The sequence below is a fragment of the Pan troglodytes genome, chromosome 18 (assembly GCF_028858775.2).
Source record: "Pan troglodytes isolate AG18354 chromosome 18, NHGRI_mPanTro3-v2.0_pri, whole genome shotgun sequence".
In the NCBI taxonomy this organism is placed as follows: Eukaryota; Metazoa; Chordata; class Mammalia; order Primates; family Hominidae; genus Pan; species Pan troglodytes.
In genome coordinates this window covers 34,548,185-34,674,833 of record NC_072416.2, presented here as the reverse complement: position 1 = coordinate 34,674,833, position 126,649 = coordinate 34,548,185, and the positions used below count along the sequence as shown (strand labels likewise).

General features: G+C 50.3%; 6 protein-coding genes, 4 long non-coding RNA genes and 1 pseudogene across 23 annotated transcripts; 8 read left to right on the top strand and 3 right to left on the bottom strand.

The window, feature by feature from the left end:
• Positions 1–12,337: 12,337 nt before the first annotated feature.
• Positions 12,338–36,147, top strand: LOC134808800 (uncharacterized). Its single transcript, XR_010152581.1, has 3 exons — positions 12,338–12,532; positions 22,875–23,004; positions 35,953–36,147. It is a non-coding gene; the product is annotated as an uncharacterized LOC134808800 (long non-coding RNA).
• On the bottom strand, positions 30,579–31,500 carry LOC107968822 (uncharacterized). Its single transcript, XR_001710287.4, has 2 exons — positions 31,111–31,500; positions 30,579–30,837 (listed from the first exon to the last, which is right to left on the bottom strand). It is a non-coding gene; the product is annotated as an uncharacterized LOC107968822 (long non-coding RNA).
• A 135-nt stretch (positions 36,148–36,282) lies between the features above and the next one.
• Positions 36,283–44,205, top strand: ZNF689 (zinc finger protein 689). Of its 3 annotated transcripts, none has more exons than XM_063797759.1 (4): positions 36,283–36,898; positions 37,097–37,210; positions 40,792–40,907; positions 41,293–44,205. In XM_063797759.1, the coding sequence occupies exons 3-4, from the start codon at positions 40,817–40,819 to the stop codon at positions 42,474–42,476; spliced, it is 1,275 nt and encodes a 424-aa protein (XP_063653829.1). In that variant the 5' UTR covers positions 36,283–36,898; positions 37,097–37,210; positions 40,792–40,816; the 3' UTR covers positions 42,477–44,205. The 3 variants fall into 3 exon arrangements, with proteins under 3 accessions (XP_063653829.1, XP_003315111.1, XP_063653830.1); XM_063797760.1 differs by having other exon boundaries at positions 36,894–36,993; XM_003315063.5 differs by lacking the exon at positions 40,792–40,907 and having other exon boundaries at positions 36,287–36,898.
• An 11,028-nt stretch (positions 44,206–55,233) lies between these two features.
• On the bottom strand, positions 55,234–63,453 carry LOC134808799 (uncharacterized). The gene is made up of 3 exons (XR_010152580.1): positions 63,319–63,453; positions 56,008–56,072; positions 55,234–55,371 (listed from the first exon to the last, which is right to left on the bottom strand). It is a non-coding gene; the product is annotated as an uncharacterized LOC134808799 (long non-coding RNA).
• A 142-nt stretch (positions 63,454–63,595) lies between these two features.
• On the top strand, positions 63,596–77,027 carry ZNF785 (zinc finger protein 785). 8 transcript variants are annotated; one of them, XR_010152579.1, is made up of 5 exons: positions 63,609–64,006; positions 64,163–64,291; positions 65,968–66,900; positions 69,578–69,630; positions 75,556–76,502. XR_010152579.1 is itself a non-coding variant. In XM_054669297.2 (4 exons), exons 1-3 carry the CDS (start codon positions 63,802–63,804, stop codon positions 66,849–66,851), a joined length of 1,218 nt encoding a protein of 405 aa, XP_054525272.1. In that variant the 5' UTR covers positions 63,596–63,801; the 3' UTR covers positions 66,852–66,900; positions 69,578–71,071. The 8 variants fall into 8 exon arrangements, 6 of the variants coding, with proteins under 6 accessions (XP_054525272.1, XP_054525271.1, XP_063653824.1 ...); XR_010152578.1 differs by having other exon boundaries at positions 63,676–64,045; XM_054669297.2 differs by lacking the exon at positions 75,556–76,502 and having other exon boundaries at positions 63,596–64,006; positions 69,578–71,071.
• Positions 77,028–77,043: 16 nt separating this feature from the next.
• Positions 77,044–80,596, top strand: ZNF688 (zinc finger protein 688). Of its 3 annotated transcripts, XM_016929700.4 has the most exons (4): positions 77,044–77,324; positions 77,649–78,015; positions 78,326–78,439; positions 79,842–80,596. In XM_016929700.4, exons 1-4 carry the CDS (start codon positions 77,058–77,060, stop codon positions 80,360–80,362), a joined length of 1,269 nt encoding a protein of 422 aa, XP_016785189.1. In that variant the 5' UTR covers positions 77,044–77,057; the 3' UTR covers positions 80,363–80,596. The 3 variants fall into 3 exon arrangements, with proteins under 3 accessions (XP_016785189.1, XP_016785191.1, XP_063653823.1); XM_016929702.4 differs by lacking the exon at positions 77,649–78,015; XM_063797753.1 differs by lacking the exon at positions 78,326–78,439.
• An 11,120-nt stretch (positions 80,597–91,716) lies between these two features.
• Positions 91,717–96,494, top strand: ZNF764 (zinc finger protein 764). 2 transcript variants are annotated; one of them, XM_510930.7, is made up of 3 exons: positions 91,717–92,246; positions 92,387–92,500; positions 94,132–96,494. In XM_510930.7, the coding sequence occupies exons 1-3, from the start codon at positions 92,051–92,053 to the stop codon at positions 95,043–95,045; spliced, it is 1,224 nt and encodes a 407-aa protein (XP_510930.3). In that variant the 5' UTR covers positions 91,717–92,050; the 3' UTR covers positions 95,046–96,494. The 2 variants fall into 2 exon arrangements, with proteins under 2 accessions (XP_510930.3, XP_009428929.2); XM_009430654.5 differs by having other exon boundaries at positions 91,731–92,246; positions 94,129–96,494.
• Positions 95,432–115,201, bottom strand: LOC101056743 (uncharacterized). Its single transcript, XR_008540028.2, has 3 exons — positions 114,779–115,201; positions 110,884–111,035; positions 95,432–96,440 (listed from the first exon to the last, which is right to left on the bottom strand). It is a non-coding gene; the product is annotated as an uncharacterized LOC101056743 (long non-coding RNA).
• Positions 111,996–113,056, top strand: LOC454369 (ribosomal protein uL30-like; annotated as a pseudogene).
• Positions 114,872–119,897, top strand: ZNF747 (zinc finger protein 747). 2 transcript variants are annotated; one of them, XM_016929699.4, is made up of 3 exons: positions 114,872–115,808; positions 115,949–116,062; positions 117,120–119,897. In XM_016929699.4, the coding sequence occupies exons 1-3, from the start codon at positions 115,580–115,582 to the stop codon at positions 117,767–117,769; spliced, it is 993 nt and encodes a 330-aa protein (XP_016785188.3). In that variant the 5' UTR covers positions 114,872–115,579; the 3' UTR covers positions 117,770–119,897. The 2 variants fall into 2 exon arrangements, with proteins under 2 accessions (XP_016785188.3, XP_016785187.3); XM_016929698.4 differs by having other exon boundaries at positions 117,117–119,897.
• Positions 119,898–123,682: 3,785 nt separating this feature from the next.
• ZNF768 (zinc finger protein 768) lies at positions 123,683–126,281 on the top strand. The gene is made up of 2 exons (XM_016929697.4): positions 123,683–123,934; positions 124,209–126,281. The coding sequence occupies exons 1-2, from the start codon at positions 123,847–123,849 to the stop codon at positions 125,762–125,764; spliced, it is 1,644 nt and encodes a 547-aa protein (XP_016785186.1). The 5' UTR covers positions 123,683–123,846; the 3' UTR covers positions 125,765–126,281.
• The last annotated feature ends 368 nt before the right edge of the window (positions 126,282–126,649 follow it).

The following is a 126,649-nucleotide window of genomic DNA, read 5'->3' as shown; positions in this document are numbered from 1 at the left end:
CAGTGGGGCTGCTGGTGTGGCCGTGGGTGCACTTCAGTGTGTCATTATTCAGAAACTCAGGGTCCGTTTAGACTCTGGGCGGCCCATCTTTCTTTTTTCTTTTCTTAGACAAGGTCTTGGTCTGTCACCCAGGCTGGAGTGCAGTGGTGTGATCATGGCTCACTGTGGCCTTGACCTCCTGGGCTCAAGTGATCCTCCCACCTCAGCCTTCCGAGTAGCTGGGATCACAGGTGTGCACTGCCACACTCAGCTAATTTTTTTATTTTTATTTTTTTGAGATGGAGTCCTGCTGTGTCACCCAGGCTGGAATGCAGTGGCACAATCTCAACTTGCTGCAACCTCTGCCTTCCAGGTTCAAATGATTCTCCTGCCTCAGCCTCCTGAGTAGCTGGGATTACAGACATGCACCACCATGCCCAGCTAATTTTTGTATTTTTAGTAGAGACAGGGTTTTGCCATGTTGGCCAGCCTGGTATCAAACCCCTGACCTCAGGGGATCTGCCCGCCTTGGCCTCCCAAAGTTCTGGGATTACAGGCATGAGCCACCGTGCTCCGCCAGTGATATAATTTTTTTTTTTTTAATTTTTAGTATAGACGAGGTCTTGTTATGTTGCCCAGGCTGGTCTCAAACTCCTGGGCTCAAGAGATCCTCCTGCCTGAGCATCCCAAAGTGCTGGGATCACAGGCATGAGCCACCATGGCTGCCTCCTTGAGATTTTAGAGTTAATATCACTGCATTTATATCCCTATGTGCAAGATTATCACTGGGTCTGCTGCTTTCCTCAACTTCAGTCCCTCTCCACCCTGAAGTACTTGGTTCAGCCAAGTTTCAGCACATTCCTGCCAGTTTTACTCTCCTGATGAGGAGCTTTCTAGACTTCCCCCAGGGGCTCCTCTACTTTGGCCAGCTACCTCAGGTTCCTTTTTTTTTTTTTTTTTGTGGCAGAATCTTGTTTTGTCATCCAGGCTGGAGTGCAGTGGCTCAATCTTGGATCACTGCAACCTCTGCCTCCAAAATTCAAGCGATTCTCATGCATCAGCCTCCCAAGTAGCTGGGACTGTAGGCACATGCCTCCACACCCGGCTAATTTTTTTTTTTTTTTTGAGACAGAGTCTTGCTCTGTCGCCCAGGCTGGAGTGCAGTGGCGCGATCTCGGCTCACTGCAAGCTCTGCCTCCCGGGTTCACGCCATTCTCCTGCCTCAGCCTCCCAAGTAGCTGGGACTATAGGTGCCCGCCACCACGCCCGGCTAATTTTTTGTATTTTTAGTAGAGACGGGGTTTCACTGTGTTAGCCAGGATGGTCTCGATCTCCTGACCTCGTGATCCGCCCACCTCGGCCTCCCCAAGTGTTGGGATTACAGGCGTGAGCCACCGCGCCCGGCCTGGACCCTTTAAATATATATATATATTTAAATTTTTTTTACCAGCCAGCATCATGCTAAGTTTTGTCAATAGATGGCTGGAGAGACATTGCAGGAAGAAAGAGTTTTGCTTCCCAGTTCAGCAAACCCTCCTGGGAGGCTCCTGCAGCACAAGTGGGTTCCCAGCTCCCTGCTTCTGCAGGGCAGGGTGGCCAGCAGAACCCCAGGGTCAGCAGCTCCCCCAGGTGCCCTCTGGATGGTTTTGCAGTGGAGTTCCTCTGCGGAGACACCTGCCCATGAACAGCTTTCCCTGGCACCCAAGAGGGTGGATTTCCAGCAAGTTCCACCAGACTGGCACTCCAGCGACTACTGTACTTCAGCGACTTCTGTACTTCTGTGCCCTCTCCAAAAACTTGTGGATCTCAGGAAGGAAGGAGGTCTGTCTTTCTTTCTTTCTTTCTTTCTTTCTTTCTTTCTTTCTTTCTTTCTTTCTTTCTTTCTTTCTTTCCTTCCTTCCTTCCTTCCTTCCTTCCTTCTTTCCTTCCTTCCTTCCTTCTTCCTTCCTTCCTTCCTTCTCTCTCTCTCTCTTTCTTTCTTTCGACAGGGTCTCACTCTGTCACCCAGACTGGAGTGTGGTGGCTCACCACAACCTCCGCCTCCCAGGCTCAAGCGATTCTGCCTCAGCCTCCCAAGTAGCTGGGATTACGGGCACATGCCACCATGCCTGTCTAATTTTTGTATTTTTAGTAGAGATGGGGTTTCACCATGTTGACCAGGCTGGTCTCAAACTCCTGACCTCAAATGATCCACCCGCTATGGCCTCCCAAAGTGCTGGGGTTACAGGCATGAGCCACCGCGCCTGGCCAGAAGGAGCCTTTTTCTTGTATGCTCTGTCTCCGCCTGAGAGGAGTTGTGGCTGCTCCTTGTATTAGGTTGGTGCAAAAATAACTGTGGTTTTTGTCATTAAAAGTAATGGCAAAACCGCAATTACTTTTGCACCAACCTAATATCTGCTCTTCTTGCATTTTTTTTTCTTAGAATTCTGTTTACTTCTTATTATCTGTAGTGGGCAGAATTTTGTCTCCCCACCTCCCCCCACCCCACCAAAGATATTTTCAAATCTTGAACCTTTCACTTCCTCTGAATGTGACCTTATTTTGTTGTTGTTGTTGTTGTTGTTGCTGTTGTTGTTTGACACAGGATCTTGCTCTGTTACCCAGGCTGCAGTGCAGTGGCTGGATCTTGGCTCACTGCAGCCCTGACCCCCTGGGTTCAAGCAGTCCTCCTGCCTCAGCCTCCCGAGTAGCTGGGACCACAGTCACATACCTCCACACCCTGCTAATTTTTATTTTTATTTATTTATTTTTTTGAGATGGAATCTCGCTCTGTCGCCAGGCTGGAGTGCAATGGCGCGATCTCGCCTCACTGCAACCTCCACCTGCAGGGTTCAAGTGATTCTCCTGCCTCAGCCTCCCAAGTAGCTGGGACTACAGGTATGTGCCACCATGCCCAGCTAATTTTTGTATTTTTAGTACAGACGGGGTTTCACCATGTTGGCCAGGATGGTCTCAATCTCTTGACCTCGTGATCCACCTGCCTCGGCCTCCCAAAGTAATTTTTAATTTTTTTTTAGTATAGACAAGGTCTCACTATGTGGCCGAGGCTGGTCTTGAACTCCTGAGCTCAAGCAATGCTCCCGCCTTGGCCTCCCAAAGTGCTGGGATTACAGGAATGATCCACCACGCCCAGCCATGACCTTATTAGGAAATAGAGTCTGCAGATGTAATCAAGATCATACTGGATTAGGATGGGCCGTAATATAATGACTGGTGTCCTTGCAAGAAGAGGGAAATTTGGACACAGACACATAGAAAGGAGAATGTTATGTGAAGACAGGCACAGACGTACAGAGGGAGAATGCCATGTAGCAATGGAGGCAGGAATTGGAGTGTGGCATCTGCAAGCCAAGGAGTGCCAAAGATTGTCGGCAGCCACCAAAAGCTTGGAAAAGGCAAGGAAGGAGTCTTGCCAGGCGGGGTGGCTCACGCCTGTCATCCCAGCACTTTGGGAGGCTGAGGCGGGAGGATTGCTTGAAGCAAAGAGTTTGAGACCAGCCTGGGCAACAAAGCGAGACCCCATCTCTCCAAAAAAAGTAAAATAAATTAGCGGTGCATGGTGGTGCATGCCTGTAGTCCCAGCACTTTGGGAGGCAGAGGTGGGAGAATCGCTTGAGCTCAGAAGTTTGAGGCTGCAGTGAGCTATGACTTGCATTCCAGTCTGGGAGATGGGGTGAAGCTGAGCCCTCTTGAATGAATCTGTGGTAATTTGTTATGTCAGTTTTAGAAAAATAATACACAATCTAATCATTTCTCTAACCCTCTGTTATTGTTATATTATTATTATTATTTTTTGAGATGGAGTCTCACTCTGTCACCCAGGCTGGAGTGCAGTAGCACGATCTCAGCTCACTGCAACCTCTGCCGCCTGGGTTCAAGAGATTCTCCTGCCTCAGGCTCCCGAGTAGCTGGGACTACAGGTGCCTGCCACCACCATGCCCAGCTAATTTTTTGTATTTTTAGTAGAGATGGGTTTTCACCGTGTTAGCCAGGATGGTCTCGATCTCCTGAACTCGTGATCTGCCCGCCTCGGCCTCCCAGAGTGCTTGGATTACAGGCATGAGCCACTGCACTTGGCTATTGTTGATTTTTAAAAAATATTAAACCTTTCCTTGTTCAAATTACCATGTGGTTTCTCTGTCTTGATTTGACCCAGACTTAATCATCACCAACAAATGTAGGTACTAGTGTTTCAGCATTAAATAAAATGGAATATCTGAATTTTGAAAGTCCCCACTTGCAATTACTGTGCAGATATTTTAGAGGATGGGCCACTTGCAGGAGAGGTGTAAAGTCTGCATTGCAGACATAATCCTTAAAGTCGTTTTGAATGCTGCTGTCACACCTGAAAAAAAAAAAAAAAGAAAATGAGCACAGATGGTGCCTCTGAGGACAGATGGCTCAGATGAAGTGGAGGAAGCTGGGCTGGGCAGCTGCCAGCTTGTCTAAAGGTGATTCCTGGCATCCTATACTTTCATGTGGAGGCCAGATCTAGGCAACATTCAGAAAGCGAGTCCAGCCGGGGATGGTGGCCTGCAACTGGAGTCCCAGCTACTCCAGAGGCTGAGGCAGGAGGATCACTTGAGCCCGGTAGGTCAAGGCTGCAATGAGCTGTTTATGGAGCCACTGAACTCCAGCCTGGGCAACAGAGTGAGACCCTGTCTCTAAAAAAAAAAAAAAAAATTTCCAGATAGAGGTGTCTGGAGATCAATACTCATGGCTAGAGTGGCAATGCTGAGGCATTGAGGTCTAAGAGACAGAAAACAGATTCACACCACTGTGACCTTTGCTCTAGAGAAAGAGGAAGGCCTAAACATGGGACAGTCAGGGTTTCTGTGGGGGCAGGAGGGCTCTAAATATGGGCTGAGGTGTCTATTTATTTGTTCAGTACATTTGTTGAACTCCAGCAATGAGCCAGACACAAAAACACTATGGTGGACAAGACAGTGAGAGTCCTTGTCTTCAGAGACAATGAAATAGACCAACACGATGAGATAAATGCTCAACTCAACTGATATACAGGTTCCCAAAAGGGCACATTGCAGAGCTACAGGAGAATGCTTCCCAGAGAAGGTGATGAACAATGTGACTTTAAGGAAAGGGAGTTGGGAAGGAAGACTGTGCATCAGTCATCACTGCACGTGCAGAGATCCAGGGGCAGAAATTGAGGAGAATGTAGATAATTTGGTTGTCAGCCCATCAGAGCTAACACATGCCTTTTTTTTCTTGAGACAGAGTCTGGCTTGGTCACCCAGGCTGGGTGCATTGGCGTGATCATAGCTCACTGTAGCCTTGACCTCCCAGGCTCAAGCGATCCTGCCACCTCAGCCTCCCAAGTAGCCAACACTACAGGCACATGCCACCACACCCGGGTAATTAAGAAACAATTTTTGGGCTGGGTGCGGTGGCTTATGCTTGTAATGCCAACACTTTGGGAGGCTGAGGTGGGCAGATCATTTGAGGTCAGGAGTTCGAGACCAGCCTGGCCAACATGGCAAAACCCCGTCTCTAACAAAAATACAAAAAATTAGCCCAGTGTGGTGGCTCAAGCCTGTAATCCTAGCTACTTGGGAGGCTGAGGCAGGAGAATGCTTGAACCCGGGAGGCGGAGGTTGCAGTGAGCTGAGATCATGCCACTGCACTCCAGCCTGCCCGAAAGAGCAAGACTCTGTCTTAAAAAAAAAAAAGAAAAAAAAGAAAAATTTTTATAGAGATAAGGGTGGTGTCGCTATGTTGCCCAGGCTGGTCTTGAACTCCTGGGCTCAAGTGATCCTCCTGCCTCAGCCTCCCAAAGCTCTGGGATTACAGGTGTGAGCCACTGGGCCTGGCCACACGTCTTAAAAAAAAAAAAGGTTTTTTTGTTTGTTTGTTTTGTTTTTTCTTTTTTGAGACAGAGTCTCGCTCTGTCACCAGGCTGGAGTGCAGTGGCACAATCTCGGCTCACTGCAACCTCCGCCTCCTGGATTCAAGCAATTCCCCTGCCTCAGCCTCCCGAGTAGCTGGGACTATAGGCACGTGCCACCATGCCCAGCTAATTTTTTGTATTTTAGTAGAGACGGGGTTTCACCATGTTGGCCAGGCTGGTCTCAATCTCCTGACCTCGTGATCTGCCCACCTCGGCCTCCCAAACTGCTGGGATTACAGGCATGAGCCACTGTGCCCGGCCAAAAAAAAAAAAAAAAAAGTTTTGAACACTCCTTTTATTCTGATGAAATTAATGAATAGATAAATAAAACATCTATAATACTACTTTTAAAAGTCAATATAGGCTGGACACATTGGCTCATGCCTGTAATCCCAGCACTTTGGAAGGCCAAGGCAAGCAGATCACCTGAAGTTGGGAGTTTGAGACCAGCCTGGCCAACATAGCAAAACTGCGTCTCTACTAAAAATACAAAAAATTAGCTGGGCATGGTGGTGTGCACCTGTAATCCCAGCTACTCAGGAGGCTAAGGTGTGAGAATTGCTTGAACTGGGGAGGCAGAGGTTGCAGTGGGCCAAGATCATGCTGCTGCAGTCCAGCCTAGACTCTGTCTCAAAAATAAATACATAAATAAATAGATAGATAAATAAATAAATAAATAAATAAATATTACAGGCTGGGCGCAGTGGCTCACGCCTGTAATCCCAGCACTTTGGGAGGCCGAGATGGGTGGATCACCTGAGGTTGGGAGTTTGAGACCAGCCTGACCAACATGGAGAAACCCCATCTCTACTAAAAGTACAAAATTAGCTGGATGTGGTGGCACATGCTTGTAATCCCAGCTACTCGGGAGGCTGAGGCAGGAGAATCACTTGAACCCGGAAGGCGGAAGCTGCAGTGAGCCGAGATCACACCATTGCACTCCAGCCTGAGCAATAAGACCGGAACGCCATCTCAAAAAAAAAATAAATAAATAAATAAAAATAAAATAAAAAAATAAATGTTACAACTACACGGTGGGCATGGTGGCTCACAACTGTAACCCCAGCTACTTGGGAGGCTGTGATGGGAGGATGGTTTGAAGCCAGGAGTTCAAGACTCCCATCTCTACCAGAAAATAAAGAAAAATAAATTGAACTAGTGGTTACTCTTGTGGTAGGGTAGTAACTAGGAGGGACATGAGGAGCCTTTAGGATGCTACAGATGTTTTGTTTTGCTTTGTAGAGACAGGGTCTCTGCTGGAGAGAAGTAGAGTAAAGAAAAAAAAAAGGAGGGAGGGTCTTGCTCAGTTGCCCAGGCTTGAGTGCAGTGTTGTGATCATGGCTCACTGCAACCTTGAACTCCTGAGCTCAAGCAATCCTCCCACCTCAGCCTCCTAAGTAGCTGGGACTACAGGTGTGAACCCCCATGCCCAGCTAAATATATATGTATATATTTTTTGTTTTGTTTTGTTTTTGTAGAGAGGGGGTCTCACTCTGTTGTCCAGGCTCCTCTTGAACTCCTGGCCTCACCCATTCCTCCCCAGCCTCAGCTCCCAAAGCGCTGGGATTGTAGTCATGAGCCACCACACCCAGCCAATGTTTTGGTTTCTTGATATGGGTACTGGTTTCTTGATATGGGTGTGTTTACTTTGTGACAATGCATTGAGCCTACACTTAGGGTTTGTGCACTTTTCTGTATTACATTATTCTTTAAAACATTTTTTAAATACGCTGGGAGCAGTGGCTCACGCCTGTAATCCCAGCATTTTGGGAGGCTGAGGCAGGCAGACTGCTTGAGTTCAGGAGTTTGAGACCAGCCTGGGCAATGTGGCATAACCCTGTCTCTAAAAAAAAAAAAACCAAATTAGCCAGGAATGGTGGTGTGAGCCTGTAGTCCCAGCAACTCCGGAGGCTGAGGTGGGAGGATGGCTTAAGCCCAGGAGGCAGAGGTTGCAGTGAGCTGAGATGCCACGACTGCAATCCAGCCTGGGCAACAGAGCCAGAACCTGTCTCAAAATATATATATATATTTTTTGGCTGGGCGCAGTGGTTCATGCCTGTAATCCCAGCACTTTGGGAGGCCGAGGCAGGTGGATTACGAGGTCAGGAGTTCAAGACCAGCCTGGCCAATATGGTGAAACACCATCTCTACTAAAAATACAAAAACTAGCTGGGCATAGTGGTGCATGCCTGTAGTCCCAGCTACTCAGGAGGCTGAGGGAGGAGAATCTCTTGAACCTAGAGGCGGAGGTTGCAGTGAGCTGAGATTGCACCACTGCACTCCAGCCTAGGCAACAGAGCAAGACTACATCTCAAAAAAATAAAAATTTAAGTAATGTTTATGTCAGTATGTAATGCTTGGGTAGGGCTTTGCTAGGAGATTTGGTGAAGTTGTCATATTGAAGTTGTCATATGCTTGTACCCCCCATTTTTTCCCCACTACCTTTTTCTTCCAATTAAGCTGAGCTTCCCTGAGTCCTGAATAATCCTTTCACCTCCCAATCCCTGCAGATCCCTCCTCAGATGCTGAACCTTGTGCTCTAATTCCGTGGCCTGAAAGCAGTGGCTCTCCTCAGGGGCAGTGCCACCCCTTAGGGGTTGTTTTGTGAATTTTTAGGAGGGGGTGTTTTGGTCTCAGTGAGTGATGGAGGACCTCTGGCGTTAATGGGTTAACCCATGGGGATCAGTTGTGTCCTACACAGTGCCAGACAGTCTCACTTAGTGAAAAACTGTCCCTCCTCCACCATCATTTGCAGAATGCCCCATGGCCATCCATGTACATGAGAACAGGTTAATAACTGAGTAGAGAATCTAAATTCATTTTTTATATAAACACGAACATATACGCATGGTTTTAATCCTGACTTTTCATGATTACAGGTGCACACCAGCATGCCCAGCTAATTTTTGTATTTTTAGTAGAGACAGGTTTCGTCATGTTGGCCAGGCTGGTCTTGAACTCCTGACCTCAAGTGATCCACCCGCCTCACCTCCCAAAGTGCTGGGATTATAGGCATGACCACCACGTCCAGCCCTAATTTTTATTTTAAGAGACATGGTCTTGCTCTGTTGCTCAGGCTGGAGTGCAACGGTGCAGGCATGGCTCACTGCAGCCTCCAGCTACTGGGCTCAAGCAATCCTCCTGCCTCAGCCTCCTGAGTAGTTGGGACTACGGGCACGCACTGCCACGCTCAGCTAAGTTTTTATGTTTTAATTTTTTGTAGAGACAGGGTCTTGTTTTGTTACCCAGGTTATCTTGATCTCTTGGACCCCAGCAGTCCTACCACTTCGGCCTCCCAAAGTGCTGGTATTATAGGCATGAGCACCTGACTCTGTTTTCTTGTTTTATTTATTTATTTATTTTGAGACAGGGTGTCACTCTTTTGCCTAGGCTGGAGTGCAGGGGCACAATCTCACCTCATTGCAACCTCTGCCTCCCAGGCTCAAGGGATCCTCCCACCTCCACCTCCCAAGTAACTGGGACTACAGGTGCACACCACCATGCTAGGACAATTTTTTATTTTTTGAGAAGGAGTCTTGCTCTGTTGCCCAGGCTGGAGTGCAGTGGTGCAATCTTGGCTCACTGCAACCTCTGTTTCCTGGGTTCAACCAATTCTCCTACCTCAGCCTCCCGAGTAGCTGGGATTACAGGCACCCGCCACCACACCCTGATAATTTTTGCTTTTCTTTTTTTTGAGATGTAATCTCACTCTGTTGCCCAGGCTGGAGTGCTGTGGCATGATCTTGGCTCATTGCAACCTCTGCCTCCCAGGTTCAAACAATTCTCTGCCTCAGCCTCCCAAGTACTGGGATTACAGGTGGCTGCCACCACACCCAGCTAATTTTTGTATTTTTAGTAGAGACGGGGTTTCACCATATTGGTCAGGCTGGTCTTCAACTCCTGACCTCGTGATCCACCCGCCTTGGCCTCCCAAAGTGCTGGGATTACAGGCATAAGCCACCGCACCTGGCCAGAAATGTACTTTTAAAATGAAGGGTGGCCGGGTGCAGTGGCTCACTCCTGTAATCCCAGCACTTTAGGAGGCTGAGGCATGAAGATTGCTTGAAACAGGAGTTCGAGACCAGACTGGACAACACAGTGAGGCCCCGTTTCTGGGCACACTTGTGATTTCAGGCACAAGTCACCACGTGGGGGCTTCATCTAATTATTACCTCTGTATATTTTCCATGGTTTCCCATCTTTTACCTCTTTCATTACTACTGCATTTGTTTAGATTCTATCATCCTTGAAGGTCCAGCTGCAACAGCAGCCCCACCCATGCGTCGAAGCCTTCTGAGGTCTTTCCTTCTTCTGAGCTTCTAGGGCATCTTTTACTGTCCCTTCTGCCCTCCAATTGTGCCACCACCAGCCTGGCCAACATGGCGAAACGCCATCTGCTAAAAATACAAAAATTAGCCGGGTGTGGTGGCACATGCCTGTAATCCCAGCTACTCAGGAGGCTGAGGCAGGAGAATTGCTTTAGCTCTGGGAGGCGGAGGCTGTAGTAAGCTGAAATAGTGCCACTGCACTCTAGCCTGGATGACAGAGACTCTGTCTCTAAATAAATAAATAAATAAATAAGCAGGGCTCGGTGGCTCACACTTGTACTCCCAGCACTTTGGGAGGCTGAGGTGGGTGGATCACCTGAAGTCAGGAATTCGAGACTAGCCCGGCCAACATGGTGAAACCCTGTCTCTACTAAAAATACAAAAATTAGCCAAGCATGGTAGTGCGCACCTGTAATCCCAGCTACACGGGAAGCTGAAGCAGGAGAATCGCTTGAACCTGGGAGGCAGAGGTTGTAGTGAGCTGAGATCGCATCATTGCACTCCAGCCTAGGCAACAAGAGCGAGACTCCATCTCAAAACAAACAAAACAAACAAACAAAATGCTGCTCACCTCAGAGGACTAGATGGAGAATTTTTTTTTTTTTGAGTCGGAGTTTTGTTCTTGTTGCCCAGGCTGGAGTATAATGGTGCGATCTCAGCTCACTGCAACCTCTGCCTCCCGGGTTCAAGCGATTCTCCTGCCTCAGCCTCCCGAGTAAGTGGGATTACAGGCATGCGTCACCACGCCCGGCTAATTTTGTATTTTTAGTAGAGACGGGGTTTCACAATGTTGGTCAGGCTGGTCTTGAACTCCTCACCTCAGGTGATCCGCCCGCCTCAGCCTCCCAGAGTGCTGGGATTACAGGTGTGAGCCACCGTGCCCTGCCTGGATGGGGATAGTTTTGTAAACTATAGAGTGCCCCCAATTTTTAGTAAAGTTACAAAGAATTTTCACACATTTTGAGTTTTATGGAGCTAGAATGCACATCACAAATACACCTATTTGAAGTGTACAATTCAATTTTTGTGCTAGCATGAAAATTTTAGTGCACTTTCATGACCACAAAAAGAAACTGCATATTCATTAGCATTCACTCCCCATTCCCCCTAGTCCTTCTTCTTTTCCCTGGGCCATAGTGTCTGGCCAATGAAACGGATTTTTGTGCTAGCGCGGCCACAATCAGTACTAGTACATTTTCATCACCCCAGAAAGAACCTCTGTATTTATTAGCATTCACTCCCCTTTCCCCGAGTCCTTCTATAGATTTGTGTATTCTAGATATTTCATATTTTATAAAACACCTTCACACATTTTTACTTGACTTCCAGGAGGATTTTTCTTTTCTCCTTTTTTTTTTTGAGACAGAATTCCGCTCTTGTTGCCCAGGCTGGAGTGCAATGGCGCGATCTCGGCTGACCACAACCTCTGCCTCCCGGGTTAAAGCGATTCTCCTGCCTCAGCCTCCAGAGTAGCTGGGATTACAGGCATGCGCCACTACGCCCGGCTAATTTAGTAGAGACGGGGTTTCTCCATGTTGGTCAGGTTGGTCTCGAAGTGTGATCCGCTCAAAGTGCTGGGATTACAGGCGTGAGCCACCGTGCCCAGCCCAGGAGGATTTTTCTTTGTAAGAACCTTTTACAATGATCTGTGGGGGTCCATCCCTCCTATTTTACAGGAGAAAATAGACGGTTATCTAGGCTTTGTGAGTGCCAAGTTCGCACGCGGCTTTCGACTCCGTGGCTACATTGTCGGGCCGGGATTTCGCGATTTCGAGGAGGGATGCTCGGTCTCCTCCTACTAACGTGGTTGGGGCCTCGGCCAGGGCCGAGTTCCGCGGGGGAGAGCCCCAGGGTTCTGCCACCGCACCGTTGACCTAAAATGCACGTGGGGACAGCCAAAGGTCCAGTCTCCCGTCTCGGAACCCGCGGGCCCCCGAACACGTCTGTCTGCTTGGTCTTCTTTGAACCCAAGTCCCACCGCCCACCAGGATCCTAATGACGCCGGCCTGGGGAACTCCCACGCACGCGCCGTTCAAACGCCCCGCCCTCCGCGGCCCAATCACCGCACACCTTGTTTGGACGTTCGACCAGAAGCGTCCTATCAGCGAGCGCGATCCTAGAGACTGACCAGGATCCGTGACGCCCGTTCGGGTGGGCAGTGCCAGTGCGCTGAAGGGCAAGCCTCAGGGGAAGCTTGTGCCTTATTTAGTAAGATTAGCTTGACTAAGGGAGCGAAGGGCGTTACACTGCTTTTGGAAGCAGGTGGTGAGGCTGGCGTCGCCATGTTTTCTAAGGGACTTCCTCAGGATCAGATCCAAAAGTGAGTGGTCCTTTAGGGGCTTTTTTTTTTTTTTTTTTTTTGAGACGTTGTCTCGCCCTGTCACCCAGGCTGGAGTGCAGTGGCGCGATCTCGGCTCACTGCAACTTCCGTCTCTCGGGTTCAAGCAATTCTCCTGCCTCAGCCTCCAGGGTAACTGCGATTACAGGCTCCCGCCACCACGCCAGGCTAATTTTTGTATTTTAAGTAGAGACGGGATTTCACCATATTGGCCAGGCTGGTCTTGAACCCCTGACTTCCAGTGATCCGCCAACCTCAGCCTCCCAAAGGGGCTTTTAAATGTAAGGGCCGCGCAGGGGCTCCGGGTAGGGCATGAAAGGTTGGGAGGGGCCCTAGCCATTGTCTTTTTTGTTATTGTTAAGGCTGACTTTTTTTTTTTAGGCTGTCGCCCATTCTAGAATGCAGCGGCGTGATCTTGGCTCACTGCAGCCTCGACTTCCCTGGCTCAAGTGATCCTCCCACCTCAGCCTCCCGAGTTGCTGGGACCACAGGTGCCACACCACGCCCGCCTAATTTTTTTTTCTTTATATATAATATATATTTTTTTGTAGTGACGGGGTTTCGAACTCCAGGACTCAACGGAGCCTCCCATCTCAGCCTCTGGGTGAGATTATAGGCGTTAACCGTGACTCCCTACCCAGTATAAACTCAAACACACCAGGCACAGCAGCTCATGCCTGTAATCCCAGCACTTTGGGAGGCGAAGGCAGGTGGATCACCTGAAGTCAGGAGTTCGAGACCAGCCTGGCCAACATGGCGAAATCCCGTCTCTACTAACAATAACAAAAATTAGCTGGGCGTGGTGGCAGGCGCCTGTAATACCAGAGATTCGGGAGGCTGAGGCAGGAGAATCGCTTGAACCCAGGAGGTGGAGGTTGCAGCCAGCCAAGATTGCGCCATTGCACTCCAGCTGGGGCAACAAGAGTGAAACTCTGTCTCAAAAAAAACAAAAAAAACAAAAACAAAAACAAATAAAACATTGCTGGGCGCGGTGGCTCACACCTGTAATCCCAGCAGTTTGGGAGGCCAAGGCGGGCAGATCACTTGAGGTCAGGAGTTTGAAACCAGCCTGGCCAACATGGTAAAAACCTTTTCTCTACTAAAAATACAAAAAAATTAGCCCAGCGTGGCAGTGGATGCCTGTAATCCCAGCTACTTGGGAGGCTGAGACAGGAGAATCCCTTGAACTCGGGAGGTGGAGGTTGCAGTGAGCCAAGATCATGCCATTGCACTCCAGCCTGGGCGACAGAGCGAGACTTTGTCTCAAAAAAAAAAAAAACAAAAAAACCAAAACCAAACATTTAAAAAATAAAAAACCAAACAAGGCTGGGCACAGTGGCTCATGCCTCTAATCCCAGCACTTTGGGAGGCTCAGGCAGGCAGATCACTTGAGGCCAGGAGTTGGAGACCAGCCTGGCCAACATGGTGAAACCCTGTTTCTACTAAAAATACAAAAATTAGCTAGGCATGGTCGTGGGAGCCTCTAATCCCACAGGCTGAGGCAGAAGAATCGCTTGAACCTGGGAGGTGGAAGTTGCAGTGAACCGAAATTGCGCCACTGTACTCCAGCCTAGGCGACAGAGCGAGACTCCATCTCAAAAAATAAAACAAAACAAAACAAAAGTGAAAAAAAAAAAAGCTGGGCATGGTGGCGGGCGCCTGTGGTCCTAGCTCCTCAGGAGGCTGAGGTGGGAGGATCTCTTGAGCCCAGGAGTTTGAGGCTGTAGTGAGCTGTGATTGCACCATTGCACCCCAGCCTAGTGACACAGTGAGACCCCATGTCCATACACAACAAAAGCAAAAGAGGAATACAAAAATAGCTATATATTTTTAGTGTTTGCATTTAAGAAACTGATGCTTTTAACACAGTAATACATTACAATATAATTATTATACTCACAATATTGTTACAAGAGAAAAATAATACATAAGGCAAGGTAATGAGGCCTAGTTCCTAATGAGGGTTTTCTTTCAATTCAGTGTCTCTAGGTCCAGAATACTTGCTTGAGGCTAAAATAAAGGTTTAAATTTTAGAGTTTTGGCTGGGTGTGTTGGCTCGGGCCTGTAATCCTTGCACTTTGGGGAGCCAAGATAGGAGAATGGCTGGAGCCCAGGAATTTGAGGTTACAGAGAGCTATGATCATGCCATTGCACTTCAGCCTGGGCAACAGAGTGAAACCCTGGCTCTTAAGAAGGAAAAAAGAGTTCGATAAGTATCCCCAACTTCCTAGTTGAGGACCTGTCAGAGTTGTTCCCCTCCTCCACCAGGGACTTCCTCTGGGTTTCCTACACCTGCTCTGCCTAATTTCTTCTCCCTCAGGATCTAAGAGGTCCAAACCACCTTTTAAATTTTTTTAATTTTTTTTGAGACAGAGTCTTGCTCTGTTGCCCAGGCTGGAATGCAATGGGGCGATCTCGGCTCACTGCAACCTCCGCCTCCCAGGTTCAAGCGATTCTCCTGCGTCAGCCTCCCAAGTAGTTGAGACTATAGGCTCCCGCCACCACACCTAGCTAATTTTTGTAATTTTAGCAGAGACGGGATTTCACCATATTGGCCAGGCTGGTCTCGAACTCCTGACCTTGTGATCTGCCTGCCTCAGCTTCTCAGAGTGCTGGGATTATAGGTGTGAGCTACCATGCCTGGCCAACCACCTTGTCTCTTAGATGGGACAAAAAAAAGCTGAGATCTGTGGTATCCGAAGTTGGGGATCCCAAGGAGAAGGAAGGTTCCAAAAGAGCCTGTTGAGACAAGAGAACCCTTGTATGCCTCAAGTCAGACTTCTCAGGGCCTATCATTTGCAAAGATCTCCCACTACAGAAACTGTCTGGGGCAATTTCAGTACCTTTTCTAGGCATTTCCATTCTCTTAGATTCCAGGTGGCACCAGGCTGCTTCCAGGCTTGAGGAATATAACAGTGGGTTTCTATTTCCTTCTTCTTTTTTGTTTATTTATTTGTATATCAATGGGTTTCTAAAAGTAACACAACTGGCCAGGCACGGTGGCTCACGCCTGTAATCTCAGCACTTTGGGAGGCCGAGATGGGCAGATCACCTGATGTCAGGAGTTCGAGACCAGCCTGACCAACATGGCGAAACTCCATCTCTACTAAAAATACAAAAAGTAGCTGGGCGTGTTGGCATGCACCTGTAGTCCCAGCTACTCAGGAAGCTGAGACAGGAGAATCACTTGAAGCTGGGAAGCGGAGGTTGCAGTGAGCCGAGATCCCACCACTGCACTCCAGCCGGGGCGACAGAGTGAGATTCTGCCTCAATAAATAAATAAATAAATAAATGTAACACAACTAAAATCTTTTCTTCACTCACCCCTTTCCCTGTGAATGATACAGAGAGAGAGGGCTGCAAAGTACAGGTAGGGAGGAAAGCTATATTTTGTTTAGCATATAACTGAACTCAGGTCTTGTACCACATTCTTTTTAAAGAGGGTCCCTTTAATTATCACACTTAATCTTCGTGACAACCCTAAGAGGGAGAAATTATTATCCTTGGAAATTAAAGCAGAAAGGCTAAGTCTCTTGCCAGTGAGGAGCAGAGGTTAAGTTTGCTTTGTAAATGGGAATTCTCAAGGAAACATAAGCTCTTTAGAAAGGGGCCCAAAGATGACTTTAAGTGTTTGAAGCTTTAGGTACATTGCTTTTGGTTGGAGTGGGAGAGTTGTGAAGGTCAGTCCATGCCTGGAATCCCTCCAAGGTGAAGATCAGTGTTTCCTTTGCCAGTCATTTAAAAAGATTAGAATGGGCTGGGCACGGTGGCTCATGCCTTAATCCCAGGGATTGGGAGGCTGAGGCAGGAGGATCACTTGAGCCCTGAAGTTCGAGACCAGCCTGGGCAACATGATGAAACCAGGTCCCTACAAAAAATGCAAAAATTAGCCGGGCATGGTGGTGCATGCCTGTAGTCCTAGCTCCTTGGTAGGCTGAGGTGGGAGCATCACTTGACCCTAGGAAGTCGAGGCTGCAGTGAACTGTGATTGCACCACTACACTGCAGCCTAGCGATGGAGTGAGACCCTGTGTCTGTCTCTGTCTCTCTCTCTCTCACACACACATGCACGCACACACACACACAGTAGCACGAGTTGGGATCTCAGTTTTTTTATCCAGATTGAGGGTAATATCTTCTAGAAGTCTAAATGAATCAGCCTGAGAGAGTGATGGAAATGGGAGATACCCTAGTAGCCAAGGAATGGAACACTGAAGCTGACTGTACTTCTATTGATGGCTGTTGTGATATCTCAGTTCTTCTTGGTTTAAAAGAATTTAGACAAGAGACACAACAAAAAAAGTGTAGCATATAGTAATTTATTGCAAAAGAAAAAAATATTTTGTAAGTTAGATGCCACAGCCTGGGCAACCCGTTTCTACTAAGAATAGAAAAATTAGCTGTGTGTGGTGGCACACACCTGTAGTCCCAGATACTCGGGAGGCTGAGGTGGGAGGATTGCTTGAGCCCGGGATGCGGAGGTTGTAGTGAGGTGAGATCGCATCTCTGCACTCCAGCCTGGGTGACAGAGCGAGACTCTGTCTCAAAGAAAAAAAAAAGTTAGGTGCAGAATAGACAGGACATCCTGAGAGCGTGAGGATTCAGGGCGGGCTGCTGGTAAGGATGAGACAGCAAAGACTGACACTAGGAAGAGTCCCTTTATGGGAGTCTTACACGATTATTCATAAGGGGATGGGAAGAGGTGTCACTAGTAAGCTTGTTCTGGGTGGTCCTCTGGGTGCACATGCACAGTAGCTGTACATGCTTGTTCATACCTCATCATTCAGCATCTTAAATCTCCACCCAGGGGTGTGTTTTTACTATTATAATGAGGAAAGGATCAGTTTGAGGACGGGTAAAATGAAAATGTGCATGCTCTCTAGACGGGACAGTCCCTACTGAAGATAGCTTTGCTTGAATGAGCTCAATTACAATGCGAATGCTGAGGCTTATTATGTTGGTCACCACAGCCGCTGCATCCCAAGAACATGATCATCAACCTTCAAGGCTTCTCCAAGAATGTATACTGTAGTGTGTCTCACTGCTTAGAGATAGCAGAACATACTAGGAAGCAGCCTTCTTGTTGGCCAAGCTCTGTCTCCCTCAGATAACCCTTTGGAAATAACTGCCTACCACAGACCCCATACTTGACACAGGTAATGCATTTAAATCTCACATGACATTTCTGTGAAATAGGTAGCATGATCCCAGCTTCACAGATGAACCCCTCACTTGCTTACTTCCAACAGCTGCCGCCAGGTGGAGCCAGGGTTCAAAGGAGGTTCTGATTCCAAGGCCTGACCTCTTCCCTCTGAACTACGAATGAACCTATTTCATTTCCTGTGCCTCATAGCCTGTAAAGGGGGTGAATTATGGAATGAGGGTCCGCTGTACGCCTCTAGGAGTAAAAAGACAATCTGTTCCTTTGGGTGGAGGAGAAGCACCGAGGAAAGAGTAAAGCAAAGACAATCGTTTTCTTTTTTCTTTCTTTTTTTTATTGAGACGGAGTTTCCCTCTGTCGCCCAGGCTGGAGTGCAGTGGCCCGATTTCGGCTCACTGCAACCTCCACCTCCCAGGTTCAAGCGATTCTCCTGCCTCAGTCTCCCGAGTAGCTGGGAATACAGGTGCGCACCACCACACCCAGCAATTTTTTTTTTTTTTTTTGAGACAGAGTCTCGCTCTGTCTCTCAGGCTGGAGTGCAGTAGCGCGATCTCGGCTCACTGCAAGCTCCGCCTCCCGGGTTCACGCCATTCTCTTGCCTCAGCCTCCCGAGTAGCTGGGACTATTAGGCGCCCGCCACCACGATCGGCTAATTTTTTGTATTTTTAGTAGAGACGGGGTTTCACCATGTTAGCCAGGATGGTCTCGATCTCCTGATCTCGTGCTCCGCCCATCTTGGCCTCCCAAAGTGATGGGATTACAGGCATGAGCCACCGTGCCTGGCTGAGACTCTACTTTCAATTCTTTTGCCTAGTACCTGGAATTGCCAGATCATATCGTAATTCTGTGTTTCTGCTTTTACTTTTTTGAGAAACTACTATATTGTTTTCCACAATAGCTGCACCATTTTTGCATTCCCATCAACAGTGCACAAGAGTTTCAATTTCTCCACATTATCATCAGCACTTATTTCTGAGTGTTAATAGTTCTTTTTTTTTTTTTAAGACGGAGTCTTGCTCTGTCACCGAGGCTGGAGTGCAGTGGTGTGATCTCGGCTCACTGCAACCTCCACCTCCCGGGTTCGAGCAATTCTCCTAACTCAGCCTCCTGAGTAGCTGGGATTACAGGTGCCGGCCACCATGCCCGGCTAATTTTTGTATTTTTAGTAGAGATGGGGTTTCACCATGTTGGCCAGGCCAGTCTCAAACTCCTGACCTTGTGATCCGCCTGCCTTGGCCTCCCAAAGTGTTGGGATTACAGGCATGAGCCACGGTACCTGGCTTGATGTTTCTAATAGTTGCCATTATAATGAGGGTGAGGAAAGTATATATTTTTTGAATATTGACCACAGCCTCACCCTAATCATCCCTGCTGAAAACAATTGCTTTATTAATTTGTTTGTTTGTTTTATTTGAGAGACAGGGTCTCCCTTAGTTGCCCAGGCTGGAATGCAGTGGCACAGTCATAGCCCATTGTAGCCTCAAACCTTTGGGCTCAAGTGATCCCTCTCAGCCTCCTGAGTAGCTGGGAATACAGGCGCACGCCACCACGCCCTATTGCTTTATTTTTTATATTTTTGAGATGGAGTCTTGCTCTGTCGCTCAGGCTGGAGTGCAGTGGTGTGATCTCGGCTCACTGCAACCTCTGCCTCCTGGGTTCAAGTGATTCTCCTGCCTCAGCCTCCTGAGTAGCTGGGATTACAGGCACACGCCACCATGCCTGGCTAATTTTTATATTTTTAGTAGAAACGGAGTTTCACCATGTTAGTCAGGCTGGTCTCAAACTCCTGACCTCGTGATCTGCCCACCTTGGCCTCCCAAAGTGTTGGGATTACAGGCATGAGCTACCACGCCCGGCCTATCATATTCCCTTCTACACAGGCATAAGCAATCTGACAAATGATATCTCTGTTTGTTGCACACACGATCATCCTGTATTTGGATGTGTTGTATTTATTTTTATCCTTTATCACCAAGCATTTCCGAGCATAGTAATGTGGTTTTACCCTCTTGTTGTCTTCTAAATTTCACTTGGTATCTCTTAAAGTAGGCCTTATTCTTTTTTCCTTCTTTCTTTCTTTCTTTCTTTCTTTTTTTCTGAGACAGGCAAGCTGGAGTGGGCATGGAAGTGCAGTAGCGCCATCTCGGCTCCCTGCAACCTTTGTGTCCCAGGCTCATGCAATTCTTCTGCCTCAGCCTCCTGAGTAGCTGGAATTACAGATGTGTGCCACCACACCTGGCTAATTTTTATATTTTTAGTAGACATGGGATTTCGCCATGTTGGCTAGGCTGGTCTTGAACCCCTGGCCTCAAGCAATCCACTGCCTCAGCCTCCCAAAGTGCTAGGATTAAGGTGTGAGCCACTGTGACTAGCCTGAATTTTGGCTTTGAATACCCTAAGCTTAGAAGATCTGTGTGCTCCTCCTGGCTGGCCTCAGAGGGGCCAGAGTTCACCGAGCCAGGTTTGTGGGCCTGCCCTTATTTCTCATGGCGTAGCTTGACATTAGAAGCTTCCCAGAACTTTCTGTATGTAAATAATTTGGTGACTTGGCATTTAGGATGGAAACAGCTGTTTCTGGGGTTCTGTTGAGATATCAGTTTTTTGAGAAATCTGTTTCCATGGCAATGCCCACATTTACATTTTTGTTTGTTTGTTTGTTTGTTTTGAGACCAGAGTCTCACTCTGTTGCCTAGGCTGGAGTGCAGTGGCACAATCTCGGCTCACTGCAACTTCTGCCTCCTGGGTTCAAGCGATTCTCCTGCCTCAGCCTCCTGAGTAGATGCGATTACCACCACGCCTGGCTAATTTTTCTATATTTTTAGTAAAGGCAGGGTTTTACCATGTTGGTCAGGCTGATCTCGAACTCCTGACCTCGTGATCCGCCCACCTCGGCCTCCCAAAGTGCTAGGATTACAAGCGTGAGCCACCAAGCCCGGTCTTTTTTTTTTTTTTTTTTTTTTTTGAGATGGCGTCTCACTCCCATTGCACAGGCTGGAGTACAGTGGTGCCATCTCAGCTCACTGCAACCTCCACCTCCCGGGTTCAAGTAACTCTCCTTTCTCAGCCTTCCGAGTAGTTGGGATTACAGGTGTGTGCCACCATGCCCTGCCAATTTTTTTGTATTTTTAGTAGACATGGAGTTTCACCATGCTGGTCTCGAACTCCTGACCTCAGGTGATTCACCCGCCTCAGCCTCCCAAAGTGCTAGGTTTACACTTTAGGTCTTTTTTTTTTTTTTTCGAGACAGAGTCTTGCTCTGGCACCCAGGCTGGAGTGCAGTGGCACAATCTCAGCTCACTGCAACTTCCATCTCCCGGGTTCAAGGGATTCTCCTGCCTCAGCCTCCCAAGTAGCTGGGATTATAGGCACCTGCCACCATGCTGGGCTGATTTCTTTTTTTTTTTTTTTTGAGATGGAGTCTCGCTCTGTACCCCAGGCTGGAGTGCAGTGGCGTGATCTCCGCTCACTACAAGCTCCGCCTCCTGGGTTCACACCATTCTCCTGCCTCAGCCTCCCGAGTAGCTGGGACTACAGGCGCCTGCCACCATGCCTGGCTATTTTTAAAAATATTTTTAGTAGAGACGGGGTTTCACCATGTTAGCCAGGATGGTCTTGATCTCCTGAATTCGTGATCCGCCTGCCTCAGCCTCCCAAAGTGCTGGGATTGCAGGCGTGAGCCACCGCGCCTGGCTGCCAGGCTGATTTTTGTATTTTTAGTAGAGACGGGGTTTCACCAGGTTGGCCGGGATGGTCTCCAATTCCAGGGCTCCAGTAAGTTGAGCTGCCATGCCCAGACCACCTTATAATTCTTAGTTCCAATTATCTTGTCTCTGCAAAACAAGAATAAGAAAGAACAGAAGGAAGAAATGATGGCCAAAAGCGAAACAAGAAAAAAGAAGAGAATTAAAAAATAAACTTAAAAAAATGCAAAGGAAAAAATAGAAACAACAACCAAACAAACAAATAATAAATAAATGGGGGTCAATGGCCGGGCGCGGTGGCTCATGCCTGTAATCTCAGCACTTTGAGAGGCCGAGACGGGCAGATCATGAGGTCAGGAGATCGAGTCCATCCTGGCTAGCACGGTGAAACCCCGTCTCTACTAAAAATACAGAAAATCAGCCGGCCTTGTGGCGGACACCTGTAGTCCCAGCTACTGGGGAGGCTGAGGCAGGAGAATGGCGTGAACCTGGGAGGCGGAGCTTGCAGTGAGCCAAGATCACGCCACTGCACTCCAGCCTGGGCGACACAGCGAGACTCCGTCTTAAAAAAAAGAAATGGGGGTCAAGAAACTGAATGTGGCCTGTGTGAGGAAGTGGTCAGTATGTCACAAGTGGCAGGACCCCTGGAGAAGCCAAAGGCCCTATCTGCAGGGCCTGTGGCCAGACATGGCCTGGGGGCTCCTCAACCATGAGGTGACAGTGCACTCAGGCTCCAGCGGCTTTGGCTCCCTCCTCTTCCTGGGCAGCCCCTCCAAATCCACTTGCTGGAGCAGCCCTTCCCTGTAACTGCCCACCCCCTCAAACCAAGGGTCTGCTCCAGCATCTGCTCATTCATCCACAGAGACGAGACACCCTGCTGCTGCCCCCAGAGTGGCCACTGCGTTCGAACAAGTGGGGCTCTGGCCACCCACAGGCACACACATGAGGGAGAAGCCGTAGGCATGTCTTGACCGTGGGCAGCTCTTTGCCTCCACCTCACTGTTGGTCCAATACCAGGAAATCCACTCTGGTGACCATCCCCATGTTTGTGTGTTGGAGGCCGGAAGAATGAGGGTTGTGACCAACTCAGTATACCACTGGAGGCTATATGAGCAAACAGCAAACTGTTCTCATGGATGCAGGATGTGGGCAAGCTGACAACTGCATCTGCCGCCAGAAGGAATGCTGAGGATGGTCATGCCATAGGTGAAGTGTTCCTTGTGGTTATCTATAGGAACATCTGGAGCCTGTTGTATAAAGAAAGCAATTATGTGAGCCTGTGATAAATCAAGCAGCTGATCAACCGTTGCCTCATCCTCCCTGTCGATTCTACCTAATAAATACGAAGGGCTGTAGAAGCTCAGGGCCCTTATTCCCTAGAAGCAAGGAGCCCCCTGACCCCTTCCTTAAAACAAATCCTTTTGTCTTTGTCTTCATTTCTGCGTTTGTCCTCCTTCATTCAGTCCCAAACCAACAGCCACAAGTGGTGCCTAATCAGGGACGTGAAGGAAGAAGGTCTGCTGGAGCAGAGAAACTGAAACTGACCAGATGAGCGAGAAACCCCGGGACAAATCTGCTGGCAGAGGATATAAGGTCAGTGCCCTAAAGAGATACTGGGAGTGGGAAGTTTGTGAATCAGGGTAACGTGGGGCAGAATTTGTCAACTGAGGAGCAACATTATGTGCAGTTGCTTAAAGTTTTACTTAATCTGGTGCTCAGGTTAGTTCTCAAACACTAAGCTGCTGCAGGAGGTTGTTATGCATAACCCATGGTTTCCACAGACAGGCACTCTCGATGCGGAAAATTGGGACAGTGTAGGGGAAGGATTAAAACAGGCTTATCAAAAAGGTCTTAAAGTTGATCCTTCTGTTTTGACTTTATTCCATACTGTCCTCCTGCCATTGTCTCCTTCTTATTCTGCCGGACAGCAGGAGCCATGTTCTGAATCTCAAATTTCAAAAGAATCTTTTGTCCCACCAACAGCGCCCATTGAAATAATAAACAGGAGAGGGAGGATGAAAATTGGCCTGTACCGCCCCCTCCAGTAGTGGACACACGTGTACTGTCTCCTTCAGTAACAGAAATAGAGACCCCAAAACAAAGAATTCTACGCTCTGCTGCCATAGCTGGAGAGCCCTTCGAACCTTGTGCTTTTCCTATTTCTATAAGGCTGGATCCAAATAATCCACAGCAGTTTATTCATGAACACACCCCACTAGAGTTTAAGTTGTTGAAGGAATTAAAAGCTCATGTACTGAATAATGGAGTACAGAGCCCATTTACTTTAGGATTGCTAGAATCTGTATTTGGTGCTATGCGCCTTCCACCCTTTGATGTAAAGCATTTGGCCCGCACTTGTTTGTCTGCTAGTTCATACCTGACATGGAATTTAAATTGGCAAGAACTGTGTGCAGACCAGGCTAGACAGAATCGTGCTGCTGGACACAGGGACATTACAGAGGATATGCTGTTGGGTAATGGCCCTTATTCAGACCTGCAACATCAAATGGCACTCCCAGAAGCTGCTTATCAGCAGTGTGCACTGGCCGCTAAACGCACGTTGGCCACAATTCCAGAGGAAGGGGGTCCCAATACAATCTTTTTTACGTGCCATGCAAGGGTTGCAGGAGCCCTCTGCACATTTTCTTGCACGATTACTAGAGGCAGTGAGGTGTCAGATTCCTCATACCGCGGCTGCAGAGATGCTAACTTTAACTTTAGCTTTTGAGAATGCAAACGAGGATTGTAAACGTGCACTGGCTTCTGTAAGATGTACAAAAAACTTAGGAAATTTTCTCAAAGCCTGTCAAAATGTGGGAACTGAGCTTCATCGCTCTACAATGTTAGCTCAAGCAACGGCTAATTTATTAGTGGCCAAATCTAGAAAGGGCCAAGGGTCAAACTCTAAAAGGGGAAAATGTTATAATTGTGGAAAAATCAGACGTTTCAAAAGGGAATGCCATCAGACCTCTGGGCAGAAGGGATCTTATAATGCAGTACCCTACCCCCAACAGAAAAAAACGCCAGGACTTTGCCCTCATTGCAATAAAGGAAATCATTGGACTAATCAATGCCATTCACAATTTCATCAGAATGGGACCGCCCACATTGGGAAATGAGAAGGGGGCCTGGACCCAGGCCCCTCAAACAATGAGGTCATTCCCCATCCAGGCCACAACCCGACTTCAGGGGTGGATCTCCGGAGGAACATTGATTCCCTCTCCCCAGGAACACCTAGAAGCGCAGGAATAGATCTCCCAGTCAGAGAACGGGTTACGTTAGTCAGAGGGACAAAAACCACTAAAATTCCCACCGGCCGGCATTTGGGGTCCTTTGCCAACAGGATATATGGGATTAATTTTGGGTAGAAGCCGTTTCAACTTACAGGGCATTACTATAGTCCCAGGAATTGACTCTGATCATGAAGGAGAAATTCAAGTAGTGGTAATGTCACAAGATCTGTGGGTTTTTGAACCGGGAGAATATACAACTACTGCTTATTGCCTGCAAATTACCCTTCTCCACATAAGGAGAAATGAGGGAATCAAGGATTTGGGAGTACAACTAGAAGGGAAATTCACCCCAAATGATAGCTTCTAATCGACCCACGTGTACAGTGCAAATTAAAGGAAAAAAGTTCTATGGGCTTATGGATATGGGAGCTGATGTGTCAGTAATATCTAAAAACAATTGGCCCCCATCCTGGCCCCTGCAATTAACTTCTACATCCTTAGTGGGAGTAGGAAAAGTTCAAAGTGTTCAACAGAGTGCTGAGATTTTACCCGTCTCAGACCAGATGGACAGTCGTGTACTTTTCAACCTTATGTTGCAAATATAGCTGTTAACCTATGGGGCCAAGATTTACTTACAGCACGGGATATGAGACTTACAAATGAAACTATTGACAATCCAGGATTTAAAATGTTAAAGAAAATGGCATATCAGAACGGAAAAGGCTTAGGAAAGTCCCAACAGGGAAACCCTGATCCTATATCAATAACTGGGCAAACAGATAGAAAAGGGCTAGGTCGTCAGGATTTCTGACAGGGGTCATTAATATTTCTCCTCCACCCAATGCTTTGCCGCTAGAGTGGCTGACTGACAAACCTGTATGGGTGGATCAATGGCCCCTATCACAGGAGAAACTAACTCAACTCCATCAGCTAGTAAAAGAGCAATTGGATGCAGGATATATTGAAGAGTCAGCCCCTGGAATTCATCAGTATTTGTAATTCCAAAAAAGTTAGGAAAATGTTTCCTACTGTTTCATGATTTGAGAGCTATTAATGCACAGATTAAACCAATGTGTGCATTACAGCAAGGTCTGTCATCCCCGGCAGTGATTCCAAGAGACTGGCCTCTTGTAGTAATAGATCTTAAAGACTGTTTTTTTTTTGTTGTTGTTGTTATTATACTATTACACGAGCAGGATAGGCCTTGATTTGCCTTCTCTGTGCCTTCTGTTAATCAAAAAGAGCCTGTCTCTCATTATCAATGGAAAGTTTTACCCCAAGGCATGCTCAACAGTCCTATGTTATGTCAGCATTTTGCAGGACAGACATTAAAGCGGCCTTGGAATATGTTTCCCACTGCCTACATCATTCATTATATGGATGATATTCTTTTGGCTGCTTCTACAGATTAAATTTTACATCAGTTATTCAGAGAAATAAAACGGGCTTTGACTAAATGGAATCTCAAAGTAGCTCCAGAAAAGGTGCAAACAACCTCCCCATACCAGTACTTAGGCACTATTGTTACTGAAAGAAGTGTTTGGCCTCAAAAAGTAGCTCTCCGTAAGGACAGATTACAAATTCTGAACGATTTCCAACAATTATTAGGGGATATTAACTGGCTGCACCCAATGCTAGGTATTGCTACTTATTAACTCAAACAGCTTTACCAGACCCTCCAAGGAGACTCTTCATTAAGCTCTCCTCTGCAACTTACTAAGGAGGCAGAAGCTGAGTTACAGCTTGTAGAGCAGGTGCTTCAGCAACGACATGCCTCCTGGCTACAGCCACAAAAGGCTTTGCTTCTGTTTATTCTTCCTACCCTCCATTCTCCAACAAGACCTTTAGGCCAATTCATAGACAAATCTGTAGTAGTATTAGAATGGCTTTTTAAAAAATCCAACCAGACAGTGAAATCTTTGCAAGTTTGTCTTTAATTACTCAACTTATAACAATAGGTAGGCAGAGATCAAAAATACTTATGAGATATTATCCAGAAAAAAATTATTGTTCCCTTGGATTCCCAACAACAGGCAGCAGCATGGAAAATGTTGACTGCATGGCAAATTGCTCTCACAGATTTTGTAGAAATAATAGTTAACCGTTATCTATCAGACAAAATTTTGCAATTTGATAAAGCTCTCCCTTTTATCCTTCCTGTGATTACTCATCACAAGCCTACTCCAGGCGGACAGACTTATTTCACTGATGGCTCTTCCAAAGGCTGAGCAGCTATTTACGGACCTAAGCATACTCAAACAATAAAGACCTCTGGAGTTTCAGCTCAATGCTCAGAACTAATGGCAGTTATTCAGGTTTTACAGCTCACCGCTTCATCTCCTATTAACATTGTCTGTGATTCAGCCTATGTTGTGAATGTAGCCAGTCGCATTGAAACTGCCACTATTAAAAGCAGCCTAGAACCAGAGCTGTTTAACTTATTTCTAAGACTTCAACAAGCTATTTTCTTTCGTGCTGTTCCTTTTGATATTTCTCATATCCACTCTCACACACAACTCCCTAGACCACTATCTCTAGGTAATGATAGAGCAGATAAACTGATCAGTTCTGTATTTCAACAAGCCCAAGTTTCTCATGCATTATTGCATCAAAACACCTCTGCCCTTACTCATATGTTTCATCTGCCTCGCAGCCAGGCTCCAGCTATTGTGCAAGCCTGCCCTACTTGCCAGCATGTCCCTGGTGTTGCACCCATGGAAGGATGCAACCCATGAGGCTTGGCTCCAAATGAAATCTGGCAGATGGATGTTACACATATAGCAGCCTTTGGCACACTCAGCTATGTTCATGTGACTATAGACACCTACTCTCATATGTTACATGCCACATGTCAAACAGGGGAAACAGCTGTCCGTGTCTGACGACATTGTTTGTGATTATTCGCCCATATGGGGGTTCCTAAACAATTAAAAACTGACAATGGATCTGCTTATGTTAGTCATGCTTTTCAAAATTTTTGCAGTTATGGGCAATCACTCATAAAACAGGAATTCCTCATAACCCTGGAGGACAAGGAATCATAGAGCAGGCACATCAAACATTACAATGTATGTTGAAAAAACAAAAAGGGGGAATAGGAGACCAATTAACCACCTGAAACAAAATTACATTTAGCCTTATTTACTTTAAATTTTTTGACTCCTGGTACAGATAGTAAGACTCTGGCAGAATGACATTGGCAAATGTTAGAAGGAAAGAGGAAAGTTTATCCAAAGCTATTATGGAAATCCCCGGAAGAAGGACAATGGAAAGGCCCAGTGGATTTACTGACATGGGGACGAGGATATGCTTGTGTTTTTTGTTGTTGTTGTTGGTTTTTTTTTTTTTTTTTGAGACAGAGTCTCGCTCTGTCACCCAGGCTGGAGTGCAGTGGCATGATCTCAGCTCACTGCAAGCTCCGCCTCCTGGGTTCATGCCATTCTCCTGCATCAGCCTCTCCGAGTAGCTGGGACTACAGGCGCCTGCCACAACGCCAGGCTAATTTTTTGTATTTTCAGTAGAGATGGGGTTTCACTGTGGTCTCGATCTCCTGACCTCGTGATCTGCCTGCCTCGGCCTCCCAAAGTGCTGGGATTACAAGCATGAGCCACCACACCCAGCCTATGCTTGTGTTCTTACAGGAGATGGACAAACCGTGCGGGTGCCCTCTAGGTGTGTGCGACCATGGAATGGGGGACTGGGGGGATCTGTGGATCCCAACCATGCGTCCGGTTTCCCCAGTATGAGCCATGAGCCAGTGGAATCTGAATGCGAAGACAGAATGAGGGCCAACCGGAGTCACAATGACATCAACCCCGATAACATGGGGACAGATCAAGAAACCCACACAGGAAGTTGAAAAACTGCTGGAGCGCCAGGGTCAGGCAAAAACCCCTGACTCCATGTTTATGGCCATGCTAGCTGTAATATCCTGTGAGGTATGTTTTCCCTGTGCAGAGGCAAAAACATATTGGGCATATGTTCCTAACCCACTGGTAGTGTGACCATACTCTGGAACGACACTCCTCCGGAGATATATCATGATCAAGGAGCATAGGCACCAGGACCCCTAATCTCCCCTGACACAGAGCAACTAGACTCTCAGAACAATGGTATCAATTATACCACTCCATTGGAGGAACTTCCTTTATGCGTCACCCAGGATACCTCACTCAACTGCAGTTGCCTTGCAATTCAATCCCAAGCATGGCTGAGTTACCATGGAAATATTATGTACCTATTAGGCCTTAGCTCTATTAATATTACTGGTGTGGTTACTAATCACTCCCGGCCCCATCGCCCAAATTGTATTGATTATACAGAATGGGCTCCCTTTGATAATTCTCACCCCTCTCCTTGGGCCCACTGTCTTGGCCCCTTAGCTAGACAACAGTCCATGTTAATGGGAGACGTTATTGACTGGGGTCCCCGTGGTCATTTAGATGGGAGAGATGAGAATCAGACCTCATGGCATAAGCTTCACTAGCACTGGTGGCAAAACTTTAACATCTCTTCACTACATCACACTGGGATTCAATCCCAATCTGTCACGTAACTTGCTTGGCACGGAATGGGCTTTAGCCCACCTTTGCCTCAATGGCATTATCAAGGAAAGAGAGGTCCAATTCAGGAGTCGATATGGAAGGCAGCACTCCCGTTTATGAATGGCAGCATTTGGGTTGGGACATTACCCAATAATAGTAATAGTGCTCAACACAGTTTTAATGTTACCTTTACAGAAAATATTACCACTCAATTTACAATTTGTGTTTTTTTTGTTTTTTTTGAGACAGAGTCTTGCACTGTTGCCCAGGCTGGAGTGCAGTGGTGCAATCTCAGCTCACTGCAAGCTCTGCCTCCCGGGTTCACGCCATTCTCCTGCCTCAGCCTCCCAAGTAGCTGGGACTACAGGCGCCCACCACCACGCCCGGCTAATTTTTTTATATTTTTAGTAGAGACGGGATTTCACCCTGTTAGCCAGGATGGTCTCGATCTCCTGAACTCGTGATCTGCCCGTCTTGGCCTCCCAAAGTGCTGGGATTACAGGCGTGAGACACCGCGCCCAGCCTACAATTTGTGTTTTTAATCCCTATGGCTTTCTAGCAGCAAAAAAGGACCAACTCCAGGTAAACGATGCCCAATTGGCTTGTGATTCCTGTCAGTTGTATAATTGCCTTAATCATAGCACAATACAAACACACAGCATATCCACCCTAATAATTCTAGGTTGCATTCCCGGATTATGGATTCCTGTAAATCTGTCCAAGCCTTGGGCCCCTGCTTTGCATTTTGTAAAACTCCTTATTACTCAGCTTACTCATCGTGCTCGTAGAGCCTTAGGCATGATAAGTTTTGCTATAGTATCCTTAGTCACATTAATAACCTCTGTTGTGGTGTCCTCCATAGCACTGCATAGCTCCATTTAAATAGCTCAATATGTAGAAAATTGGACACGTATAGCCAACCAGGCATGGATGCTTCAAAATAAAATTAACACCGAGATACAAACAGAAGTGGCAATGTTAAAGACTACTGTTCTGTGGCTAGGAGAACAAGTACAAAGCTTGCAGTTGCAGCAGCAATTGCATTGTCATTTTAACCATACTCATATTTGTGTAACCAATTTGGAATACAATCAAAGTGAATATCCATGGAACCTTGTAAAGGCCCATTTACAGGGAACTTTTTACATCCAGTGTTATTTTTGATATTAATGATTTACAAAGTAAAATCCTTAACTTGAATAAGCAAACTCAAGCATTTCAGCCCTCTTTAAAATATTGGGCAGAATTCCAGCAACTTTTAGAGAGCCTTAACCCTTGGACCTACTTCAAACAGCACCTCAGTGTCTTTTGTGTAATTATTGGAAAAATGTTATTATGTTTCTGCTTTTTGTTCACAGTCTGTAAAATCAGCTGGACCACCAGCTGGCAATTGAGAGCTGCACAGCCTGCAATTACCTTTATTCAATTAATGCAAAAACAGAAAGGGGGAGATGTTGGAGGCCGAAAGAATGAGGGTCGTGACCAACTCAGTATACCACTGGAGGCTATATGAGCAAACAGCACACTGTTCTCATGAATGCAGGATGTTGGCAAGCTGACAACTGCATCTGCCACCAGAAGGAATGCTGAGGACAGTCACACACCAGGTGCAGTTGTTCCTTGTAGTTATCTATAGGAACATCTGGAGCCTGTTGTATAAAGAAACCAATTATGTGAGCCTGTGCTAAATCAAGCAGCTGACCAACTACTACCTCTTAGTCCCTGTTGATTCTACCTAATAAATATGAAGGGCTGTAGAAGCTCAGGGCCCTTATTCCCTAGAAGCAAGGAGCCCCCAACACTTTCTTTAAAACAGATCCTTTTCTTTGTCTCCATTTCTGCGTTCGTCCTCCTTTGTTCAGTCCCGAACCGACAGCCACATTTGTGGGTCATGCAGTGTCTAATTCTCCCAGAGAGCTCACCTGGTCCAGCACCAGCTGCCCCCACACAGGGGACGAGCTCTGCAAGGGCTCCGACTGCAGCCACCTCTTCCACCTGAGGAGGGCGCTGTCCATGCACATATGCGGATGTGTGCACAGATGTGGGTGCCAGTTTGCATTCCCCTCCCTTGTGGCCACCACCAGGCACACGCACTTGGGTGAGCACTGCCACCACTGCCTACAGTGTGGCACTCCCCTTGCTGACTGGGAAACTTGCTCCAGCACCAGCTTATCCACGCAGGAGAGAAGCCCTACTGGTGCTTTGACTGCGTGTGGTGCGTGCACCAAAGAGGCTCCCTTGGCCATTCATAGGCACACGCATACAGGTGAGAAGCCTCAGTCCTGCTCTGAGTGTGGCATCTGCTTCTCCTGCTAAAAAAAAGAAAAAAAGAAATAAAAGCTTGGCTTTTCCCTTTTTAGATGGAGTCTCACTTTGTCCCCTAGGCTGGAGTGCAGTGATGTGATCTCAGCTCACTGCAACCTCTGCCTCCCATGTCCAAGCGATTCTCCTGCCTCAGCCTCCCAAGTAGCTGGGATTACAGGCATGTGCCACCACACCCGCCGAATTTTTTTGTATTTAGTAGAGAGGGAGTTTCACCATGTTGGTCAGGCTGGTCTTGAACACCTGACCTCAGGTGATTTGCCCTCCTCAGCCTCCCAAAGTGCTGGGATTATAGGCACGAACCATCGTGCCTGGCCTGACTTTTCTTTTCTTTTTTGAGATGGAGTTTCACTCTTGTTGCCCAGGCTGGAGTGCAATGGTGCAATCTGGGCTCACTGCAACCTCAGCCTCCCCGGTTCAAGCGATTCTCCTGCCTCAGCCTCCTAAGTAGCTGGGATTACAGGCATGCACCACCACTCTCGGCTAATTTTTTGTATTTAGTAGAGACAGGGTTTCACCATGTGGGTCAGGCTGGTCTTGAACTCCTGACCTCAGGCAATCCACCCGCCTCAGCCTCCTGAAGTGCTGGGATGGATTACAGGTGTGAGCCACCACGCCCAGCTGGCCTGACTTTTCTTAACAGATTCATGCAGCCCAGGTTTTTTGTTTGTTTGTTTGTTTTTGTTCTATTTATTTAAACACAGAGTCTCAATCTGTTGACCACGCTGGAGCGCAGTGGTGTAATAATCATAGTTAACTGCAGCCTTGAACTCTTGGGCTCAAGTCATCCTCTCGCCTTAGCCTCCCAAAGGGCTGGGACTACAGGCATGAGCCACCATGCCCACACGCCCAGCCACAATTAGGAGGCTAGAGCTCCCGCCTTTGTTGTTGTTGTTGTTGTTGTTTTTGTTTTTTGAGACAGGGTCTCATTCTTTTGCCCAGGCTGGAGTGCAGTGGTGCAATCTTGGCTTACTGTAGCCTTGACCTCCCAAGTCTCAAGCGATCCTCCCACCTCAGCTTCCCAAGTAGCTGGGACTATAAGTGCCCGACACCATGCCTAGTTAATTTTTGTATTTTTTGTAGAGAAAGGGTTTTGCCATGTTGGCCAGGCTGGTCTTGAACTCCTGGGCTCAAGCAATCCCCCCACCTCGGCCTCCCAAAGTGCTGGGATTATAGGTGTGAGCCACCACACCTAGCCTGTAACTGTAGTTTTTTTTCCACCACCTCTGTTCAAACATCTCCTTCCTCTGAATATCTCACTGCTGCCTCCTCATCCTCCTCCTCCTTCTTCTTTCTTCTCCTTCCTCTTTTTTTTTTTTTTTTTTTTTTGAGACGAGTCTCGCTCGGTCGAAAGCTCTGCCTCCCGGGTTCACGCCATTCTCCTGCCTCAGCCTCCTGAGTAGCTGGGACTACAGAAGCCCACCACCACGCCTGGCTAATTTTTTATATTTTTAGTAGAGACGGGGTTTCACTGTGTTAGCCAGGATGGTCTTGATCTCCTGACCTGGTGATCTGCCCGCCTCGGCCTCCCAAAGTGCTGGGATTACAGGCGCGAGCCACCAAGCCCAGCCTTTTTTTTTTTTTTTGAGACTTGGTCTTACTCTGTCACCCAGGCTGGAGTGCAGTGGCACCATCTTGGATCACTGCAACCTCTGCCTTCCAGTTTCAAACAATTCTCTTCGGCTGGGCCTGGTGGCTCATGTCTGTAATCCCAGCACTTTGGGAGGTCGAGGCGGACAGATCAGCTGAGGTCAGGAGTTCAAGACCAGCCTGACCAACATGAAGAAACCCCATCTCTACTAAAAATACAAAATTAGCTGGGTGTAGTGGCGCATGCCTGTAATCCCAGCTACTCGGGAGGCTAAGGCAGGAGAATCGCTTGAATCCGGGAGGCGGAGGTTGCGGTGAGCCGAGATTGCTCCATTGCACTCCAGCCTGGGGGACAAGAGCAAAACTCCGTCTCAAAACAAAACAAAAACAAAACAGAAAACAATTCTCATGCCTCAGCCTCCCAAGTAGCAGGGACTATAGGCATGTGCCACCAAGCCCGGCTAATTTTTGTATTTTTAGTAGAGACAGGGTTTTGCCATGTTGGCCAGGCTGGTCTTGAACTCCTGGCCTCACGTGATCCACCCACCTCGGCCTCCCAAACTGCTGGGATTACAGGTGTGAGCCACTGCTCCCGGCCTCATTGCCTTCTAATTTTGTGACTTTTCCTGCCACATTGTTTGTCTTTATTCCTTGAAAGCTTTGAGGTTAGTGTTTTGCCCATAGTATATGCTTTACAATATTGATTAAAGGGTTAGAGAGATAGATGTGCATGTCACTAGCTAAGAGACATGGCAAATGGTGTATTCTCCTGCTCACAGGACCCTTGGGGGTGGCATTGAGCTGGTGAAACTCTGCAGTATAACACATACATAGAAGTAGGGGCTAGGCCGGGCGTGGTGGCTCATGCCTGTAATCCCAGCACTTTGGGAGGCAGAGGTGGTTGGATCATGAGGTCAGGAGTTCGAGACCAGCCTGGCCAAGATGGTGAAATCCCATCTCTACTAAAAATACAAAAATTAGCTGAGCACAGTGGCGGGTGCCTGTAATCTCAGCTACTCGGGAGGCTGAGGCAGGAGAATCACTTGAACCCGGGAGGCCAAGGTTGCAGTGAGCCGAGTTTGCACCACTGCACTCTAGCCTGGGCAACAGAGCAAGACTCCGTCTAAAAAAAAAAAAAAAGGGCTGGGCACAGTGGCTCACGCCTGTAATCCCAGCACTTTGGGAGGCTGAGACGGGTGGATCACGAGGTCAGGAGATCAAGACCATCCTGGCTAACATGGTGAAACCCCGTCTCTACTAAAAATACAAAAAATTAGCTGGGCGTGGTGGCGGGCGCCTGTAGTCCCAGCTACCCGGGAGGCTGAGGCAGGAGAATGGCGTGAGCCCGGGAGGCGGAGCTTGCAGTGAGCCGAGATCGCGCCCCTGCACTCCAGCCTGGGTGACAGAGCGAGACTCCGTCTCAAAAAAAAAAAAAAAAAATGTGGAGGCTAATGGGGTGGGTGCTGGCTTGTTCCATTAGCAATTTTCAGTTCAGTGCCTTTCACATACATGCTTGTATCATTCTGTTATGATTCATTGTGAATTTATATGCTTTACTAGACTGTAAGCTCCATTCAAAGCATGGCCTATGACTTATTTATGTACGCTCTCCCAATTGCCTAGCACTATGCTTTGTACGTTGAACAAATGTCACGTGAAAATAATGTAGGGAGATTATGCAGAATATTGAACTTGAGAAGAAAACAAGAGCTCAGGTGGATTCCTGGTTTAGCAAGCAAATTAGGATACTGTGAAGGAAGGATGCCTATCAGTGGTATGAATAAAGGCTCTGTCTGCCCCAGGTTTAAATCTTTATTCCCCGCTCCTTACTAGCAGTATGGCCCTGGAAACTCATGGAATCCCTCTGAGATCGTTTCTTCATTAGTAGAACCAGGATGATAACCATTGGTTCACAAAATGCTAGTAAAGAATTAATAACGGGCTGGGTGTGGTGGCTCACTCCTGTAATCCCAGCACTTTGGGAGACTGAGGTGGGCGGATTGCTTGAGCTCAGGAGTTCGAGACCAGCCTGGGAAACATGGCGAAACACCGTCTCTACCAAAAATACAAAAAATTAGCAGAGCACTGTGGGTGCATGCCTTCACTCCAGCCTGGGCAACGGAATGAGACCCAGTCTCAAAAAAAAAAAAAAGCGAATAACTAATGGCTCCGGTGCTGTGGCTTATGCCAGTAATCCCAGCCCTTTGGGAGGACGAGGCAGGAGGATCACTTAGCCTAGGGGTTCGAGACCAGCCTGGGCAACACAGGGAAACCCTGACTCAACAAATAACATAAAAAATTAGCCAGGCGTGGTAGTGCACACCAGTAGTCCCAGTTACTCTGAAGGCTGAGGCGGGACGATTGCTTGAGCCCAGGAGTTAGAGGCTGCAGTGAGCTGAGATTGCACTACTGCATTCCATCCAGCCCGGGTAACAGTGAGACCCTGTCTCAAAAAAATAAAAATAAGGCCGGGCATAGTGGCTCACGCCTGTAATCCTAGCACTTCGTGGGGCCGAGGTGGGTGAATCACTTGAGGTCAGAAGTTCGAGACCAGCCTGGCTAACATGGTGAAACCCCATCTCTGCTAATAAATATGAATATTAGTCAGGAGTGGTGGCGCGCACCTGTAATCTCAGTTACTCGGGAGGCTGAGGCAGGAGAATCGCTTGAATGTGGGAGGCGGAAGCTGCAGTGAGCCGAGATTTCGCCACTGCACTCCAGCCTGGGCGACAGAGCACGACTCTGTCTCAAAAATAAATAAGTAAAATAAAAATAATAAAGATGAAATATGTAATATGCTGGGCATGGCGCCTGCCCCCAGGAAATGCTAACCATAATTCCCTCCCCTAAAGGGCAAACAAAGAATATAACCATTCTCCAAAGTCAAGGATGCTCTGAGAACACCAGTAAAAGGAACTCAGGATAATCTCAGCTCTAACTCGGCCAGAGTGGCTCCATCGCTCAAATCGTTCCCTCCTTCAGTGATTGGCTGAGCCTGCCAGAGTCGAACAGCGGAAAGCAGCCCCAGGGCCTCTTGCTGCCCCCAGGTCGGTGCAAGTCGCTTCACAACTCCTTGTAGTCGCCTTATCCTAGCAGTCCAGCTTCCTGCCCTTATGCAGCTCTTGGCTTCGTTCAAACGGACCGCCTTTGCTACCACCCAATCAGAACGCTCGATCTTCGGCTCTCGTCCAATGAACGCGCGTAATGGGGAGGGGGAAAAAGACGGCGTGAAGCCCAATCGCAGCGCCATTACACTTGAGGGCAAAGAGGTTAGGAAGCCGGCATGGCGCTCCGGTCAATAAAATCGATAGCTGGAAGCTGCCTGTGTTCCAGGCAAAGGCGGTGCGGTAGCAGCGCCGCCATTTTCCCCGAAGGCATCTTCCGGTGCCTTTCACCCAAGTTCGGGCAGGAGTTTCCTGAATAACAGCAAAAGGTTTCCGTTAGCCCCGCAGGCGGCCAATTCCGATTCCCTCCGGGCCTCCCCGGCCACGCTCAGCCCTGGTCCGGCAGGGGCTCCTCGATCCCAGGGGCCGCCAGCGCCCGAGGGCCGAGGCCTGGACAGGGAAGGCCGTGGCGCCGGCTTCTCGGGTCCCATGGCGCCACCTTCGGCTCCGCTCCCTGCGCAGGGACCAGGAAAGGCCAGACCCAGTCGGAAAAGGGGCAGGAGGCCGAGGGCTCTGAAGTTCGTGGACGTGGCCGTGTACTTCTCCCCGGAGGAGTGGGGCTGCCTGCGGCCCGCGCAGAGGGCCCTGTACCGGGACGTGATGCGGGAGACCTACGGTCACCTGGGCGCGCTCGGTGAGGCCGGCCCCATCCGCTGCCGCGGGGCGCGAAGGGATGCAGGAGCCGGAGAGGGTGTAGGCAGGGAGGCCACGGTCCTGGCAGGCGACCAGGTTGTCAGGGGAGGTGGGCAGGGGCTTAGCAGGAGGTGCCGTCGGGGAGATACTACTCGGCGTGATCTAGGAGCTGGCCTTCTGATTTGTTCTCTTTCCCCAGGGTGCGCAGGTCCCAAACCAGCCCTCATCTCCTGGTTGGAACGAAACACCGATGACTGGGAACCGGCTGCTCTAGATCCGCAGGAGTACCCGAGAGGGCTAACAGTCCAGAGAAGTGAGTGCTAAATAACCACGCAGAGCCTGCAGCCCTCCTATAACGTTCTACCTCTAACGGCTCTGTCCAGAGTTTTGGTTGGGCTAGGGGTGGGTGCCGCGTATTTAGTATATTCATCTTCCCAGCCTCTTGTGTCTGGTGGTGTGGGGCCGGTCCACCACACAGAGATTCCTATGTCAGTCTGCAAGCTGCAGTTTTCCATTGTGTGAATGAATCAGTGGGCTTCTTCTTCGTCTTTTTTTTTTTTTTTTTTTTTTTTGTAGAAACATTGTCTTGCTCAGTTCGGTCTTGAACTTCTGGCCTCAAGCGATCCTCCTGCCTTGGCCTCCCAAAATGCAGGGGTTACTGGCGTGAGCCATTGCAGCCAGCCAGAATCAGTGAGCTTTTAACAGGTGCTACCCTCTGCCTCCTTTCCAGGATCTCTGCCTCTAGCCACCTTTGAGTTGGACCAAAGAGATCCTAAACTTCTCAGAGTTTTCTGGGTTTTGGTTGAAGGGAGCTCATGGGGAACAGCTGCCTGGGATGCAGGGGCCTCTTTCTGCTCTTACGGCAGGATGACCCTTATCAGCGAAGGACATACTGCGATCTCCTCAGAATCCAACAAGGCTCTGCTTAACCCCATTCAGGTAGAAGGGTCCCAGATCCACCCATAGTAGAAGATGGAGCTGTCTGGGCTGGAATTTCAGAGCCAGATTCTTCAAGACCAGGGATAGCTGTCCAAGATTCAGATCTGACCATGATATTTCCTTGCTTAAAACTTTTCAGTTAATTTTTGCCAAGGTTGTTAAATGGCCATTGGTTATATCTAAATCACTTGGGGAACTTGGTAAAAATGCAGGTTCCAGGACCCCATCCCAGAGCTATTCATTCACTCGTGTGAATGTTTAGGAACTTCCATTTTTTAAATAGCCTCAGCTGATTCAGATGTGCATCTAGGTTTGAAAACCGGCCGGCTGGTGGCTCATGCCTGTAATCCCAGCACTTTGGGAGGCCGAGGTGGGTAGATCACTTGAGGTCTGGAGTTCAAGACCAGCCTGACCAACATCGTGAAACCCCGTCTCTACTAAAAAAATACAAAAATTAGCCGGGCGCTATGGTGGGCGCCTGTAATTCCAGCTACTCAGGAGGCTGAGGCAGGGAGAATTGCTTGATCCCGGGAGGTGGAAGTTACAGTGAGCCGAGATCGTACCAGTGTACTCCAGCCTGGGTGCCACAGTGAGACTCCATCTTGGGGGGGAAAAAAAAAAAAGAAAAGAAAACCACTGGGTAAAATACAGTCCAAGGTCTTTAACAATGCTAACAGCAGTGGTTCTCAAAGCGTGGTCTCAGACCAGAAGCAGCATTATTTGGAAACTTGTTAGAAATGCACATTCTTGGACCCTACCCCAGACCTGCTGAATCCAAAGCGGGCACTAGGGCCTGGCATTCTGTTTCAGTAAATCCTCCCAATGATTCTGATCACAGTGGAGTTTGAGAACCATTGGCTTAGAGGGCCTTTTGACCCAGTCACTGCTAGCTCATACCTCATAGGTTTCCATATCTTGCCTTACACTCTTTTTTGTGTGTGTGTGTGAGACGGAGTCTTGCTCTGTTGCCCAGGCAGGAGTGCAGTGGCACGATCTCAGCTCACTGTAACCTCTTGCTCCCGGTTTCAAGCAATTCTCCTGTCTCAGCCTCTGGAGTAGCTGGGACTACAGGTGCCCACGATCACACCCGGCTAATTTTTAGTAGAGACAGGGTTTCTCCATATTGGTCAAGCTGGTCTCGAACTCCTGACCTCAGGTGATCCGCCTGCCTTGGCCTTCCAAAGTGCTGGGATTGCAGGTGTAAGCCACCGCGCCCAGCCTGTCTTGCTTTACACTTTGTGTCTAAGAAGATCTTAGGGCCTGTGCACACTGTACACTGAGCCTTGGGACTTATGTTTCTTTTCTTTTCTTTTTTTTGTTTTTTGAGACGGAGTTTTGCTCTTCCACCCAGGCTGGAGTGTAGTGGTGCAATCTTGGCTCACTGCAACCTTTGCCTTCCGGTTTCAAGTAATCATCTTGACTCAGTTTCCCAAGTAGCTGGGATTACAGGCGCCCGCCAGCATGCACGGCTAATTTTTGTATTTTTAGTAGAGACGGGGTTTCACCATGTTGGCCAGGCTGGTCTCGAACTCCTGACCTCACAGTCCGCCCACCTTGGCCTCCCAAAGTGCTGGGATTATAGGAATGAGCCACTGCGCTTGGCTGGGACTTACGTTTCTAACACTGCATAATTTTAATTCTTTTTTTTTTTTTTTTGAGATGGAGTCTCACTCTGTCATGCAGGCTGGAGTGCAATGGCGTGATCTTGGCTCACTGCAACCTCCGCCTCCCAGGATCAAGTGATTCTCCCACCTCAGCCTCTGGGTAGCTGGGATTATAGGCATCTGCTATTGTGCCCAGCTAATTTTTGTATTTTTGTAAAGACGGGGTTTCACCATGTTGGCCAGGCTGGTCTTGAACTCCTGACCTCAGGTGATCCGCCTGCCTCAGCCTCCTAAAGTGCTAGGATTACAGACATGAGCCACCACGCCCAGCCACATTTTTTAAAGAATCAGCTAAGTCAAATAAACCATCCACAATGGAATTCTGTGTAGCTGTAAAATAGAAAAAAGGTTTGCTGACATAAAATGATCTTTAGAATATATTAAGTGAAAAAATGTAAAGTGTGTATAAGGTGTGTATATGTTGTCTTTTGTATAAGAAAGGTGAGCTGGGCATGGTGGCTCACGCCTGTAGTCACTTTGGGAGACCGAGGCGAGCAGATAACCTGAGGTCAGGAGTTCGAGACCAACCTGGCCAACATGGTGAAACCCCGACTCTACTAAAAATACAAAAAATTAGCCGGGCATAGTGGTGCATGCCTGTAATCCCAGCTACTTAGGAGGCTGAGGCAGGGAGAATCACTTGAACCCGGGAGGCGGAGATTTCAGTGAACTGAGATCACACCATTGCACTCCAGCCTGGGTGACAGAGCGTGACTCTGTCTCAAAAAAGAAAATAAAAAAGAAAGGTGGGGAAGAGAACATACGCTGTAAAGCATGTATATGCAATCTCTTATGAAAGAAAGATAGGGAAGGTGACATTTGTATTGCATCAAAAAAATGGGAAAAAACTAATATGGTTTCTACAAGGTAGATTGGAAAAAGGTGGCAGCAAGACTTCTCTGTATTCCTTTATTAATATTTTGACTTGTTTGTTTTTTGAGATAGGGTCTTGCTGTGTTGCCCAGGCTGGAGTACAGTGGTGCCATCATGGTTCACAGTAGCCTTGAACTCCTGGGCTCAAGTAATCCTCTACCTCAGCCTTCCAAGTAGCTAGGACTACAGGCAGGCGCGCGTGCCACCATGCCAGGCTAATATTTGTATTTTTTGTAGAGATGGGGTCTCACTATGCTGCCCAGGCTGATCTTGAACTCCTGGGTTCAAGCGATCTCTTGCCTTGGGCTCCCAAAGTGCTGGGATTACAGGCATGAGCAACCATGCCTGGCTGATATTTTGACTTTTGAATGATGTAAGCTTACCTCTTCAAAAATATTCCTTTTTTTTTTTTTTTGAGATGGAATCTCGCTCTCTCGCCCAGGATGGAGTGCAGTGGCACAATCTCGGCTCACTGCAACCTCTGCCTCCCGGGCGATTCTCCTGCCTCAGCCTTCTGGGTAGCTGGGATTACAGGTGCGTGCCACCACACCCGGCTAATTTTTGTATTTTTAGTAGAAACAGGGTTTCACCATGTTGGTCAGGCTGCTCTCAAACTCCTGACCTTGTGATCTGCCCGCCTCGGCCTCCCAGTGCTTACGATTACAAGCGTGATCCACTGCGCCCGGCCTCAATTTTTAAAGTTAGTTTAATCTCCGAGAAATCTTCCTAGACTTCTCCAAGCTGGGTTAGAAGCTCCTGTAATGCACACCGTATTTGCATGACAGTATGTCACACTTAGCTGTCTGTGGCACTAGGAATTGAGACCAGGGGGTGAGTCTATTGGTCTTGTAACCTATAATGTAATTGACAAGAGCAGGAGCCCAGTATTTGTTAAATTAATGCTTCTGTATTTCTATAGAAAGCAGAACCAGAAAGAAGAATGGGGAGAAGGAAGTATTCCCGCCTAAGGAGGCACCCCGAAAGGGGAAGCGAGGCCGGAGGCCCAGCAAACCCCGACTGATTCCCAGGCAGACGTCCGGGGGCCCCATCTGCCCTGACTGCGGCTGTACCTTCCCTGATCATCAGGCCCTGGAGAGCCACAAGTGCGCCCAGAATCTAAAAAAGCCTTACCCTTGCCCAGACTGTGGGCGCCGCTTTTCCTATCCATCCCTGCTGGTCAGTCACCGGCGGGCACACTCCGGCGAGTGCCCCTATGTTTGTGACCAGTGTGGCAAACGTTTCTCCCAGCGCAAGAACCTCTCCCAGCACCAGGTCATCCATACAGGGGAGAAGCCTTATCACTGCCCTGACTGTGGTCGCTGCTTCCGGAGGAGCCGGTCCTTGGCCAATCACCGGACCACACACACAGGCGAAAAACCCCACCAGTGCCCTAGCTGTGGACGTCGCTTCGCCTACCCCTCCCTGCTAGCCATCCACCAGCGTACACACACGGGAGAGAAGCCCTACACTTGCCTCGAGTGCAACCGCCGCTTCCGCCAGCGCACGGCCCTCGTCATCCACCAGCGCATCCACACGGGCGAGAAGCCCTACCCGTGCCCGGACTGCGAGCGGCGCTTCTCCTCCTCCTCTCGCCTGGTCAGTCACCGGCGTGTGCACTCCGGGGAGCGTCCCTATGCCTGCGAGCACTGTGAGGCCCGCTTCTCCCAGCGCAGCACGCTGCTCCAGCACCAGCTCTTGCACACCGGAGAGAAGCCCTACCCCTGCCCAGATTGTGGGCGTGCCTTCCGGCGGAGCGGCTCCCTGGCCATCCATCGCAGCACGCACACAGAGGAGAAGCTGCACGCCTGCGACGACTGTGGTCGCCGCTTTGCCTACCCCTCACTGCTGGCCAGCCACCGGCGCGTGCACTCGGGCGAGCGGCCCTATGCCTGCGACCTTTGCTCCAAGCGTTTTGCTCAGTGGAGCCACCTGGCCCAGCACCAGCTGCTGCACACGGGGGAGAAGCCTTTCCCCTGCCTCGAGTGTGGCCGGTGCTTCCGCCAGAGGTGGTCTCTGGCTGTCCACAAGTGTAGCCCCAAGGCCCCAAACTGTAGCCCTAGATCTGCTATCGGGGGCTCCAGTCAGAGGGGCAACGCCCATTAGAAGGGGAAGGACTGCCTACGTTCATTTCATTTTATGGAGGGTCCCAGAAAAGGGAAGGAGGAGCCCCAGGTCATACAGGGCAGAGTCAGAACTAAACCCGGGTCTCCTGCTGCACAGAGCTGAACTTTGTATCTTGCAATGCGCTGGCTGCCTCCCTGTGCGTGTCTGGAACAGTCCCATTAGGAGAGGTGACATCATTTGGTTAAAGTTTTCCAAGCTACCCTATCCTAAAATAGTTTGTGTGGATATCAGGGCTAAAAGCTCTCCCCATCTATTTTAGGGGCTGTCTGCTTTTCTAGTCTGTCCACACAGGGATTGCCTGTCATCTTGCATGCAATCAGGAGAATCTCATAGGGGCAGGACCTTCCCCTACTCTGCCTCTTCCTCCATACTAGGTTGGAAAAATCTGGTTTAGCCCACTTTTTGCAACACTCCTGCCAAGTGGTCTTCTAACCATTGCTTGAAAATCTCTCTTGACAGGGAGCTCACTACCTCACAAGGCAGGTCATTTCATTGTGGGATCTATAGAAGGTTAAGTACCACATTCTCCTCTAAACCTTGCCTACGACATGTTTAATACTTCATCTACATAGCAGCCCTTCAGATAATCACAACCACTTTGCCCCCAAGTTTTCAGGTTAAGTAGCATGAATTTGGTCATTCCTTAAAGACAGGGTTTCAATTTCCACACATGATCTCTGCAAACAGGCACTGGGTTTTCAGTGTCCTTTTTGAAGGGTCATATAAAAATAAGGTAACACCCACAGTGCCACTACACCTTCTGGGGCTGGACTTGTTTCAGCAGCTTTGGTTGCACTGAATTTGGGGGAGCTGCAAGGTACCAGGGGTTTATTGGGTTGCAGATATATAAATGCCCTAAACTTAAAAAAAAAAAAAAAAAAGCTATAAAGCTAAGTCTTCATCTTGTATTTGGAAAATTGGTTCAAGCTGGGTATGAGACATAAGTGTAGTCAGCTCTGGGAGAAGGTTGCTCTTAAGGAGAAGCAGGGACCTGTGGTTTAGCAGCAGGAAGTGCAAATGGGACTGGCTTGTGCTCTACCTGGCAGACCTGGATTGGCTTCAGGCAGCCAGTGCCTGGAAAAGCCTGGAGAATTGGGCCGTACTTGACCCTGATTCTCATCAGGCACAGATGAATCACATAATACACAGATGAATCACAGGCACCTAAGAATCGGCACAGAACTTCCGTGAGGCCTCAGTCAGCATTTTTTCACAAAATGAGCTGAGGCCATTCAAGGAGGCTAGAAAGAGGGAACTGAATCCAGAGAGGAAGAGTCTATAGTCATCAAGTTGTATCCATGCCAGCCTCCCTCCACAGAGGTGGCAGCAGCGTGGCTCAATCTGATCCACCTCCATGGCACCCACTGGGTAGGTGCTTCATAAAGCTTTACCGAGTTAAATGTGAACAAGGCCTACCACTTTGCCTTGGGCAGCTGCACCAAATTAGAATTTCCAGATGTGACTCATCTCATATTCCAACAGCTGGAGTGGGTCATCCTTTACCCCTGTGGCTCCTTCCTACAGCTCTCCTGATCTCAGCACAAGCAGGGGAGCAGCTGGGGGAACACAGCTTTATGTAATTACCTCTGTTCAATATTTAGCAAGTTGCATTGTAACATTGTAACTGTTTGTTTCTCCTTGGATGATGAGCTACCCCCAAGAAGGGGTCATATCAGATTGGGTCTCATTAAAATGTCTGATGAATGAATTCTGTTCCTTGTGGAATTACTTTTTACAAAATATCAGTCTGGTTCCTTGACTCTGTAGCAATCTTTGCTATTCTGATGGGAGAGCCAGACTTTCAGACCAGGAGACCTGTCCTGCCCAGCAGAGCCCTATTACCAGGTCTGCCCAGTCCCCTGGTAGAGCTGGCTCTTTCCCCTACCCTTTGCCACCAGAACGCAAGGATTTCCTCAGCTAGGAATTGTATAACTTTCTTTGGGACTGGATTGTAATTCATAAAACTTGGTAGCCACTGATGGCTAAATTCCATTATGTGGTCTGTGGAGAGCAGAAATGGGAGATAACCTCCTATGTTCCCTGAAGCACTTCAATCCACCCGAGCTGGGATCCTGGTTCCTTATTCAGTGAGAGATCCTAGCATCCTTCCAATAACTTCCCCTTTCCACTTAGGGTGGTTTGAGTTTCTGTTATTTGCAATCAAAAGAATGAACTAATACACAGCCTCAGTCTGGGTTAATCTCCCATCTGCCTCCATGCCTAGATATGAGCTGTGAAGAAAAACACTGCATTGCTGCTGAGAGGGGCCACGATACCTTTCCTGACCTTCCACCTCAGTAGAACCTTCAATATTATGTCTTCTGGGCTGGGTGCAGTGGCTCATGCCTGTAATCTCAGCACTTTGGGAGGCCAAGGCGGGAGGATTGTTTGACCTGGGAGTTTGAGACCAGCCTGGGCAATATAGCAAGACTTAAAAAGCAACAACAGTAATAAGACAATATTATGTCTTCCATATATATATATAGAATTAAAGTTAGATATAAACTAATAGTTTATATACAAATGTATAAATACAAATATAAATAAGTATATAAATACTCTGGTAGTCCAGAGCAGGACCACCCTATAGGCAGTGTGCCCAGAGTAGCATTCCATTTTTTTTTTTTTTTTTTTTTTTTTTTTTTGAGATGGAGTCTTGCTTTGTTGCCCAGGCTGGAATGCAGTGGCATGATCTCAGCTCACTGCAACCTCCTCCTCCTGGGTTCAAGTGATTCTCCTGCCTCAGCCTCCCTGGTAGCTGGGACTACAGGTGCCTGCCACCACACCCGGCTAATCTTTTGTATTTTTAGTTGAGACAGGATTTCACCATGTTAGCCAGGATGGTCTTGATCTCCTGACTTCATGATCCACCTGCCTCAGCCTCCCAAAGTGCTGGGAATTCAGGTGTGAGCCACTGCTCCTTGCCCATTCCATATATTTTTAACCAGTAAATACCTCCTCTTTCACTAGGAAAATACAAGGGGTCAAATAGGAGCTTCTTTAACATTCCGCTCCCTGCCATTACTCCAAATTGACCAGTGTGCCCACTCATATTTACTTCTGATCCATCTCAGCAAGTCCTGGATATACAATGTTCAGCAACACAGCTGGGCCTGGGTTTCATCCCCTTCTGCCCCTCAGGGACTTTGCTCTATTATTCCTACTTTCTCGTCTCCTAGTTTTATGGTTTCAGCTTCCCTTTCTTGTCCCAAAGACACTCCAGCCTATAAGCATGCTAAGATCTACCTTTAAAACAATAAAAAAGAACTTTTCTCTCGATCCCTATTATTTTCAGCTAAATGCCTTGAAGCAGTAGCCTACATTCACTGAATCCACTTTTTTCTTTTCTTTCTTTTTTTGAGCCGGAGCCTCACTCTGTCACCCAGGCTGGAGTGCAGTGGCACGATCTCTGCTCACTGCAGCCTCCACCTCCTCCCAGGTTCCAGTGATTCTGTGCCTCAGCCTCCTGAGTAGCTGAGACTGCAGGTGTATGCTACCACACCCAGCTAATTTTTGTATTTTTAGTAGAGATGGGGTTTCACCATGTTGGCCAGGCTGTTCTCAAACTCCTGACCTCAAGTGATCTGCCTGCCTCAGCTTCCCAAACTGCTGGGATTACAGGTGTGAGCCACGGCACCTGGCCTGAATCCATTTCTGTTTATTCTTTGGCCTACTGCAATATTAATAGCCACTTGACTGAGCTTTTATGATGTTCCATGTACTGTGTTAAGCACTTTATATACATTCCAATCCAATGTTCACAAGAACTCTATAAAGTAGGTGTTAACAGACACTCCTCCATGAGTCTCCCTGCTGTGACTCCAAATTGACCAGCGTGCCCACTCATATTGACTTCCGATCCATCTCGGCAAGTCCTGCCTTCACATCTTGTTGAGTTGGCAAAAATTGCAAGTCCCTGCCTTCAACAAATTCTCAGACTTGAGCCTATTCACAGATCTAGAGTCTCCCCTTCTCTAGATCTGGGGAGGCTGGGTTCCCTTGATGAAGGACTTGATGTCAGTTCTACACTGACAAAAACATGCTGTAGAGCTTCTAGCCTTTTCCAAGTGTACCTGCAGCCATTTAGCAAGCACATTAGATTGGAATGTATATAAAGTGCTTAACTCAGTACATGGCACATCATGAAAGCTCAGTCAAGTGTCTATTAATACTGTAGTGGGCCAAAGAATAAACAAGTGGGTTCAGTGAATGTAGACTACTGCTACTGTGAGCATCAGAGAAGGGGAAGTAACTAGAGTTTCCAGAGATTTGTTGGCATTGGACCTAAACTAATTTTAATTCTAGGAGATACAAAATTTAGTTTACCAGGTACAGTGGACTAATGGGATCAGGTGTGTGTAGGAATGGGTTAACTCAGGAGGTGTAGGTTGTTCAAACCCTGCACATTCCAAAGAAAGCTCATCTTTAGAACTGGCATTTGGTCTGCTCCTGGGAAATAACTTCTGAGCCCGTGGAATATTTTATTTGATTAGTGTTTTTGTATGCCAGAGGTCTTGGGCCATGCCATCATGCTGTACCAGTCTGAACAAATAAGTTTATCCTAAGTGTGATTTATAGTGAACATTGTTTTTCGCTCTGGGGTCTGAGTAGCAGATATCAGTAGTATGGACACTCCAAGCCTATGTGACTAATCCCCAATAAAAACCCCACACATGGCCGGGCGCGGTGGCTCACGTCTGTAATCCCAGCACTTTGGGAGCGCGAGGTGGGTGGATCACCTGTGGTCAGGAGTTTGAGACCGGCCTGGCCAACGTGGTGAAACCCCGTCTCTACTAAAAATACAAAATTAGCCAGGTAGTGGCACACACCTGTAATCCCAGCTACTTGGGAGGCTGAGGCAGGAGAATTGCTTGAACCTGGGAGGTGGAAGTTGCAGTAAGCTGAGATCGCACCATTGCTCTCCAGCCTGGGCAACAAAAGTAAGACTATCTAAACAAACAAACAAACAAACAAAAAACCAAAACAAACAAACAAAAAAAGCCTGCACCCTAAAGCTTGGGTGAACTTCGCTGTTTGGGAACAATCAGCACCTGTTGTCAAAAATCATTGCAGGGAGAAAAAAGCACGTCCCTGTGATACCCCACTGGGAGTAGACACCTGAAAGTTTGTGCCTGGTTGCATCTGGATTTTGTCCCATGTACCTTATCCCTTTGATGATTTTAATCTGTGTCGTTTTGCTTTAATAAACCATAAATGTAAGTATAACCAATAAATAAAAATAAATAAGCAAAGCCCTTGCCACTCATTACCCAGAACAATTCTCAGGAGTGTTGGCGGCAAGCAAACCTTGAGGGAGAGGTAATGTCTGCATCCAGGACAAAGAGCAGCTTCCTTACTGCTTACTATAAAACAGCAGATGGCTGGGCATGGTGGCTCACAACTGTAATCCCAGAACTTTTGGTGGCCAAGGCAGGAGGATTGCTTGAGGCCAGGAGTTTGAGACTACCCTGGCCAACATAGCAAGACCCCATCTTATTTATTTATGTATTTATTTAGAGAAGGAGTCTCACTCTTGTCACCCAGGCTGGAGTGCAGTGGCATGATCTTGGCTCACTGCAACCTCCACCTCCTGGGTTCAAGCAACTTTCCTGCCTCAGCCTCCCAAGTAGCTGGGATTACACTCACCTGCCACCATGCCCAGCTAATTTTAGTATTTTTGTAGAGACAGGGTTTCACCATGTTGGTCAGGCTGGTCTCGAACTCCTGACCTCAGGTGATCTGCCTGCCTTGGCCTCCCAAAGTGCTGGGATTACAGGCGTGAGCCACCGCTCCCAGCCAAATCCCATCTTTAAAAAGGAAAAAAACAGCAGGAGCTTCCTGTTCCTCCCCTATGATGCAACTCACTGTGTGTCTAGCATCCATCTGGGCACATCCCACATTGCCCCTGCAGGGGGCAGAAGGGAACCAATGCAGGCATGCTCATGCTGCTTGTTGTGCCCTGAACAGTAAGGTCTTTTGTCTCTGTTTTCTGACAGCATCCATGAAACAATAACAGACCCATTTATTAACCTATAAGTAGGGCAGCCTCAAATTCCAGATCTGACTGTAGGTATTGTTTTCCTTGACCAGATGAGGAAACAGAGGCACAGTGACATTAAATAGCTTGTTGACCGGGCACAGGGTGCACGCCTATAATCCCAGCACTTTGGGAGGCCGAGGCGGGTGGATCACCTGAAGTCAGGAGTTCGAGACCGGTCTGACCAACATGGTGAAATCCCGTCTCTACTAAATGCAAAAACGTAGCCAGGCATGGTGGCACATGCCTGTAATCTCAACTACTTGGGAGGCTGAGGCAGGAGAATCACTTGAACCCGGGAGGCAAAGGTTGCAATGAGCCGAGATTGCGCCATTGCACTCCAGCCTGGGCAACAAGAGTGAAACTCTGTCTCAAAAAATTAAAAAATAAATAAATAAATAACTTGTCCAGGATCACATATCTGGGTGACTGTAAAGTCAGCTGCCATGCAATTATTCTAAGACTGTCCTTTAAGATAACTGATGACCTAGTTAACAAATCAGTGCTTCAGTTTTTATCTTACATACCTTAGTTTTCCTACTTAAGCTCTCTTGTAACTTAGCTTTCATGCCCCGCATTCTTCTAGTCTTCCTGGTGCCGCTTGTGGCTTCTGCTAGTGTGTACATGTGAGAATTCCTTCCCAGCAAGAAAGAGTCTTGCTCTGTGGCCCAGGCTGGAGTGCAGTTGTGTGATCATGGCTCACTGCCGCTTCTACTTCCCTGAGCTCAAGTGATCCTCCCGCTTCAGCCTCCTGAGTAGTTGGGACCACAGGCATGTGCCACCACACCCAACTAATTTTTTTGTATTCTTTGTAGGGATGAGGTTTCTCCATGTTGCCCAGGCTGGTATCGACCTCCTGGGCTCAAGCAATCCTCCTGCCTTGGCTTCCTAGAGTGCTGGGATTACAGGTGTGGGCCACCTCGCCCGGCCTTATGTTTTTTCCAAATCCCAAAAATAATCAGTAAAGAAATTGGGAAAATGCAAAAAAGTGATAATTATTTATTATTTGTTTGTTTGTGTGTTTATTCATTTATTATACTCTGTTGCCCAGGCTGGAGTGCAACGGCAAGATCTCGGCTCACTGCAACCTCTGTCTCCTAGGTTCAAGCAATTCTCCTGCCTCAGCCTCCCAAGTAGCTAGGGTTACAGGCGTGTGCCACCACGCCTGGCTAATTTTTTTTTTTTTTGTATTTTTAGTAGAGATGGGGTTTCACCATGTTGGCCAGGCTGGTCTTGAACTCCTGATCTCAGGTGATTCACCTGCCTCAGCCTCCCAAAGTGCTGGGATTACAGGCGTGAGTCACCACGCCCAGCTCATCTGTATATCTTCTTTGGAGAAATGTCTATATAAATCCTTTGCCTGCTTTCATCTTTTTTTTTTTAAATTCTTTTTTTGAGTGGTGTCTTGCTCTGTTGCCCAGGTTGGAATGCTGTGGTGCCATTTTGGCTCACTGCACCCTCCACCTCCCAGGCTCAAGTGATTTTCATGCCTTAGCCTCCTGAGTAGCTGGGATTACAGGTCTGTGCCACAATGCCGGCTAATTTTTGTATTTTTAGCAGAAATGGAGTTTCATCATCTCTGTTGGCTAGGCTGGTCTCGAATTTCTGGCCTCAAGTGATCTGCCTGTCTTGGCCTCCCAAAGTGCTGGGATGACAGTGTGAGCCACCGTGCCCAGCCTCTTTGCCTGCTTTTAAATTGGGTTTTTATTTTTTAGTGGTTGTTGAGTTACCGGAGTTATTTATAAATTCTGAATATTAATCCCTTATTAGACACATGATTTACAAATATTTTCTCCCATTCTGTGGGGTGTCTTTTCATTCTCAATAGTGGTTTTGCTTTTTTTTTTTCTTTTGAGATGAAGTCTCACTCCATTGCCCAGGCTGGAGTGCAATGGTGCGATCTTGGCTCACTACAACCTTCACTTCCCAGGTTCAAGCGATTCTCGGGCCTCAGCCTCCCAGAGTAGCTGGGATTACAGGCATGAGCTACCATGCCCACCTAATTTTTGTATTTTTAGTAGAGATGGAGTTTCACAATGTTGGCCAGGCTGGTCTCAAACTCCTGACCTTAGGCGATCCGCCTGCCTCAGACTCCCAAAGTGCTAGAAGTACAGGTGTGAGCCACTGCACCCAGCCACAATTCATTTTAAAAGTTTTGAAAGACACAGTAAAGTTGAAGGACTTTTACAGAGAATACCCATATACTCACCACCTAGATTCTACCACTAACATTTAGTGTATCTGCTTTATCATGTAACTATCAGTTACTCTACCAGTACACTTTGTTTTTGGGTGCATGTAAAAAAAATTGCTGAAATCAGTACACTTCACCCGTAAACATTTCAACATGCATATCATTAACTAGAGCTCCACGTTTGTTTTACATATTTTTTGAGTTAAAAGTACATAAAATGCACAAACTTTAAGTGTATATTTGCCGAGTGTTGACAAAGACGTATACATCTGTAACTGAAACCCCTATCCAAATACATAACATTACCATCATCCTAGAAAGTTGCCTCATGTGGCTGGGTGCAGTGGCTCACGCCTGTCATCCCAGTAGTTTGGGAGGCCGAGGCAGGCAGATCACGAGGTCAGGAGTTCGAGACCATCCTGGCCAATATGGTGAAACCCTGTCTCTACTAAAAATACAAAAATTAGCTGGGCATGGTGGCATGTGCCCATAATCCCAGCTACTAGGGAGGCTCAGGCAGGAGAAGCGCTTGAACCAGGGAGTCAGAGATTGCAGTGAGCTGAGATTGTGCCGCTGTACTCCAGCCTGGCGACAGAGTGAGATTCTGTCTCCAAAAAAAAAAAAAAAGAAAAGAAAAGAAAGAAAGTTGCCTTATGCCCCTTCCTAGTCAATTCCCATTCCCACCCCACCAGAGACAACTACTATTCTAATTAGTGTTCCCTGTTATAAAACTTCATATAATGGGAATCATACAGTGTGTATTTTTTTTTTTTTTTGTCTAAAGCTTCTTTTATTCAGCATAATGTCTCTGAGTCCTACTTCTTTTTAGACTTTCTTGAGTTCAGAGCTGGGAGAGTGCTCCCACATCAATAGAGTAGTTGACAAACTCAGAAATGCTCCTCAACAATGTTACCTGTGTTCATTTGTTACTGTAAGAAATTACTAGAAACTGGTGGCTGAAAACAACACAAATTTATCGTCTTATAGTTCTTCAGGTCTAAAGTCTGAAAATAGGTCTTATGGGACAATCAAGGTGTTGGCAGGGCTGCATTCCTTTTCTAGAGGCTCTAGGGAGAATCTGTTTCTTGCCTTTTCCAGCTTCTAGAGGCTGCCTGCATTCCTTGGCTAGTGGCCCCTCTCCAGCAACTGCATCACTCCACCTCTGCTTTTGTTGTCACATATCCTTCTCAGACTTTTACCCTCTTGCCTCTCTTTTATAAGGACCATTGTGATTACATTAGACTCAACAGGTTAGTGTTCCTAACTCAAAATCCGTAGTTTAATCACATCTGCAAAGTCCTATTTGCTAATATAAGGTAACACAATCAAAGGTTTTGCAGATTAGGATGTGAAATCTTTGGGGTCCATTATTCTTCTTAATTCATACATAATAACTATACATAAATATGGGGTATGTGGTGATGTTTCCATACATATGATGTGTAGTGATCAAATCGGGGCAATTAACATACCCATCATTTAAAACATTTATTATTTCTTTGTGTTAGGAACATTCAATATCTTCTCTTCTAGCTATTTGAAAATATATAGTATATTATTGTTTTTTTTTTTTTTTGGCAGAAATGTATACTTTATTGTAAAAAGAAAAAAATAACAAAATCAATGAATAATGTAAATGAATTTGGGCATAAATGCTAAACTGCTTACACAAATGGCTGTTATTAGAGTTTTCCACAGCCAAGCATATTTATTTATTTATTTATTTATTTATTTCTTTTTTATTGATCATTCTTGGGTGTTTCTCGCAGAGGGGGATTTGGCAGGGTCACAGGACAATAGTGGAGGGAAGGTCAGCAGATAAACAAGTGAACAAGGTCTCTGGTTTTCCTAGGCAGAGGACCCTGCGGCCTTCCGCAGTGTTTGTGTCCCTGGGTGCTTGAGATTAGGGAGTGGTGATGACTCTTAAGGAGCATGCTGCCTTCAAGCATCTGTTTAACAAAGCACATCTTGCACCGCCCTTAATCCATTCAACCCTGAGTGGATACAGCACATGTTTCAGAGAGCACAGGGTTGGGGGTAAGGTCACAGATCAACAGGATCCCAAGGCAGAAGAATTTTTCTTAGTACAGAACAAAATGAAAAGTCTCCCATGTCTACCTCTTTCTACACAGACACAGCAACCATCCGATTTCTCAATCTTTTCCCCACCTTTCCCCCCTTTCTATTCCACAAAACCGCCATTGTCTTCATGGCCCGTTCTCAATGAGCTGTTGAGTACACCTCCCAGATGGGGTGGTGGCCGGGCAGAGGAGCTCCTCACTTCCCAGTAGGGGCGGCCGGGCAGAAGCGCCCCTCACCTCCCGGACGGGGCGGCTGGCCGGGCGGGGGGCTGACCCCCCCCCACCTCCCTCCCGGACGGGGCGGCTGGCCGGGCGGGGGGCTGACCCCCCCACCTCCCTCCCGGACGGGGCGGCTGGCCGGGCGGGGGGCTGACCCCCCCACCTCCCTCCCGGACGGGGCGGCTGGCCGGGCAGAGGGGCTCCTCACTTCCCAGAAGGGGCGGCCGGGCAGAGGCGCCCCTCACCTCCCGGATGGGGCGGCTGGCCAGGCGGGGGGCTAACCCCCCCACCTCCCTCCCAGACGGGGCGGCTGGCCGGGCAGAGGGGCTCCTCACTTCCCAGTAGGGGCGGCCGGGCAGAGGCGCCCCCCCCACCTCCTGGACAGGGCGGCTGGCCGGGCAGGGGGCTGATCCCCCCACCTCCCTCCCGGACGGGGCGGCTGGCCAGGCGGGGGGCTGATCCCCCCACCTCCCTCCCGGACGGGGCGGCTGGCTGGGCGGGGGGCTGACCCCCCAACCTCCCTCCCGGATGGGGCGGCTGGCCGGGAGGGGGGCTGACCCCCCCACCTCCCTCCCGGACGGGGCGGCTGGCCGGGCAGAGGGGCTCCTCACTTCCCAGTAGGGGCGGCTGGGCAGAGGCACCCCTCGCCTCCCGGACGGGGCGGCTGGCCAGGCGGGGGGCTGACCCCCCCACCTCCCTCCCGGACGAGGCGGCTGGCCGGGCAGAGGGGCTCCTCACTTCCCGGTAGGGGCGGCCGGGCAGAGGTGCCCCTCACCTCCCGGACGGGGCGGCTGGCCGGGCGGGGGGCTGACCCCCCCACCTCCCTCCCAGACGAGGAGGGAGGACGCTCCTCACTTCTCAGACGGGGTGGCTGCTGGGCGGAGGGGCTCCTCACTTCTCAGACGGGGCGGTTGCCAGGCAGAGGGTCTCCTCACTTCTCAGACAGGGCGGCCGGGCAGAGACACTCCTCACATCCCGGACGGGGCGGCAGGGCAGAGGTGCTCCCCACATCTCAGACGATGGGCGGCCGGGCAGAGACGCTCCTCACTTCCCAGATGTGATGGCGGCCGGGAAGAGGCGCTCCTCACTTCCTAGATGGGATGGCGGCCGGGCAGAGACGCTCCTCACTTTCCAGACTGGGCAGCCAGGCAGAGGGGCTCCTCACATCCCAGACGATGGGCGGTCAGGCAGAGACGCTCCTCACTTCCCAGACGGGGTGGCTGCCAGGCAGAGGCTGCAATCTCGGCACTTAGGGAGGCCAAGGCAGGCGGCTGGGAGGTGGTTGTAGCGAGCCGAGATCACGCCACTGCACTCCAGCCTGGGCGCCATTGAGCACTGAGTTAACGAGACTCCGTCTGCAATCCCGGCACCTCGGGAGGCCGAGGCTGGCGGATCACTCGCGGTTAGGAGCTGGAGACCAGCCCAGCCGACACATCGAAACCCCGTCTCCACCAAAAAAATACGAAAACCAGTCAGGCGTGGCGGCGCACGCCTGCAATCGCAGGCACTCGGCAGGCTGAGGCAGGAGAATCGGGCAGGGAGGTTGCAGTGAGCTGAGATGGCAGCAGTACCGTCCAGCTTCGGCTCGGCATCAGAGGGAGACCGTGGAAAGAGGGAAGAGGGGAGAGGGGAGAGGGGAGAGGGGGGAGGGGGGAGGCTATTATTGTTAACTATAGTCATCCTACAGTGCTATAAAACACTAGAACTTATTCCTCCAATATAGCTAATAATTTTATGTCCATTAACAAATTTTTCCCTATCCCACCCTTGCCCCTACCCTTCCCTTTCTAGCCTCTAGTAACATCTATTCTGCCTTTTTTTTTTTTTTTTTTTTGAGATGGAGTTTTGCTGTTTGGCCCTGGCTGGAGTGAAGTGGCACAATCTCGGCTGACTGCAATCTCTTACACCTGCATTCAGGCAATTCCTGTGCCTCAGCCTGCCAAGTAGCTGGGATTACAGGCATGTGCCACCACGCCTGGCTAATTTTTGTATTTTTAGTAGAGACAGGGTTTTACCATACCGGCCAGGCTGGTCTCGAACTCCTGACCTCAGGTGATCCATCCACCTCGGCCTCCCAAAGTGCTAGGATTACAGGCATTAGCCACCATACCCGGCCTCCACTAACTTTTGACTCCCCAAAACTTAACTACTGTTGACTGGAAGCCTTACCAATAACATAAATAGTCAATTAAAACATGTTTTGGGGTTGGGTGCCATGGCGCATGCCTGTAATCCCAGCTGAGGCTGAGCCAGGAGGATTGCTTGAGCTTGGGAGGCGGAGGTTGCAGTGAGCCGAGATCTCACCACTGCACTCCAGCCTGGGTGACAGAGCCAGACCTTGTCCTAAAAAAAAAAATCAGATAGTAAATATTTAAATACATATATACTTTTTTGGGCTTACGCCTGTAATCCCAGCACTTTGGGAGGCTGAGGCGAGAGGACTGCTTGAGCTCAGGAGTTCGAGACCAGCCTGGACAACAAGGTGAAACCCCGCTTCTACAAAAAATTAAAAAATTAGCCAAGCATGGTGGCATGTACCTGTATTCCCAGCTACTTGGGAGGCTAATGTAGGAGGATGGCTTGAGCTCAGGAGGCAGAGGTTGCCAGGATGGTAGCCACTGCACTCCAGCCTGGGTGACAGAGCCAGACCCTGTCTCAAAAAGAAAAAAACAAAAACATATTTTGTATGTCATATATATCATATACTGTACTCTCTCCCCCCACCTGTTTTTTTTTTTTTTTAATTTAGAGATGGGTCTTGCTCTGTCACGAAGGTTGGAGTGCAGTGACGTGATCATAGCTCAACTGCAGCCCGAAACTCCTCAGCTCAAGTGATCTTCCTGCCTCAGCCTCCTGAGTAGCCGGGACTACAGGCGCATGCCACCACGCCTGGCTTATATAGTGTATTCTTATCATAAAGTAAGCTAGAGAAAAGAAAATGTTATTAAGAAAATCATAAGGAAGAGAAAATATATTTACTATTCATTAAGTGGAAGTGGATCATCATAAAACTCTTCATCATCATCATCTTCATGTTGAGCAGTCTGAGGAAGAAGAGGAGGAAGGGTTGGTCTTGCTGTTTCAAGGGTGGCAGAGGCAGAAGAGGTGGAGAAGGGGGAAGGGGGAGCAGAAGAGGCAGGCACACTGGTGCAACTTTATGGAAATACATCATAATTTCTGGAAATACATCATAATTTCATAATACATCATAAGTACATCAAAAAATGACTTTTTTTGCTTTTTCATTTCTCTAGACATATTTCTATACAGTACCAATCCTTCTTCTACTGTTTGCTTTAGTTTCAGTGCCCATATCTTAGAAGGGTCTAAGTCATAAAAGAAGTAAAAAGCAGTCTTAAATGACGGAAACCCTCCTGCCAGATTGTCTAATGTCAATTTGTTTTCTGGCACTGCCCCTTTCCATCTTCCTTATCATCTGGCACTGGTTCAGAAGCACTCATCTCTACCAAGTTGTATTCTAATTCCTCTGGTATGGTGTCTATTAGCTCTTCAGTTTCTCCAAAATCCATGTCTTGAAATCCTTCATCCCCTAAATTTTTTTTTTTTTTTTTTTGCCATATTCACAGTCTCTTTCATGATTTCCTTGATTGGCTCTTGTCATAATTTCAGATGAAGTAACACCTAGTATCTGAGCATAGTTTTCTCTAGTAGTCGCACTATTGGATACAGTTTTCTCCTGTAGGAATCTGTTTCAGGTTTGATGGCTTTCACAGCTTTTTCTATAACAACGATGGTGTCTTCAGTGGTGTAATCCTTCCAGACTTTCATGATGGGGTTCTCTTCCATAGGGTTGACCATCCTTTCCATAGAGTACCATGTGTAATGAGCCTTAAAGATCTTTATGACAACCTGATCTATAGGCTGAATTGGAAGTGTTGTGTTTGGGGGTAAGTAGGCCACTTCACCACCAAAGGTGTTGAATTCATGGGGTTCTGGGTGGCCAGGGGCATTGTCCAATATCAAAATAACTTTAAAAGGCAGTCCCGGCCGGGCACGGTGGCTCACGCCTGTAATCCCAGCAGTTTGGGAGGCCAAGGAGGGTGGATCACCTGAGGTCAGGAGTTCAAGACCAGCCTGGCCAACATGGTGAAATCCTGTCTATACTAAAAGTACAAAAATTAGCTAGGCATGGTGGCGTGCGCCTGTAATCCTAGCTACACGGGAGGCTGAGGCAGAAGAATTGCTTGAACCCAGGAGGTGGAGGTTACAGTGAGCCGAGATTATGCCATTGCACTCCAGCCTCGCAACAAGAGCGAAACTCCGTCTCAAAAAAAAAAATAAAAGCTTCCAGATAGGTGAACATGTGGAGGTTCCTGGAGGGGTAGCATGCATACCTAGGGAGGGCATGGAATCTCTGCTCCCTTTCCCCCATATCTCACCCACTACATCTCTTCATCTATATCCTTTGTAATATCCTTATAATGAACCAGCAAATGAAACACAACCAGAGTTTGATAAAATTTGTCCAAATTGGGCAGAGTCTAAGTGACATGCCAGTGGCTTGTGCATCTCACCATCTGAGGGACCCCACCTGATAATGGTGTTGTGAGGAACACAGACTAGACTCTCTAGCTGCAGGCAGTGGATGCCTGGGAAGGAAGATCTGTGGCTGCAGACAGAAATCTAGTGGCTCTAACCTGTCAGTCATGGTCTGTATTTCCTTGTGCTTTAATTTCCCTTTAATAAAATGAGATGGTGGGCTGGGTGCAGCGGTTCACACCTGTAATCCCAGCACTTTGGGAGGCCGAAGCGGGCGGATCACGAGCTCAGGAGTTCGAGACCAGCCTGGCCAATATGGTGAAACCTCGTCTCGAATAAAAACACAAAAATTAGCTGGGCATGGTGGTGTGTGCTTGAGTCCCAGCTACTCGGGAGACTGAGGCAGGAGAATTGCTTGAACCCCCGGAGGCAGAGGTTGCAGTGAGCTGAGATTGTGCCACTGCACTCCAGCCTGGGCAACAGAGCGAGACTCCGTCTCAAATAAATAAATAAATAAATAAATAAATAAATAAATAAAGGCCTGGTGCGGTGGCTCACGCCTGTAATCTCAGCACTTTGGGAGGCTGAGGCGGGTGTATCACGAGGTCAAGAGATCGAGACTATCGTGGCCAACATGCTGAAACCCTGTCTCTACTAAAAGCACAAAATTAGCTGGGCATGGTGGTGCATGTCTCTAATCCCAGGTACTCGGGAGGCTGAGGCAGGAGAATCGCTTGAATCCGGGAGGTGGAGGTTGCAGTGAGCTGAGATTGCACCAGCCTAGTGACAGAGTGAGACTCCATCTCAAAAATAAATAAATAAGTAAACAAACAAAATAAATAAAAATAAAATAAGATGGTAAAGGCCAATGGAGAAAGGCAGGCCTTTACCGGCCAGGTACTTCCTGACTTCAGGGACAAAGCACAGATGTACCCCATCCAGAAAAAGATTATTGTTGTTCAGGCCTGTTGTACACCCAGAAGACTGCAAGCTAGTATTTCTCTTTTCCCTTCAAGGCTCAAGGATAAGCACCTTTATAGATAAGGGACGTACTGATCATAAACCTGACTGCATCTGCACAAAACAGTGGAGTTAGCTTATCCCTTCCTGTTGTAAGACCTGGTGCTTGCTTCTCTTCCTTACTACTAAATGTCCTTTGTGCCTTTTTTTTTTTCTTAGATGGAGTTTCACTTTTGTTGCCCAGTCCCATGGCGCCATCTCGGCTCACCGCAGCCTCTGCCTCCTGAGTTCAAGCGATTCTCCTGCCTCACCCTCTCCAGTAACTGGAATTACAGGGGATCTATGGAACCGATGAACCATACTGGAAGACCTCAGGTGATCCACCAGCCTCGGCCTCCCAAAGTGCTGGGATTACAGGCGTGAGCCACCGCGCCCAGCTACAGTGGTTTTGTTTGTTTGTTTGTTTTTTTTTTTTTTTTTTTGAGACGGAGTCTCGCTCTGTCGCCCAGGCTGGAGTGCAGTGGCGCGATCTCGGCTCACTGCAAGCTCCGCCTCCTGGGTTCACGCCATTCTCCTGCCTCAGCCTCCCGAGTAGCTGGGACTACAGGCGCCCGCTACCACGCCCGGCTAATTTTTTGTATTTTTAGTAGAGACGGGGTTTCACCGTGTTAGCCAGGATGGTCTCAATCTCCTGACCTCGTGATCCGCCCGCCTCGGCCTCCCAAAGTGCTGGGATTACAGGCGTGAGCCACCGCGCCCGGCCTGTTTTTTTTTTTTTTTTTTTTTTTGAGACAGAGTCTCGCTCTGTCGCCCAGGCTGGAGTGCAGTGGCGCCATCTCGGCTCACTGCAAGCTCCGCCTCCCGGGTTCACGCCATTCTCCTGCCTCAGCCTCCCGAGTAGCTGGGACTACAGGCCACTACAGTGGTTCTTATACTGGATCAATTTATCTGGAAATGGTGGGCAACTGCAGCTGCAGACCTCAATCTATGGTACATACCAAGCAATTCAACTTTTTCTTGAAATGTCATGACTTTTCTTTGCTTCTTGGGAGCACTTCCAGCATCACTAGTGGCACTTTGTATGGGTCCTATGGTGTTATTTAAGGTTTATGGTACTGCGCTAAACACAGTGAAAAATGAGACCCAAGAGATTACTTTTTACTATGATATGCAAATCACTGGAGTGTGAACTTTTTTTTTTTTTGAGACAGAGTCTCACTCTGTTACCCAGGCTGGAGTGCAGTGGCACAATCTCGGCTCACTGCAACCTCTGCCTCCCAGGCTCAAGCAATTCTCATGCCTGTAATCCCAGAATTTTGGGAGGCCGAGGCCAGTGGATCACAGGAGGCCAGGAGTTCGAGACCAGCCTGGGCAACATGTGAGACCCCGTCTCTACCAAAAATACAAAAAACTTAGCCAGGCATGGTGGCACCTGCCTGTAATCCCAGGTACTCCAGAGGCTGAGGCACGAGAATCTCCTGAACCCAGGAGGTGGAGGTTGCAGTGACCTGAGATTGCACTGCTGCACTCCAGTCTGGGTGACACAGGGAGATTTCATCTAAAAAAAAAAAAGAAAAAGAGAATATTATCAGCATCCTAGAAGCATCTATTATCGTACCTGGCTCTGATTTTTAATAGCATGGATTAAGTTTGCTGTTTTTTTGTTGTTGTTTTGTTTTGTTTTTGAGATGGAGTCTTGCTCAGGCTGGAGTGCAGTGGCGCGATCTCGGCTCACTGCAACCTCTACCTCCTGGGTTCAAGCAATTCTCTGCCTCAGCTGCCTGAGTAGCTGGGATTACAGGCGCCCGCCATCACACCCCGCTAATTTTTTGTATTTTTACTAGAGATGGGGTTTCACCATCTTGGCCAGGCTGGTCCTGAATCCCTGACCTCATGATCCACTCCCCTTGGCCTCCCAAAGTTCTGGGATTACAGGCATAAGCCACCGTGCCCGGCCACATTTTGTCTGCTTTTATACATATGTTTTTTAATTTTAGAGATAGGGTCTTGCTCTGTTGCCCAGGCTGGAGTGCAGTGGCATGATGATAATGGCTTATTGCACCCTTGACCTCTGGGCTCAAGCAGTTCTCCCATCTCAGCCTCCTGAGTAGCTGGGACCACAAGTGCACACCACCATGCCTGGCTTATTAAAAAAATTGCTTTTGTAGAGATGGTGTCTCACTATATTGCCCAGGCTGGTCTCAAATTCTTAAGCTCAAGTGATCATCCAGCCTCAGCCTCCCAAAGTACTGATATTACAGGCCTCAGCCACCAGCCTAGCCTACATGCAGAGTCTTTTAAAAAGAAAAACTATGGAAATGGAATTTTTTTTTTTTTTTTTTTGAGATGGAGTCTTGCTCTGTCACCCAGGCTAGAGTGCAGTGGTGTGATCTTGGCTCACTGCAACCTCCACCTCCTGGGTTCAAGTGATTCTCCTGTCTCAGCCTCCCGAGTAGCCGGGCCTACAGGCGCCTGCCACCTCGCCCAGATAATTTTTGTGTTTTTAGATGGGGTTTTGCCATGTTGGCCAGGCTGGTTTCAAATTCCTGACCTCAGGTGTTCCGCTGACCTCGGCCTCCCGAAGTGCCGGGATTACAGGCATGAGCCACCGCATCTGGCCTAGTTTTTACCTATTATAAGAAGTGTTGAGAACATTTGAGTAAATGCCTTTGAGTAAACATATGTATGCATATCTGTTGGGTATACACCTACAAGTGGAATCACTGGGTCATAGGGTATGACATCTATTCAGCTTTAGTAGGTACTGCCAGTTTTCAAAAGCGGCTACACCAATTCACACTCCACCAGTAGTGTAAAAGAGGATAACACTTGAGAAACTTGCTTTTGACTATATATTCTTTTGAATTTGGTTATATATATTCAGCTAAGACAGCAGAAGAGGTGATTTATTATATGGTTGTTACACTCGGCCACCAGTGAACACAGAAATAGTCCAGAATATCACAGGTCCAGAGCAAAGGACCAACATGCAGTTTTGGTTATGAGCAAGGTGAGTCTCAGAGGTGGTCTTGGCGACCAGATGGAGATGAAGTTCTAGATGCATTGAAACAAGCTCTAGACAGTAGCATGCAGCCCAATAACTGTACCAGCATCCCCAGCCTCTGGATTCCACGTTTCTGCTCCTGTAGCCTCCATGGGTGCATAAGCTTGTGGTTTACTTGGACCTCTGCCTCATCTTTCTTCTTTTGCGCTTCAGCCTGCGCATTCGCTTCCTCCACTCGGCTCTCATGGTGCAGAGGTTTCCAAGAAGATGGTGTGAAGGCCGAGATCATTTGGTTATATTATAAAATAGAATGCAAATTCACACAAGTTTTTGTTTTTTATTTATTTATTTTTTTAGAGATGAGGTCTTGCTATGTTGTTTAGTCTGGTCTCGAACTCCTGGCCTCGTGATCCTCCCACCTTGACCTCCCAAAGTGCTGGGATTACAGGCCTGAGGCCTGAGCCACTACACCCAACTGAATTCACATTTTTTTTTTTCTTTTCTGAGACAGAGTCTCACTCTGTCACCCAGTATGGAGTGCAGTGGCGCGACTGCGGCTCACTGCAAGCTCCGTCTCTCGGGTTCAAGTGATTCTCATGCCTCAGCCCCCCAAGTAGCTGGAATTACAGGGGTGCACTACCACACCTGGCTAATTTTTCTGTTTTAGTAGAGATGGGGTTTCACCATGTTGCCTGGTCTCAAACTGCTGACTTTAAGTGATCCACACACCTCAGCCTCCCAAAGTGCTGGGATTACAGGCGTGAGCCTCCACACCCGGCCGAATTCACATGAATTTTAAAGTGATGTCTTCAAAGTGGTTTCACTGTGGGGATGGGCAGCTTTTTGTTATACATCTAGAACGTTCCTCTTCTGTTTCTATGAATACTCGGTTGGAAAGGGCTGAAAAACGGTCTTAAGAGATTATCTGATTCGTTTCCCAGTTTTATTACTCACGTATCAGCTGTAATTTGAACACGTTTTCTGATTGAGACAAGACTCAGATGGTATTAAACATTACTACAACACATCCGGGCGTGGTGGCTCACGCCTGTAATCCCAGCACTTTGGGAGGCCGAGGCGGGCGGATCACGAGGTCAGGAGATCGAGACCATCCTGGCTAACACGGTGAAGCCCTGTCTCTACTAAAAATACGAAAAATTAGGTGGGCATGGTGGCGGGCGCCTGTAGTCCCAGCTACTCGGGAGGCTGAGGCAGGAGAATGGCGTGAACCCGGGAGGCGGACCTTGCAGTGAGCCGAGATCGCGCCACTGCACTCCAGCCTGGGCGACAGAGCAAGACTCCATCTCAAAAAAAAAAAAAAAAAAAAAACCAAAAAAAAAAAAACTACAACACTATAAATTCATATCTATTATAATAGTACTTTGTGCAGGGCCCTACCCTAAGTCCTTAACCGAACCCGGAAGCGAGAAGATGACTTTCGTTTGTTTTTAGAGATGGGCGCCTGGCTCTGTCGCCAGCCTGGAGTGTGGGGGCGCGATCTCGACTCACAGCAGCCTCCACCTCCCGAGTTCAGGCGATCTTCCTGCCTCAGCCCCTCGAGGACCTGGGACCACCGGCGCGCTCCATCGCGCCCGGCTAGGAGCTGACTTTGAATCCGGGCTCTGCGCCTGGCCTTCTGCATCTCTATAAGGGAAGACACCTGTGACCTCGGGGCAAAGGTCAAATTAGATCCTGGGTAGGATCCTGTTCCCGCTGCCCCTCGGGCTGGCACTGCCAGGAGTATTCAGAGCTCAAAGCTGGGATCTGCAGTCCCTTACCCACTCAGTGCAACGCCGCCTAAGGCTTTGCGCTTCACCTTTACTCACCTCGAAGCCCTGGACATCCGCATCTGCCCTAAGACTTCTCACCTCAGTAGCAGAAGGAAGTCGCGTCAGCTGGCCACAGCCTCTCTCCTAGGAGACCGTCCGGGAAAAGCGAGTCAGGGTAGACCCTGAGGCCCCTCAGCTCCGGCTATTTTCAGATCTGTCGCTCCTTCACCCTCAGCCTTTCAAACCGGCCGCTCCAAAAAAAAGCCCAATCACAGCCTTCCTTCTTCTCCTGGCCTTCCGGCACTGTCCAATCAACGTACGCCATCTATCGGTTGGTGGTGTTGCGGGGCCACCCTTCCCGCTGGTTTCCCTCGTGGTGTGTAAAGGCAGAGAGGAAAGGCGAGGGGTGTTGACGCCAGGAAGGTTCCATCTTGGTTAAGGGCAGGAGTCCCTTACGGACTTGTTTGAGGAAAGACAGGAAAGCGCCAGCATCTCCACCTTCCCCGGAAGCCTCCCTTTGCCAGGCAGAAAGGGTTTCCCATGGGGCCGCCCCTGGCGCCGCGCCCGGCCCACGTACCCGGGGAGGCCGGGCCCCGGAGGACGAGGGAAAGCAGGCCCGGCGCCGTGAGCTTCGCGGACGTGGCCGTGTACTTCTCTCCCGAGGAGTGGGAATGCCTGCGGCCAGCGCAGAGGGCCCTGTACCGGGACGTGATGCGGGAGACCTTCGGCCACCTGGGCGCGCTGGGTGAGGCCGGGCCCTCCGGCCGGGACCCCCAGTCCGTCGGTGGGAAGCGGTGATCGGTGTCCCCAGAGGCTAGTGGGCTGGAAGCGGGGCGCCGAGGGAGCAGTCTCATTCTCCCCTCCCGTGCGCTCAGCCGAGCCCATTGTTTCTCCTTCGCAGGATTTTCAGGTCCCAAACCCGCTTTTATCTCGTGGGTGGAAGGAGAAGTGGAGGCGTGGAGCCCCGAGGCCCAGGATCCCGACGGTGAGAGCTCTGCAGCTTTCAGCAGGGGCCAAGGACAGGAAGCAGGTACTTCATTTGGATAAGTAGCCGTGGAGAAGCCCCAACCACCGCCCCCAACTCACTCACATCCTCAGCGCGGGCTGCCCCCTCCAAAGTCCCATCCTGTCTCCCTGCACCTTACCCCAGAAACGTCCTCATCTCACTGCAAAATGGCCCGATGGAACAGCGAAATTGGGATCTATGGAACCGATTAACCATACTGGAAAACCTCAGTTTAATGCAAAATAGAGCTTGAGCTTCCTAGGAGGTCAAGGGAAAGGGGAAACCTGTAATTTGATTTTTGTTGTGGGATAAAATGAAGACAGATGTTCCTCTTGGATATTAATGATGTGAACCACGTGTAGTAAATAACACCATTAATTAGATTTTTAAATGAAGACGAAATGTTTTTCCTGCAGCCCTGATACCAGAATAAATGCTTGTTCCCAGAAGGTCTTCCCGTGGAACCTAGTGAGGCAGTCCAAGTGTAGACTTATTTTTTGAGACAGTCTCGCTCTGTTGCCCAGGCTGGAGTACAGTGGCATGGTCTAGGCTCACTGCAACCTCCGCCTCCCAGGCTCAAGCAATTCTCCTGCCTCAGCCTCCTGAGTAGCTGGGATTACAGGTACCCGCCATCATGCCCAGCTAATTTTTGTATTTTTAGTAGAGACGGGCTTTCACCATCTTGGCCAGGCTGGTCTTGAACTCCTGATCTCGTGATCCACCTGCCTCTGCCTCCCAAAGTGCTGGGATTACAGGCGTAAGTCACCGTGCCCCACCAGCAAGTGTAGACTTTTTGGTGATGGTAAGAGCAGAGAGGAAAGGTGCCAAAAGAATTTGAGTTGGTACCAAAGAAGGTCATTGAATGGCTGTTTTGTAAAGGGATCATAAACAGGTTCAGGATGGTAAGTGCCATGAGGACTGGGACCATCACTGTGTCCTCAAAGCCTGACACAGAGTTAAGTGTTCAATATTGTTCACTCCTTTTTCTTTTTTTATTTTTTTGAGACTGAGTCTTGCTGTGTCGCCCATGCTGGAGTGCAGTGGCACGAGGTTGGCTCACTGCAACCTCCACCTCCCCAGTTCCAGGGATTCTCCTGCCTCAGCCTCCCAAGTAGCTGGGATTACAGGCGCCCACCACCTCGCCTGGCTAATTTTTGTAATTTAGTACAGACAAGGTTTCCCCATGTTGGCCAGGCAGGTCTCGAACTCCTGACCTCAGGTGATCTGCCCACCCCAGCCTCCCAGAGTGGTGCTGGGATTACAGGCATGGGCCACCACGCCCAGCATTTTTTTTTTTTATTAGAGAGTTGCCCAGGCTGGAGTGCAGTGGCCCGATCACAGCTCACTGTCCCTTGAATTTCTGGCCTCAAGCGATCCTCCCACCTTAGCCTCCTGAAGTGCTTGGATAACAGGTGTGAGCCATGGCACCCGGCCCTACTCCTCTTTCATTATCTCCAGTGCTCAGGGCCTTCCTGTGTTAACCTGCAGACCATGGCATTTGCTTTTACTCCAGGCTGGCTTTCAGGGCTTCATGAGGCCCCTATCATTAAGCCGTGCTCCCTGGGCGCCATAGTCTGAACCATTCCTGCTGCCTTCCAAGGCAGGACATGGTCCCGGAATATGCTGGTTTTGACTTTATCATCTTCCCTGTCTCAGGATCCAGGGATGAGTTTCTGATTTTATCATCTTCCCTGTTTCAGGATCCAGGGATGGGAAGGAGGAGAAGGAAAGGCTGAAGAAGTGTCCAAAACAAAAAGAGGTGGCGCATGAAGTGGCTGTCAAGGAGTGGTGGCCCAGCGTCACCTGCCCAGAGTTCTGCAACCCTAGGCAGAGCCCCATGAATCCCTGGCTCAAGGACACTCTGACCCGAAGACTGCCCCACTCTTGCCCAGACTGTGGCCGCAACTTCAGCTACCCTTCCCTCCTGGCCAGCCACCAGCGGGTCCACTCCGGGGAGCGGCCCTTCTCCTGCGGCCAGTGTCAGGCGCGTTTCTCCCAGCGCAGGTACCTGCTCCAGCATCAGTTCATCCACACCGGCGAGAAGCCCTACCCCTGCCCCGACTGCGGGCGCCGCTTCCGCCAGAGGGGTTCCCTGGCTATCCACAGGCGGGCTCACACCGGGGAGAAGCCTTACGCGTGCTCAGACTGCAAGAGTCGCTTCACTTACCCCTACCTGCTGGCCATCCACCAGCGCAAGCACACGGGCGAGAAGCCCTACAGCTGCCCCGATTGCAGCCTCCGTTTCGCCTACACCTCCCTGCTGGCCATCCACAGGCGCATACACACCGGCGAGAAGCCCTACCCCTGTCCTGACTGCGGCCGCCGCTTCACCTATTCTTCCCTCCTCCTCAGTCACCGGCGCATTCACTCCGACAGCCGGCCCTTCCCCTGCGTGGAGTGTGGGAAAGGCTTCAAGCGCAAGACCGCCCTGGAAGCCCATCGGTGGATCCACCGCTCCTGCAGCGAGAGGCGCGCGTGGCAGCAGGCCGTGGTGGGGCGTTCAGAGCCCATCCCTGTTTTGGGAGGCAAGGATCCCCCAGTTCACTTCCGGCACTTTCCAGATATATTTCAAGAGTGTGGGTGATGGCGTTCACACAAACTGGTCAGCGTTTCCCTGGAGAGGAAGAGGCAAGGTTTGTGTATTTGGGGGATAAGGAAAGGAAGTGGGCGTTTGAGGAAAACAAAGTTCTGCCTTAGGTAAAAAGCAGAGGTAGGGGCACAGAGGGCTGTGGGGAGGAGGCAGGAATCTGAAAAGGTGCCTGGGGGTTGACCCCATTTTCTGAAGCTCCAGCACACAGGGCCCCGTGTTCACGTCCCATCCTTCACTGAAAACCATTCACCTAACTGGCTTTTCCTTCATGATTGTTCTCTCCCTTGTAGCTCTCTGCTTTTTGGCCTGTATCTCTCCTACTCCTCTGAGATGGGGTCCCCTACATTCCAGTGCCTATTAAAGGAGCCTGCACCCACTCTGGACCCCCCAGAATAGAGGGGATACCTCAGGCCTGTCCCTCGGCTGGTGGGGGGGCGGGGGGGGGGAGCTCATCCCAGGATTCTTTTTTTTTTTTTTGAGATGGAGTCATGCTCTGTCGCCCAGGCTGGAGTGCAGTGGCGTGATCTCGGCTCACTGCAACCTCTGCCTCCTGGGTTCAAGCCATTCTCTGCCTCAGCCTTCCCATTAGCTGGGATTACAGGCATGCGCCACCAGGCCCAGCTAATTTTTGTGCTGTTAGTAGAGACGGGGTTCCACCATCTTGGCCAGGCTGGTCTTGAATTCCTGACCTCGTGATCCACCCGCCTCGGCGTCTCAAAGTGCTGGGATTACAAGCGTGAGCCACCGACCCCTGCCGAGGATTCTGCCTTTTACCAATGCAGGTGAAACATCTGGCAAGGAGACACCTGGAGTGTAGGTGTTCCTTGGTCTTGAAGACCTAGAGGTGGCCATAGAGAGGACAGTGGCCTCAGGTGGGGAACTCCCCCCCCACTCTCATTCTGCAAGTGCACAAACTATCAAACATAGTGGACTCTGGAACTGGGCCAACTCTTCACTGTATGCATTAGTGATTGCAGTGTTTTTTTCTTCTTCAGATATTTGCATGTTCCCTGGATTTTGTATTTTTTGATAAAGATATATTCTTGGGCCACAGTAGCTGGAGATATAATGCCGGAGGATTCTTTTTTTTTTTTTTTTTTTTTTTTGAGACAGAGTCTCTCTCTATCGCCTGGGCTGCAGTGCAGTGGCCCAAGCTACGCTCACTGCGAGCTCCACCTCCTGGGTTCACACCATTCTCCTGCTTCAGTCTCCCGAGTAGCTGGAATTACAAGCACCCGCCACCACGCCCAACTAATATTTTGTATTTTTAGTAGAGACGGGCGTTTCACCGTGTTAGCCAGGAGGGTCTCGATCTCCTGACTTCGTGATCCTCCCGCCTCGGCCTCCCAAAGTGCTGGGATTACAGGCGTGAGCCACTGCACCCAGCCTCTTTTTTTTTTGAGATGGAGTTTCGCTCTTGTTGCCCAGGCTAGAGTGCAATGGCATGATCTTGGCTCACTGCAACCTCCGCCTCCTAGGTTCAAGCGATTCTCCTGCCCCAGCCTCTTGAGTAGCTGGGATTACAGGCACCCACCACCATGCCTGGCTAATTGTATTTTTACTAAAGACAGGTTTCACCATGTTGGCCAGGCTGGTCTCCAATTCCTGACCTCAGGTGATCCACCCGACTTGGCCTCCCAAAGTTCTGGGATTACATTTTTTTTTTTAAAGAAAGAATAAATTAATTGTGATTAAAGTTGAAATCAAGGCATAGTCTTTCCAGTCTAATTTTTACTGTAATGCTTGTATGTCAACAGTTATGAAGGCTGGGCGCGGTGGCTCATGCCTGTAATCCTAGCAGTTTGGGAGGCTGAGGAGGGTGGATCACTTAAGGTCAAGAGTTCAAGACCAGCCTGGCCAATATGGTGAAACCCCATCTCTACTAAAAATACCAAAAAACAAAAAAACAACAAAAAAATGGCCAGGCACGTTGGCTCACACCTGTAATCCCAGCACTTTGGGAAGCCGAGGCGGGCAGATCACGAGGTCAGAAGATCGAGACCATCCTGGCTAACATGGTGAAACCCCGTCTGTACTAAAAATACAAAAAAATTAGCCAGGAGTGGTGGCAGGCGCCTGTAGTCCCAACTACTTGGGAGGCTGAGGCAGGAGAACCGTGTGAACCCGGGAGGCAGAGCTTGTGGTGAGCTGAGATCGTGCCACTGCACTCCAGCCTGGGCGACAGAGCGAGACTCTGTCTCAAAAAAAAAAAAAAAAAATTAGCCAGGCCTGGTGGCGTGCACCTGTAATCCCAGCTTCTTGGGAGGCCGAGGCAGAAGAATGGCTTGAACCCAGGAGGTGGAGGTTGCAGTGAGCCAACATAGCGCCACTGCACTCCAGCCTGGGCAACAGAGCAAGACTCTATCTCAAAAAAAAAAAAAGGCCTGGTGTGGTGGCTCACGCCTGTAATCCCAGCACTTTGGGAGGCTGAGGCAGGCGGATCACGAGGTCAGGAGATCAAGACCATCCTGGCTCACACAGTGAAACCCCATCTCTACTAAAAATACAAAAAATTAGCCGGGCATGGTGGCGGGCGTCTGTAGTCCCAGCTACTGGGGAGGCTGAGGCAGGAGAATGGCATGAACCCGGGAGGCGGAGCTTGCAGTGAGCTGAGATCGCGCCACTGCACTCCAGCCTGGGCGACAGAGTGAGACTCCAGTCTCAAAAAACAAAACAAAACAAAAAACAACAGTTAAGAGAGTTCTTTCTGGCCCATTTAGATCTGCTAGCCCTACTTTTGAAGAGGAAACTTTTGAAGGAATGAACAAAAGAGGTAGGTGGGACTAAGCATTTCTGCATTCCAGGACTGGTGGTCAGTGACTCCAATATCTCTTTGAAAAGACTGCTTCTTTGAATCCTTGGGTTCCAAGATAATTATTAATGGGAACTGGTGCCGGGCACGGTGGCTCACACCTGTGATCCCAGCACTTTGGGAGGCTGAGGCTGGTTAATCACTTGAGGTCAGGAGTTTGAGACCAGCTGGGCAATATAGTGAAACCCTATCTCTACCAAAAAATTAGCCAGGCGTGGTGGCACATGCCTGTAGTCCCAGCTACTCAGGAGGCTGAGGCAAGAGGATCACTTGAGCCTGGGAGACAGAGGTTGCAGTAAGCTGAGATGACTCCATTGCACTCCAGCCTGGGCTACAAAGCAGGACTCTGTCTCAAAACAAAAACAGATACAAAAACTGGGAACGGGGTGTTATCTTTACTTCACCACATAGCCTCTCCTGAATTGGTGGACCTGGATTCCTAGCTTGGCTCAGTCCCCACTGGCTGTGTGGCCTTTAGCATCACCTAGATTCTACAAATAACATTTTTCTCTATTTGTTTTACACATGTCAATCTGCCTATCCATCCCTCTATCCATTCATTTATCCATTTTATTAATGTATTTCAAAGTAAGTTGCAGACATCATTACATTTCACTTCTAAACACTTCAGCATACAGCTGAGTTTTATGCAAGAAACTTAAGCTCTCAGCTGGGTACAGTGGCTCACACCTGTAATCCCAGCACTTTGGGAGGCTGAGGCAGGAGGATTGCATGAGCTTGGGAGTTTGAGACGAGCCTGGAAAACAGCAAGACCTCATTTCTACTAAAAATTTTAAAAATTAGCCGAGCATGGTGGGGGAGGGTGAAGGAGGAGGATAGCTTGAGCCCAGGAGTTTGAGGCTATAGTGAGCTATGATGGCGCCACTTCAGTCTGAGTAACAGCAAGACACTATTAAAAAAAAAAAAAAAAGAGCCAGGCGCAGTGGCTCACACCTGTAATCCCAGCACTTTGGTAGGCCAAGGTGGGCAGATCACCTGAGGTCAGGAGTTCGAGACCAGCCTGACGAACATGGAGAAACCCTGTCTCTACTAAAAAAAAGGAAATACAAAATTAGCCAGGCATGGTGGCACATGCCTGTAATCACAGCTACTCGGGAGGCTGAGGCAGGAGAATCGTTTGACCCCAGGAGGCGGAGGTTGCAGTGAGCCAAGATCGTGCCATTGCACTCCAGCCTGGGCAACAAGAGTGGAACTCTGTTTCAAAAAAGAAAGAAAGAAATTCAGCTCCCACTTAAAGTTCAGTTGTACTCTGTTATTGACAAGTAAAGTCGATTGAAGCCCAGTCATCTCCTGTATGTTGTGTGACTTCTCATAATTATCTGATCAAGAGTCTTGAAGAAACATTTACAATTTGATGGGCAATAAAATAATTTGAAAGCAAGAGCATTTTGTTGTTCTTGTTATTTCTTGAGACAGGGTCTCACTATAGCCTAGGCTGGAATGCAGTGGCACAGTCATGGCTCACTGCAGCCTCGACCTCCTGGGCTCAGGTGTTTCTCGTTCTCATCTCAGCCTCTTGAGTAACTGGGACTACAGGCATATGCCACTATGCCCAGCTAATTTTTGTATTTTTTGTACAGATGGGGTTTTGCCCAGGCTGGTCTTGAACTCATGGGCTCAAGTGATCTGTCTATCTGAGCCTCCCAAAGTGGTAGGATTACAGGTGTTAGCCACTGTGCCCGGCCAATTTTTGTATTTTTATAATGAGTGGCAGGAAAAACAACTCATCAGCTACACGGAACAGTTTTAGTCTTACTTGAAAGTTTGTTTCAGGCCTGGCGCTATGGCTCATACCTGTAATCCCAGCACTTTGGGAGGCCGAGGACGGTGGATCACTTGAAGCCAGGAGTTTGAGACCAGCCTGGCCAACATGGCAAAACCTCATCTCTACTAAAAATACAAAAATTAGCAGGTTGTGCTGTTTTCAGCTACTTGGGAGGCTGAGGCACGAGAATTGCTTGAACTCGGGAGGCAGAGGTTGCAGTGAGCCGAGATTGTACCACTGCACTCCAGCCTTGGCCACAGAGTGAGACTCTGTCTTAAAAAAAAAAACAAAAAAACACAGGCCGGGTACAGTGTGCAGTGGCTCATGTCTGTAATTCCAGCACTTTGGGAGGCCAAGGCAGGCGGATCACGAGGTCAGGAGATCAAGAGCATCCTGGCCAACATGGTGAAACCCTGTCTCTGCTAAAAATACAAAAACTAGCTGGGTGTGGTGATGCGTGCCTGTAATCCCAGCTACTCAGGAGGCTGAGGCAAGAGAATCGCTTGAACCAGAGAGTTGGAGGTTGCAGTGAGCCGAGATCACGCTACTGCACTCCAGCCTGGCGACAGAGCGAGACTCCATCTAAAAAAAAAAAAAAAAGTTTCTTTCAATCTGTTTAGTTAATATTTTTATTGTTCAGCTTCATCTTCTTAAGTCTTCTGCATACTTAGTTCAAAGAGAAGTGATTTACAACATAGGATCTGAAGAAACAAAAGTATTTTTGGTTCAAGTTGCTACTCTGTTTAAAAGGAGAATCCAAATAGCCACTCACCTGTAGTCTTAGCTACTCAGGAGGTGGAAGTGGGAGCATAGATCACTTGAGCCCAAGAGTTCCAGGCTGCAGTGAGCTTTGATCTTGCCACTGCACCCCAACCTGGGTGACAGAGTGAGACTCTGTTTCAAAATGACAATAATAGGCTGGGCATGGTGGTCCACACCTGTAATCCTAGCACTTTGGGAGGCTGAGGTGGGAGGATCACTTGAGCACAGGAGTTCCAGACCAGCCTGGGCATCATGGAGAGACCCCATCTCTACAAAAACGAAAATTAGCCAGGCATGGTGTTGCACACTTCTAGTTCCAACGACTTGAAGGCTGAGGTGGGAGGATCACCTGAACCCAGGGAGGTTGAGGCTGCAGTGAGCTGTGATCATACCACTGCACTCCAGCCTGTGTGACAGAGTGAGAACCTGTCTCAATAATAATGATAATTAATAATAATAATCATAATCGAAGGAGAATCAAAATAAAACATGCAGATAGTCAACAGGTACATGAAAAAATGCTCAACACCACTAATCATCAGGGAAATGCAAATCAGAACTACAATGAAGCCGGCCTGGTGGCTCACGCCTATAATCCCAGCAGTTAAGGAGGCCGAGGTGGGCGGATCACCTGAGGTCAGGAGTTTGAGATCAGCCTTCCCAACATGGCGAAACTCCATCTCTACTAAAAATACAAAAATTAGCTGGGCGGCTGGGCGCGGTGGCTCACGCCTGTAATCCCAGCACTTTGGGAGGCCGAGGTGGGTGGATCATGAGGTCAGGAGATCGAGATCATCCTGGCTAACACGGTGAAACCCCATCTCTACTAAAAATACAAAAAATTAGCCGGCGTGGTGGCGGGCACCTGTAGTGCCAGCTACTGCGGAGGCTGAGGCGGGAGAATGGCGTTAGCCCGGGAAGCGGAGCTTGCAGTGAGCCAAGATCGCGCCACTGCACTCCAGCCTGGGCAACAGAGCGAGACTCCGTCTCAAACAAACAAACAAAAAAATTAGCTGGGCATGGTGGTGCACGTATGTAATCCCAGCTACTCAGGAGGCTGAGGCAGGAGAATCGCTTGAACCCAGGAGGGGGAGGTTGCAGTGAGCTGAGGTTGCGCCACTGCACTCCAGCCTAGGCTGCAGAGCGAGACTCTGACTCAAAAACAAAAAAGCACACAATGAGATATTATCGTACCTTAGTTAGAATGGCTGTTATTAAGAAGACAAAACATGACAGGTATTGGCAAGGATGCTAAGAGAAGGCAACTCTTGACTGGGCGCAGTGGCTCACGCCTGTAATCCCAGCATTTTGGGAGGCTGAGGTGGGCGGATCACCTGAGGTCGGGAGTTCAAGATCAGCCTGACCAACATGGAGAAACCTCATCTCTACTAAAAATGCAAAATTAGCCAGGAGTGGTGGCACGCGCCTGTAATCCCAGCTACTCTGGAGGCTGAGGCAGGAGAATCGCTTGAACCCTGGTAGCGGAGGTTGCGGTGAGCCAAGATTGTGCCATTGCACTCCAGCCTGGGCAACAAGAGTGAAACTCCTTCTCCAAAAAAAAAAGAAAAAAAAAGAGAAGGGAACTCCTACACACTGTTGGTGGGAACGTAAGTTAGTACAGCCACTACTGAAAACAATATGGAGATGTCTGAAAAAAACAAAAACAGAACTACCATGTGGGCTGGGCATGGTGACTCACACCTGTAATCCCAGCACTTTGGGAGGCCAAGGCTGGTCGATCACCAGAGGTCAGAAGTTCACAATAGCCTAGCCAACATGGCAAAACCCCTTCTCTACTAAAAATACAAAATTTAGCTGGGTGTGATGGAGGGTGCCTGTAATCCCAGCTACTTGTGAGGCTGAGGCAGGAAAATCACTTGAACCTGGGAGGCAGAGGCTGCAATGAGCTGAGACCAGGGCATTGCACTCCAACCTAGACAACAAAAGCAAAACTCCGTCTCAAAAAAAAAAAAAAAAAAAGAACTAACATGTGATCCAGCAATCCCACTACCTGGAATTTATCCAAAGGAAAAGAAATCAGTATATAAAAAAGATAACCTGCATCTCCGTGTTTACTGTAGAGCCGTGTTTACAATAGCAAAGATATGGAATCAACCTAAGTGTTGATCAGTGGACAAATGAATAAAGAAAATATGATATATATACACAGTGGACTTAAGCCATAAAAAATGAAATCATGTTTACAGCATGGATGGAACTGGAGGTCATTATGTTAAGTGAATAAGCCAGACACAGAAAGGCAAATATCACATGTCCTCACTTACATGTGGGAGCTAGAAAAGTTGATCTCATGGAGGTAGAGAGTAGAATGATACCAGAGATTGGAAGGGTGTACGTGGGTGGGAGAGGTGGATGAAGAGAAGTTGGGTAATGGGTACAAACATACACTTAGGAAGAAAGGATAACTTGTAATGTTCAATAGCAGAGTAGGGTGACTGTAGTTAACAAAGTACTGTAAATTTCCATAGCTAGAAGAGAGGACTTGAAATTTTCCCAACACATAGAAATGTTAAATACTCAAAGTGATTGATACCTTAAATATCCTGACTTGATTATTGTACATTCTATGTATGAAGCAAAGCAAAATATCACATGAACTCCATAAATATGTAAAAATTTTGTGTATCAATATATTTTTTGTTTTGTTTTGTTTTTTTTTTTTTTAGATGGAGTCTTGCTCTGTCGCCCAGGCTGGAGTGCAATGGTGTGATCTTGGCTCACTGCAACCTCTGCCTCCTGAGTTCAAGCCATTCTTGTGCCTCAGCCTCCTGAGTAGCTGGGACTACAGGCGTCCGACTCCACACCCAGCTAATTTTTGTATTTTTAGTACAGACGGGGTTTTGCCATGTTGGCCAGGTTGGTCTCGAACTCCTGACCTCAGGTGATCCTCCCGCCTTGGCCTCCCAAAGTATTGGGATTACAGGAACAAGCCACTGTGCCCAGCCCAATTTTTTTTTCTTTTTGAGACGGGGTCTCACTCTGTCGCCCAGGTTGGAGTGCAGTGGCATGATCTTACTCACTGCAACCTCTGCTTCCTGGGTTCAAGAAATTCTTGTGCCTCAGCCTACTGAGTAGCTGGGACTACAGGTGTGCACCACCAGACCTGGCCAATTTTTGTATTTTTAGTAGAGATGGAGTTTCAGCATGTTGCCCATGCTGGTTTCTAACTTCTGGCCTAAAGCAATCTGCCCACCTCAGCCTCCCAAAGTGCTGAGATTACAGGTGTGAGCAACTGGGCTGGGCCTAAATTAAATATTTTCAAAATTTAAAAAATACTCATTTCTAAGGATATATTTTTCCTTATATAATTTCTACAGTATTCACCACATGGAGTGCAATGAGGCAGTTCCAGAACTCAAGGTAATAATGTAAGCATATTAATAATATTTAATTATTAACAATTAATAATTAATCAATTAATAACATATGCATATGAGATCAGCAGGAGTCACACTAAAAGCCAAAAAGTATTTCAGGTGAAAAACAGCAAGGGTAGGCCAGAAAACACAAAGAAATCTTGACTGAAAAGTCAGCAATAAAAAACACTATTGAATAAAAAGGAAGGCTCGATATACTAGGGCTGGCAGGGGAGCCAAGCAAGTAGATCCAGAGCCAGAATGACAGCAGGGACCTGGTAGGCCTTGCTTGTTATCTCCAGCAACCAGCCCCACGCTTAGCAAACAGTATTCTGCATCCTGTATGATTGCAGGTATATTCCAAATGTGGGGATGAAGGCAACTAGTATTTACAGTCCAATGCCACCAGCCATGACGATGACCCATCTTGGCTGAAAAATAAAGACCTTAAATCTAGGAAGCGGAAGATACAACCCAGGACAGCAGGAAGGGGAGACCCGGTATGAGAAGAACTGAGGCCCAACCCAGTTTAGAGAGGAGACTGAAGGCTAAAGGAGGAAGGTTTCCCAGGAAAAAAAAATTAGGATTTGAAAGTTGATGCTATCTTTGATAATTTGGAACAACGTAAATAAGTAGAAATGGCAGGGCCGGGCGCCGTGGCTCACGCCTGTAATCCCAGCACTTTGGGAGGCTGAGGCGGGAGGATCACCTGAGGTCGGGAGTTCGAGACCAGCCTGACTTAATATGGAGAAACCCCGTCTCTACTAAAAATACAAAATTAGACGGGCATGGTGGCTCATGCCTGTAATCCCAGCTACTTGGGAGGCTGAGGCAGGAGAATCGCTTGAACCTGGGAGGCGAAGGTTGCGGTGAGCCTAGATAGCGCCATTGCACTCCAGCCTGGGCAAGCCGAGATAGCGCCATTGCACTCCAGCCTGGGCAACAAGAGTAAAACTCCTTCTCAAAGAAAAAGTAGAAATGGCTGGGAACCGTGGCGCATGCCTGTAATCACAGCACTTTGGGAGGCCGAGGCAGGAGAATTGCTTGAGGCCAGGAGTTCCAGACCAGCCTGGGCAACATAGCAAGACCCTGTCTCTGTTTTAAAATTTAAAAATTAGCCAAGCATGGGGTGTGCGCCTGTGGTCCCAGCTACTCGGGAGGCTGAGGTGAGAAGATCGCTTCAGCCCGGGAGGTCGAGTCTGCAGTGAGCTAGGATCGCACTGCTGGGCCACAGAGCAAGACCCTGTCTCAAAACAAACAAAAAATAAATTCATGTATGTTAGCAACAATTACAATTTAATTTAAAACTTCCCCATTCCGATTCCATCCTCACCAAGCACGTTCCTTCGCCTGCAGCTTCGGTCTAGAGCCTGAGCGAGCCGAGCTGCGGATGCCAGGGGCTGGGTGGACTCCGCAGCTAAGCTACTGTAAAACACGCACCTGCTTCTACCGCGGGTGTACACATGGTTTGCCAGGGTGTGCGCGTCTTCCCAAGGGGTCTGGGGACCAAATTCCAGCTCCCACCATCGGGAGGCACGGTAAGAGACCGTAGGGGACACAATCCCGAGCACCGCAGATGCCGAGGTCTCCGCTGCGCTCCAGTCTGTCAACAGAGGCTTCAGGAGCGCGGGGTCCCTTCAAATGCCCCGCCAGTCCCAGGCCAATCACCGCGCAGCTTCTTCCGGGATCGTCGCCAATCATCGGCCGTTGCGTATTGCGGGTACAGAGGGGTAAGTGAAGCTTCGGGCCCTTACATCTTTCTTGAAGGCAAGAAGCCTCTCCTCTACTTCCCAGACACCCCGCCTCCCCCACTAGAAAAAGCAGCCGAAGCGGCTTTATTTAAGGGCAAGTGGGACGATGAGGCCAGAGAAGTCAGAAAGGCTCCATATTTGATATGGTCAAAGAATGGCGCCCTTAAGAGCAGCCTGTGACAATTGAAGCTAGGTGGTCGCCATATTTTCTGAAGGCACCTTCCGGGTCCCTTAACCCGGGTGTCTATGTCCAAGCGGCCATGAAGTGAATAAACACTGAGGAATTATATTTGTCCCTATCAGAATCCTCGAATCCCTAGCAGCCAGTCCCTGCTACTTCGGTTGCCTTGGCTGCGTTCGGACGCCACGGCTGGGCGGGGCCGCCCTTCCTGTGGACAACGACAGCTGAGGCCGGGAGAGGGGAGGCGGCGGCTCCAGGGACCTGGCGGCCGCCGATCGGGGCTGCGAGGCCCCATGGCGCCGCCCCCAGCCCCGCTCCTGGCGCCGAGGCCCGGGGAGACCCGGCCTGGTTGCAGGAAGCCCGGGACTGTGAGCTTCGCGGACGTGGCCGTGTACTTCTCCCCGGAGGAGTGGGGCTGTCTGCGGCCCGCGCAGAGGGCTCTGTACCGGGACGTGATGCAGGAGACCTACGGCCACCTGGGCGCGCTCGGTGAGAGCCCCGGGTCCGAGCCCCCTCCTCCTTCACCGGGTTCACAGGGGAGATGATGTAGAAGGGCCGAGAGGACTGTGAGCCCTAATCCCGCACTCTTGCACCAACACCAGCAGCCACCTCCCGTTCCCAGGGCTTCAGGTACCCCCTCGGGAGTGTTTTCACCCGCATCCACTTCATTCAGGCAGCAGCACTGCAGCCCCTTCCAGGTTGAGTATAATCTCCGAGGGGGTGCCCTCAGCCTGGAGGGGAATGTCATCTTCCCACGATGGCCTCTCAGGCCCGCGCTGTGATCCCTGTTCTCTCCCAGGATTCCCAGGCCCCAAACCAGCCCTCATCTCTTGGATGGAACAGGAGAGTGAGGCTTGGAGCCCCGCCGCCCAGGATCCTGAGAAGGGGGAAAGACTGGGAGGAGCTCGGAGAGGTGAGGGATAGTCCCGGGTCCCCCCACTTGGTTTTCCAGGGCTTCCTGTCTAGCAGAGTTTCTTTTCAGGCCCCCACTTCCAGCATCCCTAAAGAAATTCAACTGTGTTGGGTACTAGAGGAGTAAAGAAGGCAGACCTGGTACAAAGTTTTCAGAACATGGGACAGCGGTCCTGTGAGGACTGGGAGCCCAGTCCAACGTGCTGGGGCTTCCAGGTTTCTCTCATTTTCTCTCTCTCTCTCTTTTTTTTTTTTTTTTTTTTGAGAGGGAGTCTCAATCTGTCTCAATCTGTAGCCCAGGCTGGAGTGCAGTGGTGCGATCTCGGCTCACGGCAACCTCCGCCTCCTGGGTTCAAACGAGTCTCCCACCTCAGCCTCCCGAGTAGCTGGAATTACAGGCACACGCCACCACGCGCGGCTAATGTTTGTATTTTTAGTAGAGACGGGGTTTCACCATGTTGGCCAGGCTGGTCCTGATCTCATGTGACCTGCCCGCCTTGGCCTCCCAAAGTGCTGGGATTAAAGGCGTGAGCCACTGTGCCCGGCCATTCTCCCTCTTTCAGGAATAACTAAAACTCCCCAAGAATGGAAGTGCCTTTAGGTCTGCCCTTCACATTCCTCAAGTGAAGCAAAGTGGCACAAGAAAAAATGCCCAGTCATTGACAACTTGGCTTTTCTCCCTTCCCCATGCCCCAGTGGAGTGACCTTGAGCAAATGTTTCCTCATCTGTAAAAGAGTCTTACCTTACAAAAAACGGAGAAACCACACTAATAATAGCCCCTGCTTGGCCGGGTGCGGTGGCTCATGCCTGTAATCCCAGCACTTTGGGAGGCTGAGGCGGGATGAATCACCTGAGGTCAGGAGTTCAAGTGCAGCTTGGCCAACATAGTGAAACCCCGTCTTTACTAAAAATACAAAAATTAGCCGGGCGTGGTGGTGGGCTCCTGTAATCCCAGCTACTCGGGAGGCTGAGGCAGGAGAATCACTTGAACCTGGGAAGCGGAGGTTGCAGTGAGCTGAGATTATGCCACTGCACTCCAGCCTGGGTGACAGAGTGAGACTCCGTCTCTAAAATAAATAAATAAATAAATAAATAAATAAATAAATAAATAAATAATAGCCCCTGCTTCCTGAGCACTTCCTAAGTGCTTAACATGCATCTACTCAGCTAAACCAGTAACGCTGTGAAGTCAAAAGCCATTATTATTCCCATTTGATGCATAAGGAACCAAGGCTCAGATAAGGCACTTTTAGGAGATCTGAATCCTGTTTACCTTGTTCTAAAGCCTGTGTGTTAATCACTGGACAGAACTTCCCTCACTGCCTTAAGTGAAAAGCATTCTATGACCTGAGACAGTCTGTGCAAAAGTGTTTGTAAGTGTAACTTAATTCCGGTTTCCCAGGAGATGTCCCAAACAGGAAGGAAGAGGAACCCGAGGAAGTCCCAAGAGCCAAAGGGCCTAGAAAGGCTCCTGTGAAGGAGAGTCCTGAAGTGCTGGTGGAACGCAACCCTGACCCAGCTATTAGCGTGGCCCCGGCACGGGCACAGCCACCCAAAAATGCTGCCTGGGACCCGACCACAGGAGCACAGCCCCCGGCACCCATACCCAGCATGGATGCTCAGGCCGGCCAGCGGCGCCACGTGTGCACGGACTGCGGCCGCCGCTTCACCTACCCCTCACTGCTGGTCAGCCACAGGCGCATGCACTCGGGGGAGCGGCCCTTCCCCTGCCCCGAGTGTGGCATGCGCTTCAAGAGGAAGTTCGCAGTGGAAGCGCACCAGTGGATCCACCGCTCCTGCTCCGGGGGGCGGCGGGGCCGGAGGCCTGGGATCCGGGCTGTGCCTCGGGCCCCCGTCCGAGGTGACCGGGACCCGCCTGTGCTCTTCCGGCACTACCCAGACATCTTCGAGGAGTGCGGCTGAGCGGCACCGCAGGCTGGAGTTGAGCCTGACCTTGGCACGAAGGACTGACGGATCCCTGAGGTGGGCCACTGAGTCGGGGACTCCGGAACTGAAATTCATGCCCTGGGCTTTCCTCAAGGATCCCTCAAGTTTCCAACTTGTAAAAAGAAAAGTGCCTGTAAAGATTCGAATAGATTAGACTTGCCACCCATCTCCCCAGTCTTTTGTTTAACAAAAAAAAAAAAAAAAAAAGAAGAGAGTGAGACCCTGGACTCATTTCAAAGTGTTATCTGAAGATAAGGTGCAACAGAGACCTTTATATCATCTCAGGAACTAGCCACTCCTTATCTATTTCAGATGCAGATGCTGAGGGGGACCAGGGCCTGGGGAGGGGACCTACATGGAGGGCGTGGTCAAACCCTGGCTAATTGTCATCAGCAGGGGACCCAGACACTGGAGTGGATGGGAGTAGAATAGATGCAGGTGGCACAAATCCAGCCTCTGTTGGGAGACCAAGGAGGGAGGATCGTTTGAGTCCAGGAGTTCAGACCAGCCTGAGCAACAGGCTATCTAGCGATATCTAGATATCTAGGATATCACTATCTAGAGATAGTGAAATCCTATCTCTACAAAAAAAAACAAAAAATGAACCAGGCATAGTGGCACATCGTGCCTGTGGTCCCAGCCACTTGGGAGGCTGAGGTGGGAGGACTGCTTGAGCCCAGGAGTTCAAGGCTACAGTGAGCTATGATTGTGCCACTGTACTACAGTCTGGGCAACAGAGCAAGACTTCATTTCTTTCTTTTTTTTTTTTTTGAGACAGGGTCTCACTCTGTCACCAAGGGTGGAGTACAGTGGCACCATCTCAGCTCACTGCAACCTCTGCCTCCTGGGTTCAAGCAATTCTCCTGCCTCAGCCTCCTGAGTAGCTGGGATTACAGGTGCACGCCACCATGCCCAACTAATTTTTGCATTTTCAGTAGAGACGGGGTTTCACATGTTAGCCAGGCTGGTCTCAAACTCCTGACCTCAGGTGATCCACCCACCTTGGCCTTCCAAAGTGCTGGGATTACAGGCATGTGCCACTGCGCCTGGCCAAGACTCCATTTCTTAGAAGAAAAAGAAAAAAAAAAAAGCTGGCACCATGGCTCATGCCTGTAATCCTAGCACTTTGGGAGGCCGAGGTGGGCAGATCACCTGAGGTCAGGAGTTTAAGACCAGTGGCCAACATGGTGAAACCCCGTCTCTACTAAAATACAAAAATTAGCTGGGTATGATGGTGGGTGCCTGTAATCTTAGCTACTCAGGAGGCTGAGATGGGAGAATTGCTTGAACCCAGGAGACAGTGGTTGCTGTGAACCGAGATTGCGCCACTGCACTCCAGCCTGGGCAGCTGCGTGAGACTCTGTCAGAAACAAACAAAACAAAACAAAAACTAGTCTCTGCAACTTACCCCAGGCACAGCTGGTAAGTCATGTGAACTTCCTGAGTCTCAGTGCCTCCTCTGTAAAATGAAGATGAATATTATCTACCTCAAAGGGTTACCGTGGAGACTGACATTTTAACAAGATGTATGACATAGTAATTGTGCAATACACATTTGTTGAAAGAGTGAATTACTGTGGATGGTCTACACTTTAGAAAGTGTAAAGAAGCCTGCCAGGGAGCCAGGGCATGGATATCAATAACCATGTTTGCAGATAAGTAAACTGAGACTCAGAGAGATAACGTGATGCTCTCAAGATTTCACTCCCATATGGCAGCATGGGTGGAAATGAACACAGAGCCCAGATGTCTCTACCACTTCCTTTGAGAAGTCAGATCTGGACAGAAAACACGGGCTGGGAACTCAGGATGCAGGTCCCAGCCCAGCCTGCCTGGGGAGTGTGAGCAGAAAACTAAGAGTCCCAGTAAGTGCCCCTTTTCTTATCCTTTCCTTTTCTGTTTTCTTTTTTTGAGATAGAGTATCACTCTGTCACCCAGGCTGGAGTGCAGTGGTGTTAACATGGCTCTCTATAGCCTTGACCTCCTGGGCTCAAGAGATCCTCCCACCTTTGCCTCCTAAAGTGCTGGGATTACAGGTGTGAGGCACCTCGCCTGGCCAGTTTTTACTTAGAAGGCACAGTCATGCTGGGCGTGGTGGCTCACACCTGTAATCCCAACACTTTGGGAGGCCGAGATGGAAGGATCTCTTGAGCTCAGGCGTTTGAGAACAGCCTGGGCAACATAGTGAGGCCCCCATCTCTACAAAAACAAAAATCAGCCAGGTGTGGTGGCGCGTGCCTGTAGTCTCAGCTACTTGAGAGGCTATGGCGGGAAGATCACTTGAGCCAGGGAGACTGAGGCTGCAGTGACCCATGATTGCGCCACTGCACTCCAACTTGGGCGACAGAGTGAGACTCTGTCTCAAAAAGAAAAACAAAAAAGAAGGTACAATTGGCACTTAGTGACTGTGTGTTGAGTGCCTTCTGTTGAAGGGACTGTGCTAGATAATAAGGGAATTCCACGATGACGAAAGCTGACCCCATTCATTCATTCATTCAGCAAACACCTTCCTGAAGCCTCTGTGGGTTTTTGTGCTGGGCTCCAGTGATACAGCTGAGTCAGGGCCCACGTTCGACGTGGGAAGAGAGTAATTGGCGTTATGACAGAGGAAGCCCAGAGGCACCACCTCACCTAGGCTGGTTGGTGATATGCCAGGAAATGTTCCTGGGAGGAGATGGCTGTGCTTCCCATAGCCTATGAATTGGTGTTGGGGGAGATTTTCAGGCAGAGGAAACAGCAAAGGAGTCTTGCTTCATAGAAAGAATAAAAGACACTTTGGGAGGCTGAGGTGGGCAGATCACCTGAGGTCAGGAGTTCAAGACCAGCCCAGCCAACATGGTGAAACCCTGTCTCTACTAAAAATACAAAAATTAGTTGGGCATGGTGGTGGGCACCTGTAATCCCAGCTACTCGGGAGATTGAGGCAGGAGAATCGCTTGAACCCGGGAGGTGGAGGTTGCAGTGAGCCGAGATCGTGCCACTGCACTGCAGCCTGGGCGACAGAGTGAGACATTCTGTCTCAAAAACAAAAACAAAACAAAACAAAACAACTAGATAAGGAAGAATGGGAGACAGATGCAGCCAAGAAGTGGGGTCAAATCTGGGAGGGCCACAGAGGCCACCAGAGCAGCTTGAGATACATTCTGTGGCACTGAGGAGCCACAGAAAGTTCTTGAGCAAGTGCAGTGCTGTTTGCCAGGTGCTATCAGAAGATATCTTTGCAAAGCAGTGTGGGTGTGACCTGGTTGGGGGACAGAGCTAGACACTAGAGATCTGTTGGGCATTTTTTCCTAAGTGAGGGTCACTGGGAGCTGGGACCAAGGTGGTGACCTTGGAATTAGGAAGAAAGACACGAGAGGCTTCTGACATAGAATCTGCAGCTCGGTGACTGCCAATATGAGCCAGTAAGACCCAGAGGTTCCAGTATGGAGAGCCGGAGGCAGGGGACCTGATGCCCACCAAGGGGTGATCAGGAGTAGGAGGGTGTGAAGGCCAAGGGTGATCCGTTCTGGGGAGCAGGGAGGCCAAGGAGAAGGTGCAGCTGGAGAGAGGAGGCCCTGCCAGTGAGGGAGGAGCAGAACCAGGTGAAGTGTGTCAAGCATAGAGCTGCTCTGGGCAGCCCCAGCGCTGGTGCTGGACACAGGGCAAGTGCTGTCTGCTATTTCTCTTTCTCATTGGTGCATTTAACAAATAGCTGCTAAGCATTTACCATGCACTAGCTGTTATTCTCCATGCCAGAACATAGCAGGGGAAACAGACACAGGAACCCTCTTGGGGCTTACTTTCTACGAGGGAGAGACAGGTGATAAACCAGAACACGAATGAAGGAAGGGACTGCGAATGCAAATACTAAGGCTTATGAAGGAGCTCGAACAGCGATGTGCAGAAAGAGCCTGCTGCAGACCGATACTGAGGCTGCGCCATGTTGAGAAAGAGCCACAGGGAACAGGGTTAGGGGACAGGGAGTGGGGAAGGGCAGGGTTCAAAGGCTTGGGGCTGGGGTCGGGGAGAGTAGGGGGTAGAGACGTTTCCAAAGAAAGGGAACAGCAAGTGGGATGTTCCAAGCTAGGGATGAGTTCCCACAAGGTGCAGAAAGGACATCTGTAGCTGTGCTGAGACACCAAGTGGAGAAGATTGACAGATGGGCTTAGGGAGGGGGAGGCGCTCCCACAAGGCTCTCGCTTCCCATGATGCTAAGTATCTTTTCTTCCTTCTCTTTCTAACCCCCACCCCGACACCACATCTTCTTTCTTTGTGACAGGGTCTCGCTTTCTCTCCTGGGCTGGAGTGCAATGGTGCAATCATGGTTCACTGCAGGCTTGATCTCCCAGGCTCAAGTCATCCTCCCACTTCAGTCTCCCAAGTAGCTGGGATCCCAGGTGCACACCACCGCACTCAGCTAATTTTTTTTCCAGACAGGGTCTCACTATGTTGCCCAGGCTGGTTTCAAACTCCTGGGCTCAAGAAGTCCCCCTGCAAAGTGCTGGGATTACAGGTGTGAGCCACTGCACCCAGCTCCATGATTCTCAGTATGTTGGGACATCACTGGGTTGTCTTTGTTTTTGTTTTGTGGTAAATATACATAATATACAATTTATCATTTAGAGTATTTTTGAGTGTACAGTACAGTTCAGTGGCAAAATGTGTAATAGTACTATTGTAGAACTATCACAGCCCTCCGTCTCCAATTTTTTTTTCTTTTTTGAGACAGAGGAGTCTCACTCTGTCATCTAGGCTGGAATGCAGTGTTGGGATCTCAGGTCACTGCAGCCTCTGCCTCCTGGGTTCAAGCAATTCTCCTGCCTCAGCCTCCTGAGTAGCTGGGATTACAGGTGCGCGCCACCACGCCCAGCTAATTTTTGCATTTCTAGTAGAGACAGGGTTTCACCATGTTTGCCAGGCCGGTCTCGAACTCCTAACCTCATGATCCACCTGCCTCAGCCTCCCAAAGTGCTGGGATTACAGGCATGAGGCACAGCGTCTGGCCTGGAAAGTTTTTTTTAATGTGAAAAAATTTTTTTAGAGATGGGGTCTCACTGTCGCCCAGGCTGGAGTGCAGTGGCATGATTGTAGCTCACTGCAGCCTCAAACACCTGGGCTCAGGCAATCCTCCTGCCTCAGCCTCCCAAAGCACTGGGACTACAGACATGTGGTACAGACATGTGCTACCGTGCCCCCCGGCGGACTACATTTCTTTATTGAAGGCTGCCCTGAACCTTAAATTTGCCAAAGGGGACCGTCAAGGGGAATGGAGAAGGCTGTTTTTTGTTTTTTTTTTTTTTCCATAGAGCTTCTCATGGGAATACTGTTCTGCAGAATACACTCTGAGAATGCTGAAGCCAGAGAGATGAGGGGACATAATTCTTTTCTTTTTTTCCAAGACAGAGTCTTGCTCTGTCACCCATGCCGGAGTGCAGTGGTGTGATCTTGGCTCACTGCAACCTCCGCCTCCTGGGTTGAAGCGATTCTCCTGCCTCAGCCTCCAGAGTAGCTGGGATTACAAATGCACACCACCACACCCAGCTAATTTTTGTAGTTTTAGTAGAGACGAGGTTTCACCATGTTGGCCATGCTGGTCTTGAACTTCTGACCTCGTGGTCCACCCACCTCAGCCTCCCAAAGTGCTGGGATTACAGGCATGAGCCACAGCACCTGACCCAAGGAGGGGACATAATTAAGATCATGAAGCTGAGTCAGTGGCAGAAGTAGACCTGGAACCCAAATCTCCTATTTCCCAGGCACTGCTCTTCCTGTTTTCACTACACCAGGCTGCAGTGACAGATGGACGGCAAAGGCAAAAGGCTGGAGGCCCAGAGGCCAGCTAGGAGGCCCCTGGCCTAACTCAGCAAGGGCCTGAGCAAGAGGGGACAGTGGTGAGAGATGCTACAGGGGACCCTTTGTGAAGCGTTTGTCACCCATCCTGGGCAATTTCACACACTTCCTAGATATCTGAACAACCCCCCATTACATGACCCCTAAACAACCCTCTTATTTTTAGTACTTATCATAGTCTGTCATTTATATTTTTCTTCTTTACATTTATTTATTTATTTATTTTGAGATGGAGTTTCGCTCTTGTTGCCCAGGCTGGAGTGCAATGGCACGATCTTGGCTCACTGCAACCTCCGCCTCCCAGGTTCAAGCGATTCTCCTGTCTCAGCCTCCTGGGTGGCTGGGATTACAAGTGCATGCCACCATGCCCCGCTAATTTTTGTATTTTTCATAGAGATGGGGTTTCATCATATTTCTCAAGGTGGTCTCAAACTCCTGACCTCAGGTGATCCACCAGCCTCGGCCTCCCAAAGTGCTGGTATTACAGGCATGACCTACCGTGCCTGGCCTTATTTATTATTATTGTTTTTTGAGATGGAGTCTCGCTCTGTGGCCCAGGCTGGAGTGCAGTGTGTGATCTCTGGTCACTGCAACCTCCACCTCCAGGTTCAAGCGATTCTCCTGCCTCAGTGTTCTGAGTAGCTGGTACTACAGGCACATGCCACCATGCCCATCTAATTTTTGTATTTTTAGTAGAGACAGGATTTCATCATGTTGGCCAGACTGGTCTCGAACTCCTGACCTCAAGTTATCTGCCTGCCTCAGCCTCTCAAACTGTATATTTTTCCTCTTTACATTTACATGGCAGTGTAGTAACCTAGCCTAAAATCCCACCTCTCTCTAGTTGCTAAGGTTTTGCCTTCAATAATTTGAGGCATTCCAGCCTGGCTTCTGGGGTCAGTGAACCAAGATCATGCCATTGCACTCCGGCCTGGGGGACAAGAGCAAAACTCCCTCTCAAGAGTAGAGAGTAGAGGCCGGGTGCAGTGGCTCACGCCTGTAATCCCAGCACTCTGGGAGACCCAGGCGGGTGGATTTCCTGAGGTCAGCAGTTCGAGACCAGCTTCGCCAACATGGTGAAACCCCCTCTCTACTAAAGATACAAAAAATTAGCCGGGCGTGGTGGCAGGCACCTGTATTCCCAGCTACTCAGGAGGCTGAGGCAGGAGAATCGCTTGAACCTGGGAGGCGGAGGTTGCAGTGAGCCGAGATTGCACCATTGTACTCCAGCCTGGACAACAAGAGCGAAACTCCGTCTCAAAAAAAAGAGAGAGAGAGTGTGTAGAGTGGAATAGAATAGAATAGAAAAAAATTTAAAAAGAACTAAAATAAAATAATAAAATAAAGACTTGGTGCCGGGCGCTGTGGCTCATGCCTGTAATCCCAGCACTTTGGGAGGCCAAGGCGGGGGGATCACGAGGTCAGGAGATCGCGACCATCCTGGCCAACATGGTGAAACCCCGTCTCTACTAAAAATACAAAAATTAGCTGGACGTGGTGGCGCGTGCCCGTAATCCCAGCTACTCGGGAGGCTGAAGCAGGAGAATCGCTTGAACCAGGGAGGCAGAAGTTGCAGTGAACGGAGATCGCGCCACTGCACTCTAGCCTGGCGACAAAGTGAGACTCTGTCTCAAAAAAAAAAAAAAAAAAAAAAAGACTCCGTCACTGAGTGGGCCTCCTCGAAGGGCCTCCTCTAAGGGACTGGGAAGGGGACGTCAGGCCCTCGATCGAGAATCTTGGACCGGTTTCCCCTCCCCTGCAGCCTTTGCTGCCACCTGCCTGAGCCCAGGTCAAAGCGGCCACACCCATCTTAACTACGGGCAAGAGGCGCTGCCAAGGCCGCCTGGGAGGAACAGCAAGAGAAGACTTTTCCAGCAGGAACAAACTAGGTCAGCAACACCGGATCGATATTCAAGCTGTTCAATGCCTTTCTCTAAAATGAAGAGAAGCTGGACTGTCGCCAGCCATCTTTTCTTCTTCTTTTTTTTTTGAGACAAGAATCTCACTCTGTCACCCAGGCTGGAGTGCAGTGGCACGACCTCAGCTAGCTCACTTCAACCTCTGCCTCCCGGGTTCAAGCGCTTCTCCTGCCTCAGCCTCCCAAGTAGCTGGGATTACAGGCGTGTGCCACTATGCCCCGCTAATTTTTGTATTTTTAGTAGAGACGGAGTTTCACCACGTTGGTCAGGCTGGTCTTGAATTCCTCACCTCAAGTGATCCACCCGCCTCGGCCTCCCAAAGTGCTGGGATTACAGGCGTGAGCCACCGTGCCCAGCCGCCAGCCATCTTTTCTAAGAGCGCTTTCATTTTTCTGGACTCCGGAACCACAGAGTTGCTCGCCGTCCTCTCTAGGCCCCACCCGAAGCTACTACCGGTCGTCGAGGCGTCCGTGGAACCTCCTGCACCCTACTCCCAGGGCAAACCCCCAGCGTCCCTCCGGGAGCCGCGGAGCCACTGGCCGCGCTCATGGCTCCAAGCCAATGAACCAGGGAAGGCGGAAGGGACGGAGACTGGGAAAGTGTCTGAGGACCGAGAGCTCCGCGGAAACGGCCGACTGCCGCTTCCTGGCGCAGTGGGGGTGTCTGCGGTATAGGGATGTTCGCGTCCTGATCCGGGACGCGATGCCGCGACCTGCGGCCACCTAGACGCGCTCAGCGGCGCCCGCCCCACCCGGATCCCCGAAAAGGGAAAGAAGTGGCTCTCCTCACTTATGCGGCAGGTTGAGCTGTTTCCTGAGATTCCCGCCGGATCACCCTCCCTGAAGTTCCCTCCAGGCTCCTCCACAGGGGCTCCCCTGGACCTCCTGTAAAACATTCACAGCCTGGTATACTGATATATTCTGAGTTAAAAACAGAGAAATTGTAGTTTCAGAAGGAGCAATCCGACCTGTTTCTTCTGCACGGAGCATGCCAGAAACCTTACTCTGGGGGAGTATCCTTCTGTACCAGGGCAAGAAAACAGCCCTGAGAAGCCACAAGGGACCAGAATAAACATACGTAACAAAGTCATCTGTATCTTGTACCTGTTTGACAACCCCCCCATACATATTGTAGTTACTCACTGCCCTAGCCAAATTTTCTTTGTCCTGTCATTTCTTTTTTCTTTTATTCTTTCTTTCTTTTATTTTTTATTTTTGAGACCGGGTCTTGCTCTGTCACCCAGGCTGGAGTGCAGTGGTGCAATCTCGGCTCACTACAACCTCTGCCTCCCGGGTTCAAGCTATTCTCCTGCCTCAGCCTCCCAAGTAGTTGGGACTACAGGCACGCACCACCATGCCTGGCTCATTTTTGTATTTTCAGTAGAGACGGGGTTTCACCATGTTGGCCAGGATGGTCTCGATCTCTTGACCTCGTGATCCGGCCACCTCAGCCTCCCAAAGTGCTGGGATTACAGGCATGACCCACCGGGCCAGCCCTCTTCTTCTTTTTTTTTTAAACGAAGTCTCTCTCCCGCCCAGGCTGGAGTGTAGTGGCGCAATCTTGGCTCACTGCCACCTCTGCCTCCCAGGTTCAAGTGAGTCTCCTGCCTCAGCCTCCTGAGTAGCTGGGATTACAGGAACCCACCACCACCCCCAGCTACCTTTTTTTTTTTATTTTTAGTAAGGACGGGGTTTCCTGACCTCAAGTGATCTGCCCACCTCGGCCTCCCAAAGTGCTGGGATTACAGGCATGAGCCACCGCGTCTGCCCGCTGAAATTTTATTGTTCTTTGTCTAAAAAATATAAAAGCACCTGGCTTTGGGCACTTTTTCTGACTTCCCTCTCTTGTGAAGATCTTGTGAAGATCCCCATGTACATGTAAAACTAATACAATCGGTATAATTTTCTCGTTTGTCCACTGTCAATTCATTTGTTCTTATTTTACTTTAGTTTATTTTTATTTTATTTTTTTGAAGATAGGGTTTCACTAACTTGCCCAGGCTGATCTCATACTCTTGGGCTCAAGGGATCCTCCTGCCTTTGCCTCCCAGTAGTTAGCATTACAGGCGATTCTCAATCTGGGCCTAGATTCAACTAAAGAGCCCACCAAGAGCTAAAAGGCAGTTGGAGGCAACTCTGACTCCCATACACAGTAAGGGAGGAGACCATCCCTCATATTGTCTTACGCCCAATTTCTGCCTCCAAAGAAAGAAGAAGTAAAAACTCAAAGGCAGAAATGGAATCCACAGGCAGACAGCCTGGCGCCACACCCTGGGCCTGGTAAAGATCGACCCCTGACCTAATCAGTTTTGTTATTTATAGATTACAGACATTGTACAGAAAAGCACTGTGAAAATCCCTGTCCTGTCCTGTCCTAATTACCAGTGCCTGCAGCACCCAGTCACATATCCCCTGCTTGCTCAATGGATCAAGACCCTCTCACGGGGACCCCCTTAGAGTTGTGAGCCCTTAAAAGGGACAGGGATTGCTCACTTGGGGAGTCGGTTTTTGAGATGTGAGTCTTGCCAATGCTCCCAGCCGAATAAAACCCTTCCTTCAACTCGGTGTCTGAGGGGTTTTGTCTGTGGCTTGTCCTGCTACAACAGGACATGTATGAAGTCACGTGGAGCACAGAATAGACCATCAGAAAGTGAGAGAGAGGTCTGGGGGAGAGTTGGTGACATTTACTAGATAAAGACCCTAGGGAAAGCAGATTGGGGCAAGAAAGGGATGAGTTGGATTTGAGCAGAGGAGCCTTGGGCCATCCGTCCAGGGGCAGGATGTGAGGGGAGCTGAGAGCCCGGCTGCAGCTACAGGGAGACTGGCAATTGGGAGGCGTCCTGAGCAGCACATGGGAGAAGCTCCTAGAAGAGAGGACCCTCCGACTTTCTCAACCTTACCCTACTCTCCCCACTGCCTCCGCCATCTAGAAACTTCCAGAATTTCAGGCCCCAACAAGCCTACGATGGAGGAGGTTCTCCTGTATCCACTCCTTTTTCTTTCTTTCTTTCTTTTTTATTTTTGAGACGGAGTTTCGCTCTGTCGCCCAGGCTGGAGTGCGGTGAGGCGATCTCGGCTCACTGCAAACTCCGCCTCGCGCGTTCAAGCGATACTCCTGCCTCAGCCTCCCCAGTAGCTGGGATTACAGGTGCACGCCACCACACCTGGCTGTTTTTTTGTGTGTTTTTAGTGGAGACGGGGTTTCACCATGTTGGTGAGGCTGGTCTCGAACTTCTGACCTCAGTTGTTCCGCTGGCCTCGGCCTCCCAAACTGCTGATTACAAGCGTGAGCCACTGCGCCACGCCCACTCCATTGGTTTTTTACACTCAACATTGGGAAGAGACTGCTGTTGCCCTGTTTCTGAGATAACAACGACAAAACGAGAGAGTGATGAGCTGGAGCCCGATTATAAAACGGTCCACAGACGAAAACTAATGCCTGAGTTCAGTAAGGCCGAGAGGCCAGCTCACTCCCGCGAGGCGCTCTTTTGTTCGTGCAAACCGGGGCGGAGCTCTCTGCTGCACAGCCTCGCCGGGCCGGGGACTAAACATGCGCGGCTAGTTTTCAAGGCCGGCCTCTGTATTAGTCACCGCGGCCATTTTGGATGCGGGTACGGAGAGAACGCGGACTGGAGATACCGGGGGCGTTGTCTTGGGCACGACTGCGTAGGGGCAAAGGTCGAGTACCCGCGCCGCCGCCATTTTTTATGAGGGCATATTCCATTTCTGCTTATACACCCGCTGCCATCGGCACCGTTAGTTTCCATGCCCTCTAGTGCGCCCTCGGGGGCCCTAGTAACCTCCCTCCTTCCCTTGGGCCCGGGCCAGGGAGGCTTTCTCGGGCGCAGGAGGTTCCGCAGGCCCAGGCCAGGCCAGGGAAGGCAGCCGATCCGTCGTCGGGGTTGACAGTCACCATGGCGCCGCCTCTGGCCCCGCTCCCTCCCCGGGACCCAAACGGGGCCGGACCCGAGTGGAGGGAGCCGGGGGCTGTGAGCTTCGCGGACGTGGCCGTGTACTTCTGCCGGGAGGAGTGGGGCTGCTTGCGGCCAGCGCAGAGGGCCCTGTACCGGGACGTGATGCGGGAGACCTACGGCCACCTGAGCGCTCTCGGTGAGAGCCCCACCTGCTCGCCTGAGCCCTGCGCCCCCACAGGCCCTGCCGCGCCTCTGGGAGCTGCGCGTGAAGTTGGGGGCCCCGGGGCCGGGCAGGTGGCCTCCCCGCAGCGTGGGGTTTGCGTTCTTCTTCCCTAGGAATCGGAGGCAACAAGCCAGCTCTCATCTCCTGGGTGGAGGAGGAGGCCGAACTGTGGGGTCCGGCTGCCCAGGATCCGGAGGTGGCGAAATGTCAGACACAAACGGACCCAGGTGGAGTATCGGGTGCTCAGTCCCATGGGGACTTCTCTGTTCCTGTCCCATCCCGGTACCCTCTGCCACCTCCAGCTACCTGCTTAGCAGTTTCCTCTCTGAACTGCCTTCTCAACTGCGACGACGAGGCTGAGCCCCTGCGTGGCTCCCGGATGCAGCCTAGAAAGGAGCTGTGATGGGGGCTCTGGCCCTGCCATACCCGCCTCTGAGTCCTCACCTCTGCGTGGTCACTACACTCTGGGGGCTTTTTTTGGTGTTTTTGTTTTAGAGACAGGGTCTCGCTTTGTTGCCTAGGCTGAGTGCAGTGGCGGCATCATAGCTCACTGTAGCCTGGAACTCCCGGGCTTAAGCAGTCCTTCCACCTGGGCCTCCAGCGTAGCTAAGACTGTACAGGTGCTCGCCACGAAGCCTGGGTAATTTTTTTTTTTAGACAGAGTTTTACTCCGTTGCCCAGGCTGGAGTGCAGTGGTGCCATCTCAGTTCACTGCAACCTCCCACTCCCAGGTTCAAGTAATTCTCCTGTCTCAACTTCCCAAGTAGCTGGGATTACAGGCGCCCGCCACCACGCCTGCTTAATTTTTTTTTTTTTTTTTTTTTTTTGAGACAGAGTCTCGCTCTGTCGCGCAGGCTGGAGTGCAGTGGCGCCATCTCTGCTCAGTGCAAGCTCCGCCTCCCTGGTTCACGCCATTCTCCCGCCTCAGCCTCCCCAGTAGCTGGGACTACAGGCGCCCGCCACCACGCCCGGCTAATTTTGTTTTTGTGTTTTTAGTAGAGATGGGGTTTCACCATGTTAGCCAGGCTGGTCTCGAACTTCTGACTTTGTGATCTGCCCGCCTCGGCCTCCCAAAGTGCTGGGATTACAGGCGTGAGCCACCGCGCCCAGCCAATTTTTTGTATTTTTAGTAGAGACAGGGTTTCACTATGTCGCCCAGGCTGGTCTTTAACTCCTGGGGCTAAGCGATTCGCCTGCTTCGGCCTTCCAAAGTGACCCACTGTGTCTGGCCTAATTGTTTTAAATTGTTATGTAATATATATATTTTATAGAGGGGGTCTTGGCTCTCGGTGTGTTGCCCAGGCTGGTCCTGAAATCCTAGGCTGATCCTCCTTCTCTACCTCCCAAAGCGCTGGGATTACCGCCTTGAGCCCCCACGCCCAGTCTCTTAAACTCTGTTGACTCTACCTCCACCTCAGGACCCACCCCTGCCGTTCACCTGCAGGCTGGTTCCTTTCTCCCCGTCCGCCCCCTTTTTTTTCTTTCATTTCTTGCCTCAGCCTTTGCAGAGTATCCAGCCCCACTGAACTTGGCCATGCCCTCCTGGTTCTGCCTTTCTTGGTGCTGTTCCTGCTGCCTGGAACATCCTCAGGTGTCCCTTCCTCCTTCTGGATCAGGCCCAGATGTTCATGTCATCTCTGCCCTTCCCCCGCCGTGACATTTCCCCAGCCCCGAGGCGGAATGGACTGTTCTCTCCCTCCTGGCTCTGTCTGGCTCTGCAGCCGAGGAACAGGTGTCACTCCTCCATCTCCCAGGAGCAGCCGGGGATCCAGCAGGCCTGTCCCTGTCCACGTGGGCTGTGGGATTCAAGGACCAGGATGAGCCGAGCCTGAACTCTCCCCTCTTTATCTCTCAGCAGATTTCAGAAACAAGAAAAAGGAAAGACAAAGGGAAGGGACGGGAGCCCTGGAGAAGCCCGACCCTGTGGCCGCCGGGTCTCCTGGGCTGAAGTCTCCCCAAGCCCCCTCGGCCGGGCCCCCTTATGGTTGGGAGCAGCTGTCCAAGGCACCGCACCGGGGACGCCCCTCCTTCTGTGCCCACCCCCCTGTCCCCAGAGCAGACCAGCGTCACGGCTGCTACGTGTGCGGGAAGAGCTTCGCCTGGCGCTCCACACTGGTGGAGCACGTCTACAGTCACACTGGCGAGAAGCCCTTCCACTGCACTGACTGCGGCAAGGGCTTCGGCCACGCTTCCTCCCTGAGCAAACACCGGGCCATCCATCGTGGGGAGCGGCCCCACCGCTGTCCGGAGTGTGGCCGGGCCTTCACGCAGCGCTCGGCGCTGACTTCGCACCTGCGCGTCCACACCGGCGAGAAACCCTATGGCTGCGCCGACTGTGGCCGCCGCTTCAGCCAGAGCTCTGCCCTCTACCAGCACCGGCGCGTGCACAGCGGCGAGACCCCCTTCCCCTGCCCGGACTGCGGCCGCGCCTTCGCCTACCCCTCGGACCTGCGGCGCCACGTGCGCACCCACACCGGCGAGAAGCCCTACCCGTGCCCGGACTGCGGGCGCTGCTTCCGCCAGAGCTCGGAGATGGCAGCCCACAGGCGCACCCACAGCGGCGAGAAGCCCTACCCCTGCCCGCAGTGCGGCCGCCGCTTCGGCCAGAAGTCAGCCGTGGCCAAACACCAGTGGGTTCATCGGCCCGGGGCCGGGGGCCACAGGGGCCGGGTCGCCGGGCGTCTGTCTGTGACCCTGACCCCTGGCCACGGAGACCTGGACCCGCCCGTGGGCTTCCAGCTGTACCCGGAGATATTCCAGGAGTGTGGGTGACGGCCTTAAAAGTGACTATCTAGACATTACGGGAGGCCCGAGATGGGCTCAGGGGCCCGAACTTCTGCGGCGGCCTGCAGGGAGGTCCCAGAATCTACGGCAAGAGCTGGCCCTGGGGTGCAGACAGTCTGATCTTGGGCCCTTAGCAGCCTCCTCTGCCAGCACCTTGCTCCCCACTGCCCAGGGCTCTCCAAGGCCCCCTCTACTGAGGCAGGGCTGAGTTGAGAACGCCCAGACCTACATAAGGGGAACCAAAAGCTGTTTCTCAGCCCAGAGGTGCTAAGAGGACTGAGGTAGAGGAGAACCTTGTTTTACCCATTGTCTTTTTAAATTTTTTATCATTATTTTTATTCTTGTGACCCTCCCAGAACACAATACTCATTGTCTTTTTATTTATTATTTATTTATTTATTTATTTATTTCTGAGACAGCTTCCTGCTCTGTCACCCAGGCTGGAGTGCAGTGGTGTGAACAGGGCTAACTGCAGCCTCAACCTGCAGTGCTCAAGGAATCCTCTCCCATCAGCCTTCCAAATATCTGAGACTACAGGCGGGCAGCACTATGGCCAGCTAATTTTTAAATTTTACGTAGAGATGAGGTTCTCACTGTTGTCCAGGCTGGTCTCAAACTCCTTGGCTGAAGCGATCCTGTCGTCTCGGCTTCCGCAAGTGCTGGGATTACAGGCGTGAGCTACCACCATGCCTGGCTTCCATTGTCTTTGTGTGTGTGTGTGTGTGTGTGTGTGATGGGGTTTTGCTCTTGTTGCCCAGGCTGGAGTGCAATAGCGCAATCTCAGCTCACTGCAACCTCTGCCTCCAGAGTTCAAGCAATTCTCCTTCCTCAGCCTCCCAAGTAGCTGGGACTACAGGCACCCACCACCTCCATTGTCTTTTTACTGCCCAAGTTAAAATCCTGTGACTGTGTACTGGATCTGGCCTGCGGTTGTCATATTTATTGATCTGAGTCCAGGCAGTGTTTTTAAGTGATATGAGTTAGTAGTGAAAATTGAAAAGGATATTTTGCAACCAAATACAGGTTTTCTGGTGTCTTTTGAAAAATCCAAAGATTTGGCAACTCGACCTAGGCTCCGACAAAACCACAGTTGTTGGGAGCTGAGCCAGAGCCAGAACTCACAATTCACCGTGGCCCGGCCACCCATCCCCACCACTCCCGTGGGCTCCTGACCAAGCACCACGTGCCATTCATCATGGCTTGCTTTTAGTGTTTTTGGTGTTTATCTTAAAGTACAGCGAAGAAGAAAGGGAAGTATTTCTTAGACCCACGTCTCTGTCCAAACAGGCCTTTCCATCTGGCATTTCCCGCTCATTTATATGACTTGCTGAGTTCCTATGGTCATTTGAGTTTGCAAACAGTGGTCTGTAGCACTCAGGTTTTCTGGAGTTGGAGAGAAAGGGTGGCAAGAGAGAAGTAAAAGTTGGTTTTATTTTAGATCTTTGCTTGTATTGCATTTTATGGTTTACAAAGTACTGTCTCTTCCATTGAATCATTTCACCTTCATAAGTGCTGAGAGAAACCCCTTGGTTGAAGAGGACAGCCTGGTCAGGAAGAGGCAGTCAGGACTGCCTTTCATCCCAAACCAAGGGGTGTGTCTGCCATCAGCCAACAGGCAGTTCCTGTTTTTGAATGGGAAGGTTTTGAGAGCTCCCTCCAGTCTTCTTTGGGCCTCCCTGAGATAGCCACATGCCTCAGGACTTCTTAGCCCTCCTAGACCCTGCCAGGAGGGCCTTATCACAGTTTTGAACTAGAAGAGATCTTCACTTTCCTAGGCTTTTACAGTTGGAGACACTGAGGCCAAGGAGGGCTAAGCAGCCTGTCCAGGGTCACACAGAGACCTCAGGGTTCTTAGCTGACTGCTGACTTTACCCATCACTCCTGAGGCCTTCACTGGTGTCTCAGCCAGGGTTTTGCAGGCATCTGCCCCTCCCTGTGATAACACCCAGCCCTGACCTGGATGGGGTCAGACTAGCCCAGCATCAGTGAAGCCCACGTACCAGATGAGTTCTGACAAAGTGGCCATGTGACAGATCAGGTCAACTCAGAATCCAGGCAACGAGGAGAGTCCCAAGGCACACAGACCTTGCATTTTTCCTCTGTACCATCATGGGCAGAGCGGGGTAGGCCAGGAACACCTGGTGTTAGATTTGTAGCCAGGGGCGACTACCCATCTGTATCCCCAAGCTCTGCACAGAATCCCCACCCCCATTATCCATCTACCACTAATTCCTTTGTGGGCAGAGTCTAGCCATGGGCAGCCCCTGCCCTGCTCCTGGTTAGGACAACATCTCCCTGAGGAGCAAGGGCCTGTGACCTCTGCTGGCCTATGCAGAGTCACCCAGCTCAGCCCTGTGTCTGGCCTACCCAGGAAGGAAGAAACCAGATTAATCAACCTGGAAGGAGGTAGAAGTTTTGGAGAAAAGACACTGTTCCGGTGTCAAGTGAAGTAATGAACTGACTTTATTCCAACCTCATCTCCAATCCGACCCCACCAAGGTCTCTCTCTCCTTCAGCTTTTCTGGGGCGGGTTGACTCGTGCGCCACCTTATCACAGGGGCATATTGGGGTCAGAAGAGGAACCTTGGCAGTAGAAGATACCTTTGTACCAGTTTTTTTTTTTTTTTAATTTTTTGTTTTTGAGATGGTGTCTCTCTCTGATGCCCAGGCTGGAGTGCAGTGGCATGATCTTGGCTCACTGCAACCTCTGCCTCCTGGGTTCAAGTGATTCTCCTGTCTCGGCCTCCCGAGTAGCTGGGATTACAGGTGTGCGCCACCACACCTGACCAGTTTTTGTATTTTTAATAGAGATGAGGTTTCACCATGTTGGCCAGGCTGGTCTTGAACTCCTGACCCCAAGTGATCTGCCTGCCTTGACCTCCCAAAGTGCTGGGATTACAGGCATGAGCCACTGCACCTGGCTATTTTTTGTATTTTTAGTAGAGATGGGGTTTCACCATGTTGGTCAGGCTGGTCTCCATTTCCTGACCTCACATGATCTGCCCGCCTCAGCCTTCCAAAGTGCTGGCATTACAGGCGTAAGCCACTGCACCCGGCTTTTGTACCAGGTTTTAATTCCCAGTGTACAACCTAGTTCCCTCCCCTAACCCTCAGCACAGCCTCCGGGAGGCCCAGCTTGCAACACCAGTTCTCAGCCCAGACTGACAGCCAGATCTTGGCCCTCAGCTTGCCACTTAAAGGTGCTATGATTATTATCTAGAGATCTCTGAGTGCTTTGAAGTTTGTAAAGCTTATTTAGGGCCTAGAAACCAGACCTGACTCCTCTGCTTCCTGCCCTCATGACCCAACTTTCCAGCATCTCATCAATTTTTTTTAGTGTCATGAAACCCTTCAGCCTCAGCCCCACCCCATTCTCAGCTCCTCATTTCTTTTTTCTTTTTTGTTTCTTTTTTTTTTTTTGAGACAGAGTTTCACTCTTGTTGCCCAGGCTGGAGTGCAATGGCACAATCTCGGCTCACTGCATCCTCCGCCTCCCGGGTTCAAGCAATTCTCCTGCCTCAGCCTCCCGAGTAACTGGGATTACAGGCATGCGCCACCACGCCTGGCTATTTTTTGTATTTTTAGTAGAGATGGGGTTTCACCATGTTGGTCAGGCTGGTCTCCATTTCCTGAACTCAGGTGATCCGCCCTGAGCCTCAGCCTTCCAAAGTGCTGGGATTACAGGCATGAGCCACTGTGCCCAGCCAGCTCGTTTCTTGGCACAGATATTTCCACCAGAGGTAGGGCCTCCTTTTCTCTCTGCTACCACAGGTCTTTGAGGGTCAGCCCCAGAAGCAATTGAAGTCAGGAAGGGGCTTTCCCAGGCTTCACTGTGCATTGAGGATATGCTTGTCTGCATCAACAGAATAAGCCACATCCAAGTGGCCAGCCAGAGTGAGAAGTAAAGGCCATGGCCGCATGCCCATCCCTCGTCTGTCCAGGCCATTTAAGGGTGGGAGACCGGGTGCAGTGGCTCACGCCTGTAATCCCAGCACTTTGGGAGGCCGAGGTGGGCAGATCACCTGAGGTCAGTAGTTCAAGACCAGCCTAGCCAACATGGTGAAATCCCGTCTCTATTGAAAACACAAAAGTTAGCTGGGTGTGGTGGCGGGTGCCTATAATCCCAGCTACTCAGGAGGCTGAGGCATGAGAATTGCTTGAACCAGGGAGGTGGAGGTTACAGTGAGCCAAGATTGCGCCATTGCACTGTAGCCTGGGTGACCAGAGTGAAACTCCATCTCGGGCCAGGCGCGGTGGCTCACACCTGTAATCCCAGCACGTTGGCAGGCTGAGGCGGGCAGATCATGAGGTCAGGAGATTGAGACCATCCTGGCTAACATGGTGAAACCCTGTCTCTACTAAAAATACAAAAAAATTAGCCGGGCAAGGTGGTGGGCGCCTGTAGTCCCAGCTACTCAGGAGGCTGAGGCAGGAGAATGGCGTGAACCCAGGAGGCGGAGGTTGCAGTGAGCTGAGATTGCATCACTGCACACTCCAGCCTGGATGACAAAGCGAGACTCTGTCTCAAAAAAAAAAAAAAAAAAAAAAAGAGTGAAACTCCGTCTCAAAAAATAACAATAATAAAATAAGACTAGGTGTTGATCTGAGCTCCAAGACCCCTAAAACTCCTTGGAATGTTTGTGTATGTGTGTGTCTCTAGGAATAGGCATGTAGGCATGCAAAGATGTATATGACCCAAAGAAGTTAATACTAGGCTAGTATTTTCAAATAAGGCCTCCCTGATGCAGAATCACGAGGTTATCTTTTATTATTATTATCATTATTATTATTTTGAGACGGTCTGTCTGTGTCACCCAGGTTAGAATGCAGTGGTGTGATCTTAGCTCACTGCAGCCTTGAATTCCTGGGCTCAAGCCATCCTCCCGCCTCAGTCCTGCATAGCTGGGACTACAAGTGTGCACCATTATACCTGGCTAATTTAAAAAAAAATTTTTTTTAGAGAAAAGTTCTCACTCTGTCACCCAGGCTGGTCTTTCTTTTGTTGTTATGGGTTTTTATTTTTGGAACCTGTCTCAGGAGCCCAGGCTGGTCTCAAACTCCTGACCTTGAGTGATCCTCCCATCTCAGCCTCCCAAAGTGCTGGGATTACAGGTGTGAACCACTGTGCCTGGCTGAGTGTCTTTTAAAAATGTAGGTTGCCAGGCGCAGTGGCTCACGCCTATAATCCCAGCACTTTGGGAGCCCAATGGGAGCAGATCACTTGAGCCCCAGAAGTTTAAGACCAGTCTGGGCAACATGGCGAAAACCCATCTCTACAACAATTAGCTAGGCGCGGTGGCTTACACATGTAATCTCAGCACTTTGGGAGGCCGAGGTGGGTGGATCACGAGGTCAAGAGATCAAGACCAGCCTGGCCAACATGGTGAAACCCCACTTCTACTAAAAACACAAAAATTAGCTGGGTGTGATTGCAGGCACCTGTAGTCTCAGCTACTCAGGAGGCTGAGGCAGGAGAATCACTTGAACCCAGGAGGCGGAGGTTGCAGTGAGCCGAGATCACGCCACTGCACTCCAGCCTGGTCGACAGAGTGAGACTCCATCTCAAAAAAAAAAAAAGAGAGATAAAGGCATGTCAGGCCAGGCAGTGACGCATGCCTGTAATCTCAGCACTTTGCTGAGTGACAGAAGAAGACTGACTCTGTCTCCAGAAAAAAACAGGCACGTTCAGAGAACAAAGATTCCATCCATTTAGCTGGAGCTAAGTGGGATCGTTTGCCTGTAGGGAAAGATGGGGGTTTGACTTTGAGAAGGTTGGTTTGGCATGGGCCTGGAAGGCCATGGGGGTACTGGCTATGAACACTTTTTTGAGACAGGGTCTCACTCTGTCGCCCAGGCTGGAGTGTAGTGGCGTGATCTGGGCCCACTGCAGCCTCAACCTCCTGGACTCAAGTGATCCTCCCACCTCAGCCTCCCAAGTACCTGGGACCACACGCACTTGCCACCACGCCCAGCTAATAGAGCCCATGCCTCTATCTTAATGAGCCTTTGTTCTAGCTACTCTGTTCTATATAGGCTACACTTGCAAATCAAATTCCTCTGTCAATGACCTTCAATGCTATCTCTAAGAAATTCCTCCAGGAGCCTGTCTGTCCCATGCTAGAAGCCTCAGAACTGTGCCTCTGTGTTTTTATCCTGGACACAATCTGCCTAGAAGGTCTTCCCCAAACTTGTGTCAGCTGAATTCATACCTGGTATCTCTCTCCCCCAGCTTAGTGTAAACTTAGTGCAGGGACTTTATCTTGCCTCACCAATGTCTTCGCCACCCAAGAATAATGCTTGGCACACAAGAGGGGGCCAATACATTTTTATGAAATGAATGTAGACTTAGGATATGTGTCTATTTTTTGATATGTTTCCTGAGTGGTCAGTGTTCTTCCCCAGGATTCCCTGACTCCAAACCAGCCCTCTGTTAGGGACAAACTGCCCAAGAAACCTTCTTGGTGCTGTCCACCCATCCCCCAAGCCTCTTTACATTTCTAAGCCCTTACCTAGGCACCACGGTGAAGCCAGCAGACTTTGCTTATCAGACCTTGCTGCAATAAGCAAACCCCAATTACAAACCACCCACACTGCACAGGGGGAGGTCGTGGGAAACATAAACAAACTTTACCTACACCCTCCTGTAATAAACGTCACAAGGTAATATGTAGCAAAATTAACCAGCAAACAACCCCAGGATGCGGCCATACGAAAGAACTCCATCAAACTCCCCTCCCCAATATAAACCCCTCATTCTGTAAGCTTGGGGCTACTTCCTCTCTGACTTTTAAGGGAGCAGCCAGCAGGTTAATAAAAAGTTGCCTGCCTAACTTTGGGTCTATTTTTCCTTTCTCTTGGCTGACCTTACATTCTGGTGCCAAAACCCGGGAAGGGGATAGCCTCTGGCCAGGACTCACTCACTCACTCTCTCTGTCTGTCTCCCTCCCTACTCCCTACCCTATCACCCCTCTTCCAGCCAATCTCCCCTTCCCTGAACCTGCCAAAGACCCAGAGAATCTCCTAGACTCTCCCATTGCTGACGACTTCATCCACCACCTCCACCAGGGTGAGTAAAAAGAGACTGTTGCCGTTCCTCAGAACCCTTGACCATCCATCTCTCCATTTCCGAAAGACCCAGCGCTGGGCCAAGGGCTTCCTCCGGCCTGTGGGCCTCTGGTTCCTCCTCAGGGATGCCTGACACGGCAGTTACCTCCTCTATTCCGGACAAGTTCCGCAAGAAAAGGGACGCCCTCTCCCACCGTCCTTGTCAGCAGCAGTCTCTTCTTCCTCTACCCCCACCTCCTCCATTCCGCAATCTCAATGCTCTCGGGCTCCATTCAGAGGTCCGTTCTTTTTTTTTTTTTTTGAGACGGAGTCTCGCTCTGTCACCCATGCTGGAGTGCAGTGGCGCGATCTCGGCTCACTGCAAGCTCTGCCTCCTGGGTTCACGCCATTCTCCTGCCTCAGCCTCCCGAGTAGCTGGGACTACAGGCGCCCGCCACCACGCTCGGCTAATTTTTTGTATTTTTAGTAGAGACGGGGTTTTACTGTGTTAGCCAGGATGGTCTCGATCTCCTGACCTCATGATCCGCCCGCCTCGGCCTCCCAAAGTGCTGAGATTACAGGCGTGAGCCACCGCGCCCGGCCCAGAGGTCTGTTCTAAGAGGCTTATCTTTTACTGCAATACCACATGGCCTCAATACCAACTGGACAGTGGCTCCCAATGGCCCAAAAATAGCACTTTACAACTTTTGCCATCACAGTGGGAAATGGTCTGAGATTCCTTATGTTCAGGTTTTCTTTAAGGGAGGAGACCACCCCTCATATTGTTTTATGCCCAATTTCTGCCTCCAAAGAAAGAAGAAGTAAAAGGCAGAAATGAAATCCACAAGCAGACAGCCCAGCGCCACACACTGGGCCCGGTAGTTAAAGATCGACCCCTGACCTAATCGGTTATCTTATCTATAGATTACAGACATTGTATAGAAAAGCACTGAGAAAATCCCTGTCCTGGGCCGGGCGCGGTGGCTCACGCCTGTAATCCCAGCACTTTGGGAGGCCGAGGCGGGTGGATCACGAGGGCAGGAGATTGAGACCATCCTGGCTAACACGGTGAAACCCCGTCTCTACTAAATGTACAAAAAATTAGCCGGGCGTGATGGTGGGCGCCTGTAGTCCCAGCTACTTGGGAGGCTGAGGCAGGAGAATGGTGTGAGCCTGGGAGACGGAGCTTGCAGTGAGTAGAGATCGCGCCACTGCACTCCAGCCTGGGTGACACAGCGAGACTCTGTCTCAAAAAAAAAGAAAATCCCTGTCCTGTTCTGTTCCGATCTAATTACCAGTGCAGGCAGCCCCCAGTCATGTACCCCGTGCTTGCTCAATAGATCACAGCCCTCTCACGTGGACCCCCTTAGAGTTGTGAGCCCTTAAAAGGGATAGGAATTGCTCACTCGGGGAGCTTGGTTGTTGGAGACATGAGTCTTGCTGAAGCACCTGGCCGAATAAAGCCCTTCCTTCTTTAACTCGGTGTCTGAAGGGTTTTGTCTGCAGGTTGTCCTGCTACATCTTCACTCTCTGTAACTGCCATTCCCTCTGTCAGTCTTGTTCTACTTTCCAAATCCTCCTCGTCCGCTCCAAATCTGACTCGCCTCCTATCCCCCTCCCCACAGCCCCAGCTTAGGACGATTCCTCTTCCTTTGACTCTGCCAATGTTCCCCCTCCCCGACAGCATCACGATCCTCCACAGGAGCATCCTAATCCTCCACTGTATGTCCCCGTTCCAGCTCTACCCTTCTCCCCGTCTCTCAAACCACCCCACTTCTGACTCTGGTTCCTCTCCGTCTCCACCCCTCACCCGCTCTTGGGCCCAACATGTTCAGCAACCATCTCCCTTAGTTCCCCTTCAGGAAGTAGCAGGAGCTGAAAGTATTGTTAGAGTTTATGTTCCCTTCTCCCTCACTGATCTCTCTGTAATTAACAAAAGACTTGGTTCATTTCCAGAAGACCCTACCTCTTATATTAGGAAGTTTCAGTACCTTACCCAGTCTTATGAACTAACCTAGCATAACCCCTACATCATCCTCTCTTCTACCCTCACCCCAGAAGACCAAGACCATAACTGGACCCTAGATCAGGCACATGCTGATACCATTCATCACCAGGCTCCTGCCCAGCCTACTGGTGCAAAGGCAGTCCCCAACCAGGACCACCCTAGGATTATCAAGACGGGGCCTCTGGACGCCACCATCGAGACCACATGATTGTATGTCTCTTTGCAGGACTCCAAAAATTTGCCTATAAAGCGGTAAACTATAAAAAACTTTCAGAAATCACCCAAGGTTCCTAACGAAAACCCAGCCCTTTTTCTCTCTGATTTAACTGAAGCCATGAGAAAATATACCAACCCAGACCCAGCCAGCCCAAAAAGAACCACTATTTTAAACCTTCAGTTTGTCTCCCAATATTTTAAACCTTCAGTTCATCTCCCAATCCACTCCCAATATTTGATGCAAGTTTCAGAAGCTTGACAATGGCCCTCAAACCCCACAGTGAGACCTTCTTAATTTAGCCTTCAAAATCTTTAACAATCATAATGAGGAAAATAAGAGGCAAAAACAGGCAAAGTTTCAAATGCTTGCCTCTGCCATTAGAGGCCCTGCAGGCCCACGGGACCGCAGCTCCACACGGAAGCCTCCTAACAATTCACTTCCACCTGGCACCTGTTCCAAGTGTGGCAATAAAGGCCACTGGTCCAGACAATGCCCAAACCCAGGAAAGCCCACCAGGCCATGCCCCCTCTGTAGAGGACCCCACTGGAAGTCAGACTGTGAGTGGCCCCAGCAAGGACTGCCCCCATCCCCTCCTGAGCCAGCCAAAACCTCCTACTCGGATTTCATCGGCCTTGCCACTGAAGACTTCACGGTGCCCTGGAATGAACGCCCCCAGCAACTACCATCTCTTCATTCAAGCCAAAAGTAACCCTAATGGTGGCAAATGGGCCAGTATATATATTTTTAAAATTAATACCGGGACAAACTACTCTGCTTTACCTAATTTTTCAGGACCCACCCAGTCCTCCCAGGTCTCTGTTGTAGGAATTGACGGACAAGTCACCAAACCCCGAGCCACCCCTCCACTCTTCTGCTCCCTGCACAGTTTTTCCTTCACTCACTCTTCCTTAGTCCTGCCCTCATGTCCACCTCCGCTCCTGGGCAGAGATACCCTTTTCAAACTCCACACTATTCTCCACCTCCATGGTAACCTACTTAGAAATTCAACTTCCCCTGGGGCCTGGACTGTGACCCCAGCCTGAGTAGCATTAATAATCTACCCCCCGCGCTCTTCCAAATGAGAAATCCTTTCCTTCCCAGGGTTAGCAGGCTTCTTTAGAATATGGATTCTCAACTTTACCCTCCTAGCTTGCCCCCTCTATAAAGCGGCCAAACACCCTCTCGATGAACCCCTAAAACCCTCACATAACATAATCCCCAGCTTCTACAAACTCAAAACTGCTCGTCACTGCGCCAACTCTGTCCTTACCTATTATCTCCCAACCTTTCACTCTCTATACTTCCAAAGACTGAGGAATAACCCTCGATGTCTTAGGACAACAGGAAAAAAAATCCTCCTTCTTTTGCCCCTGTAACTTACCTCTCTAAACAACTAGATGACAGAGTCAAAGGGTGGCCAACCTGCCTTAAAGCACTAGCAGTGGTGGCCATTTTAGCTCTAAAAAGCAGGAAACTAACTTTCAGCCAGAATACCACCGTCCGCAGTCCTCATAATCTACAAGATCTCCTCTCCTCCTGAGCATTAGGCTCCCTTTCTCCTTCATGGATTCAATTACTCCATGCCTTTTTTTTTTTTTTTTTGAGATGGAGTTTCGCTCTTGCCTCAGTGTCTTGCATAGCTGGGATTACAGGCGTGTGCCACCACGCCTGGCTAATTTTTGTATTTTTAGTAGAGAGGGGGTTTCACCATGTTGGCCAGGCTGGTCCCGAACTCTTGACCTCAGGTGATCCACCCGCCTCAGCCTCCCAAAGTGCTAGGATTACAGGCGTCAACCACCGCGCCCGGCTTACTCCACGCCTTCTTTATCAAAAATCCCAAATTCAGTCTTTTCAAAAGTGCTCCCCTCAACCCAGCATCCTTACTCCCTGTATCTTCTTCCCCTTCTACTCATTCTTATACTAACATCCTAGATCACCTGCAGCCACACTTTCTAAACATTTCCTCCCAGCCTCTCACCAACCCCAATGACCAGCTATTTATAGATAGCTCCTCTTCCGTACCCACTGGCTCCCCCAAAATTGCTGGGTATGCAGTTGTTTCCCTTGGCCGAGTAATTGAAGCTAAACCCCTACCTCCAGGAACCTCCTCTATCCCTCCTCTCCACAATATACAATGCAATCCCTGCCTCAGCCTGTAACTGGACTTCCACCCAAGTAACCTACCATCCCGAAATCCTCATTAACAGCCCCCTCGAACTCGACATGCAGGCATTAACAGAAATCTCCCCTCAGTTAGCTAATGAGTTGGGTCCAGCTGTTACAACCTTACATCCCTATTTACGCAACCTATCCCCCTACCACAGCTGTGATAAACCCGTATTAGGAGCCATAACAACCCACAAAATCTTATCCTATCCAGCACTGCTGTGCATCCAATGACATCTACCCTCTGGCATTCCCCTCAGCCACCTGAATTCCAAACTGCAACTTTACCCTACAACTCAAACCTCCCACCGAACATACTACTCTCAAAGCCGCCAACAAAAAAGACAGGCTTTATTTCTCTAGCCTCCACCTCCTTAACAAAATTAAGGGTACTGTAATGGCCAACACCTCCCCTGTTTATCCGTCTTCCCTTGACTCCCCTCTCCATGCACCATCCTTACCCTACACCCACCACCCGGGACTGTCTCCTTCTCCCAACATTCAACAACACTCCCACACGCATCTTAGTGGAAACAAAACGCTTCCTCTTACACTGGCAAAAAAAAAGAACCCAAAAGCCTCCCAGCCTAAACCAAACACCCCTTTACAACCACTTACAGCAGCAGCCCTAGCCGGGACCCCAGAAGTATAAATGCATGAAAATAACAAAATGTATATCTTTTTAGCATACACACCAGTTCTCTCTAACAAAGCAAGGCATACTTTTCCTATGCAGTACCTCAACTTACATTTGCCTCCCCTCTAACTGGATGGGCGCCTGCACACCCTGGTTTTCCTCAGTCCAAAAATCAACGTTGCCCCAGGAGACCAACCCCTACCAATCCCCGTTAATACCCCTATCTGACACCGCCGTGCTATACAACTCATACCTCTATTAGTAGACCTCGGAATAACTACAGGAGTTGGAACTGGGATTGCGGGATTAACCACCTCCGTTTCCTATTACCAATCCCTCTCCAAAGACCTCACAAATAGCTTGGAAAAAATAGCCAAATCCATTACAACTCTCCAATCACAAATAAATTATTTAGCAGCAATGGTTCTTCAAAACCACAGAGACTTAGACCTACTCACAGCCGAAAAAGGAGGACTCTGCCTTTTTCTAGATGAAAAGTGTTGCTTTTATCTTAACCAGTGTGGCTTAGTACAACATGCTGTAAAAAGACTAAAGGACTGAGCACAAAAAATTAAAGAAAACATCCCTTGATGGCCAGCGTGGCCCTCCTGGTCTTTTAATACCTAGTTTCCATAGCTAATGCCCCTTCTAGGCCCGGCCATAACCATTTTTCTTTTCCTAGCATTCGGCCCTTGTCTCCTACACCATCTCACCCAGTTTTTACAGGACCGTATCAGAGCCTTCACCTATGCGACAATACAAGATATAATGCTGCTCCAGGAATACCAATGGTTCCAAAAACTGTAGTCCCTACTGTCCAGCCTTCCCCCACAACCGTCGCCCCTTCCCAGCAAGAAGCAGCCAGACAATGGCACCCCTCTTCTATTACCTATTAAAGGGCTGGAATGTTAGGGACAAACTGCCCAAGAAAGCTTCTTGGTGCTGCCCACCCTTCCAGCAAGCCTCTTTACATTTCTAAGCCCTTATCTAGGTGCCGCGGTGAAGCCAGCAGACTTCACTTATCAGACCTTGCTGCAATAAGCAAACCCCAGGTACAAATCATCCACACCGCACAGGGGGAGGTTGTGGGAAACATAAACAAACTTTACCTACACCCTCCTGTAATAAACGTCACAAGGTAATATGTAGAAAAATTAACCAGCAAACAACCCCGAGATGCGGCCATACCAAAGAACTCCCTCAAACTCCCCTCCCCAATATAAACCCCTCATTCTGTAAGCTTGGGGCTGCTTCCTCTCTATTAGGGGAGCAGCTGGCAGATTAATAAAAAGTTGCCTGCCTAACTTTAGGTCTATTTTTCCTTTCTCTCAGCTGACCTTACACCCTCATCTCCTGGGAGTAGGAGGAAGCCCAGCTGTGAGTCAAAATGCCCAGGATCCCCAGGAAGGAGGAAGCCTAAGAGAAAGGCAGAAAGGGGAGAAGAGGGGATGACGTCTCCGTCCCAGCTGGAAGAGGATATTTTGTTGAGGAAGGAACGCTATTTATATGTTCCTTACTCCTGGTGTGACTCATTTTTGCTGACCTGAATTTATGACATTCCCTGGAGCCTGGCATCTTGACCTTCTCTTTCTCACTTTAAGGGAGGAGACCACCCCTCATGTTGTCTTATGCCCAATTTCTGCCTCCAAAGAAATAAGAAGTAAAAACTAAAAGGCAGAAATGGAATCCACAGGCAGATAGCCCAGCACTGCACCCTGGTTAAAGATCAACCCCTGACCTAACTGCTTGTGTTATCTGTAGATTGCCAGACATTGTATGGAAAAGCATTGTGAAAATCCCAGTCCTGTTCTGTTCCGTTCTGATTACCTGTGCATGCAGCCCCCAGTCACGTACCCACTGTTTGTTCAATCAATCATTACCCCCTCAGAGATGTGAGCCCTTAAAAGGGACAGGAATTGCTCACTCGGGGAGCTCGGTTTTTGGAGACGTGAATCCGCCGATGCTCCCAGCTGAATAAAGCCCTTGCCTTTCACAACTTGGTGTCTGAGGGGTTCTTGTCTGCGGCTCGTCCTGCTACAATTTTTTTTTTTTTTTTTTTTTTTTGAGACGGAGTCTTGCTCTGTTGCTCAGGCTAGAGGGCAGTGGTGTGATCTCTGCTCACTGCAGCCTCCACCTCCCAGGTTCAAGTGAGTCTCCTGCCTCAGCCTCCTGAGTAGCTGGGATTACAGGCACCTGCCACCACACCCGGCTAATTTTTAATTGTTTTTTAGTAGAGACGGGGTTTCACCATGTTGGCCAGGCTGGTAATGAACTCCTGACCTAAAGTGATCTGCCCCCCTCAGGCTCACAAAGTGCTGGGGTTACAGGTGTGAGGCACCACACCTGACCGAGACTGGGCTTCTTTTCTTTCTTTCTTTTTCTCTTTTTTTTTTTTTTTTTGAGATGGCATTTTGCTCTTGTTGCCGAGGCTAGAGTGCAATGGCGCGATCTTGGCTCACCGCAACCTCTGCCTCCCGGGTTCAAGTGATTCTCCTGCCTCAGCCTCCTGAGTAGCTGGGATTACAGGCATGCGCCACCACGACTGGCTAATTTTGTATTTTTAGTAGAGATGGGGTTTCTCCATGTTGGTCAGGCTGGTCTCAAACTCCCGACCTCAGTTGATCGGCCCGCCTCAGCCTCCCAAAGTGCTGAGATTACAGGTATGAGCCTCTGTGCCCGGCCTTTTTTTTTTTTTAAAGATAGAGTCTCACTCTGTCACCAAGGCTCGGGTGCAGTGGTGTGATCTCGGCTCACTGCAACCTCCGCCTCCCGGGTTCGCACCATTCTCCTTCCTCAGCCTCTGGAGTAGCTGGGATTACAGGCATGTGCCACCACACCCAGCTAATTTTTGTATTTTTAGTAGAGATGGGGTTTCACCATGTTGGTCAGGCTGCTCTTGAACTCCTGATCTCAGGTGATCTGCCCTCCTTGGCCTCCCAAAGTGCTGGGATTACAGGCATGAGGCACCACGCCCAGCACTTAATTTGACTGGTGACATCCCATGGGACTACAGTCAGGCTGCGCTATGAATCGGCCCATTCAGTGGCAGTGTGTGAATTCAAATTTAGGATGAAGAAAGTTCACCTTTCTGTCTCCAGGCCCCTAGGCCCTGGAACAGCTGCCTGTGTAGTTGATGGTGGCTCCTCTGGTTGGCCTTGAGGTGTGTGGGAATGTCACTGCCTGGTGAGCTCCTCAGTTGGCCAGCACTGTCTGGGGGTGGGGGATGAGGGTGGCTCCCAGGGGTACCCATCTGAATGCTGCTGTTGTGAAGGCTGATTCTGTCACCTGAATATGAGTAGGCCTTGGGGAGTTGACAGGGCCAGAGGTAAGTTATGAATCAGCAGTTTCCCAATGGCCACTCAGAAAAATGACACATTTGGAAGGGACCAGCAGGAGTCTATTTGGGAGCTGTCATAAGCCCTTGGTGTCAGAAACACTGACCTGGTCTCTGAGCCTTTGGCCAAGGCTCCCTGTAGCCAGACCTTCCCCAAATCTGCAGTCTCTGCCCGGCCTCAACATCTGGCACTCACTCAGCACCTCATTCCTGTCCCCAGTGCAGCCACACTTCGCCAGTACCTTCAGCCAGGCCTCAGGTACTCCGGGGAGTGACCCTTTGCCCGCAGCTGGTATAGCACCCACTTCTCCCACAACGAGGCCCACCCCTGCTTCCTGTTGCCCAGCAGGCCTGTGTTCCTTCACCTGTCCCCACTGCTGGCAATGCTTGAGCCAGGGGCCCTTCAGTGGATCCACTGACCTGGTGACATGGACCTCAGAGGCTGACCTCCAGGATTGTGAACTCTGCCCCTGGTTCTTTCCCGGGAGGGTCCAGACCCCCAAGGGAGCTTCCAGGATCTCCCAGAGCTCTTCCAGACTGTGGGTAATGGGCACCACACTGAGGGGTGGGCACTGCAAGAGACAAAATGTCATTGCTTTTAAGGGAAGTTTTCAGTTTTCTCTTGTGTCCTTCCGAGGTCTGAGAGCCTGGGAGACCTAGGGCTGGGAACACACCCCCTGGGCAACAATGAATCCTTATGCCCCTCCCAAACTTTTTGCCTCCTCTCCCCAGGGTGAGAAAATAGCCCTTAGAGGCCCCAAGGGACCAGAATAAACACACTTAACAAAGTAATCCATGTCTTCCACCTGTTTGATGCCCCCCCAACCCACACAGATCTCCCCTTGAAAATTTTACTGCCCTAGCCAGATTTTCTTCGTCCTGTCATTTCTTTTAAAATTTATTGTTCTTGGCCAGGTGCAGTGGCTCACGCCTGTAATCCCAGCACTTTGTGAGGCCAAGGTGGGTGGATCGCCTGAGGTCAGGAGTTCAAGACCAGCCTGACCAACATGGTGAAACCCCATCTCTACTAAAAATACAAAATTAGCCGGGTGTGGTGGTGCATGCCTGTAGTCGGGGTGCTGAGGCAGAAGAATCGCTTGAACCCGGGAGGCAGAGGTTGCAGTGAGCAGAGATTGCGCCATTGCACTCCAGCCTGGGCAATAAGAGCAAAACTCCATCTCAAAAAAAAAAAAAATTATGGTTATTTAAGAAATACAGGCCAGGCGTGGTGGCTCACACTTGTAATCCCAGCACTTTGGGAGGCAGAGATGAGCGGATCACGAGGTCAGGAGATTGAGACCATCCTGGCTAACACGGTGAAACCCCGTCTCTACTAGAAATACAGAAAAATTAGCCAGGCGTGGTGGTGGGCGTCTGTAGTCCCAGCTACTCGGGAGGCTGAGGCAGGAGAATGGCGTGAACCCGGGAGACAGAGCTTGCAGTGGGCTGAGATCGCGCCACTGCACTCCAGCCTGGGTGACAAAGTGAGACTCCGTCTCAAAAAAAAAAAAAAAAAAAAAGAAAGAAATATAATGATCAGTAGCTGCACCACTAGAAAGATGGCAGAGCAAGAGCAAAGAAAAATCCCTTTGGTTCCAGAAAATCTCCTAAAAAATAGGAAGGCTTATCAAGCCCTCAAAGCCACCCAGGCAAAGCAGGCATTTTTGGCAAAGGAGCAGAGGAAAGGAAAAGGGCTCAGGTTTAAGTGACTGGAATCATTCCTACATGATTCCTGGCAGGAGAAACGTGACAAGGTGCACCTCAAGACAACTAGAAGTGCAACCTCACGCCTTGGAATTGCCAGATAAATGTTCCTTGGCCTTTGTTGTACACATCAAAAGGATTGATGGTGGGAGTTTACTGGTGCAGAGAACCATTGCAAGACTTTGCCTGAAGAAAATTTTTAGTGGTGTCTTTTTAAAAATGCTGTGTATAGTGGAACCTTATGTGACCTGAGGATTTCCAAATCTGAAGTCTGTCTGGGAATCATTTTGAAACATGGACAAGCCAAGGTCAAGAATAAGACCATCGGCCAGACGCAGTGGCTCACGCCTGTAATCCCAGCACTTTGGGAGGCCAAAGATGGGTGGATCATGAGGTCAGGAGATCGAGACCATCCTGGCTAACACAGTGAAACCCCGTCTCTACTGAAAATACAAAAAATTAGTCCGGCGCGGTGGTGGGCGCCTGTAGTCCCAGCTACTTGGGCGGCTGAGGCAGGAGAATGGCGTGAACCTGGGAGGTGGAGCTTGCAGTGAGCCGAGATTGCACCACTGCGCTCTAGCCTGGGCGACAGAACGAAACTCTGTCTCAAAAAAAAAAAAAAAAAAAAAAGAATAAGACCATCCCTCTGACAGACAACACAGTGATTGAGGAGGACCTGGGGAAGTTTGGCGTCATTTGCTTGGAAGACCTCATTCATGAAATTGCCTTCCCAGGGAAGCATTTCCAGGAGATCTCATGGTTCTTGCGCCCTTTCCACCTTTCAGTGGCCCGTCATGCTACCAAAAATAGAGTGGGCTTCCTCAAGGAGATGGGCACACCTGGCTATGGGGATTAACGCATCAATCAGCTCATCTGCCAGCTGAACTAGACCCAGGTGCCAAACCGCAGTAAATTTTTATCAATGAAGTGGAAGCATGTGTTTTTGTTGTTTTGGGAATTTTTATCAAGTACCTTCAGAGAAGATTATTTCCTGCTTTATCTTCAAAAACTGGAAAGGGTCAAAGAAAAGACAGTAGCTTGCTGGGCGCGATGCCTCACGCCAGTAATCCCAACACTTTGGGAGGCTGAGGCGGGCGTATCACCTGAGGTCAGGAGTTTGAGACCAGCCTGACCAACATGGAGAAACACCGTGTCTACTAAAAATACAAAAATTAGCTGGGAATGGTGGCGCATGCCTGTAATCCCAGCTACTCAGGAGGCTAAGGTAGGAGAATCACTCAAACCTGGGAGGCGGAGGTTGTGGTGAGCCAAGATCGTGCCATTACACTCCAGCCTGGGCAACAAAAGTGAAAGTCCGTCTCAAAAAAAGAAAAAAAAGACAGTAGCTTATGTTCATGGCAAGCACCTCTCATCACAGTCCAGTTCCAAGGAAAAATTCCAGCGTTTTCTACATTGGGTGCCACGTCGCCTGAAATCAGCACATTCCATGGAGGAAGTAGTACTTCTCTGTTGCATCTATCCTAGGGTTTAATGTTCGTAAATGAGTCACTCTAGCATTTGCACAAGGCTCCTTAAGACTCCTGCAACAGTCGACAAAGCCCAAGGACATAATTGAATCTGGAGAGTCCTGGGGCCTTGTTTTGAAAAAGACTTGAAATACACATAGGAAGAAAAACATAAAAATAAATGTTCACTTGTCTCTGCAAAAAAAAAAAAAAAAGAAAAGAAATATAAAAGCACCTGGCTTCAGCCACTTTTTCTGACTGCTCTCTCTTGTGAAGATGCCTGAGTACATGTAAAACAAGTACAATTTGTATTCTTTCCTCCTGTTAGTCTGTCTGCTGTCGATTCATTTTTTCTTATTTATTTTTGAGATAGGGTCTCCTAAGTTGAGCAGGCTGATCTCATTCTCTTGGACTCAAGGAATCCTCTTGCCCCGACCTCCCAGGCGCCAGGATTACAGGCGATTCTCAATCTGGGCCTAGATTCAACTAAAGAACCCACTAAGAGCTAAAAGGCGCGTTGGAGGTGACTCTGACTCCAGTACGCGGGACATGTATGAAGTCACGTGGAGCACAGAGTAGGCCATCAGGAAGTGTGAGAAGGAGGTCTCAGGGGAGAGCTGGCGACTTTTACTGAGATAAAGACCCCAGGGGAAGCAGGTTGGGGTAAGAAAGGGATGAGCTGGGTTTGAGCCAAGGAGCCTTGGGCCATCCGCGCAGGGGCAGGACGTCAGGGAAGCCAAGAGCCTGGCTGCAGCTAGAGGGAGACAGGCGGTCGGGAGGCGTCCTGCACAGCAGATGGGAGAAGCTCCTAGAAGAGAGGGCCCTCTGACTTTCTCAGCCTTACCCTATTCTCCCCTTGGCTTCCGCCATCTAGAAGCTCCCAGAATTTCAAGCTCCAAAAAGCCTACAATAGAGGAGGTTCTCCTGTATCCACTCCATGGCTTTTGTGAAAGGAAAATAAATCTTGGGACCCCCCCAAATCACTACGCTAAAGGAAAAAGTCAAGCTGGGAATTGCTTAGGGCCAACCTGCCTCCCAGTCTATTCAAAGTCACCCCTTTGCTGGCTGACACAGATGCATATCTGATTGCCTCCTTTGGAAACGCTAATCAGAATCTCAAAAGAATGCAACCGTTTGTGCCTCACCTTCTGTTTCTTGGAAGCCCCCTTCCTGCTTCACGTCTTCCTGCCTTTGCTTCAAGTTGCCCCGCCTTTCCAAACAGAACCAATGTACTTCTTACATACATTTATTGATGTCTCATGTCTCCATAAAATGTATAAAACTAAGCTATGCCCAGACCACCTTGGGCACATGTCGTGAGGACTTCCTGAGGCTGTCACGCGCGCGTCCTCAACCTTGGCAAGTAATTGAGATTTGTCTCGGAATTTCTGGGTTCACACTTTTTGCTCTCAACATTGGGAAGAGGCTGCTGTCGCCGTTTCTGAGGACAAAACGAGACAGTGATGGGCTGAAGTCCGATTATAAAAAGGTCCAGAGACGAAAACTAACTTCTGAGTTCACGAGGGCTGCCTTCCGCAGGGCGCTGCTTTGTTCCCGCAAACCCGGGCGGAAGCTCTGAGCTGCGCCGCCTCACCTGGCGGGGCCGGAGCATGCGCGGCTGGTTTTCAAGGCCGGCGCCTGTAGCCGCAACGGCCATTTTGGATTAGGGCAAGGAGAGAACTGGGCCTGGAGCGGGGGCGCGGGGAGGGGGGCGTCGTCGTGGGTACAATTGCGCAGGGGCAAAGGTCGAGAGGTCGCGCTGCCGCCGTTTTATTTGAAGACATCGTCCAGTTCTGACCATGGACTCGCAGCCATCGGCCCCTAGTTTCCATCCCCTCTAGTGGGCCCTCGGGGGCTCTACTGACCTCCTTCCTTCCCTTGGTACCGGGCCGGGGAAGTGTTCTCGGGCGCGGGAGGTTCCGCATGCCCAGGCCTGGCCAGGGGAGATGACCGATCCGTCGCTGGGGCTGACAGTCCCCATGGCGCCGCCTCTGGCCCCGCTCCCTCCCCGGGACCCAAACGGGGCGGGACCCGAGTGGAGAAAGCCCGGGGCCGTGAGCTTCGCCGACGTGGCCGTGTATTTCTCCCGGGAGGAGTGGGGCTGCCTGCGGCCCGCGCACAGGGCCCTGTACCGGGACGTGATGCGGGAGACCTACGGCCACCTGGGCGCGCTCGGTGACAGCCCCACCTGCTTGCCTGGGCCCTGCGCCTCCACAGGCCCTGCCGCGCCTCTGGGAGCTGCGTGTGGAGTTGGGGGCCCCGGGGCCGGGCAGGCGGCCTCCTCGCAGCGTGGGGTTTGCGTTCTTCTCCCCCAGGAGTCGGAGGCAGCAAGCCGGCGCTCATCTCCTGGGTGGAGGAGAAGGCCGAACTGTGGGATCCGGCTGCCCAGGATCCGGAGGTGGCGAAGTGTCCGACAGAAGCGGACCCAGGTGGAGTATCGGGTGCTCAGTCCCATGGGGACTTCTCTGTTCCTGTCCCATCCCGGTACCCTCTGCCACCTCCAGCTACCTGCTTAGCAGTTTCCTCTCTGAACTGCCTCCTCAACTGCGGCCAGGAGGCTGAGCCCCTGCCTGGCTCCGGGATGCAGCCTAGAAAGGGGCTGTGATGGAGGCTCTGGTCCTGCCATACCCGCCCCTGAGTCCTCACCTCTGCGTGGTCACTACACTCCGGGGACTTTTTTGTTTTGTTTTGTTTTAGAGACAGGGTCTCTGTTGCCCAGGCTGAGGTGCAGTGGCGCCATCATAGCTCACTGCAGTCTTGAACTCCCGGGCTCAAGCAATCGGCTCAACCAATCCTCCCGCGTGGGCCTCCAGAGTACCTAACACTGTAAAGGCACTCGCCACCACGCCTGGCTGTTTTTTTTTTTTTTTAATTAAAAATTTTTTAAAGAGATAGAGGTCTTGGTGTGTTGCCCAAGCTGGTCTCGAACTCTAGCGATCCTCTATCTCGGCCTCCCAAAGCACTGGGATTACAGGCATGAGCCACTGCACCCGGCCTCTAGGTTCTGTTGACTCTACCTCCACATCATGACCCGCTCCAGTCGTTTTCCTGCACTGGAACTGAAAACCATAGTTCCTATGCCCCCACATCCCGCCCTCCCATTTCCTTCCTTTAGTTCTTGCCTCAGCCTTTGCAGAGTATCCAGCCCCACTGAACTTGGCCATGCCCTCCTGGTTCTGCCTTTCTTGGTGCTGTTCCTTCTGCCTGGAATATCCCCAGGTGTCCGCTTCTTATTCCAGATCAGGCCCAGATGTTCACGTCATCTCTGCCCTTCCCCCGCGGTGACATTTCCCCAGCCCGGAGGCGGAATGGACTGTTCCCTCCCTCCCGGCTCTGTCTGGCTCTGCAGCCGAGGAACAGGTGTCACTCCTCCATCTCCTAGGAGCAGTCGGAGGTCCAGCAGGCCTGTCCCTGTCCACGCGGGCTGTGGGATTCAATGACCAGGATGAGCCAAGCCTGAACTCTCCCCTCCTTATCTCTCAGCAGATTCCAGAAACAAGGAAGAGGAAAAACAAAGGGAAGGGACGGGAGCCCTGGAGAAGCCCGACCCTGTGGCCGCCGGGTCTCCTGGGCTGAAGGCTCCCCAAGCCCCCTTTGCCGGGTTGGAGCAGCTGTCCAAGGCGCGGCGCCGGAGTCGCCCCCGCTTTTTTGCCCACCCCCCTGTCCCCCGAGCTGACCAGCGTCACGGCTGCTACGTGTGCGGGAAGAGCTTCGCCTGGCGCTCCACACTGGTGGAGCACATTTACAGCCACAGGGGCGAGAAGCCCTTCCACTGCGCAGACTGCGGCAAGGGCTTCGGCCACGCTTCCTCCCTGAGCAAACACCGGGCCATCCATCGTGGGGAGCGGCCCCACCGCTGTCCCGAGTGTGGTCGGGCCTTCATGCGCCGCACGGCGCTGACTTCTCACCTGCGCGTTCATACTGGCGAGAAGCCCTACCGCTGCCCGCAGTGTGGCCGCTGCTTCGGCCTGAAGACCGGCATGGCTAAGCACCAATGGGTCCATCAGCCCGGGGGCGAGGGGCGTAGGGGCCGGCGCCCTGGGGGGCTGTCTGTGACCCTGACTCCTGTCCGCGGGGACCTGGACCCGCCTGTGGGCTTCCAGCTGTATCCAGAGATATTCCAGGAATGTGGGTGACGGCCTAAAAAGTGACCATCTAGACATTGTGGGCGGCCTGAGATGGGCTCAGGGGCCCGAACCTCTGCAGCGGCCTGCAGGGAGGTCCCAGAATCCACCGCAAGAGCTGGCCCGGGGTGCGGACAGTCTGATCTTGGGCTCTCAGCAGCCTCTTCTGCCAGCACCTTGCTCCCCGCTGCCCTGGGCTCTCCAAGGCCCCCTTTGCTGAGGCAGGGCTGAGGTGAGAACCCCCCAGATCTCCATACAGGGAAGCAAAAGCTGTTTCTCCTCCCAGAGATGCTAAGAGGATTGAGGTAGGGAAGAACCTTGTTTTCTCTGTTGTCTTTTTCTTTTTACTTTTTTAATTTTTTGAGACGGAGTTTTGCTCTTGTTGCCCAGGCTGGAGTGCAATGGTGCGATCTCGACTGACTGCAACTTCCACCTCCTGGAGTCAAGCGATTCTCCTGCCTCAGCCACCCGAGTAGCTGGAATTACAGGCACCTGCCACTATGCCCGGCTAACTTTTTGTATTTTTAGTAGAGATGGGGTTTCACCATGTTGGCTAGGCTGGTCTCGAACTCCTGCCCTCAGGTGATCCACCCACCTCTGCCTCCCAAAGTGCTGGGATTACAGGCGTGAGCCACCTCACCTGGCCTTTTCTTTTTTATTCTTTGACCTTCCCACAAGACAATACCCATTGTCTGGTTTTTTGTTTATTTATTTACTTATTAAGACAGCATCTTGCTCCTCACCCAGGCTGGAATGCAGTGGTGTGAACTGGGCTCACTGCAGCCTAGACCTGCTGGGCTCAAGGAATCCTCCTGCCCCAGCCTCTCAGATGGCTGTGACTACAGGTGGGCAACACTATGCCTGGCTAATTTTTAAATTTTTTTGCAGAGATGGGGTTCCCACTATGTTGATCAGGCTGGTCTCAAACTCCTGGGTTCAAGCAATTCGCCCACCTTGGCCTCCCAAAGTGCTGGGATTACAGGGGAGCCACTGCACTGGCCTTCATTGTCTTTTTGCTGCACAACTTAAAAAACCAGTGACCCTGTATTGGATCTCGCCTGCAGTTGCTGTATTGATTTGGGCCCAGGCAGTGTTTTTAAGTGATAAGAATTAGTGATGAAGATCTAAAGGGATATTTTGCACCAAAATCCAGGTTTCTGGCATCTTTTGAAAAATCCAAAGATTTCGCAAGTTCACCTAGGCTCTCAGAAAGTCGCAGTTGTTGGGAGTTGGGCCGGAGCCAGAACTCCCAACTTACTGTGGCCCGGCCACTCATCCCATCAGCTCCTGACCAAGCACGAGTAGCCATTCATCATGGCTTGCTTTTAGTGTTTTTGGTGTTTATCTTAAAGTACAGCAAAGAAGAAAGGGAAGTATTTCTTGAACCCATGTCTGTGTCAAAACAGTCCTTGCATCTTTCCTGTCTTCAGGTACGCACCATCTTTGCTGTCTTTTAAGTATGTGCCATCATGGGCAGAGGGGGCTAGGCCAGGAACACCTGGTGTTAGATTTGTAGCCAGTGGCAACCGTACCCATCTGTATCCCCAAGTTCTACACAGAATCCCTCCAGCACTTCACGACTCCATTATCCAGCTACCACTAATTCTTTTGTGGGCAGAGTCCAGCCATGGGCAGCCCCTGCCCTGCCTCTGGTCAGGACAACACCTGCCCAAGGAGAGCAAGGGCCTGTGACCTCTGCTGGCCTGTGCGCCCTCGCCTGTCACCCAGCTCAGCCCTGTGTCTGGCCTACCCAGGGAGGAAGGAACCAGATTTATCAGCCTGAAAGGACGTAGAAGTTTTGGAGAAAAGACACTGTTCGGGTGTCAAGTAATGAACTGACTTTATTCAAACCTCATCTCCAATCCGATCCCACCATGGTCTCTCTCTCCCTCAGCTTTTCTGGGGCGGGTTGACTTGTGTGTCACTTTATCACAGGGGCACATGGGGTGAGAAGAGGAACCTTGGCAGTAGGAGATACCTTTGTACCAGGTTTTAATTTCCAGTGTACATCTCAGTCCCCTCCCCTAACCCTCAACACAGCCTGGGGAAAGCCCAGCTTGCAACACCAGTTCTCAGCCCAGACTGACAGCCAGATCTTGGCCCTGAGTTTGCCAATTAAAGGTGCCGTGATTATTACCTAGAGGTCTCTGAGAGCTTTGAAGTTTGTAAAGTTTACTTATGGCCCAGAAACCAGGCTCCAACTCCTCTGCTTCCTGCCCTCATGACCCAACCTTCCAGCATTTCGTCAATTTTTTTTAGTGTCGTGAAACCCTTAAGCCTTAGCCCCACCCCATTCTCAGCTCCTCAGTTCGTGGCACAGATATTTCCACCTAGAGGTAGGGCCAGGCTAAGTATCTTTTAAAAATGTAGCTATTCTCGGCCGGGCGTGGTGGCTCACACCTGTAATCCCAGCATTTTGGGAGGCTGAGGCGGGCGGATCGCAAGGTCAGGAGACCGAGACCATCCTGGCTAACATGGTGAAACCCCGTCTCTACTAAAGATACATTTAAAAAAAATTAGCCTGACATGGTGGCACGTGCCTATAGTCCCAGCTACTCAGGAGGGTGAGGCAGGAGAATCGCTTGAACTCAGGAGGCGAAGGTTGCACTGAGCGGAGATAGCACCACTGCACTCCAGCCTGGGCGACAGAGCGAGACTCTGTCTCAAAAAAAAAAAAAAAACAACTAGCTACTCCCTGGGCCCAGTTCCTCATCTATTGAATCAGAATCTCCAGGGATAGAATTTTATGGCTGTGAAAGTTTGAGAGAACCACGGCTGGGAACAAAACATTATTTTCAAACTGCTCTTAGTTTTGCAAGAGTAGTGGTTGGTCCCAGGGCCTGTCCCCAATGTCAGGCATACACAAAGACCTCCATTTCTTTGTTCTTTCCAAAGGGCCCTGTGCCGTGGCTGCTGTCTTCCTGGGTACTTAGGATCATGTTCAATACACTGGGGCATCTCCTCTAGCATCGGATGGAAGGGCTTTAAGAGGGCTTGTCCTTTGCATGAGGGAAGGGAGCAGTGCATACGGAAGCTCCTCTCACTGAGAACGTCTGTGAAGGCTCTCTAGCCTGCAGCGTTGGCCAGGTTGGCTGACCATAAGCCTTGGCTGCACACTGAATGGCTCTGCCCTAGTGCTGGGCATGCCAGGAGATAATGCTGTGAACAAAGTGACCACCTGACTCAGGACATGCACAGGGCTCATCCTCATGGATGCAGAGGCAGGACAATGCCAGTGGACTCCCCAAGTTTCTCCTGCCTTGGATTAGCTGGTGTTGGGTCAAGATGCAGCCCTTATCAGAGGCTTTCCTGGGCTTGGAGCCTCTCACTGCTGTGGCTGTGTGTCAGGTGGAGGCTGGCTTCCTTGTGAAGTCCCTGTGCATAGATGGCACCCTGGTCCTAGAGGAGGCTGGCTGGAAGTGAGCCACTCTTACTCCAGGTGCCAGTGAGGCTGAATTTGCACTTGGAAATGCGGGTGCCTGGGCAGCATGAAGTCTTGGCCCAGCTTCTGCTACACCTGGGACTTGCGGCTCATGATAAGAGTGCAGGCAGTGTACGGTGTCAGAGATGTGGCTGGAGGTCTCGCCACCCATTTTTAGGGTGTGGCTGCTCTCCTGTGTGAATTTTGGTGGATCAGCAAGTTGGATGTCAGAGAAAAGTGTCTTGTGAAGGAGACTTGTTTCCTACCTGTGTGAGTGCTTTGGGGATGACCAGAGGGTACCCCATGTCCAGCTCTTCCCAAAACTGGTCCTCTTGTAGGCTGTTTGACTGTGGGCTCTAGTGCTGGACCATGTAAGCCATTCTTAGCAAAGGTTTCAAGACAAACAGACATTGGGATGGGAGAGAGCTATGGGGCTGGAAGCTGTTCCTCTGGAGGGCAGAAAGTTTTCCCCGCTTCATTCGTGGCATAAGCTCTTGTGATTTTATTTGTAAGCCTTTATTATTATTATTATTTGAGACGGAGTCTTGCTCTGTCACCCAGACTAGAGTGCAGTGGCAAGATCTCGGCTTACTGCAACCTCCGCCTCCCGGGTTCAAGTGATTCTCCTGCCTCAGCCTCCCAAGTAGCTGGGATTACAGGTGCCCACCACCGTGCCTGGCTAATTTTTGTATTTTTTTAGTAGAGACGGGGTTTCACCATCTTGGCCAGGCTGGTCTTGAACTCCTGACCTCGTGATCCACCTGCCTTGGCCTCCCAAAAGTGCTGGGATTACAGACATGAGCCAGTGCGCCCCACCTGTAAGCCTTTATTTAGATAGTTTCTCTCCACTTTTTACCATTTGGCATTCTTCAAGTTCTTGTTCTCACCTCTTTTCAGGAAGGAGAGGCCATCCTTCCTCCCAAACATTCTCTTCCCTTCATTTGTCTGGGTAGGCGACAAGAAAACACGATCCATGGCTCCTGCTCACACAGGGGCATCGGGCTCGTTAACTGTCAAGAACGCTGCCAAACTTGTTTCAGCACGAAGCGTAGGAAAAAAAGACAAGAACTGGATAATATTAAGTTGTCTGTCCAGGCTCACTTCCTCAATTCAAAGCTGCGCCCGAGGCAGTGTTTCTCAGGTTCCCTTCCTCTGCAAGACTCCATTCGAGTCAGACAAGACTGGAGAGTTGTTAGATGCCTCGAAGGCCAGATGGTTCTCTCAGTCCAATTCTCCTTTGTATCACCCTCACCTGGAAGGAATCCTGCCTCCCTGTGAGGAAATCTAACAACAGGGACTAAGGCTGCCAGGGATTGAGTTAAACTCAGGCGCTGGGGAAGGTGGAGGGGAGAGGCAAGGGGTGTGAGGCTGACGAGGAGGAAGGGTGTCTGTCCTCAGATCTTCTGGCTTTCATAAAACATAATGTAGGCTAAGTGGGGGCGGGAAAAGTTTTGATGGCACAGGCCGGGCTGGAGGGGAGATGCCTGGCACCTCCCTCCCACTACCTCCTGAAGGCGCTTCTGGCGGACAGGGGAGGCGGACCCGACCAGAGCACTCCCGGCCAATCAGGAAGGCGCCTGGCGTTCCCTGGCGACCATTAACGCCCAGCCGTCCGCGGGGTTGGAGGAGGCGGGGCGGCTAGAGCACGAGCCCCATCGGCCAACCGCCGGGCTTCCTGGGGCGGAGAAGCTGTGCCTCTGGGAGCCGGGGCGGGGCTGTCTCCTTGGCAACTATCCTAGCCCTCGAGGAGGGAGGAGGGAGGAGGAGGATCAGGGGAGCCGAGCTGGGTGGGGGCCGGAGGAACGGGAGCGGGCGCGCGCAGGTGCCGGGGAGCGGAGTTCCTGGAGGGGGTCCCAGGCTCAAGGACCTCGGCGAGGCCAAGGGGAGTCCGTCCCGGTTCCCGAGGCGCTGCCGGAGCTGACCCGGAGGCCCGGGAGGGGAGGGAGCGAGACACCGCCCCCGCTGGCGCCGGGAAGCGTCGCTCCTTCTCGCTGACCTTGGTCTCGCTTGTCGCCTCGCCCTTGGCCACACGCACCGACGACGCGGGGCCCGGGAGATGGACAGACGGGCCTCTGGAGGGACGGAGACCTAGAACATAGGCACACACACTGCCCCGGTAGCCCCGCGGGCTCCGGGGCGTCCGGTCCTCGCCCACCCCGAGGCCGGGCCCCTCCAGCCCAGGGTTAATGCCAACGAGTTTCCACCTCCAGCGGCTCCTAGAGAGGCCGCGGCGCGAGCCGGCGGGGGGACCTGGCCGCGGACGGACACTTCCTGTGCGGGGGAGGGGGGGCTGGGCGGCCGTTGGACAGTGCAGCCCAGCCCGGGGCCGGGGTCCAGAAGGTGGGGGCTCGGGCGGGAGCGGGGGCCGGGGGCCGCCGGGGTAGTCGCGAAGCCCCTCATCCCCGAGGCCGCGACGCGCGGGGGCCAGTGAGGGCCACGGGGAGGCCGAGACCTTGGGAGGGGGCGGGGCCGCGGGCAGGGGAGGGGCCCGGCGCGCTGGAGAGGCGCGGGGTCAAGACGTCCGGCCTCGGGGGCCCGGGCTGGGCCGCCGAGTCCCCTGGGCGGCGCTGAGCGGGCGGGAGGCGGGGGCCCGTGGCTCAGGGCAACCCAGGCCGGGTCGCGGGATCGGCCGCCATCGCCGCCGCCGCTGCACTGGGAGCCCGCGGGGATGGAGCGGGAGGCGTCGCCGTGGGGCCTCGAGCCCCAGGATGTGCAGAGTTCTGACGAAATGAGGAGCCCCGAAGGGTACCTCAGAGGTGAGGAGTGAGCGCCCGTCCGAGGAGTGGACTTGCGCGCAGGAGAAGGGGCTGTGGCTCCAGGGAGGGAGCGAGGGCCCGGGGCTGGGACACCTGGGACTCGGAGGAGGGGCCGGCGGGGACTGGGGTGTCTTGGGTCAGCTGAGGGGGGCGTGGGAATTTCAGCACTTGTCTAGGGGCCAGCGACCCTGCATGTGAGGTGGGAGGTGTGTGGTTGCTAATGGACCAAATGACCTTCCAGGTCTCACACGATCTGGATTCTCTCATCCTGCAGGCAACATGAGTGAGAATGAGGAAGAGGAAATTTCTCAGCAAGAAGGCACTGGGGACTATGAAGTCGAAGAGATACCATTTGGGCTTGAACCCCAGAGCCCTGGGTTTGAGCCACAAAGCCCAGAGTTTGAACCCCAAAGCCCCAGATTTGAGCCTGAAAGCCCGGGGTTTGAGTCCCGAAGCCCTGGGCTTGTGCCCCCAAGCCCTGAGTTTGCACCCAGAAGCCCTGAATCAGATTCTCAGAGCCCTGAGTTTGAATCCCAGAGCCCTAGGTATGAACCCCAAAGCCCTGGCTATGAACCTCGGAGCCCCGGGTATGAACCCCGGAGCCCCGGCTATGAACCCCGGAGCCCTGGCTATGAATCTGAGAGCTCTAGATATGAATCCCAGAACACTGAGCTCAAAACCCAAAGCCCAGAATTTGAAGCTCAAAGTTCCAAATTCCAGGAAGGTGCGGAGATGCTTCTGAACCCCGAGGAAAAGAGTCCTTTGAATATCTCCGTAGGAGTTCACCCCCTGGACTCCTTCACTCAGGGGTTTGGGGAGCAGCCCACAGGGGACCTGCCCATAGGGCCACCTTTTGAGATGCCCACAGGGGCCCTGCTGTCTACACCGCAGTTTGAGATGCTTCAGAATCCCCTGGGTCTCACAGGAGCCCTTCGAGGTCCAGGTCGGCGGGGTGGCCGGGCCAGGGGTGGGCAGGGCCCTCGGCCTAACATCTGCGGCATCTGCGGGAAGAGCTTCGGGCGGGGCTCCACCCTGATCCAGCACCAGCGCATCCACACCGGTGAGAAGCCCTACAAATGTGAGGTCTGCAGCAAGGCCTTCTCCCAGAGCTCTGACCTCATCAAACACCAGCGCACCCACACTGGCGAGCGGCCCTACAAATGTCCCCGTTGCGGCAAGGCCTTCGCCGACAGCTCTTACCTGCTTCGCCACCAGCGCACTCACTCTGGCCAGAAGCCCTACAAGTGCCCACATTGTGGCAAGGCCTTCGGCGACAGCTCCTACCTCCTGCGACACCAGCGCACCCACAGCCACGAGCGGCCCTACAGCTGCACCGAGTGCGGCAAGTGCTATAGCCAGAACTCGTCCCTGCGCAGCCATCAGAGGGTGCACACCGGTCAGAGGCCCTTCAGCTGTGGCATCTGCGGCAAGAGCTTCTCCCAGCGGTCGGCCCTTATCCCCCATGCCCGCAGCCACGCCCGGGAGAAGCCCTTCAAGTGCCCTGAGTGCGGCAAGCGCTTTGGCCAGAGCTCGGTGTTGGCCATCCACGCCCGCACCCACCTGCCAGGCCGCACCTACAGCTGCCCCGACTGCGGCAAGACCTTCAATCGCTCCTCCACTCTCATCCAGCACCAGCGCTCCCACACGGGCGAGCGGCCCTACAGGTGCGCCGTGTGCGGCAAGGGCTTCTGCCGCTCCTCCACGCTTCTGCAGCATCACCGGGTCCACAGTGGCGAGCGGCCTTACAAGTGCGATGACTGCGGAAAGGCCTTCTCCCAGAGCTCCGACCTCATCCGCCACCAGCGGACCCACGCGGCGGGCCGGCGCTGACCTGGGGCCCCAGCAGGGGTGGGAGGTGTGGGCAGAAGATAAGGGGCCAGGGAGCTAGAGGAACCTTTAGGGAGGATAGTGGAGAAGCCGCAGGAGAATGGAGGAGCTGAGGATGCTGGAAGAAGAGGACCAGGGTGGAGGAAGTGACTGACATGCCCTGGAGACTTGTGGGAAGTGGGTTGGAGGGAGGCCAGGCTGGCAGCGGGAGGCCCTGGGAGAAATGGAGAGAGGTCAGCGGAGGGCTGGCCTCAGCCGCGGCTCTTTGGTGGGTGCCTGGCTTGGCAACTGCTAGAGCAGGGAGTGGGGAGGGCAGGGGATTACCTAATTAGAGTGGGTTAGCTTAGATTGGTAGCTGCTGAAACCCTCGTTGAGTCAGGAGCGGGTAAAAGGTAGGTGGGGTGGGGAGTGGGGCCCCGGGGTGGGGCCTGGGCCTCTGCGTGCAAACCCCAGCCTCCCTCTTCTTCCTCAGGCTTTGGAGCCCCTGAGTTTGAGTTCAATAAAAACTTTATGTGGTAAACGAGACTTGTCCTTAAAATGTGTGCGTGGACAGCGCCCTGGGAAGTGGGAGACACCAGTAGTAGCCTAGGGCCTTATCCGGGAAGTGCTTTGCTGTTGCTGCTGTTAGAAAGCGGGTCTTGCTGTGTTGTAGCAGGCCACCGCACCTGGCTGGAAGTGCTATTTGTTTCTTTTTTTTTTTTTTTTTTTTGAGACGGAGTCTTACGCTGTCACCCAGGCTGGAGTGCAATGGTGTGGTCTCGACTCACCGCAACCTCTGCCTTCTGGGTTCAAGTGATTCTCCTGCCTCAGCCTCCCAAGTATCTGGGATTACAGGCGCCCAACACCACACCTGGCTAATTTTGTATTTTTAGTAGAGACGGGGTTTTC

Bases quoted from the DNA above. Each gene is read 5' to 3' on its own strand.
- ZNF689 (XM_003315063.5), top strand. From the start codon at position 36,694: ATGGCGCCACCTTCGGCTCCGCTCCCTGCGCAGGGACCAGGAAAGGCC. The intron at 36,899-37,096 runs GTGAGGCCGGCC...CTCTTTCCCCAG, and splicing joins CGGTCACCTGGGCGCGCTCG to GGTGCGCAGGTCCCAAACCA. The intron at 37,211-41,292 runs GTGAGTGCTAAA...GTATTTCTATAG, and splicing joins AGGGCTAACAGTCCAGAGAA to AAAGCAGAACCAGAAAGAAG.
- ZNF785 (XM_063797757.1), top strand. From the start codon at position 63,802: ATGGGGCCGCCCCTGGCGCCGCGCCCGGCCCACGTACCCGGGGAGGCC. The intron at 64,046-64,162 runs GTGGGAAGCGGT...TCTCCTTCGCAG, and splicing joins CCGGGACCCCCAGTCCGTCG to GATTTTCAGGTCCCAAACCC. The intron at 64,292-65,967 runs GTACTTCATTTG...TCCCTGTTTCAG, and splicing joins GGGCCAAGGACAGGAAGCAG to GATCCAGGGATGGGAAGGAG.
- ZNF688 (XM_016929700.4), top strand. From the start codon at position 77,058: ATGGTTTGCCAGGGTGTGCGCGTCTTCCCAAGGGGTCTGGGGACCAAA. The intron at 78,016-78,325 runs GTGAGAGCCCCG...GTTCTCTCCCAG, and splicing joins CGGCCACCTGGGCGCGCTCG to GATTCCCAGGCCCCAAACCA. The intron at 78,440-79,841 runs GTGAGGGATAGT...CCGGTTTCCCAG, and splicing joins ACTGGGAGGAGCTCGGAGAG to GAGATGTCCCAAACAGGAAG.
- ZNF764 (XM_009430654.5), top strand. From the start codon at position 92,051: ATGGCGCCGCCTCTGGCCCCGCTCCCTCCCCGGGACCCAAACGGGGCC. The intron at 92,247-92,386 runs GTGAGAGCCCCA...CTTCTTCCCTAG, and splicing joins CGGCCACCTGAGCGCTCTCG to GAATCGGAGGCAACAAGCCA. The intron at 92,501-94,128 runs GTGGAGTATCGG...TTTATCTCTCAG, and splicing joins TCAGACACAAACGGACCCAG to CAGATTTCAGAAACAAGAAA.
- ZNF747 (XM_016929698.4), top strand. From the start codon at position 115,580: ATGACCGATCCGTCGCTGGGGCTGACAGTCCCCATGGCGCCGCCTCTG. The intron at 115,809-115,948 runs GTGACAGCCCCA...CTTCTCCCCCAG, and splicing joins CGGCCACCTGGGCGCGCTCG to GAGTCGGAGGCAGCAAGCCG. The intron at 116,063-117,116 runs GTGGAGTATCGG...CTTATCTCTCAG, and splicing joins TCCGACAGAAGCGGACCCAG to CAGATTCCAGAAACAAGGAA.
- ZNF768 (XM_016929697.4), top strand. From the start codon at position 123,847: ATGGAGCGGGAGGCGTCGCCGTGGGGCCTCGAGCCCCAGGATGTGCAG. The intron at 123,935-124,208 runs GTGAGGAGTGAG...CTCATCCTGCAG, and splicing joins CCCCGAAGGGTACCTCAGAG to GCAACATGAGTGAGAATGAG.